The sequence below is a fragment of the Passer montanus genome, unplaced genomic scaffold, assembly GCF_014805655.1.
Source record: "Passer montanus isolate IOZ18808 unplaced genomic scaffold, ASM1480565v1 scaffold16, whole genome shotgun sequence".
In the NCBI taxonomy this organism is placed as follows: Eukaryota; Metazoa; Chordata; class Aves; order Passeriformes; family Passeridae; genus Passer; species Passer montanus.
In genome coordinates, this window is record NW_024363160.1 from 11,630,035 (window position 1) to 11,774,213 (window position 144,179).

At 36.2% G+C, this 144,179-nt stretch overlaps 1 protein-coding gene across 8 annotated transcripts; it reads left to right on the forward strand.

The window, feature by feature from the left end:
* Positions 1 to 41,436: 41,436 nt before the first annotated feature.
* On the forward strand, positions 41,437 to 108,739 carry RB1CC1 (RB1 inducible coiled-coil 1). Of its 8 annotated transcripts, none has more exons than XM_039702761.1 (24): positions 41,437 to 41,516; positions 54,742 to 54,847; positions 56,797 to 56,924; positions 59,281 to 59,407; positions 59,665 to 59,835; positions 70,093 to 70,295; positions 71,398 to 71,833; positions 75,816 to 75,986; positions 77,820 to 78,004; positions 78,977 to 79,163; positions 79,245 to 79,326; positions 80,163 to 80,224; positions 81,221 to 81,324; positions 83,771 to 83,897; positions 88,908 to 90,823; positions 94,609 to 94,765; positions 97,024 to 97,132; positions 97,252 to 97,492; positions 99,036 to 99,111; positions 100,182 to 100,229; positions 103,220 to 103,278; positions 105,018 to 105,154; positions 106,718 to 106,788; positions 107,109 to 108,739. In XM_039702761.1, the coding sequence occupies exons 3-24, from the start codon at positions 56,854 to 56,856 to the stop codon at positions 107,184 to 107,186; spliced, it is 4,818 nt and encodes a 1,605-aa protein (XP_039558695.1). In that variant the 5' UTR covers positions 41,437 to 41,516; positions 54,742 to 54,847; positions 56,797 to 56,853; the 3' UTR covers positions 107,187 to 108,739. The 8 variants fall into 8 exon arrangements, 5 of the variants coding, with proteins under 5 accessions (XP_039558695.1, XP_039558696.1, XP_039558697.1 ...); XM_039702762.1 differs by having other exon boundaries at positions 105,018 to 105,145; XM_039702763.1 differs by having other exon boundaries at positions 99,036 to 99,087.
* Positions 108,740 to 144,179: the final 35,440 nt, after the last annotated feature.

A 144,179-nucleotide genomic window follows, 5' to 3' on the forward strand; every position in this document is an offset into this window, starting at 1 on the left:
ATTTATCATACTAAATATCAGAGCTGTAGAATGAGGAATTGTTCTGAGCCCTGTGGGGTGACCAGTAGCAGGTGCCTGCTAGCAGGAAGATGCTGAATTTTTCCTTCAGCTTCATCAGATTAGTTACCTGAGTGGTTTTGTTTCTGGGGAGCATCATGTCTGTAGCTAGGTGAAAGTAATACCCAGGTACTCACATGGGAATAGAAGAGCCTGTCAGTCTGGATTTTCTACAAGCAGTTATCTTAACTCATGGAGTCTCCAGGCAGAGTCTGTAAGTCTGGCTGCCTTGGTAGTACTTGCAGCCAGACTTATGTATTCTCATACATAGAACCAGTCAATAAACCAGTGCTGCTGGTTTTAAGCTGGGATAGTTCATTGACACCTTCCTGGATGTCCTGAATTTTCAGCCAGTATCCATCACCAAAGCAAGAGTTCCTCTGAATGTTAACACTACTTTTCTCAAGGGGTCACCAGAGCTTTTCAGAATAAAATACCTGCAGTATTTTTGGCTGTGGCAAGAATATAACATCATAATTTACTCAGATACATGTTGGTATATTACTACATTTGTGTGTCTATTCTATTTATTGTTATATACCTTTGTGTTTACACTTTGTATCAAAAATTAAATTTAAAGGGACTTCCTGTGAAACAGAACACCTCACTGCAGCTGGAGATTTCACAGACATTCTGCCCTTGCTGTGGAACAATTCATATAAACAGATTTTTCAATATGACTTGCAGGAACAGGTTGGACTAGGTTGCTTGAGGAAAACATAAATCCTCTAATTAGAAACCAAAGTACTTAATGGGATTAATGTAAAGGTTCTGGTGAAAAACATCATTGAGTGCTGTGCTGAGATCTATTGCACTCCCCTCAACTAACCTGGAAGATATTGTGAAGTGCTCATCTCGGCTCTCAGAGCTCAGGCACCAAACCACAATTTGGTTTTATTTCACCAGAGCCCCCATCCATCACAGCCCACTGTAAGGATGCACAGCCACACCATCTCTATAGGTCAATAAAGTTACTGCCTACAGGCAGTGATGTACCATGTTGTTATCCTTCAGTAATTCAAAAGATTCAGTCATGTTTTAAAGGCAAACAGATTTGTTGCTGGAGTTTGATATTGTTTTCTAAGCCCTGTGCCCTTGTAAAGTATAAACTCAGCTCAGCTTTAAATATTTATGCTTCAAGCTTTTCTCCCTTCTGGGACTGGAGTGTTACTGGGGAGAGACTTGCACAGTTTTGAAATGGCAGCATGATATAAATTGGCATAAATTGAGCTGGAGAAGTGTTTGTGAATAACGCAGCATATTTTTCTCAGTATTTTGAAAGTTCTGGAGTGTTTTTTACTCTGAAACAAGAAATAGAAGTAGATTCATAATTTTCACAAGCCTCAACTACTTTGGGAGCATTGGTGTAGGTGTAGTGGCATTAGATAAACACATTGAGAAATAACTTTTGTTCATTATATGCCAATATTAAAATAAAAGAATAAGAATTGCAAGGAATCTAATGGGACAAATGTTGGAATAACTTTCTTTTTATTTCTATTTAATATCTTTTTCCAATTCAGTCAAAATTAAAATACAATAAATCTGTAGAACCCATGCTAATGTAATTTTCATTTTCTTACACTATTGTGTCTATCTTATAGTCATACATCACACAATAAATACTTTGAGATTGTATATTACTGGTGATCTTTTGATATAAGCTGTAGAAACAAAATAGCTTTATTGTCCATTCCCTTAAAATCTGAAAATTTGAATGAGTGTTAGCTTGCATATTTACTTGGCATATATCCCAAATTTCTTGGGACTTGATTTCTATGTCTGGATATCAGGAGCCAAGAACTACTCCTCACTGATCTGTGCTGCATCATTGGTTGTACACTAATTTGTGATATCAGTGTCACAGCAAAAAACTCTTTTTACTACATGTCAAAGAATTACTTCACCATGTTAAAACTTAGGGAGGTTAGAGGGGCATCTCGGGACCTTGTCTACTTCTGGTCTCCACAGTCTGTTGGAGTTGACAAAATGCCATGGTAAATAGATAACATAATCTCCCTGGAGTCAAGCAGTGAACAATTGAAAAGCCTGTTTCAACTCACATCTCTCTTGTTGGTAGCTACCCATTTGTGTTTGTATGATCCCACCAGGGAGCAGAAGAGGAAACATGCATTTATCATCTGTGCCCTCTAACTGGCTCTCTGGCTCTCTTCTCTCAATTTTTGTTAAAACCTTTCTCAGCTGTTGTGAAATGTTTAGCAGCAGTAGAGCAGAGTGTCCTGAAGGATTTTTGAAGCTGGGACATCAGGAATTTCAGTCACCATTTTCAGCAATGAAAATTTCTGCTGTGTGCAAGATCAATATTTTGGCAATGAGAGAGGTAAATCACTGGAGCAGGTAACCAGACAGACTGTACAACCTTCATCCATTGGGATGCTCAAATTTGGTTGGACATGGCCCTGAGCAACTCGATACAAATTGAAGGTTTGATTTTGTTATCCCTGTTTCAAATGGGGAGTTCTAGTGAAATCCTCATTTTTCTTTAAAGAGGTGGTCAACCTCTGCAGTTCTCTCACAGTTCTGCAGCAAGTTTAGAAGAAAAAAATAAATTATTAAGAAGCTTTGTAGAAAATGGTATGCTCCTTTTAGGTGTCTTTATGTATTTATATGACATATTTAGAAACACTTTAAGTTTTTGTTGCATTCCAGTTCCCACATAGAGGAGTAAACAGTGGTAAATTGTCCTGTTATCTTTTTAAAAAAAACCCCACAATATAAGGTTCAACTTTTTCATGAATGCAGTGTCTGGAAAATTCTGGTGCACAAGTACAAAGTTAATTCTTGTACCTAATAACTGGGTCAGAGTTCTGTGGGATATCAGATGATTACGTCTGCCTGCTCTGAAATTCACAAAGTCTGATTTGCTTTCTATTTTCCTCTGGGTTGATTTAATCACAGTCAAAATTCGCTTACATGTATGGCAGCACAAAACCAAACCCAGAACTTAAAAAACAGACCTTAAATACTGATTCTTACTCCCACAAGGCTATTCAAGCCTATAACTCACCCTTCTTTCAGTAACAACTGAGAATCTTCACTGCATTTTCTTTATGGAAAAATTATAGTGTGAAGACCGAATCGGCAACATAACTGAAAATGGAAAATATGCATAAAGCATATATATATTATACTCTATATATGTACAAAGTATGCTAGAAAAGATAGGGTTCTCACGAGTTCTCACAAAGTTTTTTTGGTTGGTTTTGTGTGTTTTTTTTAATAATAAATATAGTACTTGATAAATACAATGCACTAATCTGCTAATTTGAAGACTGTGAGAACTGCAGACACACTCAGACAAAATGATAATGGCAAATAGACTTGGCCATCTCTTGTGGCTCAAGTGGGAATTTGTAAAGACCTAACAGATAGCAAGAAGTTGCTAATTAGCTTTCTTTAGTTTTGACTGTAACTTTGAAGCAAAGTACATCCCTGGAGTCTTTACAAAGTTCTTTAGCTTCCAAAAAGGCCACTGGAGAGCCCACAGGAAGAATATTGTATCTACACTATAATAAGCATCGATGAAAGCCTTGAATTAAGATAATTGACAGCAAAACCAGCATAATTTGCTTTGAATAATCTTTTTTTTTTGATAGAGGGTAATAACTTTTATGCAGTTTCCTTACAGATTGAAATTACATAAACCAGAGAAGGCTCCATGGTAAAAACAAGCAGGACTACAGCTCATCTACTATTTGGGGAACCACTGTAGAATAGAAAAAATAATTTGTTTCAATGCTTTAGCCCAGGGATAATTAGCATAAACAAATTTAAAAAAAATAAAAATATAGGAATATATTGAGGAAAAAAGTACAGATCCTGTGACCTGTCATGTTTTTAAATAGCTGGCCTTATAATCCAGCCTTGTAAGCTGCAGGTGCCACAGCAACAATGCCAGTATACCAATAGCATTGAATTCATAGAGGCAGATTAATGAGGCCAAGCTTTATTATGTTGATTAAAAATGGTTTCCGAATTCTGTTCCTGGTCCTGGGAGAGCAATTTTCTGCATCTGAACAAACTGCAAAACTATTCATTATTGATTTTGCCCCTCTATTTTTTCTCTTCCCCCACGTAAGAGGAGGTACACAGTGCAGAATAAAATGTGAGCTTTTCATTTTCCTGTTGTGTAATCCAGCTGTTCAGGCAATCAGTCATGGTCTGAGCCTCAGAGTACGAACATATCCAGGAGAAGGATTATTTCCAGGAGAAGTAGGGATAATGGTACTTTGGAAGGCTAATCAAACACATTTGAAGGGACAGAGTTTGGAAGAAGGAGAAACGGAAAGAAAAATCTGGAATACACAAAATATTGTCCAATCTGTATGAAGTGAGGTTTTGAGAGTTTCTCCTAGGAGTGTGAGAAGAAGAACTGGTTAAGAAAGACACTCAACATAAAAGAATTTTGTGACTGCCACTCCACTACCCTGCCAATAAGTAAAAAATTCCCTCAGAAAAATCTAGCTTTGCTTTGCTTGTGATTCTATTTTCTTTTCCATCTTAATCCTACTCAGTGGTGGCCTGAACTGGAATTTTTTCCTCAGAAGTGTTTCCAAAGTTTTGCTGGAAGTATGTATTACAAATAGTATTTTCAATATATTAGTTCCTCACTCTACATTTGACAGTTTTTATTTCTCATCATTTGGCCACAAAAATGATGAGAGTTTTTGTGGTGTTTAATAGGTGTCATTGTATTTTAAAATTTCAATTAATTCAGTAATTTGAATTTATGTGATCTCGCTGTATATAACAATTTGAATGCACATAACATGTTGAACTTCATGAGTTTCTGACTCTTGGAAAGCAGCTGGGAACAACATCTGTCTTTTTTCAGAGCTTGATCATAATACTGACTTGTGGTTGGAAATTGCCTGCTATATCCAGGTCATTCTCTGTTACCTCAAACTTGTGTCCATTTATAGCAGTAACAAAAATCGAATTAAGTATCCAGTGCCCTTAATTTTTCCTACAGAATTTTACATTTCTACCGACAGTGCTCCTAGCATAGGTTTATCAGCAAATTTAACTGATATCAAAATAACATGGCACATGCCTTGTACAAAAAAAAACCAAAAAAAACCACAACAAACAGATGAAAATAGTCAGATCTATTTCCCAATTCCCACCCTTCAGGAATTCTAGTAGGGAAGTCTCTGCGGGCAAATATTTTTCTTTCCAGTGTTCTCCTTCATCCCACCAAATAATTCACCTTTGTTTACCAGCCATTACCAATCCATACTTTTGCTGGTTTCCTACAAATTTTACATTTCTTCCATGTTTTGTTATTTCTCTTTCTTTAGGAAATCAATCTTTCATTTAAAATATTTATTCTCCTCCAGAAAACAAATAAAACAAACATTTTCCATCAGAAAGACGTGGTTTTCTCATGGACTCCTGTTATTACTATTGAGTCATTATACCTTTTGGGAACTCTGAAAATGCACATAACCCTTTGAAACAAGCTTAAATGAGAGAAGTCTTACATTCATTTTTACCCCAAAGATAAATATTACTCTTTCATTTTTTTTTAGCATATGTTTATTTTGATTAGTAAACTATGTCAAAGATTTTGAACTAGTAAACATTCTGTCTCCGTTTCCAGAAAAAATAAGTAAATACTGGAAAGCTTGAATGGTGTCACAGGTAAATATTGATAAAATAAAATAAAATAAATTACTTGTGAAAAGTGGCATAATTCTGTAATCTGAAAACTGAGAGGTGGTTAAGAGGCCTGCTTGATGGAAAAAAAATGTTCAGAAATTCTAATGGGAAGACTCATCTGCTCATAGATGAACCTCTCTCTCAACATCTGAGTACAACATTTAATATATGAAGGACATTTATTTTATACTTTGAAGCACAGAATCAAGTTAAAAGGTTTGAGTTTAAGCAATGTGTAGTGTAGTCAGCTTCATCTTGAAGGAAATAATTTTCAGACAAATCTGTGTGGGAGATATAGATGTCTACAGGACAGATGGAGAGATATTGCAGTTTGTCATTCTTAGATGAAGGAATGTGTTCAAATATTTTATTCTAATGGTATTTTTATACTTGCTACAGTAGATCACTTATAAAGGCACTATCTTTAATTTGTCAGTCTAGCACAGCTTGCTTTTACTGAGAAGACTAGAGAAGGCATGAAGAAAGCTGTGATATCCTTTAATATTTGTTGAATAAAGTGCCAGAAGGAAGATTTAATATTTTTCCATGTGTCTGTTTAAAAATGCAAAATCATTTTGCTAGACATTGATTTCCAGAGGAATTAAGAAGCTTGATTAAAGAATAGGAGGTTATTTACTGAAAGTAGAATGAGATGTGAAAGTAAGAATGCAATAGGATAAACAGATACATGATTTGAAGTTTTGACTGGAATGCCTGTGCCAGGCTGTATCTCACTACGTGATAATAAAATTCTGGTTTACAGGCAAAAAACAGATCTATTTTTTTACTTCAATCACCTCTTTTCTGACCTCTCAGTTTCATATTTAATTTTTTTTTCTTCTAAGACTGTTGTGAAGTTGTCAAATGCCTATTGCAGCTGTGGGACACTAGAGTGATTCCATATTGATCACAAACTTTGAAAGGTGGATCAAGGTTTGAATTCACTTGGTTTCAAATATTGATCACTTGGATTTCTTTTTTTTTTAGGAGGTGGTGAGATGACATCTATTACAACCTGTGGCACACTAGAGTGATTCCATATTGATCACAAACTTTGAAAGGTGGGTCAAGCTTTTGGATACGCTTTGTTCCAAATATTGATCAATTGGCTTTCTTTTTTTTTTTAAGAGGTGGTGAGATGACATCTATTACAATTGCTGTCAATGTGAGAACTGAATTTCAGGACTGGATTTTGAAGGAAACTTAGAGAAATTTTTTCTTTTATTTGAAGGATTTTTGTAAAATTTCATATAGAACAGAATTCTCTTAGCAGTCTGTAAGACCTCCAGCTTCTCTGGATTTTAAAGGCAAGTAAAGAATTCTTAAGCTTCTTTCCCTAAAATCTACAAGATGGATGGGATTTCTTCATCAGAGGGGTGTCTTTCAAGTGGAAAACTGTGTCTCCAGCTTCTCTGGATTTTAAAGGCAAGTAAAGAATTCTTAAGCTTCTTTCTCTAAAATCTACAAGATGGATGGGATTTCCTCATCAGAGGAGTGTCTTCCAAGTGGAAAACTGTGTCGTATGTACACATTTCAGGTCATACTCATCTAATTTTTCACTTCCTTGAATAATGAGTAAGCATTATTGGGACCCCTTCTTGTGAGGGATAATTACCCTCTATGACTAAAATTACTATTTTGCTCTACTGCCTTGGTAGTATGGCTGCTCCTTAGATGCTGACTTGCTAGAAATGGTTTGTCTGGAAATGCAATTTGATTTTGGCTACAGCTCAGAAAAAAAATTCAGCATTCATTAAAGTGACTAATGATGAAGTTTTGATTTTATAAATTTCTCAATACTGTCTCATTAGATGGAAGTGCCATTTTTCTGGCATAAAATAATTAATATCATCTTGTAGGTGATTTCAGCCTATAGGCTCACTGCTTTCTAGAGAGATGAGATTTATTACCCTGTGAGGGTCTTCTCAGGAAACAGACAAAAAATAATTTATTGAGTTGCCTTTTAGTGATGCTTTTTAAATGTGTTCTTAAATTTCTGCTTTCTCTCTGTGTCTGGCAAATCCTAGTATAGTTTTTTCATAACGTTATCTGTAGGGTATAAAGGGAGCCTTTTAAAAAAAATTAATTTTTAAATTTTTTCTTTCTAAGTGATTTAACATTCTTCACTGTTGGAGGGATTTCCTTTATCATTCTCAATGTGAATATTTCAACAAATAAAATGGTTATTGTTGTCTTTTATAACACTTCATACTATAGTTTTTCACTTCAGTTAGGCATATCAACTCCAAAGTACAAAGATTTTGTGAGTTTTAAGTAGCACCTGATATAAAAACTATCCATTAAGTTCAGAATATAATTACAGATATGCACAACGCATGTCTGGGGCCTGATTAAACTGATGTTGAATCTTTAATTTTTTAGATTTAAAGCATTTGGACTGTCAATTAAATTACATTAATTAAATTGCCTAAAGTATTTTTTCCCCAGCTATTATGAGTGTTTAAGTCATAAAACCTAACTGTTGGATAGCAACCATTATTTCCAGACCAGGCTAATAGAGCATCAGTAGCAGCTTTTGACACAAAACTTAAATCTGCTTCAGGAATCCAAAGTGGAAAACTGCTGTAAGCAGCAGTAGTTCATCAGGGACTTCCAAACCTCATGCTGTTTGCTGAGAAGCTGATAAATGTGGCACTTCAGCCCTCTCTTCTGCACAGTGTCCACCTTGTTCTCTTCATCTTCCCTGTTTAATTCACCTTCATTCAACTACAAGATAAAACTCCTGCAGACTTGATCCCAAAATGATCCACTCTGAATTAGCTCCTATGATTCAAATGCAGTTCCTGAATATTTTGGTATTAAGAGTGAATATTATGATGGAAGATTTGGTTCAATAATTACAGCCTGTTGAAGTCAGTGGGATTACTGATGGAGCAAAATCTTACTGAGCATTATGCAAATGAGCCCAAATCATTATACAGTTATTAAATGACTGCATACACCAGGAAGGAAGAAAAACAGTTGGTGGCTATAAATGCTTATAATTAAAACTGATGGAAAGTAATGGAGCAAAGGGAAATCTAGGCTGAATGCTAGAAAAACCACAGTAATGGTAAGGTCTATCAAACTCTATAAAAGTTCACTGACTAATGGAAGCAATTTTCAGTTATTACACTGAACAGGACAAAGAACTGAAATGTATTCTAGGAATGTTTTCTGACATAGTGAGCTGAATAGTGACTTTTCAGAATATGTGAATAATTATTTTCTCTAAAAATCTTGTTAGCCAGGCTGTAGGTTTGGTCAGTAGCTTCCTTTCTGCTTAAAGGTTTTGTATTTTGAGTTGCAGGTGTAGGGAAACATGTAACTTTCAAAACATAAGTATGGTTGTGTGACAGGTACAAATTTCCCAGTTTCCTTTAGAAAACAAACCAAGGGGAGTTCAGGACTTTGAGGAGAAATGTTTTGTGTAGAACTGAGAAATGGGAGAATGACCACGGGCTAGACAAAATTGTATTTAATTCTTTAATGGTTCCCATGATGGGAGAATGACCACGGGCTAGACAAAATTGTATTTAATTCTTTAATGGTTCCCACAATCACAGAATGATTAAGGTTAGAAGGGACCTCTAGAGAGCATCTGGTCCAATCTTTGACTCAAGCAGGGTGACCTAGAACTAGGACTGTGTCCAGTCAGCTTTTGATTCTCTCCAGGGATGGACTCTCCAAAATCTCCCTGAACAACCTGTGACGCTCCTTGGTCATCCTCGCAGTCAAAAATTGGTTTTTGTTGTTCAGAAAGAACCTCCCAAGTTTCAGTTTGTGTCCATTGCCTCTAGACTGACCACTAGGAAAGCAAATTACCCGGTAATAGCCAATGTAAGTTTTTGGCTTTCGGATGCTGTTTACTAAAATGGCCAAAACTTACCCGCACTTTTTTTTCCCCCTTTATTAAAGTCCAGTTCTATTTTCCAGCAGAGAAGTCATTAAAAAGAGAATTAACTCTGTAGCTGTGTTTCCAAACTGTAATTAATCATCTGATTTGTCAGAAGTGAGAAAAATGTAAATTGTGCATGGATTTCATATCACCCCTGTGAGGTGATGCAGTGAAGATTGAGAAAGACTCTGAAAAAGCTGAATTTGTAGGCCTGGACTCTGAATTGTTCGACCATGTGTTGTTCAGTCCTAAAGAAGCTGCAAAATACAATTCACCCCACCTTAAAAAATAGACTGGTAATACCTGTACCTTCTGTTTTTATGATTAATGCTTAAATTGGAAGCATCCAACATTCCTCTTTTAGATGGTGATAAAAAGAACAAGAGGTTGGGATAAGAAATCTGCCATTAGCCTAAGAAAAATGAATCTTAGAAGAAGGTTTTACATGACACTCTTATTAGTATTGACCTGGCAACAGCTTATCTTAAGTTTTTACATCTACATAGACATGTTTGTGTGAAAAAGGCCTTACATATATACTTTATCTTTACCATAATTATCAAGAGAAAAATTAATTGCCACAGAAATACCCTGAGAAACTCAGTAAGCAATAATTTCATAGCAAGTATTTTATATATAAAGATTCACACTTATTTGTGAATAAATATGCAGAAACAATTCTATACAAGCTGATTTTTTATTCATAACAGATAAAACGACTTGACAGTAATTCAAACACAGATAAATACAGAAAACCTTTTTTTCAATATCAGTGACAGATGATTTTTATCTTTAGGTGATATAAAATACTGGAACATGACTTTGGTACCTAGCATATAGCTGCTAAGATTTAATGTTGCTGAACAGCTTGCTTGGATGCCTTTCTGGATTTGCAAAGTTCTGATGATTTCACAGTGATTAACTGTACCATATGCTTTTTTTCAAAGGCCAATTTTGCCAGGCCATCAGTTTATATGCAGATTAAACTGGCAAGTGAGACCAAGCTTTTAGAATCAAGTAAGATAAATGTTAATTGCTTGTAACTACTTTTAGTTTTCTTATTGCAATTAGAAAGTTACAAAATAAAGACAATATAATAATAAATAATAGTAATAAATGAAATTCCTGTTTGAGATGACAGCTGCAGTAGCAGAAAAATTCTCCTGTAGTCATGGGCTATAGCAACCAACTTTACATATAAATCATTTCACTCATCTCTGGTTGGCAGGATTTCTTGGCACCACCAATATTTACAGTGGCTGATTCTCTTAGAGAAGGCTGAGAAATATTTTCCTTCCTCACTGGTTATGTATGACTTGTATTTGGTACCAGAAAGAAGGCAGATTTCTCAGTACACAATAGAGGTTTTAGGCCCTGGAAATGTACAGACACAGGCAGGCATGAATAAATACACCATGAGATTAACTCAGTTGGTTAGAGCACAGAAATAACCCCAGGATCATGTGTTTCATCCCTGTATGGGCCTATCTCTTAGGAATAGGACATAATGATCCTTGCAGATCCCTTCCATCTTGAATATTCTGTGATTTAACTAGCAAGGAATGTGGTTAGAGAAACCCTTCTTCTGCAGCACCCCATTGTACAATGAGAGGATAATAAGTGTTGTTTCTCTGGTCATAGAAAATAAAGTGAAACAGAATAGATACTGGCTTGTAAGAAAATGTGAGGCATCTTCTATAGTAGGCTTAAAACCAGGGTCAGGAATTCAGTAATCAAAAAATGCACTTTATTACATAATTTCTCTCTTTCTCTCTCTTTCTATAGATATATGTGTGTGTGTGTGTGCATGTAACATAGACTTACAATGTACAAATAGGTTGGTGGACAATCTCCTGCTTTTGTCTTGAGACTTCAATCTCTTTCTGCCAGGAGAAAAAGATTTTTCTCTTAGAAAACTGATGAACTGCTTATATCTGGTTATGGATGGCTTCACTTAGACGATAATGTTTTTTTAATTTATAAGTATGTGAGGAAGTTTTCTCGAGAAAAAAGCTAAATTCAAAGTCTTGACTGATTTCTTCTCTCAGAATTCTTGATCCTATGAAAAGGGACATGTCTGAAAAAAAAAAATGCAAGGAGAGATTTAGGTTTAGAATTTACCTGTGTCCTTGGATTGCAGAACCCTTCTAGTGTGTCAGTCCTATGGTTTATGTAAAAGCAGACACACAGCTGAGCTTGTGGTTAGATGACAAGGGAGATAACTGATAGGTGATAAGAAAGGAGAGATCTGACACTGATACTCATGAAAGCCTGCAGCTTGTTTTATTTCTGTGAACTTATTCATTAAACCTTTGTAACGTTATTGTCTAACTCTAGACGTGGAAATGAATTACTAATATTCACTTATCCTATGTTATTTGCAAACACTAAAGCATGTAGACAAATACTTAATAAAACTTCTAAAGGTCTTAAGGGAGAACAGGGGCATGTTCTTGTTTAGAGGAGCTAAAACATCCTGTATTTGTAATGCAGCTTGTCTGTGGTGGGACTACTTTCATGTAAAAAGACTTTACAGTGATGATGTGAGAAGCCGCCAGGAATCCAAGGGTTTACAGTACGTTTGTAGATAGCTTCCTGCTCCTTTAGACTGAAGACACCTGGAAGAGGTACTGAAAGCTGCGTACTGAAAGCAATCATGGTTTACATTAGTAGATCCTGGCACTAACTTTTATGTTCTAGGAAAAGGTTTCTATGCTCAACAGCTAATGCACATTCAAAATTTGGAGAAGAATAATTTTATGCCCCTCAACCATATTAGCAAATACCATGGTGAAAAAAGTTAGCAGGCACAACAGGTATTCAGAAGGTGAAGTTTTTTTCTGGAGGGGAGAGGTGGCAAGTTCAAAGACTAAAATAGATATCATAGCTTCGAGGGGTCAAAAATTTAAATTAGGGGAGCAAATGAACACAGAATAAGAAAGAGGAAATGAAGACCACAATTTAATGGATTGCAAGGAAATGGAAATATTAGCTATAATTAAACACTTATCAGGGGAGACAGAAAATTAAGAAAGGATAAGGTGAGGAAATAAGTTATTTACTAATCAAATCATGTAGGAGAAATCAATAAATGCATCAAGGTGGTACATCCTAGAAAGAAGACACTGCACCACCATGAATATGAATGACTCAATAAGAAAGAAGACTATGCATAAATATTGAGAGTCTAAATAAACAGGAGGTAAATCATATCTCATTAAAGGGCAGGTGTAGGAGTACTTGGAAATATTGATCATTTGAGACAATATACACTTCCCATGACACTGGTAAACAAAATCCATTAAGGAATGAAATTGGACATAGGGATGAGCATTTCTCAAATTTTAAACCAGGTTAAATAATAAAATTAGAACAAGCTAGATGTCAGCCACATTTAGAGGTACATATCTTAAAGAGGTAATTAATTTAGTTAAAAGATGTAAGCTTTGTTTTGTCTTGAGAAAATATGTTATATATTGTAGGAATTTGCCACCCCTCAATAACCTTTAGAGGACTGCCATTTTTATTTTTAAAGGTATTTTTTTCTTTGAGACCAATTCTAGGAAAAAAAAAGTTTAGTAGATTAAAATAGATTATGAATAAATAATAAGAATATAATTAAATTAATAAAATATGTCAACAATTATTTCTTTGTTGGACCACAGGAGCTTTCTTAAGGTGACCAGAAGGTGGAGGAGGAAGATCACTAACTCTGAAGAAACCTTTATGATATGAAGGAATTGACCAACAGAGAAGGAAAGTTTTCCAAACTTTTGTGGAAACAATCTAGAAGATAGCATGAGGGAAGTGGGAAACTGAATTGTTGACCTCAATATTTCCATTTTACTTGTAATAACTGTCAAGGAAAATGGAAAAGTTTGAAATCCTTTGGAAAATTTTTTTCCTTCCCACTCTGTGTACACCTGTACACAAAGAGAAGATGTGACACTTGGAAGACAGCAGCAAGGAGTAAAGGAGGAAATAGAAAGAAAATGGCAATAAAGAAGAAAAATATATGTAACAAAATGCCAAGGCTCGTGGACATAGTAAGGAAATATTTGAATTTTATTTCATCAGTATCACAATGTTAGCCCTTGTGTTAGAAATCTATGTTTTAATGAATATACTGAAATACTGCTTTTGTTTTTGGTTGTCATCTTCAGAATAAGAGTTGGAAAACTCTCTTTTTTCCCCTCTCTCTCTGCCTCGCACACGAGAGGCAACCCAAAAGCACAAGTTAATGTTCACTGTGTCCTTGTAAAGGGATACACAGGAGAAAATCTTCTATTCACACTGAGACCCACTTTGGTGGAAAATGAGTCATGAATATAGAGCCGAGTGCAGCCCACACTAAATTTATCCTCTGCATGGTGTTGCAAATCTTAAACTTATCAGTTGGCATCTTGAAAAAGTGGATGCATCTGAAATAAAATTAATGTAATACCTTGATTGTAGACTAAATAACAGGAGGTCATTTAGAGAGCCAAACCAAATGGTTAGATGAAAGGTATCTATTTTCAGGCTAACTCTATGAAGACAAGACAGGTGAGATTGCTAGAAAAAAAAAAAAATTGATTCACTTTAACCTTGACCATAAGAAGTTTGGTGATCTGGAGGTATATTTATGAACAAGCCTCCTTATGATTTCTTATACCATGGCATGGCAGGTGAGTCTTGGTGTAGAAGTTAAAACTACATCTTCCTACTGCAAAACATAGAGATAATCTTCAAACCAGAAGCACAAATCCAGGTCTTCTCTATTTTGCAAGCCTCAAATGGCTGAGGTTGGAAGGCAGTTCTGGAGACAACAGTCCAGCCCCCATTTCAAATCCAGGCCAGCCAGGGTAGGATGCTCAGTGCTACAGGTGGATGGATCCCTAAACCCAGAGGTTATAAGGAATGTTCAATTTCTTTCTTCAAAGCTTCACAGCTGGAGAAAGAGTAGTGATGTGTTTTCAGAGAAACAAAATATCATGTAACTACTTGGTTTGTGTGAGTGCTGGGAATCCAGGAGGCATAGCAGTAATCAAGCAGAAGACATAAATAGACATATTTTGGATTAGTGCTCCAACAAATATGTTACAGCTTGCGGCAGGCTATTCTAGACAGAACCCCTCTTAGAGAGAAAAGATCCCTTTGTGGCTCTCCAACTTGTTTAAATATGCTGGTTATTTATTCAGCAATGTTATTGGTGGGTAATTCTGCACATATTTGCTGAACTTAGAAGGTAGATCTCCTCCTCCACTTCTAGCTTATTTTTATGGAATCAGAGATTCCCCAGGGTGAGAGAGCAGCTGGATGGAGGTTTCTGGGGTTATTTTGGATTCAGGGAGAAAGTTAAGTCACTCCCTCTCACTTTTAGTGCATTTTTAATTTGAGCTGGTTGCTGAAATACAGTCAGGTAGATGGCAACATAATTATCTGAAAAGTTGGTTTTTCTGTCCTTTACAAGGAAATTGAAAATAGCAGATAAAATGAATTCATAAGTAATTAAAATGAGCTTTTAATTGCCACAGACCAGCTTGCCACTCCAGCTGATTTGCACATGATTTGCTCAGAGACAATCTTTTGATATTTCCTAAGGGCCCTGGGGAATTTGTGGCTGAGCACCCAGCTGACCTCCCTGCTGCCTGGGTAAACTGCAGGTTGCCTGAGTGATTCATGATCCCACCTCGCACTGCACCATTTAAACACCTGCTCAATTAGACTGGCCACTGGTGAAGGTGAAGGAAATGAAGCTGCTGAGCCATGGACAGAGAAGCAAGGTAGAAGCATACGTTCCCACTTCTTGTCTCACTACAAGGGTATTTCCTCAGGAATAGGACAGAGAGAATTATTGTAATTTCTGAGTTGCTGAAGGATATATTGAATCACATATATGTGTGCAGAATAAGAAAAAGAATCAACGAGTAAAATTTTTATCTGTCTCTCTTAGAAGTAAAGGGACTGAAGTACTGAAAGAAGGAATGGAGTCTTCCTGTTACTGTATCAGATCTGAAACAGAAAGATTCAGAAGTGTGAGTCCTTTCCTGCTGCTTTCTAGACAGGGTGAGGAGCCTTTGTTAGGGAAGAGGATGTGATCACCTGCAGACGGAGGTGATAGGTGACAATCACACTGAGGTCAAAGCAAGTGAAGGATCAGGGTGAGATTTGTTCAAAGCCCTGGGTGCAGACTGTGATAGCTCAGTAACAGTGAGTGGTGCCTTTTGTTATGCACTGTCCTATCAGGCAATGGGCTAGAGGTGAGCTGATTGATATGATTGTCCTGAAATCTCAGTGTGTGTGGGAGAAAATACATAAAATATTCCTCTTGTCAAGTATTCTTCTTTACTCAAAGTAGAAGAGTAGATAATATAAATGGAATATATATTTTCTTCGACTTTGCCACTGCTATAGGATGAAAAGAATGGAAACTGTAGAACAACGGTCAAGTAGAAAGAATGGAAATAGTGCCAGGATGGAATGATTTTAACTGCAAAGAGGAGAGATTTTGATTAGATGATAGGAAGAAATTCTTTACTGTGAGGGTGGTGAAACACTGGCACAGGTTGCTCAGGGAAGTTGTGGATGCCCCAGCCCTGGAAGTGTTCGAGGACAGTTTGGATGGGGCTTTAAGCAACCTGGTCTAGTGGCATCACTGCCCATAGCAGGGGAGGTGGAACTGGATGATCATTCAAGTCCCTTCCAATCCAAACCATTCATTGCCACGATTTTATGAAATATTTTGATTCCAGCTGGAAAGAAGTTTCAACACAATTTGGGAGGAGGGAGGAAGGAAAATAAAATAATTGATTTTGGATAAATTTTGGGTTGGTTTAGGTATATTTGATACAATTTGTAACTTGATAATTTGAAAATGAATTTTGAAAAGATTTTTCAATTTGGAAAACAACTTCCAAAACCACTTTCAAACAGCATTTTCAGAAAAAGCTATGTTCCAACTCTTGGTTTTCTTCCACAAGAAGAAGAGTAAAATCAAGAATAAACTTTATTCAAAAGCAGCCAAAAGCCTGTTATTTAGACACAGGTTAAGATCCCAAGGCTCTCTTGCTCTCAAATACTGCATTCTGAACCACAGAAAACTTCTTTCTCTGCTGTTATTATTTCAATGATAGACTTCCACAATAGGTCTTTTTAGAAATTTGATTCTTTCAATTACTCATACATAAATCAAATAAGTGCCACTGTAATATAGCATAAGTTTTATTGGAAATTTTGATTATACAAGGTATTTATGGAGACTAAATTTCCTGTTCTGTTGGTCTATTTCTTACACACATACATAACATACTTCAGAGCACAGCAGGACTGCATAAAAGGATGGGTACTGGTTAATATGAAAGGCTATCATTAGTGAAAATTAAATTAATTGTATTATGCCTTATGTGCTATTGGTTTTTAATGAAAATACTAGAACAAAACAGCAGGATTTCTTGAGAAGGGAAAAATTCTGTAAACAAAACATCAAATACCTCACCAAGTAGCATTAAATTTCTGGAAACTAGAAAGAAATCAACCATAATTTCTAACCTATTGGAGAAGTTAGAACTACAGCCTCTAAAATACTGTCTGTACTTTCAATTCACATCAGTGATTTTGCTTAGTCTTTTTAGCCCATTGCTGGTAATTTCAGGTAGTCTTCAGAGTAACTTGTTTCACGACACAGAAAGATTCTTCAAACTCTGGTCAGCTAGATAGGACTGGATCATATTTAAACACCATGTTCACATTTGTCATCTACTTCATTCTGCTTGAGAAATTCTTGGAATAAACTTTTAAAATTTTCCTTTTTGTCTCGGTATGTGCAATTTTGTATTGATTACAGATATATCAAATTGATCCGTGGACTTCTAGCAAGATAATTGCTGCGACATCTAGAATGTCCATTAAATAAACAGAGGTTAGTAAAGCTTGCTGTTATCCACCAAAATATCCACAGACCTTGAATCATATCTCCCTTGGGTTTTTCAGTGTAAGGGCATAGATTTTGTGGATTAAATTTGTGCTGTGCCAAAATTGACCTATTAAAAGTCTTTTAAATTCCTCACAAGACCTGTTCTAATCTGGAGCCTGAAAGCTGCATACACCATAAATCTCTCCTGAGTATTTACAAAAAAGTCACCAGAAGGAAAATTACCCCACCTGAATGCTCTTCCAAATAGAAGAGAGCCTGAAGTATCTCTTAAAATTTATAAATTTTCTGGTGAAACCTTTAATCCAATATTGATACTTAATATTCACTAAAATGTGAAAGTGTAAATACCTAGGCTGTATACAATGAGGTGTTTAAATAAAATGAAATAAAAGAAAATTATAGTACTGCAGTAATCTGTAACTGTTGTTTGCTTGCTTAGCTAATTTCCTTTTTCTTTACAGGTGAAAATTTACATAAACCATAAATTTTATTTTAGTAATTTTTTTTCAGGTATTTCATTTTGTGCTTCACTATATTAACTCTTCAACTCTAAATTGCACTGCAGATCAGTATGACACAAAACTGTATCAGTATGACACAAATCCATTAAATGTATTTTAATGGAATAAGAAGATGACCAAGAGTGGTTCAAGGGGAAAACCAAGAAATTACCTGGAGCAGAAACAGAGAAGGACTCTGAGGTGTGATGCAGACAGAAAACAGGAATCTGTAAAACAAACCTTCTGACTTGGATCTGTGGAGTGAACTTGCAGTAAGAGCACTATCCAGAACACACTGCCTACCATGATGCAAAGGACAGGTGGCCAAGGGCTTAGCTTCATGTGGGAAATGATATTTCAAAGAAAATTAAAATAAAAGAGAAAAAGAGCCTTTTGTAGAAACAGCCAAATCACTGACAAAATGTTGTTAGAAAGCTTTAAATACTACAGAATTCAATGAAGTGGTTTGATTTTTTTCCCCCCAAGTGACTAAACTGGAATGACAAAAACAAAACTTCCAAAAGTAAAATGAGAAATATTTCTTTTCTGGAATCAATGATCAGCAAAAGAGGTATAACATGAAATACTTTTAAACGTTTCTTGAGATTATTAGGTCTCAGGTGTTTGTGGGAGTGCTTTTAAAACTGTTCTGAGGCTGATCTATCAGTGACTAACACAGAGAAGTGGAGATGGGATGCTGTGCCACATGGTTTTCAGAGATATCACAGCTAAAAAAAGGAAAAAATACAAAACGTGACAATATATCTCTTTTTCTGGGTCTTTCTAGGCAAAAAAAAAAAAAATAAAATTCAAACTAAATAATTCAATTTCTGCAATATCTTTTTCCTTCTGTTTTCCTTAGATTTTTTTTTTTGCTCAGGATTGAGAGACTTTTTTTTTCTTTCTTTCTTTCTTTCAGGCCACTGTTAACAAAAACTTAAGTGGTGATTTGAGCTATGTAGGTTTAAATCAGGCTTCAAAAGTTGCACTTATGTATTTGCTATTATTTCCATATATACTGTGCATCATATGGTAACAAACCTTTAAAAATGTGGTAGGCAGTGCTATGCAGGGTTTAGCAGGACTGGCTTACAGGGAGTGTCCAAAGCATCAGACTTACCTGAAGATAAGCCAGAACTTCACACTTTTTTTTGACTTCAGTAGGTGTTAAAGAAGGGTGAGTTAAGAGAGTCCTCATATAATGACCCTTAATTTTAAAATTAAAGCCATGCTGTAATGTCTCAGGTCTATAAATGTGTATTTAAGTGGTGGCTCTGACTTTCTCATTGGCAGGGAACACAGGAAGTGTTGTGCCTAAATGCTCGCTGTAAACCACCAGCCAATCTACCTAAAGGTGGCATCTGAGTGAAGCAGATGAGTAATAAATATCCTTTTTAAGGCTCAGAAATAAAACTGGTCTGTGAGAAGGGAACTGCTGGGGCATTCTCAACATTTTCATAGGAACAGTAGGGTAGAGCAACACTACTTCAGTAATATTAATTCAGAACCAGAGGGACCATTCCTTGTGGCAGATGGTAGAACACTCTTGTGCACAGAAGCATGGACCCCTCAGACTTCAGTATTGTTCACTCCATATCTTAGTATTGTAACTCTGATATTTTTCAGTATCTATTAGCCTATTTTGAATTTCATTAAGCTTTTGTCTTCACTGTCATTTGTGACAGTTAATGACAGCATACAGGACATTTGCTTACTCTGTGAAAATTACTGTTTCTCCTGTGGAATGTAGATTTGGTTCTTCTGGTTTCATGCACTGGCTAGGGACTCTCTCCTTGGCATTCTAGGCTTATCTAGCTTTCTTTGGGTGTGTTCAAAAACTCAATGTATATGGTTTTATAACTACCCCACATACAAGCAAAGTTTGTTTATCTATACTGCCTTTGACAACTAACTTGATGGCATCCCTGCGTTGCTCCCTCTAGAGGGATTTAGTTCACAATGCCTTTGCAAGAAAGAGAAAATTCACTCCTGAAACACTGCATGTGCTTAGGTGCACTGGATCCATGCCTAACTCAAATAATAAAAAGCAGTGGCACTGTCTTGGAAATTGCTAATGGACAAGGATTTTTAAAGAAGGCAAGTCACACAAAGGTAATTACAGTACTCTTCTATTGCATTTCCATGCCTACAGAAAGGTAATTTTATAAAAAAATTCAGTCACATTGAAGTATAATTTCATTTTGAAATTACATCTTCATTTGATTTTAATTCATGAAAATACAAAGGCATTTATAATCAGCTTCCTTTATTACTTTTTGTGTAGATCAGAAAAGCTCACTTGCCATTCCTTGCTTTTTGAGGCTGACTCTCTCCTCATGCTCATGGTGATAGCACTCCACTTTTTCACAGATATAATAGCACTTAACCAGATGGATGAAGACAGATGGGCTGGTTTTATTTCTTCTTTTTTCCCCCTCCCTTTTAGTCTATAAATAAGGCTAAATTTCTTGCCCCTACTTTTGTATGGGAAAAAATAATCAGATCTTTCATAAAGTAATTATTTAGCAATAATTAGCAATTCTTGAAAATGTAAAAAAAGGATGTTCATTAAAAATTATGCAAAATCCACAAGACAATACAATTCCTCCACTGAACTGTAAGAAATTATTCAAATGCAAATTCTTTTATTATTAACCTTTTATTTAAACTTATGGCTTATAGTATCACTGATGCATTTAAGAAATTCAAATGAGTACTTAATTTTATTAATTCCTCTCAACAATTCTGTTAAAAAGGTAGGTTGTATAAAACTCTGTGAAACCTAGCACTTTTGTTGTCTTTAAATCAGGTTTGTGCCTATAAAATTCTTCCTTGGTCCACATTTTATTCTTCAGGGAGAAAATAAAATCAATAACTCCTTCAAGGACATTTCATGCACTAATGAAGAGCTAACCAGGTATGTGTAGTTTCAGACATTTTTGCTGTCTGCTTCACAAGAAGCAGCATCTTCTAAAGAGAAATATGACCAATTGTCTGCTCCAGCCAGCCCTGACAACTGATGTGATGTGTTTGGTACAGGGAAGATGTGGGCAGAGCTGCAGGGAAAGCAGCCACTGCCACAGGCTGCCTCTGCCATGGTCTCCCCGTGTGAAAATACAGTTCAGCTTCTTGTGGAACAAAACAGCTGAGCCTGAAAGAGCTGTGACCTCGGATAAGATCTGCTTAAGGAAACAACTACACATGCAAAAAGGAGCTTTTAGTAAAGAGACTGAAGGTAAACATAAATTGGTTTCTCTTGGTTTTGATTTGTTTCGGTTTCAGCAGCAGCATGTTTGCAACAAGCAGCAAAGTCTTGCAAAAGATTATGTATAACGGGTTTGTGGGTACAGAAAAATTCCATCCCCCACCTCACAGCAAGTAATAAAACACAAAGCCGTTTGGGAAGATTTACAGAATCACAGAACCAGAGAATGGTCTGGGTTGGAAAGGACCTTTAGATGCAATCTAGTACAATCCCACTACAATGAGTGAGGACATGAACTGGATCAGGTTGCTCGAAGCCTGTCCAGCCTGACCTTGAAGTCTACATTTGTTACCTCTAATGTGCACTCTTTGGGAGAAACACAGGGAAAAATGCTTGGACCTGGCAGGATAGGCAAAAATTCAAGCTGTCCATTGGAGGGTTTCAGTTCTTCCTGAAGAATTCTGAATGATTTTTAAGAAAAGTAGTTCAAACTCAAAAACACCTTAGTGATGCTTTAGATAGCTAAAGCAGATGGAAGAGCCTGTGTGTGAACATTTTATTTAGGCATTTCAAAAGGCATCAACCCCCCCTCCCCCCCAACTTATTGCTCTATACTGATCATCTAAAAAGAAGAGAGATAATTTCACTTCTCTTCTGTAAGATCTCGGGTAATTTGTTTACTTAATACTCTCTCCTCTTCATTAATAAAATCAATAGGATTTCATAGGGAAAAAAAATCCTGGGAGAAGTATTTCAGCTTCAAGTATTGCATTGTACTCACCCAAAATGTAGTTTGAATTTTGTATTTTATAACTATTAATCAATATATTTAGGTCACTTGCTGTTGTATTTCATGAAAATTGTTCATTCACACTTTCAGTCTCCAAGAGATCAACTTATCTCAGCTTGCCAAGTATCTAACACAGCTCCTCAGTGTACTATGACCTTTTCCTTCTGGGTGAGCTAGGGGAGGATTTGATGGGGAATAAAAGTAAAAATAATCAATTTTGGACTTTTCTGTAGGATGGGATTTCTGTTTTTCAGTTTCTTTTAAACCCACTCATTGTCTCCTCCATAATCCTCCCTGGTCATGTTCTGAGAGGGTAAATAATGTGATCAAGTTGCACAGACAGATCTCAAGGGATAAAAAGTACTAGGGGAGAAAATTAGCAACCTGAAAACATTTTAACCAGGTTCCTAAGAAGAAGAATTGGAGCTGTGTTTCAAACAGGAATTTCCAAGTCCTGTACACTCCAGATGCTAAATTGTGGCAAACCTCCAACTAGAGTTACCAGCACATGAAGTTATTTCTTACAATAAAAGAATAGACTTCTTCCAGCCCCAATCTACTGTCTTATTAATACATTGTGATCAACTGGAAGGGGAAATTCATGGATGAAAATTAAGCCAGTAGTTAAAACAAGCTATTTTTAACTTGTCCCTGTTCCTTGCCTATCCAACAGCTCCACAATCACATCTACAGTGATGCAAATGAAGCAATGAACTGGAGCAATATGACTGATATGACTATTCTAAAAAATATAAGTATAAATTCATGATTTTCCTTCGTCATGATTAGCTGGGTATAAGTGCTTGTGAATCTCTCTTCCCCTTATAAAATTATCCTTTGAGAGCTGTGAACTATTTTTTAATGAAATACCAACTCTGCAATTTAAAGATGTTAAGGTTCATACTGCACATTGCTTTGTCACTGATCATCCTAGCAGAAGCAGCCAGTTAATGGGATCCTCTCCTGATTCTGCATTTCCATTTCAAATATTTGGAACTCATATGTACATAAGCCCCTCAACAAAATTACCAAGAAATTCTTAGGTTCCTGCTCCCTCACTCAAGTTCTTTCCAGACTTTATGGATGTATTTATTACTGAACAACTGGAACTATGACTTTCCTAAATACACATATATAGTGAAATGGATATTAGTATTGGTTCATGCTGTCTTCTTCCCTGAGCTTATTTTTGTGTGAAGATTAATATTGAGTAGATATTGTGCCATCTTTCCTTTTCAGAACTAACTCTTAGCAGCATTCTTCTCTCTTGCTTAAAGATTTTCTTTGATTTACTCTCCTCAGCTTTTCTGCACGTTTCATTTTTCCTGCTGCTTGATGTGATTATTGAATTGTCTTGAAGACTGAATATCTCAAAATAGCAGCAATCTCTTGGCAAAAAGTAAAAGACAAACAAAACATGGGGAGGTTTTTAACTCTTTTAAATCAAATGCATGCAGAAGTAGGACCACAGATTTTGAATTGGTTTTGATTGACTAATTAGTTTAGAGGGAAAGAGGCCTGCTTTGCTCATACAAAATGTATGTGACCATAAATCTGTATTTAGTGATGCCTTGTGAAAGTAGTGCATACTCAGTTTATCTTTTAGCCACAGCTGTACAGAGTAGTGTTGTTTCTTCCACATTTGTCATTACTGTTTGTGCTCCTTTCTGCAAACTCTATGTTGCTACAGTATATTCCCCTTATTTCTCAAAAACTTCAGTTTAAGTGTTTGTTTTGTTTTGCTTTTAAAGAATGGGTTTAAAAGTACTGTTTCAGAGCATTTCTTTAAGCCTGGAATTTCACTGAGTATAATTACAGTTTTCAGTCATTTATCTTTACTAACTGGAGATATTTAACTAAATATTTGTAAGTATATCTTCTAATAAATCCCTTAAGAAATTTGGAAAAAGAAGCCATGCAAACAATTTTATCTATTAGAATTATCAAACAAAGGTTTTGTAAAAATTCATTTTCCCCCTTAAATTTTTTTTTGTCTGATTCACATTATGTACATGAGAAGACAAAATTTTTTTAGACAACTATTTCTCAGATACTCCTTCTTTTGACATCTATAAATGAACTTGAGCATGACTTTCCGTACTAAGAAGTTATTTTTCACTGAGTTGAACTTCATTCACCTTTACTAGCAGCAGGGTGAATTTCTGCAGGGGAGGAAAAGCATACTTTTAAATAGATTTTGTACTCAGGGATGGAAAAATGAAGATAAGTGTCACAGTTACAGTACAACTTTTTCATATCTCATGATATGGCTTCTTTTGAACCTGCAGGTTAGCTTTAGGTACTTCCATGCAGGCATCAATTTGGAAAGAATTAGCTGTGGGCTTGAGTGACTTTATTGGCCTGATACCACTAAGAAGAATTTCTAGTGAATTTGCTCTTGTACCGAAACTGTTGCTGTTCCTTGTCAATATTTTAGGTGTTTCAGTAACTCAAGCAAATTTTTCAACTTTCACACATTTTGCTAAGTAAAAAATATGGATCTAATCAGTGGAAGTGTCTTTCCTTTGTATATGAACATTACCTTATTTGGTTTTCCATTGCCATGGTCTCATCTCCTGCAGAAAAGCAGCTTTTTCTCACTGACACAGCTCCAAGGTGCTGCTGTTTGAAGGAAGATTATTCAGGTTCCCAAACACTTGTTGCTATACCAACCCAACTGATGGCACAGCCTTGTTGCTGAGCAGCTGGCTTGATACAAATTGAGGTTTTACAAGCTAAACCACAAACACATGGCTTTGTTCCAATACATGTTTTACAAGACAATCTACAGCTCCTGAAATCGGCATTAACACATTTGCTGAACTAAAACTCTAAGTTTTCATTTAAATAGTGCAATTTCTATGCTCAGGAATAAATAAGCTATATTTATGAAATCTAGTTAACAAAATATAACTGTTCTGTAACAAAACTTCCTACTGTCATTGATCTTCATGATCTGTCAAGACACTGAAATTAAAATTAGAGAATTTGCATATCTATAATCTGGAAAACAATCTAATTTGCTCTTGCAAAATTCTCTGCTATCACCCAGGAAATTATTTGATAAAGTCTCAGTACAAGAATGAGGTAGTATTTCAAAATCTCAGTTAGAGCTGACATACTTAAATTTTTTTTTTTATTATCTTATTTCTTAATTAACTAGTGTGCTTTATTACCTCTATGTAATAAAGGATGTGCAGTCCCAAATAAGTCATGAGTAGAGGTTTGGTTCTGGCTGACTGGGGATTAGCCCTGCAGAGAATGGCCTGGGATGATGGTAGATGAGAATTTAGATGCGGTTGCAGTGCTCCCCTGCAGTGATGGTGTGGCTGCACTAGCAAGAATGCATCAAGAAGTCAAGGGAAGTGATTATTCCTTTCTAGACAGTATTTGCCAGAGTCCTCCTCCTCCCCAGCACAAAAGAAAGACAGTCTGACACCAGAAAAAGTCCAGCAGAAAGATTCTAATGTGGCTGGGGTGCTGTAGTTTAACACATGAGGAGACATTAAAGAAGGGGTCTTATTTCAGGCTAAGACTAAAAGAGAAGACTAAAAAGGTAACTAGTCTTCAGCTACATAAATGCAGGCTATAGAAGACTCTGACTCCAGCTTCTCTACAGTGCATAGAATGACAGGCAGTACCCTCAAGCAGTAGCAGATACAAGGAAAAACAAAAATAAAAATGAAGGTGGTTAAGCACTGGAATATGTTAACCAAAGATGTGAATTCTCCATCCTTGCAGATATCTGAAAGATGACTGGACAAGGCAAGAAATCCCTTCTGAACTAAAATAATCTGTTATTCTAAGGTCAAGTTAAGCAGAGAGGATATAATTTCTTTCCCAGGAAAGTAATAAATGGCTACATTTAATCACTCTGATAAGGTCAGTGAAAGCAATAAATGCCTCCCTAGAACTACAGAAAATTGATTAAACACTGCCTTCAGCTAACCCAACATTAGAGCTATCACAATCTGTCTACTCTTTGTGACTCATTGTCCAGTGACACATTTTGGCAGTGATGATTTATCAGATGAATGTATCAATGGCAGAGGTGAAACTTACTTTGTTTACTGAAACTTCTCCAAACATCTCTATCATCGGCTCTCCATGTACTATGCTTACAATTAGTCTGCCTCAGAGATAAAGGGGTTTGTGTATATTCTATCTTTTAAAAACCATGACACAGACACTACTGTACTGCATTACACTGATATTTATGAATATATGTCTTCATAACAATATAATCTTGACCTTATTGAAACGAGAGGTTAATCCCCACTAATTGTAGTAAGGAATGCACGCAGGTCCCTCTTCATGAAAATGGTGGATGGGGAAGAGTCTGGAGAGAAACACCCACAATTATTTCCAGCACTGAAATAAGGAATGAGCTTTTCCCGATAATTTCTTCAACATTAGTAGCTGCAGCAGTTTTATAAATCAGACTCAGAATGTCTCTCTGAGAATATGTCATGAAAAATGCCACAGGAGACTGTGCTATTAACCCCAAATGTATAGAAATGAAAAGTTATATGTCCATGCCATAATAAGTTTCCTGTTCTGTCAAAATACACTTTACGCTTTAAAAGGGTTCCATAAAAATTTTGAGTTTAGCATTATTTTATGCATTATCTATGAACCATTTCTTTTTCTGTGTCTAACTTGCTTCTACACCTACAACAGCATTATGTCAGGAATGCCTTCAATTTGAATCTTTTCCAAATGATGACACAAACCAGCTGGACTGTATTTTCATTTCCCAAGAATACTTCCTGACTCTGTTTAACAGTTTTATCTTTTATAATTCGGTGAAATAAAACTTGAGCAAAAGGTTAAAAAAAATTGTTCCCAGGCAAAAATCCCTGGCACATATTATTTGCTGTCCAGACAGTGAATGTGGCTGTCTGTAGCCCTGGAGCACCACCATTTCACCATTTTCAGGTTACCTCTGAACACAGAAAGATTTTTGACATTCCTTAAGTGGACTTCGGTAAGGACTCCTCACTGAGTTGCAAAATAGTATGTGGCTTGAAAAGATATCTCTGTGCGTAGTTTCGCTTACTTTTCAGAGAGAAAAATGTGGGGCAACACTGGTTTAGCATATTTCATTCTGCCTTAAAGTTTCTTTGACTGAAAATAACTAGTCCCTTCTTCAGTTTTTTTAGCTGCCTTTTTAAATCAGCATTTTTATCATCATTTATCATTAATCTTACATGAGTGTGACAGTAATGAAGCAACTCACCCATCACTTTCAGATTATTTGTTGTGCTACAGTACAAACTGCTTGCTGGATATGAGGAGCTCTTTGCACTATCAAGACAAGCCATACTGCTCTATTGCACTCAACATACTATTCCACTCTCCTGAAACCAATTAAAACATGTGGTATGTTAAAAAAAAAGATATGCTTTCATTCACATGTTGATTTAGACTCACTGAAGAAATCTAAGATAATTCGGTTTGTCATTTGCTCTATATCATGGTTCATAAAAACCTCAATATTCTTGAAATGCATCTTGGGTGTAAATCTGTTGCTTTTTAATAAGACTGGAAATAGTCTTTTCTAGTTTCCCCTCTACAGTCTAGATCTACCTCTTCAGAGGCAGTGTGGATCTCATATCAAAACGCTCCAAAGTCTTCTGAGACCTGGAAAAGGGGTTGTGATCCAACTTCTGGAGAAGGTTCCCTTTTTCAGTGCCAACTATATGTTTGTAACAAAGATTGTTAACTAGTATTTTCAATTTAACTTTCCAAAACATATTATCTCTATTTACCAAAAGACATCATGATTTTTAAAATTAAGTTCTGGTAGGCTATCTCATCCATCTAAAATGCAGTGTCCCATTCTTATAGATTTATATAACTTTTCCATTTTTACTGTAAACAGCATATTCCTTTTATGTCTGCCCTATTACTTTTTCTTGTTTTCCTTTGAAACAGAAATATGTTGCCAGTTTCTTGGCTTTGTCACATGTTTAACTATTCTGACTGTTTTTATTTTGCTCCTTCCGAAGATGCTTATTAAAAAGTATGCTTTTATTCATCTCTTATTACACTGGATTTATTATTGACAGCAGGAATAGCTCAAGGCAGGAAAAATCAGATGGATGTTTTTTCAGACCACAGAGTTTTTGTTGCATTTGAATTCATGGATAGAGTACCTGTTTTAATCTAGTTTTCCAGGTCCTTAATGATGAGACTGTCAGTGATGCAAAATTTTGTTTTCTTTCCTTACACAATGCAACATTTTTTTTTGACCGAATAAAGAATTCAAAAGCAGACCTTTTACCAGGGTATACTTTACATTTATCTTGCTCTCTTAACTCTGGCTGTGAGCTGGATGCAGGAAAAAGGAAATTGGAAATGATGGAATAGTACCTTAACAAGAGTTGATGTAGACATTCAACATCTAAGATTTTGGATACTGGATTAATTTTCAGAGGTGGACATTGACTTTTAAAATGACCATGAGCCAAAGCAGAAGCTTACTTCACCCAGAAGCTGTGATTTTTCAGAAATAGTCATGGAATAGAAGAAAATATTCTTTGGAATTATCAAGATATGGTAATTAGAAATAAAAAGAATGTTTCTTTACTGTCCATACAATTACTTTTTTTTTTATGTTATCAACCTCTTCTTTCAAGTCTAATATGAAATGAATATACAGTATGGGTCCTGTCCTTCTGTTGTACAAGTTCAGCTCTTAGCTGTGTCACAAAACCAGTAATCCCATTTATCTTTGAATTAAACATGCCACAGGTTTCTAAGAAAAGAAATAAAATTAGGTTATTAACATTCAAAATACTAAAACAAAAACATATTTAAGCAAAACTTAATATTATTGATAGATATTGACAACATCAATAATATTCCTTTTCATATGCAAAATATCTTAAAACAGAAATAAGACCAGTGATCATAGTAGATAACCTTACAGAATGTGTTTCCAATTATCAAAATCTTGTTTGCAATTACTATCTTTCACTGTCATCTAGTGTACAAAAATACTTTCTGCAAGTGCTTGGTGAAAAAGAAGAATACAAGAAAGTACAGAAGAATGAAATACTAATTTTTCCCAACTTAATTTAAAAACTTTTAATCAGAAAGTAATTCCTAAGGTTTACTTCTGTCAATCTAGTTACTCAATCTTGAAAAAGCTATATTGCTGAACATGCATGGCCATGGATTAATATTCATCTTCACATCCTTGCAAAGCAGCAGAAGTATTATTGCAGGGTCAGCTGAAGGACTCTGGACTGGTGTCCATATAATTTGAGATTGAAAAAAAAATAAAGTCCTCACAAAAATTTCATTTAAAAATAATAATTTTGCAGTTAGTGTAAGAGTAATGTAAACCCAACAATCTTGATTAAGGTAGATATTGAACTTAAAAGGGTAAGGAAAAGAAAAGTTTCAGCCTACTTAATATTACTTTTCTTAATTAATTTGTTTCTGTGTTTACTGTATCTAGAAATAACCAATGACATTAACCATTTTTCCAGGGAGCAAGAAAATACTGTTTCTATTTCTTCACTTAGTAACAAACAAAATTTCATTAGCTCAAGGTTCTGAAAGCATTTTAATTCATTTTCTGGAAAGAAAAATTTTTCTACAAATTTGAAGTGTCATTTACCTGCATTTTTTTTTTTTTTGCTATGGTTATCTTTGAATTATGAACATGGTAATTTTCAATTGAAACATAACTTGGAATCCATTAAGCAGTTCAAACTACTTCAATCCTTTGTGAAATTAAGTACATGTATCTAGTAAAATATCTCTGTATCAGTACTTGAACATTTGATGTCACACTGCACTGGACCTCTAAATTTCTGCTTGCTGTTTTTAGTGCATTAGAAATATTCTGGGATATAACTTTTGAAATTATAAAATAAAAAAATCAGACAACTTCGCAATCATTTGACCATAAAAGAAACATAATAAAGTTAAAATAACTTTCTGAAAAGTCTCTTAGCCTCCCAAAGGAGTCTATATATGATACTCTGCATTTGAATTCAGTAGATATTACTAATATTGTCTTTTAATGAAAAATATCAAAAACTTAATCCATCCTTGCTAAATGAGAGTTTGGAAAAATACTTAAGAACAAATTAGAGAGAAATAAATAAATTGCACAGGACTGGCATGCAGGTGGCTATGACCATTAAGCTTTTTAATGAATATATTTTCTTGTCTCTTTTGGGATGGCTATCTTACTCCTAAAAACCCCTAAAAAAATAAAATACAGGAACTATTTAAAAAATACTTCTCAAAAAATCCAAAAAGAAGTGTGAAAACTTATGAAACCAGACATCAAGAGTGGATATTGATAACAGATGTACTCCACAGCATGCGTGCTTAGAGAATTTTAAAAAGCAATTCCTGCCACCAGGCTGAGAGCTCCCAACACTTGCTTGCAGACAGATTAAAAATGTAAAGACTAGCAATGACCTCTAGTGTTGTGGTTTCAGTACTGCAAAATACTCTTGCTAGCAATACACCACAGCATCCATGGAGCATCCAGGGAATTTTAGACTATTTTTCAGTTACTAGTGCAGCACACAAGAAGCTCCTTTAAGGAAGAGAAAATGTTTTGTCTGTTACCTAAAGCTAACAGTAGCAGAAATACTTTGCTATTTCTTCAGTTTAAAAAAAAGTAGTTTACTGTTTGAGTTGAAAGTGTCTGCATCTGATGATACAGTGGGTAACTTTCTGTACTCTTCTTTGCACATGTTTCAAGAAAAATGATTATGTATCAGCTGAAATGCCACTCTGGCTGGGCATTATAAGGCCAGGGCAAGTAGGACAAGGGGAGCAGGAGATAGTGAATGAAATTTCAAGAGGAAAAGTAAATAAGAAGGCATTATATTTCTTACTATTGCTGGACACACATATTTTGGACCATTTGCAGAGAAGAGACAACGCAGTGTTGTTTTCTAAGATGACCTTCACGCCATTACTGTCTCCTCCACAAGCAAATGTTCATGCTGCTGTATATTGGTTTTATTAGCCATGAGAGTGATCAGAAAAAGCCTCGATACACAAATGTTCTTATAAAATGACAAAATGACAGTACTGGGACTTAAGCCAATTGACCATCGAGGCTTGAGAGGAAATGCACTACTTGTCTTTGGTAACAACACAGAATTATTGGCCTTACTCTTACAGCTCAGACCTTGCTTTTAGAATTTTTTTTGCACTTATTTAAGAAGCAGGATCTTTTTTTTCTTTTTTTTTTTTCCTCTACTATATATTGAACAAAAAAACTCTACAGCTTCAGTAAAATATGAAAAATTGGCTTAGGGACAAATTGCCACAGCAGAATGGTTAAAAAGATCATACAAAATTTGCTGTGAAATCCTTGTGTGGGTTACCTGAAGATTGAGGGGTGCTTCCCAAACACAGCTGAACTGAAATTACAAAGTGACCTTCCAAAGTTTTCCATGGCTTCCTCTTGTCACCAAGCACTGAAGAGAGTAATGTTTCTGTGTTTAATTCCACTTTTGGATCTTGCTTATTCTCACTTGTGCCTCATTTTTGTCCTTCTTAATATTTTCTTCTTTTTTTCTCTCTAACAACAATGTTAAACATACTGCTGAGTTGTTCCTTACAGTAAGAGTTTTCATCTGCTCTTTATCACTTTGGTTTTGCTTAAATGCCTCCATTTTACTGCTACTTTCTATATCAGTGTGAATATGTTGTTTTTTTTCAGAGTACACCTGTTCAATACTCTAGCCAATCTTTATCTGTGATTTGAGATTATTTTTATCACAGACTTTCAGAAATGTCACCCTGTAGTTAGACACCATAAAACCTCCTGCCACAGGTTTGACTCTGCTAGCTGTAAATTGATAGCAGCATCGTGGTGCCATAGCTGCAAGAACACGGCGATCAGGCTGGATTAGCCATTTGTAGATTTCCCCTTTGCTGGCTCTGCAGCCTTGCCTGAGCCACACGATGTTTTCTACACTTGTGTAAAGCAAGTTCCCCTCTGCTTTGATGGTCTGAAATCCCATATAGAGCATTAGCAATGTGTCCTCATCCTTAGACTAGCTGCCTGCAGTAAAATCACAAAACATGCCCTTCATGCTAGAATATATGTCACAAAAAAGTTAATAGGCACAATGACCTTACGGCTGTGTGGGGGGGGAAAAAGGCTTTTTGAGGTGATAGTTTGGAGAATTTCTGAATTACAGACAAAGTTAATAGGCAAAATGGCCTTAGGTGGGGGGGGGGGGAAAAAGGCTTTTTGAGGTGGTAGTTTGGAGAATTTCTGAATTACAGATAATTGCACGAAATCCTTGAATTTCTATATGGCATTGGAGAGCATAAAGGAAACACAAACTTAGGCAGGCTCAGATTATGGGAAGCATTTGGGACAGACCCAGGTTTCTCTTCTGCATCCTAAGCAAACTCACAAATTGAGTTAGCATGTAGAGAAATAATAAACAAAATTTTTTATGACAGTTTCTCCGGCACTGTATTTAAAAAAATAGCCTCATAACTAAGGTGGGGAAAAAAAAAACACCAACAGTTTCTTCCTTAGATAAATCCAGATTAATTGAGTTAATCACAAACTGAGTGTTTGTGACTGTTCAGTGATCACCAACAGTTTTTATGTTATTTTCAAAACCGATATTAAGGGACATATGTAAATTTGGCAATTACTTTTGACTAACTTTCCAGAGATCAAAGTACTGAGAAAAATTAATTGAAAACACACATACAAATTAAAATGTAGATGAAAATTGAGTATCTTAAAAAGGATTTAATAAGCAGATAAAAACCCCAAATTTCACAATCTAGAGAGAGCTACTGCTAAGAGCTTTTCCAGATTCACCACTTATATAAAAATACAGTTAGAAATTAAGCAACGGCAGTAACAAATCTAATCAGTATTATGTAACAAAACAGAGGAAAAGAGAAACTGATAGGAGTAATGTGAACTTGAAGCTATGAAACACGGTCCATAGCCAGCCAAGGCAGGGCCAGTTGCTCTTTTTTCTCCCAGAGTCCTGGAACTAAATGTTGAGCCTACAAAAAAGTGCTGAAACTATTAATAACATGAAAATTATCTGCTGTTAATTAAGAAAGTGACTGGACAGAGATGGAATTTAAAGAAGTTGAGCTAACTTGGCTGTGGTCCACTAAACGTAGTATTAATAAAAATGTGAAAATCAGGGAAATTTCAGAAAACTGCAAGTATTAATGTTAGGGAAATGTTCAAAAAGGGCATATAGATAAAACCAATTAATCTATAGTCTGATGCTTACAACACAATTTTTCTTTATGATGCCAATGGTGCAATTCAGTTAATACAGACAGAAGGATTAAGAATGTAAATGCTGCTCAGAAAGGTTTTGTGAAAATGGACTCCAACCAGTAAATTTTAACCGACTGTAATTATGTATTTGAGTAAAGCACATACTGCTTACTGAAATTAATTTCTTCCTTGTTAAATAAGAAACAATGTTAAGCATTATGTACAAATCTGATTTTGCACCTAGATTGTTTAAAAAAAAAAAAAAGAAAATCAAAACTCCAAACACCAGTCTTCAAGAAAGCAGGAATATCATGCCAGGAGAAGGGATTTTGGGCATCTCTAGCTGAAACCTCAAACCACAAGCCAGCCAATATCGCAGAAGTCAACCTGGAAATGTACATCAGCAGGCCCTCCAGTGAGCCAGATTTGGCACTAAAGTTTTGATGCAATGTGCTCAAATAATTAGGAAGGTATTGATCTCTATTACCTCTAACTTATTTCAGTAGAAGAGAGTAATTACTAGAGATTTGCATGTCTCAGTTTCTATTTGTTGTTCTTCATACACTGGCATAGAAACATACTAAAAGATAATTTTAGAAATTTATTTTAGAAAGACATTAATTTAAGAGCCTTGGTATTTCTAACTGCAAAAGGGCCTACCACAATCTCCATCTATCTAAATAATTCCCTGTCTACACAGATTTGAACAATTTATACATGCTTTTAAAATGCATAGGAAACATAAATGATGCAATCAAACCAGCAGCCATCTGAGCTGCTGTATTGGAAAGCTCAAGTGAAGAGCAAATTCCAAAGCTGCAAAGCTCTGAAAGAGGACTCCACCAGCACCCACGCCTGAGCTCATCAATGAATATAAAAAAGCTCTTAAGAATGAGTAATGAATGCAAGTACACTCAGAAGAGTCAGTTTTCTTTTTTTTCTTTGTTTTTGAAAATGATTTAAAACATAGTTTAAATTAGTCTACTCCTACAGTATCTTTTAAAATAATGTAGCTAGGTATTTAGGAATATTTGAAAGGTATAGTCTCTTCTGGAAATGCAAAGAATCACCATTTCAATGTACTTAGTTCATCATTCCAGTTTACTCTGTTAATTGAGGTCAGTGACTAATTCTTTGAATTGAGACCCTGAGAGCTGCAAAAAAAGGAAGATGGTTTTGTTTCTATTCCATTCAGAAATAAAAGTGAAAGAAAAAGGACTGAGTAGTATAAGTTAGCAGAACAAAGGACAAATAGTATTCAATATGTTAACAGATTATATTTTCAGTTATCAATTCATCTTTATGTAAGTACAAAGTGGGTTTCAGGCTCTTTGTAATTTATTTAAATATGTCAATAAAACATATTAAACAAAGAGTTTTGGTATCATAAATGTCCATTTTATATTCCTAGAAAGGTTAGGAAGGAGGGAGAATTTAGATGCTTATGTAAAAAAGGTAATTTAGTACTTATTAACAAAATGTAAAAAAACCCCAAATATCTAAATTAGTGACTCAGATTAAATATAACCATACTTTTCTAGCCTCTAAAAATAGACTGCACATTAAAAGCTAAATATAGAAGGAGTGGACCCAGTCTAGAAGCATTTGAGTTTAACTCTCTGGAGTGCCTGATGATGTACATTTTCAGGCCAGCTGCTGTGATGCTGGCTGGCTTGTGGCCTGTGGTTTCAGCTGGAGATGCCTAAAATCCCTGCTCTTGGCTCAGCACTGCCATTTGGATCTGGATTCCCATACTGTTCCACGGGTTATAGTGAGAGACAAGTCCACTGGCAGCAGGGCTAAGGGAGAAGCTGAAGCTTCTATCCCTTGGTGTAGACATTCTGTCTTTATGGTTACCAAACCAGGAGAGTGAGGAATGTGAATGATGAAAGGATCAGAGTATGTCGTCTGTGAACAGAGATCATTAGAATGTTATTTTGTAAATGGGGACATTATATTTTTACATGAAAGTAAAAATAAAATACATCAAGTTTATAGCAGTACAGGCCAAATACTAAATAAATTCCTGGTATAACTTCTTATATGTAACTGAAATATCTGCATATGTAATAATTTTTTGTTAGCAGGAATTAAACTTAAATTTTAAAAGTGCAATTTTATGTGTGAACAGGGAGACCTGCATGGACTAACAAGGAGCTCCTGGACAAAAACAGAAAAGGGAAGCCAACAGCGGGTGGAAGCGAGGAACCTGAGAGGAATACTGGCAAATTGTCTCAGCAACCAGGGATAAGGTTAGGACAACTAAAGACCTGAAACATCCTGCCTAGGGATCTCAAGGACAACAGTAAAAGCTTCTACAGGTACATGAGTAGTAAAAGGCAGACTAAGGAAAATGTGGGTCCTCTCCAGAAGGGAATGGGGGAGCTGGTTACCCAGGATATGGAGGAGGTTGAGATACGGAAAGTGCTCCAGACACACCATCTGAGTTGCAGAAGGTAAAGGCAGGGACTGGAAGAATGAAAAACTGCCTATCAGCTGTAGCAGAACAACAGGTTTGAGACTATCTAAGGAACCTGAAGGTACACAAGTCCATGGGACCTGATAACTTGCATACATGAGTCTTGAGGGAACTAGCACAGAAAGTGGCTAAGATATTTTCCATCGTATTTGAGAAGTCATGGCAGTCCAGTGAAGTTCTCACTGACTGGGAAAGAGGGGAGAAAATCCCTTTGAAAGAGGAAAAATGGAATACTGGCCTATGACTAATACCAATTTGCTCGCTAGTGTCTCCCCAACTCCAGTCCTTATTAAAGCTCTAAGATATAAGAAAGAAGTTTTTTACAACAAAGGTTTTTAAATGATGGAATAGCCTTCCTGAGAGGTGGTGGATGCCCCATGCCTGGAAACATTCAAGGCCAGGTTGAATGGAACTCTGAGTAACCTGGTCAGGTTGAAGGTGTCCCTACCCACAACAGGAGGGCTGGAAGTAGATGATCTTTAAGGTCTCTTCCAATACAAACCATTCTATGATTCTATGAACATGACTTCAGTCCTTTAATATAAAAAAATCAAAGCTGATAGACAGTAAAGAATGGGAATTCTATTCTCAGTAACACTAAATATTCAGTAATGCTTACACAGCTATAACTTTCTATAAATATTTCTAACAATATTACTCTTGTTCTATGTAGTCTGCACTGCAATGCTTGTTTGACCTTGTTGTACTCATTACCATCTGAGTGCTGAGGAGAAGGGGTGGTATTGGAAGGTCTCTTACACAAATGGAGCCTCTTAAATGAAAATGCACAACAAGGAATCTTTACAGAATTATTCAGGCTGCATGTTTTCCCTTGAGAGCTTTTGTCCTTAACCACTTCTGAGGGTATGTCCATTCTGACTTTTTAATCTGAGATTTAAATGCCCGTTGCATATTTCTGTACAGGACCAAGACTGATCTCATGACCTAGATGTTAAATTGAACCTAACTATTCCCTTCCTGCAAGGAGCTTTCACAGCAAACAAGAAAAATCACTTATGAATTCAAAACTTGTGTAGTCAGAACTACTGAAACATTGGGAAGCCACACGATGTTAAAATCACTGGTTAAGAATGATCCATAACGAGGTCAGAGGGAGTGGCATGCTTTCAAAATGGCATCAGCTGTTCTTGAGTCACTGACCATTCAAAAACAAATTAGTGATTGCGTATGGACCAGTCAGTGCTCTCAAAAAGAAGCAAGGGATGAAACAGGAATTGGTGTTTGCCATGGACTGCCAGGCTACATTAAAGGATAATCGAAGTTCTTGAAGTCTCTCTCAAAACACGCAGGAGCCCTGGTGTTGTTGGAGACTGCTGTTCACTTTGCGTATTTCAGGTCAGAACAGTACTTTGTCCTTTAAAAAATATTGGTTTCTGAAGTGGTGGTTTAGTTGGAGGGAGACTTAAATTGAAAACAAGTTCTTGTTGAACATTACTTTGCAAGATGCCTCAAAGCATCAACAGACAAGGAAAGAACTTGGTTTAAAGGTTTAAAGCCTCAGCCTGACCTAGCAGAGGAATGAATATAGCTGTTTCCAGTATTTGAAAAAGGGGAAAAAGAAAAGCAAACAAAAAAACCACCAAATAAAACAAAAATCAAGGGAAATTGATGAAGATAGCAATGTGTTTGTTTTTGATTGGGGCAGAGTTAATTTTCCTCTTAGTATCTGGTATGTATAATTTAGTGTGAGAATAATGTTGATAACACACTGATGGTTTAGTTGTTGCTAAGCAGGGCTTATCCCAAGTCAAGGACTTTCCCAGTTCCCATGCTCTGGCAGTGAGCAGGTGCACAAGAAGCCAGGAGGGAGAATGGCTGGGACAGCTGACCTGAATAGACTAAAGGGATATTCTATATCATAGAATGTCATGCTTGGTATATAAACTAGGGGGAGTTGAGGCTGGGAGGGGCCGATCACTGCTCAAGGCAGGGCTGGGCATCTGTCAGTGGGTGGTGTGCAACTGATTTAGGCATCACTTGTCTGTTTCAGGTTTTACTTTTTCTCTTTTTGTTGTCTCTGTTATTGTATTTATTTGAATTATTAAACTATTTCTATCTCAACTCGCGTGTTTTACAATTATTTCCTGCTTCTCCTCCACATCTCACTGTGAGAGGAGGGGAACTGTGGGAACAGAGGGGAACTGTGTGAGCAAGCAGCTTTGTGGTACTTGGTGGCTGGCTGGGGTTAAACCAAGACACAGCAGTATGGGAAGCAGAAGTACACAGGCTGAATTTCTGGCAAGCAGAGCTAAAGAAAATAGGAAGATGTGGGTTTTGAAGTACATTTGCAACTAAATAAATACTGACAGTATCAGTCCCTTACTGGCATGTGGATAACAATTGTACAGAGAAACAGTCACCAGACCTCACTGATACTGTGGGACTGTTCCCCTTGTCCGTGACAGTGCCCCTTGCTGCCAGCCTCGGGTCCCAGTTTGCTTTCCCTTAAAGAGCAGCCTGCTCTTTTTGCTCTCTGACTACAGCTGCATGAATATGTAGTTTAAGAGACACATTCTTTGGTATGCCAAATTTAGCACCCAAAATTAAAAGCACACAGTGAAAAATCCCTTCAACCTTCTTGGTTATTTTACAGAATGAGAAAAAAAGTACAGGTGGATCTAAACAGTATCTTGAAAGAATAATAACCTACATTTTGTACAGCACTTTGAAAATGTGAAGAATTCTCAGTAACCCTGATTCAATGCTTTCTTTTCGTATATCCTAGAGCAAAAGCTTCTTCATAAAATGGTGCTTTTTTTTTTTTTTTTTTTTTTTTTAGGATAGAATATAATGCTAAATTTTAGGTTTTGTTCAGACAGGCTCATGAAAAAACCCTGTAATTAGTTGTTTGGCATGAAGTGGCTCTGGAACACTTTGAGAGGAAGCAACATAATGAAACGTTACAAGAACAAGCCAGAACAACCTGCTCTGCTAGCAGCACTTTGCCTACTCCCCAGAACTGAAGTTCCTGCTTCAGTCCTGCCTGAGCTGCCTCTCAAATCAATCAAGAGCTGTCCCACACGTGCTGTAAAAACCAGAACCATGCTTATGTGCCTGAAGCTTCACTTTATGCAATTGTTGGAAGCCTGACTGGCAGAGGTGCTTTGACAGAAAACTACAAGCCCTGTCAGCACTGCCACTCCACTGTTTGAGGAGATGCTGCTGCTTCTCTTGCCAATGTCTCAGCTTCTCAGCCTTCAGGAGGTCACTCTCAGTAGTTTCTCCTCAAGAGAATTTTAATGATACTTATTTGTGCTTCAGGCTTACCAAACCTCAAAGTTTTGGGTTTTTTTTCTTGACTTCTGACAATAGCATGCATGCCACTTGTTCTGTATTATACTTTCCATTACATCTGTTTGAGTACTGATGTCTTCCCTGCCCCATTTATTGCTGTAGTCTGAAGTGTCAAAGGTGTCTTTCAGAATTTGGATGCATCTCCCAACAAGCTGCAGAGCTGGGGAGTACTTTTTTATGGGGTGCCACAAGGTGGCAACTGGGGGCTTTTTTTTAAAAGGCCAAGAAATTTCTGTCTGGACAGGCTGTGGCTATTCAACATAGCTTTTCATGTGTCAGGCAGGAAGCTCCCCAACATAGCAGAGGTGGCTACTACAAGTTTACTGTGAAAACCATAAGCCTGGTCCAGCTTGTGAGAAGTATCTTAAGATATGGAAGGCCACAATTAGGTCATCCCAGAGCCTTTTCTTTGAACAAAGCAAATTCTTGCAGCTTTTCTTCATAGGAGAGATCCTCCATCCCTCTACACAACCTGATGGCCTCCTCTGGACTCTTTCCAGCATGCTGATGTCCTTCCTGTGCTTGGGACCGTGACATGCTTGCACTTGTTTTTGTAATCCTCCTCTTATGTGCAGAGAATATTCTGTATCTGAATATACCCTGGCCACAACATTATGCTTTGCCATGACCTGCTGCCTGTGGGGTATGTTATAGAAGGTCAGGTGAAAGTAGGCAGCAGAGAAAGTACAATCCAGCTGTATGGTGTTCTCAAGGGATTTGGCTAGAGGATGTCCTTGATGCCAGCATTGTGATCCCCTCCTGCATCTCTGAGTCAAACAAGCCTCTTGCTTGTATTCCTCTCAAACTCACTCTTGTCTAATTTATATGGAAATGTCCTCATCCCAAAGAAAAGTTCAGTGGGCTAAGCCTCTAAAGAAACTTGTAATAAAACAGAAACCAAAAGTGATGTGTGCAAGGTTTATTTTTGTCTTCTTGACAGGAATATGAGGTCAGTTCCCATCCTACAGCTCCTGGGCTGCTTTACGTCAAAAGCTCTCCGAGGGCTCATCCCTGGGGGATGGGAGTCTGGCCTGGACAGTGAGTGCACCTGGGTCCACCCTCACTTGCTGGCACAGGGATGCATTGAACATTTGCTAAATTCTGCCTAGCATTTGGAAATGCAAACAGCCATCATCTTAAATGCTGAAATAATAGTCAACGCCTGTGACAGGAAAAAGAATATAGTGACAGAGAGCCCTTGATTCCCATGCTATGAATCCTTCTCTTTTTACTTCTTTCTAGTTTATCCTTGCTAGCAGGTGTCAATTTCTAGTCTTAAAAAACTTCCTATGTGTTTAGGAAATAGACCCATCGTTTGGCTGGACTGGCCATGGTGATCTCACTTTCTTTAAGTGAGAGGTGATATCTAGAAGTTTGGTAGGAACTGGTATCCCTGTAGGTGTAAGTCACATTTCATGGCAAAAGTGTTTGATAAGTATCTCTAGGAGAAGTTGACATTTTTCTGTTTGTGCAGAGCATAAGAAAGTGTCATCTAAAACCATCATTTTTTAAGATTTCTTTTTATATCAGTGAAGCATGTAAGTTATCTCAGTATAATTCTTTGCAACAAAACTCAAAACATACAAGACAGATATTTAAAACTCTCTGTAGATTTCCTAAACTTTTGATCTCTTGTCATCTCAGATTAAAATGAAATTGAATAAACCTCCCACTTGGGAAAGGCCATGGGCCTGACTTCCAAATGCCGACCACGTCCTGGGCTGGATCAAAAGCAGCGCAGCAGGCAGGGCAAGGGAGGGGATTCTGCCCTTCTGCCCTGCTAAGATCCCACCTGCAGTGCTGCATCCAGCTCCAGGGTCCCACCTGGGTGGGAATGAGTCCAGAGGAGGCCTTCAAAATAGATCAGAGATGGAGCACCGCTCCTTTGAGGAAAGGCTGAAAGAATTGGGGTTGTTCAGCCTGGAAATAGGCGGCTTTGGGGTGAGCAGATTGTGGCCTCCCAGTATGTTAAGGGAAGGCAGGAAGGAGGAAACATGGGGCAAGACTGTTTGCAAGGGCATGCAAGGACAGGGTGAATGCGTTTAAATTAAAAAAGAGTAAGCTTAGATTAGACACTAGGAGAAAATCCTTTAATGTGACGATGGTGAAGAAATGCAACTGGCTGCCTAGAGGTTAAGGTGGCAGGATCTTGAACACATCCCTGGAAGTATCCAGGGCCGGGGTGGGTCGAGCTCTGAGCAGCCTGCTCTAGCGGACGGTGTCGCTGCCGTGGGGGCTGGAACCGGAGCCCTTCAGGGCCCCTTTCCGCCGGAGCCCTTCAGGGCCGCTCCACCCGCGCCGCTCCCGGCCCCGCGCGCCGCCGCCGCTTCCGCCGCGCGGTCCCTCCCGCGNGGCGCGGGGGGGGGACGCGCCGCCACCGCCGCAGGATGAGCGGCGCTGCCCGCGCGGGACCCGGGGGTGAGTGCCGAGCGCTGCCCGGGGACGTGCGGGCTCCCCCCGCCGCCCCGCTCAGCCCCTCCCAGCCGCGGGAAGGCGGGGACTCCGGTACCGGGAGGGCGGCCTTGGCGAGGGGCGGCGGTCCCGGCGCTGGGCGCGGGGCTGTACCCTGGGGCGGGCGGGCGACAAAGAACTGGGAGGCGGCGGAGCGGGGGTCGGGGAGGACCGGGATCCCGCGGCTGGAGCCGGTCCCGGGGCGGCGGAGTGACCCCGGCGCGGCTGCTGGGAGCGGGGGGCGGTGGCTGCCAGGCGTCAGAGGGGAGCAGCGGCGGGCGGGCCGGGGTGCTCCCTGCCTGCCCTGGGCTCCGCTGCCAGGGCGAGGGATTCGCGGTGAAGTTACTACAAGGAATGACTCAGCCTGGCAGCGCCTCCGTGCTCGCCGCCGGCGGCGGTCGGGCGAGCCCCGTGCAGAAGCGTTGTGTGTTTACAAACGTTGTTCTGCCTCTCCCTCCGTTGTTTACTTGGTCCTGCTCCCGAGGAAGCGTGTGTCCTGTAATGAATTTTCCCTTCGTTTTTTTCTTACGGCTCTTCAGTAGGCTTTCAGGATGTTCTTTGGATCAGTGCTCGCTTTTCTTTCTCACTGACTCCCAAAAGTACTGGCTGCCGGTGATCCGGAGGTAGAAATGCTAATATAAATGCTAGGAGAATTAAATGAGCTGACCTCTGTAATGTTCGTGTTTCTTACTTAACATCATCTAGACGTGAAATAAAAAGTCATGTCTGGTCCCAAGAAACACAGAAATGTTAGTTTAGACCTCATATAGCCATAGCTTTTTTTTTTCCTCTTGTGTCATTTGTTTTTGTCTAAAGTAATTACATGGTATGTCCTGGCTATGAGCCATTTCTTGTGGATCATATTTTAAGCTTTCACCTTTACTTCTTTGTGAGAAAGAATGAGGAGCTTGAGGTTTGGTTCTTTTTCCTTGTATTCACATGTATGTGTGTCAGAAGTAGTTTGTGCTGTTGGGTTTATGGAAGGACTTCCACTTCTGGAGGTGTGGGTTTAACTGCATGGTAAAAGGTACCTCAGCAATACCGAGGAGATGACAAGAATGGAAAAACATGTTTCAGACAGTTGAATTTTATGCAGCTGAGAAGTGCTGTGAGGAATAACACTATAATAGAATCAGAATTATAGAATGGCCTGAGTTGGAAGGCACCTTAAAAATCATCTAGTGCCAGCCTCCCTGCCATGGGCAGGGACACCCTCTGCTAGACCTGGTTGCTCAAAACCCCATCCAACCTGTCCCTGAAGACTTCCAGGCATGGGACATTCACAGCTTCTCTGGGCAGCCTGTTGTAGTGTCTCACCATCTTCACAGTAAGGAATTTCTTCCTTATAGCCAATCTAAAATTATACTTTTTCAGTTTAAAGCTATTGCTCCTTGTATTCTCCCATACATACCCTTCCAAAAAGTTCATCTCCATGCATCATGGAAGTACTACATAATAATAGTGATAATGAAAATGTGCACTATTGTGGTATATTTAAATTGTAAATTTCAAGAATATTTAAAATGTAGTACCTTGGAAAATTTTTGAAAGATGAGGCATGTAAAGAAATGACCTTACTCTTGTCTTGTGGTCTAAGACAAACTTTTGTGCCAAGAAGCAAATATTAACAAGAAAGGATTTAAATATTCTAGCATTGTTAAGTTTAGATTAAAGTATGCAGAGGATATATTTGTACTTACTCTAAATGCTGCCTGGAACTTAAAATGGCTTTATTTTATTATTTTGAGAGTAGTAAAGAAAATTACATGCTGAAAAACACATAGTAAAGGACTTTTCCAAAAAGTTCATCTCCATGCATCATGGAAGTACTACATAATAATAGTGATAATGAAAATGTGCACTATTGTCGTATATTTAAATTGTAAATTTCAAGAATATTTAAAATGTAGTACCTTGGAAAATTTTTGAAAGATGAAGCACGTAAAGAAATGACCTTACTCTTGTTTTGTGGTCTAAGACAAACTTTTGTGCCAAGAAGCAAATATTAACAAGAAAGGATTTAAATATTCTAGCATTGTTAAGTTTAGATTAAAGTATGCAGAGGATATATTTGTGCTTACTCTAAATGCTGCCTGGAACTTAAAATGGCTTTATTTTATTATTTTGAGAGTAGTAAAGAAAATTACATGCTGAAAAACACATAGTAAGGGACTTCAGCTATGCCAGTTTTAGAGCTGGAAATGTAAACATGATCTACTGGGAATAGTGGTGCCTGGAACTTAAAATGGCCTTATTTTATTATTTTGAGAGTAGTAAAGAAAATTACATGCTGAAAAACACATAGTAAAGGACTTCACCTATGCCAGTTTTAGAGCTGGAAATGCAAACAGGATCTATTGGGATAGTGAATTATTGCAAGAGAGACCTAATTGTGCTTTGGAAGTCCATTATTGTTGTCCACTCTGTACAAGTAGCTGTGTGTTTTGTAGATTGTAAAACCTGTCTTAGCAGCAATTGTGTTGCTCTAGACTTATGCTCAACACAGATTTGGGTTAGTAGTTTCTGAGATCGTGTCCAAGGGGCTGGCTCCCTCCCCATGTCAGGTTACTATATTTATAATTAGAAGTGTATGCATCAGACTTGTGCTCTGCCTGGAGAAGAGGGCAAGGGTTATTTTGAGGTCTTTTGTGGTGTCCGTTTAAAAAACGGAGTGTCCCTGCAAGTTGTATGAACACAGCTGTTACATGGCCTTGCAGAAACTAAGGTGGAAAACAATTTCTCAACTGAACTTAGTTATTTTGGTTAAATAGGGGACTGAGCGTATATTGGGGATAAGGGAGTAGCACAAGTTGATTTGTTTTTGATAGGAGTGGCAGTTACAGTGGAGTCACTGGAAAGAATTTTTCTGTACGTTATCAGTATGTCCTTAAGTCTTTATTTGCTTTTAAACTAGCAGTTACTTTCTGTGAAAGAGTGATGTGAAGGTCTTGAGACTTAAATTGCACAGGATGGGTTCATTAGCAGGTTGAGGTAAAGTGGAAACAAGTTAAAATGAAAAACTATAGTATGTGTACCCGGTTATTACACTACAGTGCTACTTCAGTCATTTGGATAGTGCCCAAGCAGTCATGTGTCTCCTTCTGCATTTGCAATATTGCTCAAGAAAGTTGTGCTCCTGATTTTTGGTCCACAGCTCAATGGCATTATATGAACGGTTTCTGAAGATGAGGAGGGGAAAAAACAAATATTACCTTACTACTTTCAAGGGCCTATTAATAGGTAGCGTTCTGGTGCAAAGTTGTTAATCAGTATTACCGAGTAGCAAACACTTGATTACAAGATGCCAGCTTACATAATAATATTGTATTATACTGCAGGATGTGATTGAATGCAGTGATACCAAACAGGCCAAAAAAAATCATTAATATGTAAATTACTAATCCAATTGCAAGAATTACAGTGTCTGTTTTCTAGCTGAATTGCCAGACTAATGTTTTTGTTGTACAAGTTGAAAGATCTTCACATGAATTGCAAGTTGTAAAAGCCTATAGCATGATTAATGGTGATAAAGAAATTGCTGGCAATTATTTTTGTGAGCTAATTAACATTCTGTGGTTACTGAGACAGTCACTTGTCTATTTATGAGTTAATTCATTGTGCAGATCCACTCTTTATTTAGTTTTAATTTAAATTTTAGTTTTTTGATGTAGTTCAGTTAAAAGGCAAGTTGGAAGACATCATAGCCATGTACCAGCTCTTTCTATTTTTTGTATTTGTGAGCAGGGTTGGAAGTGGATATGCTTTGTGTTTTCTAATGGGATTCAAACATAACTATATTGTTAATAATACATTAATAATTTTTCAATACTAGTTATTGGAAGTTGTCAATAGAAGTGTCGAAATAAATTTATTGATACCGCATTTATGTCCACAGATTGAGACAGGGCTGGTCAGGAGAAACACCAGGGCTGTCAGGGCGGTTCTTGCTAGTCTTCTGTCCCTCTCCAGGTGTGTATTTTCCTTTTGTTGTTCAGATTTGTGGTCCATGGTTCAGAGGGCTTCTGAGCTCAAGCAACAGCTCAGTGTAGCTTTTTATGGCCATCCAAGATGTTGACAGTTTCTTTTGGAAAGAGATTTTGCAGCTGGGCCTGCTGTCTTTATCGTATCAAGGTGAAACGATTATGGTGTGCTATATATAAAGCTCTAGTAGTTTGTGCATCTAGAAAATAAGCCGTGGTAGAATGTGGTGGACTGTTTTCTATGAGTTAGTACAAATAAGTACAAAAAAGGCTTGTTTGAGTGCTTATGAATTTCTTTCTGACCTGTGTTAATTACTTGTTAATGGAAAGTAAAATGTGAAACTGCTTTGTTGACTAGTTGGGTTCTAACTGTCCTGCAGCTGTCTTGCTATGTAATGATGTAGGATCAATGAGAAGAATGGTGTGTGAATATTTGAGAGCAGCTCTGCCTAATTCATGTTCTGAGGGGTTTTTAACCGACTCCAGAACATGGATGTATTTTCTCTTTATGACATAACTCATGTTTTCTTACCTCTTAAGACTTTCTTTTGAAACAGAATTTTGCTTTTTCAGGAGAATAGGAAAGCTGTGGTGGTGATAGTGAAATAGTGTGTTCAGTATTTTGATTGTCTGTTGCTTTCATTTGGAGGGATTAGGTAGAATTAGTGTCTGTATGATACATCAATCTTCATTATTTTTCTTGAAGATGTGTTTGACAGGCCAGTATGCTGTTTTCATTTTGAACAGATTGAAAATGGTACATATTTTAGAGGTAGAATGCAGTGTTGAAGAACCAATTATAGGGAGAGTTTTACTTACATTGTGGATTCAAAAAATCATACCATCCTTAGGAAAGCAAAAATATAAATTCTGTAAGAATTGCACTTGGCTCAGGTCTGATTTTTGAATGTTTGAGCTAGCTGTTTTTAAGTTTCCAACTTCTATTTTGATTTAGTTCTATGATTGAACATGTTATGCTTTTTTGTGTTGTAGTTATAGCTGCAGTACTTTTTGCTCTTTATCACTTGAATAGTGGGTTTTTTTTCCTGATATTGCAGGGACTTTCAATGTCAGTGGTTTATCTCAAACTTTTGAGTTTGTCGAGGCCAAGTAGCTATGCTGGTACCTCAAAGTGTGAAATTTGGACCCTTATTTATTGTAGTTGACTTGGGATAAACAGTTCATACTGACAAAATGGTGCTTTTGTTTATCCAGTTATTCTTCCATCCTCCAGAGTATGTATTTTTATTAAATTCAGATGAAGGGAAGATTCTTACATAAGAATATATTGTGTAACAGAACTAGAAGCTGTCTTTAGTACGTTGTGCTTATGCTATATTGTAAGTGTTCTACTAGTAAATTCAAGCTGACTTCTCTCTTTAAAAATATTCTTCACAAGTACTTGTGTTGTCTACTGATTGAAAGAAACTTGATTCTCACCCAGTGAATGGATTGAAAATATGACTCAAAATTCTCAGTTCTTTCTGAATGAAGGGGGGGAGGGGTAGTGTGTAAACTTTCCTTTTTAAGTGAGAGGCTTCGTGGTAAAATACCTATACATTTCAAAAAGCAATGTATTGCAACAGCATTTTCACATGCATGTTATGGCTCCAAACAGCACAACCAGAGTTCAATAAGGCAGGAATATAGTTGTAATACCTCAGTCATTGTAAATTGTGTTTTTCTCTGGTTTTCTTGGGGTTTCTTTGGTGGTTGGATAGTTCTTATATTGGTAAAACTGCATAAAATAATTTATCAGTGCACGTTCTTAGCTTTTATAAGCTACCAAAGATTTATATTCCAGAAAAGTAAAGGAGGGCAGATGAAGATTAGAAAACACCTTGAGATTAGAGACAAATTAATATTCTGCAAACTACCCTGCAGCTTTTCTCATTTCTCAGCACATTGCTGTTATCTTCTTTTGCACTGTTGCCAATAGAGATCTGAAGGTGATTTTTAAATGTGTGATTCAAAAAGAGTTAATAAATTGATATGAGGAGAATCTAGACATTTCTGAAGATGTATACCTAGGGAGACTGAGGCTTATATCAGCTCTGCATCTTGCTGATGGTCATTTACTTCCAGATACTACTGAAAATAAAAGGAGGTTGATGAATAGGAGGAGGTTGGTGGGTGACATGAGTTATAAGTCACTTAGAATTTATCAAATTTCTCTTTTTTATCTTTAGATCTTGAAAGTTCAAATACTGATTTTATAATTAATGTAGGATAAGAAAAATTTGAAACAAGTTTGCAACTTTCAAAGCAATTAAACATTTTACTAAGATGGTAGTGGATTTCCTTATTGCTAGATAACTTTAATGGTTTTTTAAAAATCTGATTGCTTATGAATACCAATTAAGAAAGAACCTATGACTTTTATGTAGGCAGTCAGACTAAATCACAAGGATCTTTACTTGCCTTACATTTCATTATTGTCAGTCTTGGACTTTCTTTTCCATCTGTAGTTTTTTCATTCCTGTGAAGTAAATGCTATTTAATCAGTCTTATGTTCTGTATTTTTGTCTTTTAAATAGTTCTGGCCAATTTTTTTCTCTTTTCCAAATTAAAAAAAAGTTGTAGCGTTAGGATGTTGTATCTGAAGAGGGGAGAACAAGGAAAATGGCATCCTAGACTAAATTTTGAGAAACTCTGTCTTTAGTTGCATCTGTAGTAATTGAAAATTTTTAAGTTATCTTAGCCTGCTTCTTAAGAGGGTACTGGTTTGGGCTTCTGTACTAGGTTTCTAAGAAGTGTTCTCTTAGTAACTGAGGATGGAAGGGCAGTTAGAAATATGAATGATGCCTTCTGAAAATTTTCACTTGTCTTCTTGAATGATGGTTCTGATGTTGAGTATCCTCTGTATTCGTTGGCTTCTCTCCAGCCTTAGTTAAAGGGTAGTTTGTGGAGTTATGTAACGAACCAGATCATGGAACCAATTTGAGCTGTCAGTATCCTGGAGAAGTATGGTGTTTCTAACTAATTACAGCAAAGTCATCCACTTTATTCCACAGAAACAGGTAGTTGCACCGCTGAAAGTTGATGCAGGGAAAGGAGCAGAAGAACTGGCTGAGGAAAGGTATTCATAAGTTTGGTGCTCTTTTTGTTTGTGTTCCATAGTTTGTGTTCTTGGTTGATCAGAGAGTGTTAGTGGAAGAAGCACTGGTGCTGACTTGTCTGAGTTGGATATAAGAAATTGTTGTTGTCTGTTTCTTGCAGAATTGTTTGCAAACACTGGAAGATTTTACATGCTAATTATTTTAAAGAGTATGTACCTACAGGGAGAACCTTCCCACCTCTATGGAGTCAGTCAGTAACTTGAATAAAACCACCTGAAGCTCCATGTACCTGAAAGTACCAATCTCTGCAAAGAGAATGTATTAATCTCTGTAATTCAAGGGAGGCTTGTACTCCAGAAATGCTTTGAAATGGCAAAATTATACATTAAAAAATGAAAAATCTGCCAAAACCTTCAGTTAACTTTGTCAAAAGTAAGGCGCAGACAGCTGTGGAAAGACTTGTTTCCATCAATTAAAAAGAAAAAAAGGAAAGAAAGAAAAGGGATACTTCTGCAGGTTGTGGGCTGTTTCCTAGCAATAAGATTGTCAGAAATCCTAGGTTTGTTTTCTGTCCTGTACCTGTTAACTGAGGCACAGAAGTTTCACTTTCTATCATGTAAGAGCTGTGAGGTTTTGAAAAATGGGGTAAAACTGTATTTACTATTGGAAGAGGAGGACTTTTGTCTGATGCGTTATATAGACTGTGTTTTGGCAGCTCCTCAAATCGGTGAAAACAGCAGTGTAAATAGCTGCTAACCATCAGATTTTGAGCTTTATAATCATGCCCATATGTAATCATGACACAGTGCCTGATAATGTGCTTGTTGCCTTATGACCATGGCGTTCCTAAAATTCACAGTGTAAGTTTTGTCTGAACTTGTGAGAAGCTGCATTGTTTTGGCCCGCACCGATTTCAAAGCACTCTTTAATGCACAGTGTTTTCTTACCTGCCCAGATTTGCTTTTGATCTGCTCTTTCACCCTTGATGTTACTGAGGACCTCTGAAGGCATTGCAGCACCTGAATGAGGGTAATTCAGAGTTGTAGGAGCAACTCTGAATATGATGGCCAATGTAACTGAAGTGTTAGGTTAGTAAGATATAAAATTATTCATCTTAAAGGAGGGGAAGGAGGGAATAAACCTCTTAGACTACGAAATACTAAATTACTGACTTTTGAATTTCCTCTTTACTGAATTGGGAGCTAGGGGTTTAGGAATGTGTCGTGGCTGCTCTGCAGGATTGCAGCTTGGCTCTTGGGTTGAGTGGAAAAGACTTGCTGTGCTGACCAGCAGCTGAGTTTGAGAGCTGTTAAGAACACAGTGCCTGTTGGAGATGCTGTAATTAAGTAACCGCCTCTGTGCCTGATGCACATCTCAACATATAAATAGAGCTCCAGATGGCTGCAACCTTACAGATGTCAGGGATTGACAGCCTTTCTTTAAGGCTACTGTGTGGCTTGAACAGGAGGTTTATAGGCTTTCATACAAGGTGCCGGTGGGAGAAAGGATCTCCACCTTCAGTAATATATATCTTGGTGATTAAATGTGGTCTTCTCATTAAATTTATTTTGGAGGAGTAGGAGAAGTAAATTATTTTCTGCACCTGGGTCAGAAGGAGCCCTACTACTTATTTGTCACACAGGGTATTTTTTAAAATTTTTTAGTTTTTCTTTTAAGTTTTTTTAGTGCCTTTTAAAGCATATTTCCTTTCAACAGTTGGCTATCCAGAAAATGATATGCACTTGTACTGTGTTTTAGAAACAGCCATTTCTGTTGCATAAAGCATTACTAAAGAATGCGTGCCCTCACAATGAGGTAATACTTTCTATTCTTCTGGTGGTGGTAGTAGTAATGTTCTGCAAAATTAAAGTATTTCTGATTAGATGCATTAGGTTGCAGTATTGAAGAAAGTTCCTTGAAGCCTGCTTTTAGAGAGGATCTTACAACTGACATTAAGAAAGGTGTTAGTTGCATTAAATTTAGCTTCAGTTTCTATTTTCATTTTCCTTTGATTTATGTGCTATAAGATACTGTGCTGCTGGGGTCTGCAAGTTGAAGCAAGAGAGCATTTTTTGAGAAGGGCACTTGAAAAAAACAAAGGAAGTGGAGGTAGAAGGCAGGTTTCTAGAAGAAAACAAAATTAATTGTAAGGAATATTCTACACTGGGCTTGTACCTTTGTCTGTTAGAGTTGCTCAAGTCGAGGTGAAGCAGGAAATCCTGCTCTGAAAGGTGAAATCACAGGAACTGTAGCATCTGAGAGGCAAACCATAAGATTTGTGGTATGGAAATGAAGCACAATTTAATAACATGCTAATGTGCTCTAAAGTTGACTCCATCTTGAGTGGTAATAAAGGTATATTGGCCTTGAGGGGAGATGTTACCCAGATAACATATTTACTGAATGAGGAATAGCACTTGAGTCTTTTTGAGCATGTCACAGACTTGTCAGCCTTTGCCTCAGATGAATTGCCGTTTCAACAGGCAGAAATTCTGTGGTGGTGTCCTGATGCTGGTAATTGAGGGTAACATTTATGACTCATAAGAGACACTGCTACCTGTAGTGCAGCCTCGGTGCTTCTGCAGTAAGGGAAGTGAAACTTCTTTATCAGCAGCACACAGATGGTGATCACATAGAAGTGTGTGATTGTCTAGTAACAGTGTGGAAATGCAGGCATGATCTTGTCTTGATCAGGTGATTCAGCTACTTCTGTCTGCTTTCAGGCTTGAGCCCGTTTTGATGTGGAGTTTGGGCCTCTTGGTTCTAGCTGACCTGGCAGATGAAGCATTGATAAGTACAACACTTAGCATATAGATGTGGAGCAGCGCTTCCCTGCTCTTCCCTGGGAACAAAAAGCAAGATACCATGTACTGCTTGTGTGTTGCTGTTGTGGATGGAATTTTACACCACTGGTTTTAAAGGAAAGCCATTACTTTGGCATAGTTCAGTTTAAATGTTATGGTGTTAAGGAAAAAGTTATCGGTGTCGCTGTTTGCTCAAGTTTAGTTTGTAATCCAGATTATAAAGGAAGTATGGAAAATGAGATGTCAGAAGCATGAGTGTGAACAATTAAGATAATACAGGGAATTTAATGACAAAAGTGAAGTTGATTAATGTCCCATTAAACTCAGACAGCATAAATGTTGATTTCTGTCTTTGTCCCGCTCTGAATGCCATAATTCAGTGTTTGACTTTGTGAAGTTGAAAAGAATTGTACCATGAAACAATGGAACAGTCAGCATTAGGTATTTGGAAGCAGGGATTTTGCATTTAAGGGCAGAAATGGATGGTTAATATAGCTATAGGATTGTTTGTAGGGTGCTGTGAAACCTGTGATGCTTGTGCTGTAATGACAAGAAGAGTCTGTAAGCAGTCATTAGTTTCCTTTTAGAGATATAACTGTGAGCAAGTTCTGAACTGAGATACATCTCAGTACTTGTAAACAGCACATATTGAAAGTATTGATCAACACTGACTTCAAAAGTAGTTGGTTGTTGAAGAGTTTATATTATACAAGAAAAGATTGCAGTAATTGCATTGCAATGTAGTGTGTAGAGCAGTGAAATATGTTGCAACCAGCACAATGTATTTGTGGCTGGTTTTGGTGTTTTATAACCTAATGTGACACTATACATATTTTCAGTTAATTATGGGAACTTTTTATACTTTGTGACATTCTTACATTTTTAAAATCTACTTTTTCTTTTATTTGTGCCTACCATATTCTGTCTGATCTGGCAGCTATTTTTTAATGGTATTACTGATAATTTGTGACAGTTGGTCATACAGACTTCTATCTCATAGTGTGAAGAATCTAGTTTATAGGATAGCGTGAATCTAATGCTGCAAGTCACACAGTTTAAACAAATAATCTGGGTGGATTAATTGTTTGTGGTTTTGTTTGATTACATAGATAGCAGCTCTGTTTTCAGTAGCTGACAAATTGTGTAGTTGTTGAATCTCTGTTAAAACAAATGAAAATAATTCCAGCAACATAACATTATAAAAGCCTTGAAACATGTAACACTACCTAAGAGTTTAAAGGTAAAAATGAATAAATAAAGCCTGATACTCTCCTAATGGCCTGTTGTAGTAATACAAACAGAAGAGGAACAAAACCTGTATGGATATATCCTGTTGAAGCTTGATGGTATGACTTTCACTCCAAGATTATGTTAAGAACTTGTGTTACTGCTGGATGATGATAATATTCTGGAATATTGGAAACAAACTTAGAGGCTAATTTGTGATATGTAGCTGACCTTGCCTGTAACAGTCTGCAATAACTTGACCTTTGAAAGAAAAGAAACTTGGGCAACTCTGGTAGGTTTTCATGCATATCCCCTGCAACTTTGAACACAGGCAGATGTTGTCCAGAGATGCAAGACTAGGGAGAGCTCTCAAAATTAATTTTTCTTCCAATGCTGTGAAGACAGGCAGCTGCAGAGAGGCAGTTTATGTTGTTCCTGCTGAAGGGAGGAAGGACATGCTGCAGCATGTCTTTGTTGGACATCAGTGAATCTGCAGGAGAGATTGCTGTTTAAGGCATATATTCTCTGGAACCTTGCTTTACATCATTCCCCTCTTCTTGAAGTTTTCACTGAAATTTGTAACAGCCTTGAGAGTAGGTAAATTTAGTGGAATTTTGTGAATTCTATCTTCTTTGTTTTTAGGTTTTTTTAAGAGTAATTTAGTACAAATTTGTCCTCCCTGCATCGTGTAGTTCTTTTACCCCAACATCATTTGATGAGGTGTTGGGTGAAGAAACACCACCTGTTTTTTTCTGTCTTAGTGGTTGCAAAGCAATTATAAGGCAGGAGATTATTGCTTTATGTTCCTAGTTTCTGGCAGAAGTATTTCAGCAGTTTTGTGTTAATGTGCATTATGTTGACCTAAGGCAAGTATTCATAAATTAATTTTGCTCAAGTACAGCTACTGACTGCTGATAGCTAAACAGGAGGAGAACAGTTCAATTACAGTTTTTTTTAATGGCAGCACTTAAGCACACTGGTTATTTCCCTTTTTTTGTACCTTTGCTTCTGATAAAATGTCATGTATGCATTTTTCATGGGTTTGATGAGGGAGTGGACAAAAGGAAGATAATTTTTCTGTTCCATGACAAGAAAATTTTTTTGTTTTTCATTTATTAAGGTTTTAGAATGTAGGGTGAGTGTTTCCAATTTATTTGTAGTAACATAGGTTGTGTAAAATGGTTTACATGTTGGTTTTCAGGCTTCAGCAAGCCTATTTTTAGTAATGGATTATCACCCTTTATAGTGCCTGATCATCTTCTCAGAAAGCTTGCTAGGGCATTAACATGATAGAAATAATGTTTGTTTGCAGTCTGGAGTTAGTGCACTTGTTTCACTGCCCTGAGCCCAACAGGTCATCCACTTGTTCTTTGCCAAGGCTCCTTCTCCTTTGGCACTGCTACTTAACTGAACACAGCTAAAATGAACTAGGGTAGCCTAAAAAAGGTCACCTTTGTGATCTGGCTCATTTTGTAGTTTAAGAAGCAGTTCTGGTAGAGGAACCCCCGGGCCAAGATGTAGTGACAATCTGGGAGTGGTAACATCTTCAGTTTATTTAAAAAATAGAATAAATAAATCTAACAATTGCTTTGAAAGTAGGTGAATGGCTTAGCAAAATAGGCTACCTTTCAGGTAAGGAAGTTGATACTGATTCCTGAAGGAATCTTTGTGAGGCAGGTGCTGTATAAGACTATTCATTCAACAGCAATAGCATGTATACCTTTTAATGCTGGATTTTCTTAGATAAATTGCATTGTTAAGACATTCTCTATTGCTCGCAGTGTCACTGTTAACAGCATTCTGCATGAGTGCTGAAAAATAATTTCTGTTAATGAAAAAGCAAGCAGTTCTTTATAGTGAACTAAATTTCTCTTCTTGCTAACACTCAAAAGTATGATTAATAGTTATTTTAAACAAAAATGATGAGCAGAAGTATTCAGATGTGTGGCAGATCTGGGCAGACTTGTGACTGGATAGCATTGTTAATTAACAAAACGCCAAACAACTACCACATAATTATTCTTCTGGCATTAACATGCACTGATTTCAGTATTAAATGTAATTATGGTAATAAAATCCTGACATTTTAGTAATAATTGCATTCTGAATCTTTTCTTTTCAGATCTTCTCTGGCTTTGAACAGCCATGCTACTCTGTTGCCAAAAATCAAGTAAAGTGAATGTGTGCTTGAATTTGAAGAAGGCGGTAGCTTTGTAAAATGCCTGAAGGTAATTCTTTCTTTGTCAGAAGTTAAAATGTTATAGACTCCTGATGTATGGCAGATGCTGTCATAAATAGTGTTGATCTTAATAATGTTTCTTCTTTCTATGTTTTAGTTAGGTTTAGTGTTATGGTGTAGATGGGTAACTCCTTGATTAAAATTTTGCTTTGTGTGTCTTGGACATATTCTGTCTTAAATATTGCTTTAGCTTGGGTAGTAATGGTCATATGAAAACTAGCTACCATGCAAGCTTTTTACTATGGTTAGATGGAAAAGAGTTTCCTTTTTTTTTTTTGTCATGTGGTCTGTGCTTGGAACATTCTATTATTTAATCCTTGTTTCTAATTCTACCTGGATCACAGTCACGAATACCCTTTGGGAAAAGTGTGTGCATGAGGCTGATGAATTCTGAAACATGGTCCGGAGAATTTATTAATAAAATAAAGAACTTTTTCCTTATTTTTGATGTTCAGCAGTTTTTACCTGTCAAATAACTTACTGTATAGAGTATGTTCTTCTTTTTCTGATGTAAAATGAAGCTGGTGCAATTGAGTACAATAGAGTTCAGGTGTAAGGATAACAAAACTCTCTTCAGATCAGATTATTTAACTGGTTCTTTTTTATTTAATGTGCTTCTGTTTCTGAGACCTTTTTGTAAAAATGCATGTTTTAATTAGGTCTGTAGTTAAACTAGATCTATTACTAGGTCTATAGTTAAAGCTTGAAGAGCAGGAGGATAGCTGCTCTCTTGTAAGCAAACTCGTATGACTTCCTGGAATAAATATTATGATAAAAACTCTCCCCCCTCCTCATATTAATGGCACTTTTGTTATTTTTCTCTGTGGTTAGTTAATTTTTCTATGTGTAGACAAAGAGATAAATGCACATTTATCAGACTTTTTTTTTGAGTAATATGATTAGCTGTGTGGACACTGCATGTATGTCCTATTAATATTTCAAGGAAAAAGGGATGACCTGTGTAGTAATTGAATTCAAAAAGTCATTTTTATAATCTAAAATATTGCTTAGTGGCTAAAACTTACAGCTTAACATTCTGTAATTCCTTCCACAGAAAAATCTTAAGCCATTAGTAACTGTAGTGCTTGTGTTTCTGCAGCAGCTTGGTAGTGTGGTGGAAATTACTCATAAGCTTCCTAGCTCCTAAGAAGAAGAGAAGAAGGCTCAGGAGTGTGAACTACTTCAGTAACAGAATCTCAAAGTTCAGTGTTCTATGAGGCAGGTTAAAGTTTTTTGTCTGCCACATACAGTGGAAAAACACATGCATAGAGTTACTCATCCAGGTTCTTGTAGGGCACAGGACTGAAAATGTGTGTTTACCTTCTTGCTTGAATACTTCATGTTTGCCATCAGTAACAAATAAAGAAGCTACAGATTTAGCTAATGCTGATAATAGAAGAAAATATTTTTTAAAGCTATTACTTGTAGAGAAATACAAAAAGGAATTTTGCCTTTTGTCTTTTTCTGTCCTTTATTTTGCCAATGCTTCAATTTCTGAGGGAAAAAGTATGGGTAGGAATAGCAGTGAGCAGATAGTAGCTGTAAGTTAGAGGAATTATTAGATTGTGCTGCTGTTTGTAAAATCTAAGAAAGATGTGTGGAAATTACTATCTGGGGCTTTAAGAAGGTATTTTATAATTGAGGAAAGCCAGGTAATGATCTGGGATGATGGCTTCTGCAATTGAAACTAATTTTTTTTTTTTCTAATTCAGTTTCTTTTATTCTTCTCAGTGTATATTCTCATGTGTTCTCCTAACTGTACGTGCAGAGACTTACCTTGCCTCTGTTTCTGGCATCTCTGCTTTTGGTAATGAATGAACTGTGGAATATGAGCACTGATGTATTCGCACACTCTATATCTGAAAAAGTGTTTTTGAAAACGTGTGTCTGTTGTTTTCATAACTTCTGTGAAACTAACGCTTGACATTTTTGTTTCAGTTTCTAAATGATTTTAGTGGTGGAAGTTACAAACTTCAGAGACCTAAAGAAGTCATCATGAAGCTATATGTATTTTTGGTCAACACTGGAACTACCCTTACATTTGATACTGAACTTGCTGTACAAAAGTAAGAGAGTAAATTAATTGTGTATTGTTTTAAATTAAAAAGTGTGTATCCTTTTATATACTAAGTATTTGACAGATGAAGATTAGGTTTGGATTTTTTGTCATTGTCATTTTCCTCTGGATTTTCTGATATTTGAGTGAATTTTGATGTTTTTCCTTCATGTCTTTTTAATGATTAGCATTTTCATTGACTTGCAGGTGATTGTGTGTGTGATTCCATGAAAGAGTAGAGAAGTTACTTACTTTCTGGGACAGTGGCAGAGGCTGACCTGCTGCTCAGAGTGTGGTGTTGTGTTTGATAGTTTTTGAAAAAAAAAACAGAATTGTCAGAATTACTTCTGATCTTTTGTGCCCTTTTTTTTGAATGGTATTTTTATTTGTGATTTCTCCAGAAAATTTTATTTTTTACTGTCTGGCATCATAGAGGGAGTTCTGCAGGTTGTTCTTCCTTGTGTCTGTACACTCATCCTGAAGAAAATGTGTGCCCTGGAATGTTTTTGGGTACTAAAGAATTGGCGTGGGGGTTTTTGTTAAAAATTTTGTGCTATTTTGTAAGGCTCCAAACTATTTTACATGACTGTATATGTAAACCATGAATTTCTGAATGCCCAACTGCCTGAAGCATGATCACTATTACAGGATCACAGTTAAGTCCCAATAAATTTACTGTTTCCATTTTTTCACTGCATGGTAAAAGCATATTGTAAATGTATAGATGCTTTTTAGAGAGGTTTGTACTGCATCATTTTTCTTGTTCACATGTGCAAGACACCTTGGGGGTAGCAAGAGTCAAACTCACCTGCTATCTTTGTAGTTTGTTAATGATGAATGTGTTGCAAGTAATTGGGTAAGAAAGATTTCTTACCTTTTTTTTTTCTGATTTGTTGTTTCCTTTCTCCCAAATTCGTATTTGTAATTTACATGACTGAAAAAAGACTATCTAAACTGTTTTTGTGTGCTCTTTAAAGCAAACTGACAGTCAGGCTATTACTGAGCATGAAATAGTGTTACATTCTGTTTCTGCTGGATCATTTCCAGGTGTGCCTGCACCCCTGTAAGTTGTCTGATACATTTAGACCTTACATTTCTAAATCACGGTGAGTGAGGTGCAGCATCTAAGCTGCCATGCCAGGCTCTTAATAATTTGCTATGGGCCCATTTTTTGCTCAGTTGAATGTTCTTTGAAAAAGCTTTCCAGCAACTGAAGCACACGAAATCAGAGACTGGTCAGTTGAGCAGTGTAACTGCTTATTCTGTATATCTGCATGTATAGACTTGCATTTTCTAGTAAGACCAACTTTATTGGGTTCTTCACCTGTCTCCTTGTACATGGACAGGCCAAGTTATCTTCCTAAAGCTCAGGGAGGTGATAGGTGAGTAGTTACTGTAACACAGCTAGCAAGTACAAGCTTGCACTCATGAGACCTTTGTAATGAATTTGTGATGTCATGCTGAATCATGGTTGTTTTAAATTACAGATCTTTATGATCTTTTTCAAGTAACAGTAACACTTCTGCGTTTCCTGCCAGTTATATCAAAACTATTCTTGCTTATATTATATTATGTTTATATTATTCACTTCATACTCTGAAGCTTTTTTATACCTTTGCACAGGTGTTGCCACAGTGTGTTATGTTAGCTGGGGTCAGTAACTGTATCAAATTAGTGAATTCTTGTTTACTTTGCTGTTTACAAAGTCTAGAACTGTTTAAAATGTGCAGTAATGTTAAGATGTCATGAGCTAGAATTAAATGTGTGAGGCTGGTGAATTAAAACCAGAAATGTTCTGTTGATATACTGTTTCTCTGTTAAAATTTGTGGTGTTTCTATTAATTTGTTGTATTGATTGTTGAATTTCCTGTTATTGTTAAGTGCTCTATGGTACTTCATGTACAGTAAATCAGTCAGAGTTTATTAAGTGGAATTGTGGTTATGTTGTGAATAATGAAGTGTTGATAGTCTTCACTTCTAGGGCCTTAGCAAGTCAGCTGTTTGGTCATAAAGTATAAATTTAAGGAACACAATATGACTTTTATAGTTGCTATCCTAAATGCTTGGTGTGACTTAATCCAAAATTTCAGCATGCTAACAGATATTGGAAAAGTTATCGCTGGTGACTTATCAGCAATGCAGAGACTGTTTTCTTCTAGCTGATAGCATATTAATTGGATTTCCAGAATCCAACACATCACAGCGCTTAGAAAATTTAGAAATATGTCATTGTGCAGAATAAAATATTTCTTTTAAAAGTGTTCTGCTTAGACACAGACAAGTCACCTGTGTCTCTTACAGAAATACATAAAATTTGAGACATGAGTAATCTGATAACATCAACTTCTCTTCCCACTTTTTTTCAGTGTGGCTGATCTGAAACATGCAATTCAAACAAAGTATAAGATTGCCATTCAGCACCAAGTACTGGTTGTCAATGGAGGAGAGTGTATGGCACCAGACAGAAGAGTGTGTAGTTACAGTGCTGGAACAGTAAGTGCATGCTGCATTCTTGGCCTAAACTTTCATTTATAGGGGAAGAAAAAGCTTAATTAATAAGGGATTTGTAGTTTATTTCCCATAGTTTGCTGGATTTCTTTCATTTGAGAAACAGGTGTTTATGTATTCAGCTTCTAAGTGTAGACTTTAACTTGTTCTCAAGACACGTTACCCACATGAGGAAATAATTGATAATTCAACAGGAAGTTGCCTTTACTCAGTGTTTGGTTTTGTTTCCTTTTTGAGTGTAGGACACCAACCCAATTTTTTTATTCAACAAAGAAATGATCTTGTGTGAACGTCCACCAGCTATCCCCAAAACCACATTTTCAGCAGAGAATGAGATGGAATTGAAAGTAGAAGAATCTCTTATGATGCCTGCAGTGTTTCATACAGTAGCATCGCGAACACAGCTTGCTGTGGTAAGTAGATTGTTACTGGATTTGCAGACCAGAGGAAAATATGTCAGAGGGAAATCTTGATATAAAATATGAAATAGTTTCTTCAAAAGGCAGTAAAAATGCTGTATTAGTAATGACGTACTCTTCAGAGCCTTTGTGTCAGAGTTTCAAGGTAAATTTTGAGAAATAGACTTGCTTCCTTAGCATGTTCAGAGCTTCTTTCAAAACTAGTGTAAGGCACCTTTTGGACATGTATGTTTACAGTATTTACAAAACAAGAGCAATCAGGTTGCTTTGGACTATGCCTTAATGCGCTCCCTTATTTTCAGTGTCCTCAGTCTGCCTCAGCCTGAAATGAGAAAAGTAACTTTGGAAGTGATGTTAACTCAAGCAGAAAATTAACACTAATTTTTAAAAACATCTTGCCAAGTTTCTGTATTATGCTTGTTTTATGTCTAAACAACTGGCGAGGAATTAATAAAACAAAGCTTTTCCCCAAAATTCAGGTTGCTTATTACTGAGTTCTGCCTCTTACTTGCATATTGCATACATTTACTTGCAAAGTGGTCAGAAGTCCAATTTAATTATTTCTGTGTTGTTTCGATAGGGAAGTCATTTGCTGCAACATGGTCAGTAAGATACCAAGTGTGCATGCAGTAAAAGCCAGCTGCATGCTCAAGACACTGACACAATGCCTTCAGTAGCTGGACTGTTATGTTTTATTTTTACAGATTTTTTCTGTATTAAAAACTGATGTCATTTTCTTAACAAATTTTACATTTAAATGGATTAAGTATTTTTCGTATCTCTAAAGATTATTCCAGTGGTTGGCAGCAGGAGAATAGTTATGTGTAGCACTTCACACAAAATGAATAGTGATATGTTTTTTGTCTTGGTAATAAAATTTCTTAGTTTCAGTGACAAATTTAATGCATTTGAGAAGAATATGTAACACTTGAAGTGGCTGGGGTTTAATACTACAAAGCGGAATTTAGAGAAAAGTGTTAACTCTTGTATATAGAACAGGGATTTTGGTTTCCCCCTTGGCATCCTGGCCTGTCAGGAAGGAGAAGGTGAATAATGTGAAATAATGTGACCTTGACATACTGTCTGATTTAAGGCAAGGATTGAGTCCAGTAGACTCTCTTTCTCTCTCCCCCACCTGTTGACAGTTTTAGCTAACTTTTTAAATAGGACCTTGAGTTATTAGGTGTCTGTGAGTCATATGACTGTCATAGGCAAGAGTAGATATCAATGTGAGTTTAGCTAAGGAGTAGGAGGATTTCAGTTGTGCTCTGTGAAGAGTGAGGGTTCTGGTTTTACCAGCTGAAACTGAAAGTGCTTTAAAACCATTCTTTGTGAAGTATTAAGAGGAGGTTATAAAAGTAAGCAAGACTGATAGCTTCTAAACACTTAACATTGATTTGATGTGAAGAGGGGGCTGTAGTAAATGCTACAGTCTTTGTGTTTTGTTGAGGGTAATGAACATGAAAGGTGGTGATACTCAGTCTCATGTTTCTCTGTTCTGTGTCCTGTTTTCTGCTCTTAGATTCTTAATTTGGCTTTCAGTTTGTTAAAATTACTGTACAACAACAGAACATATTTAGTCCCTCTGGAGTAAGCTTTGTTATTCCAAGGTTTTATAAAAAATACTCTTATTTAGACTAGAAAAGAATTGTTGGTAGTGTCTAATCTTCCCCCTTTAATTCTGGAGATTGTATTAATACGCAGTGCATGCAAGTTTCAGTGTTGATGCCATTAAATATGTTATTTTGATATTTCTAAAGATTTAAATCATGTATTTATAGTTAATTCCACAATCTGGTAGCAGGCCTATAGTACTATTAAATTTAGCTACAGGCTGGAAACTTTAATACAGAGAGAGTGATCATGAGTTGATTTGCAAGGAGAAAATAAATCTTTCCATACTTAGTGTCACCTATTAGTGACACCTATTAGTAGCATTGCAGGACTGGGGGAAGCAGGGGCAGGAATTGTCTTTAAACATGGATCCAAGTAGAATGCAGGTGTTATTTTTAGCTTGCAGATTTATTTTCAGGAACATTATTATTTGTTCCCCGCTTTTGGCAGTTCTTCCCTGCTTATAAAGTGATTGTAGTGATGGTATTTGTTTGCTCATGAAAAACTTGGAAATTTATTTAAAGATTAAATAGGTAGTAATAGTCTTAAATCTGATTCACCTTTACATCCACATTTAATTTCATCCAAGATTTTAAATGTTCTAAAGCCATAGGCTCTGTGTTAGGCTGTGAAAATGAATTGAGTACTTCTCTGGGATGTCAGGGGACTGACAAATCCATCATATGTAATAGAAGATTAGTAAATAGTCTGTTGTGATTTTTAGATGTACCAAGGTGTGAAAACTGCATAAAGAAATATTGCAGTATTGTACCAAAGTAGTCTTTTGTGATGCCTGCTTGAAGAATATTGAGCAGTAATTCAGAAGAAACTGAGGGAGGACTGGGAATGTGGTTAGAGCATTAATCTTCTCCAAGGTTCACCATAAGCCTCTTGCCTTGGAGGAAGAAAGAACATGGGATATTAATCCTTCTCAAAATTAAGATCTGGGGAGAGCTAGGAAGGCTCTGAACCTCTGTGGTTGTGTGATTGATGCACCCAAAGCCACACAGAGTACTGTATGAGAGAGCTCCTGCAAAATAATCCAAGCTTTGTCTTTTTTAATTCTAGAGAAATGGTAACCTGCTTTACCAGAAAAGCAGAATGGCAGTAGTTGATGATGGAGAGGTTTTTGCCTGTTGTAATTATTTAGAGCATTTTAATTAATTAAATTTGATTAATTAATATTTACTACTAATACAAGTGCTATTATATGATAATGTAGTATATAGTAGGAAAATAAAGATTGCATTCTAAATTACTGCTCTTGAAAAAGTCTTATCAAGTTCTTGTCAACAACAAGAAGCAGTGATGTGTAAATATTAAAAGGGAAGAATTTTTGATAGCTACTTGTTTCTGTTTAATCTGGTATCTGCTCTGCCCAGAGACTATAGGATATGATCTTTAAAATCAGACTTGATGGGAAGTTGCAAACATACAGTGATATATGGCCTCTAATTTTTTTTCCTCTCAGTAAAAGTAGTTCTAGAGTCTCCTTTAACAAGTGTTTTTATGAATCCATGCATTATGGCCTCTCCATAATTTTTTCTATGTCTGTTATTGAATGTAATTATGCTTTTACATTCTGCCTTTTTTTTTTTCTATAATCTGTTACTACTCTGGTATGGAAGTCATATTTTAGTTCATAATGGAGGTCCTGGCATTCTTATGGCCTGTTGCATATCTATTTGTAGGATACAAATGTATGTAAAAGCAGCCATTCCCCCACCCCCCCAATTAACACTAATTTCTTTGAGTTACATAAAAAGTAAAATAAGTTAGACATTTAAAAAGTTACAATCTTTTTTTAGATTTTATAACTCCTAACCAAAAATTATTCCTGTATCTTGCATTTGGTTTTCCATGGTACTGTGTCATACATCCGTTTTCTGTTTCTTTCTGTTTTCATGATTTTAGCATCTATTATGGATTTTCTTAAGTTCCTGTTCACCTCCCATGATCTCATTATGTAGAATTCACAGTATAAGGATTAGGTAGCTTTAAAGAAGCTACATCTGTTTCCTTAACTCATTCCTTTACCAGTTAAACTGAAATTCTTGCCACAGGTTTGTCATTTGCAATATGATGTCTTTGTTCATATGTTTTTTTAAAAAGCTCAGTTAAGTCAACTCTGTAAGCCTGTTTTCATTTTATGTCTTGGCATTCTGGTTTCTCCTGGGCTAAAAGCTTACATTTGAAATTTCTCTGCCTGATGGGTTCCAGGTTGTCTTTTTTGCACTAGCCTGGTTTTCCACCTTTCTTGCAGTTGAGCAGTTCTTGCAGTGAGCTGCAGTGTGTGGACAGTGAGGTGCACACAGTGTTTGCAAAAAGTTGCGTGCACAGCAGCTGAGAAAACAAGCTGTTCTCTACACAGCATGTTGTGCAATAGGCTGTGTTGTGTCAATCTTATGGTCTTTTAATGCCACTACTTAAAATAATTTCTAGTAGCTTACCCTTTAGGACAGGATTATTTTTTTTAAGTGATCTAACTGAAGTTCCTATGTCCTTTTCTGGGAAGGATATTGAGCTTTTTGGGAGTGGGTATGTTTCACACTTCATGGGGTGCTGCTGCTATCATGATCAAACTGTCAATTCCTGTCAGTTCTTCTTTGAGAAGTGGAAATGAGGATGAGAAACTATGTGGTCATTTTATTTGGTTGCATAAAACCACGACTGTAGTCATAGACATCGTCATAGATCATTCTCGGTTTAGTTTCAAACACTTCAGATATTTGAGCCAAGAAGTATAGTCATACTTCCTGAAAGCAGTGGATCTACTATTTAGAGAAATGTGCTTTTCTACCAGGAAGTTGCTCTGAGACTCCAGAAAGAATAATTTGAAAATACTAATGTTCTTCAAGGTCTGTAGAGTCATACTTCCTGAAAGCAGTGGATCTACTATTTAGAGAAATGTGTTTTTCTACCAGGAAGTTGCTCTGAGACTCTCCAGAAAGAATAATTTGAAAATATTAATGTTCTTCAAGGTCTGTAATGTTTGAAATAATTGTGTGGCCAAATTAGTTTTGGCTAAATTATTCGCCAAAGATACACTTCTGGCTCCTCCTAAGAAGTCCAGATTTCTCTGTAACTCAGATCAGTCTCAATCTTTTAAAGTAATTGAGCAGTGTGAGGTAAAATGGGTTTTAGTTTATCCCTAGGTATAATGAAAGATTTACTCCAAGGCAGATCTTTCTAAATGCTACTCTAGCCTTTTTTTTTTCCCCTCTTTGTAACCAAAACTTTAGATCAAGCTTTTAAAAAGTGGATCAGAAGAAAAAAAGTTGTGTGACTTGGAATCAAGCTAGTGGAAGCCAACACTTACCTTATGCCATGGTTTGACTCTCTGATGTGGTTTATGTCATTTCTCAGTTTGTTTTTTGATGGGAAGTTATGTCACTTGACTTCTCCAAACCTGCTTATAATATCAGAGATCTAGTGAAAGCATTAAAAGCATTACTGAAGAAAGTAATTAAACTGTGACTTAAAAAATAACTTCTGTTGTGCTATGCTGGTGAAATAAATACTTTGAGTAGGAAATAAGTCATGAACTGTGTGGACAAATGTCCAAAGGACACAGTCACCAAAATAACCCAATATTAAAGGAGAATGGAATAAACAGCTGTCTACTGAAAGAAGTTGCCATGAAATATCAGTCTCCCTCACAGTGAAGCTGCTCCAATTACAGATTTTAGAAACTTAAATGTTGAAGTATATCTTAATTTAGTAGGTTCATGTTATATGAATGTATACATATATACGTATGTATTAGAGATAATGGTCGTGGTTACTAATTTTGGTAAACAAGGTTGCAGTTCCTTGTTGTGAAAGCATTTATCTGCTGTTGCAGTGTGTAAGTTCGTGGAATTTTACTTTCAAGGATCATTTTGATTGGTCTGGAGTTGATTTTTATGGTGATTGAAACCTGTAAGGAGTCCCTTTTACAGGGTTTCAGACACATGGCAATAGAGGACTTTGACTTATTTCCTTCTACCACAGGGTTTTAGAGAGTGGAAAGAACCCTGCATTTCCTGAGAACTTTTGTTCTTTAGAGGTAAGTCCAAAGACCACTTAGGCCAAACAGGCCTTTTTCAGATTTTGCTCATTCAGATGAGCAGAGTTATGACAGTAGGATGCAGAGACAGACTTGAAATTAATCCTAAACACTTCACCAGTTAATTGCTGCTTTAAATAAAACATACTTTGTTGCTTCTACTGATTTTTGATTGAAAACAGAAAGAAAACAGAATTCATTATAAGAAGATTGTTCATCAGAAGAATTACCTAAATTTAAGTTGTGATTCTCAAAGGAAATAATTCAGCTACACACTGTTACAACACCCAGCCAAAGATTAAATGCATTCTGGTGGCCCTGTGGATTTCTTGAAAAATTGGGTCATGAAGATGTCATTATTTACTATTCAATGTAACAGCACGTGGGGATTAGTCAGGGTCTTGGTACTCATGTTCTGGTAATGCTGCTCTTTTAGGCCCTCATTCCAGTGGTGCAGTGAGGCAGCTGGTGTTCTAGATGTGCTGCTGTACCTCTGTAGGATGAATGTAGCCCTACAAGGCAACTGAAGTTAACTTTTGTGCTCTGTGAGCCATTGGGTGTCTGCCAGTAAGACTTGAGTGTGTCTGTGAATAGTCAATGACAAAAGCAAGCCTGTTGTTAGGCAGGCTTCCTTTTCTGTGCTGGAGCTGGCAACCTTACTGAGAAACATTAAAACATATGTTGGATTGCAGGCCTTTACTTCTGTGCTTGATATAATTCAGTTTTTAGACTTCATTTAGCAGAGAGCTGCTTAATTCTTTCTTGTATAGAGCCATACAGTTATGTAAAATAAATTGATGTAGTTCCTTCTAAAGTAGCTTGAGATCTCTCACAAAAATGTTGTCTATGGAGGTAAACAGCATGTAGGAAGAACAAGCCGCATCACCTGTAGGTTTATTTCAGAAGTGATGGCAAGATAAGAAAGGTACATTTGTGTAGCTTTTAATTAAATAATTTTAAAGAAAATAGTTAAAGTTACATACATTCTCCAAATGATGCAGAACAAATTCTCTGCTGTGTTTTCATGCTGTGTGCTTTCACGTTTTGAAAGCAGGATGACTAAAACAATGCAAATGAAATATTGGTTTAACATAGTGTTCTTCTTGTATGCACTAGTATCTGCTCAGTATAGTCAAAGTCTGAAACAGTTTTGGCATGTGCACAAATAATTACTCCATGTGGTTTGACCTTCATTAGAACCATCTGTTTGGAACCTCCTGAATTTATAGTAATATTCTTTACTATTTAACGTAATGAGCTTATTTTATGATATGGCTGAAGAAACCAGCATCAAAAGCACTACTGTGGACTCTAATTGCATGCCATACTGACATAATTCTACTGTTTGCCTCCTACCACATAGACAGAATCTCTTTGTCACATGTGAAAATAACTTTGAGAGGATGTTAATATAGGATGCTGTTGTAATACCTTGCATGTGTGCCCTGATACATGTCTGTTCATTTGTGCAATCTGATTTGTAGTCTATTAGCATATGGGTAAGTTACTTGAAAGAGACTTAGCTAATGAATTTTGATCTCAGAGTTAGCTCAGGGAAAAAAAAATTGCCTCCTAGAGACATAGTATGTCTCAATGCTTATGACTGAGATTACCTATGAGCAATATTAATGATGGCTTTCATAAGGGCATTTTTATTTTAATGTCTGCATCTCCTGTGTATACATTAAGAAGCTGCAGCTCATCTGACAATGAATACCTGGTTGCATACTTAGATGGCCTTGGGGTATTTTTATATAATAGTTCCTTTGGGCGTGTATCTGTTTATATGAGAAATTCTGACACTCACTAGAATGTCCTTCTGTTACAAAGTTTCTGAAAAATTAACAAATATTAATTTCCTGCTCTGGGAAATACTGTTCACCCTTGCTTTTCTAGGACCCAGACTGCTGGGATAGGAGCTCCTCTTACGGTTAAATTTGAGGAAATTGCCACAGGTTAGACTCTTAGATACAGAGTGTCAGCACTGGTTTTCAGTTGTGTAACAAGTGATCTCAATTGTGAGGATATTTTTATTTCTACTTGTAACTTCTGTTTTGTGTTTGAAAGTGTTTTGCTGGGGAAATAAGCCTGTTAAAACGAAAATCTTAAATTAGCAACACTTAGGTTCTGAAACGAGTGTCAAAAATGACACATAATAAAGCTTCATAGGGCAGCTCTAGATTGTAACTTTTGACTTCTGTTGTGAGCACAATAAATGGATCTAGCTGGAAAAGCAAATATTGCCTACTAGTTAAGAATATGTCTCAGGGTGGAAAGTTTGGTTATATGAAGCCTAGTGCATACTTTAACGTGTTAAACACATGAGCTGTACTGTGCTAAGTGAGCTTATCCAAAGGAAAATAGAACTGGCAAAAACTTCTACTCAGGGCATTTAAAGAAACAGCTGGGTCCAGTCTTTAATGTGTCTGGTTGATACTCATTTGGAGGAGCAGGATAAAAAGACTTCATGATTAGTTTTGATTTTGTAGGTGGCTTATGTTGTTTTAAACTGTTGGAAACAAATGTGTGGTTTTGTATATTCTCACTTCTGGAACTGCAGCTCATAGTGGTTTGGAGTGGTATGGCTCCTCATTTGGTGGTAGGTTGACTTTGAGAGAGTGAGTTGAAAGTAAATTTTTGTGAGTTGAAAGTAAATTGTTTGTGTACATTTCCAGGATGTATGTTAGAATGCAGCAGAGACATTCAGTTATCTTTTCAGCTTCATATTCTTGGTATACTTTTTTTGTATATCTTAGGGTAAAACAGCTTGTTCTTTTGATTCTTAATGTGATAACTGAGGAAGCAGTAATTCTGCGGGTTTTTTTTATATGCTGTGCAATTTGCCTTTGAATAACTTCTATACAAAATTAATTTAAGACAGTAAAAAAATGTTCAAATGTTCAAGTCAATATTGCATTCGTCCGCTTATGTACATTTAAATTGTACAGCCAAACTGGGGATAGTCTGAAGAAAATGACTTTGCAGATTTCAGCAATGTCTGGATACCATTCCATTTGTGTTATTGGTTGATTTTTTAACTTAGGAAGCAAGAGTTCCTGGAGCAATTAAAATAACCATTCTTTTCAAACCGGAAGTCATCATTCTCGCATGTACAGGAAGCTGCCAAAGTTCAGAAAACAAAAAAAGAAATACCACCTTTACTACGAAGTGATAGGAATTGTATTAACAACCTAGGATTTCGTTGTAGTTGCTTATATAACTATATTCATCGTTTGTCTGCTGATAGCTTAGCTATCAGTGATTTGAAGGATAGTAGAATTTTGTCATGCTACTTGAAACAAGGCTTGGACTTCTGAAACAGGAAGGATGATCATAAATCTCAGTATGAATTGTGAAATGTTTGTTTAAAATGCCATGTAGTTTTGTGGTTTATTTCAGAATGTGAGTGGTGTTGGTCCCTAAATTTTTTTGAGTGTGCATATGTGCTGCTAACCATGTGTTCAGCAGCAAATGCATTCTGAAATATATGATGTGTTAGGTTTTTAACACTGCTTTCTCACTGTATTTTGTATAACTTGTTTTTCCGTGCATGATTTTCTCACATGTATGATGGCACAGGGGAGTTGTGTTTCCGTCCTGGTTTAATAGCATGCTTCAACCTGCAAAAAGTGGAAAGACCTTTTTCTTATAGGTTAAATAGATCCTAAAACCTGAAGTACAGGGGTGCATAGGAAAGTATTTTCCAAGGAGTCTGTAACTGGTGATGTTTTGAGCTGAAGGATTGATTGTATGCCTTTTTATTACTTTTTGATGTTCTGATAGGCTTTTTGAGGGGAACAGAATTTTTCTTATATTGCTAAACTTAAAATAGTTTCTCTTCCTACTAGTTGAAACTTTGGAATTTATTATAATGGGCATTGCTGTTAGTACATGATTATTAAGATCTGGTAATTGCCATATGTAGACCTCTGTTTTAACTTTGCCAAGTGGGGCAGTAAATTCTCACCCTATTATGGCATTAAAATGCCTCTCTGTCATCCAGTACTTTAACAGAAAACGTAATTTCCACATTGGTTTGCACATGCCAAGTTTCAGGGTATGTTCCAGAGTTTTGTGGACACTGTACTGCTGCTTGTCATGTTGCATCTGGTTTATTAATCAATGAAAAACTTAAATTATTTGCCCTGCTCTTTGCTCATGCATCTCTTCTTGCACCTGATCCACCTGTGCTTTTTGCTGACTGATTGTGCATTTTATTGTCTTGTTCTGAGCTTCTGCTTGGCTCATCAAAAATGTGCTCCTTATTGGACCTTGATTGCCAGTTTTTCTATCATATTATTAATATGAGGGTTATTATTTGTGTGTGTGTGTATCCTGAATATTTTATATTATCAGCATTTAATTAATTTTATAAGGTGGTTTTGGAACTACAGTTTTCACCTCTCTGTTATGAAGAGTTCTCTTCTCAGTAAATAGTACATACTTTAATTAACTTCCTTTTTTCTTAAAAAGTTATTTTTATGAAGTTTTAACGTGTGCAACTTTCTAGCTGTCTAAATTTCATGCTTTTATGTTAATATCAAAAAGTTACAACATCCTGATTAGTATTTTTTTGATTGTTTTTTCAGGAAATGTATGAGGTTGCCAAGAAGCTTTGCTCCTTTTGTGAAGGTCTTGTACATGATGAACATCTTCAGCATCAAGGCTGGGCTGCCATCATGGCCAACTTGGAAGATTGTACATACTCTTACCAAAAGCTGCTTTACAAGTTTGAAAATGTGTATTCAAGCTATTTGCAGTCCATAGATGATATCAAATTGAAACTTACACAGTAGGTTTGCTGTTAAATTCGTTCTCCCTCTCCATATTTACTTGATTTTAGACTTAGTTTTTTAAAGTGTTTTATGTCTAGTGCTTATTCTGATTAATCAGGCATGTCTTTGTTTGATTGTGTCATGGAGAACATTCTTTTTGTTCTATGCTGGTGATTTTTTTAAACTGACATTTTTCCTTGTATTTGTCAGCACAAAGAAACCTGCATTGAATTATGTGGAAAATAAGCTTGTTAATGAACAGCTGCTTAAGAGATGGAGTCATTCCAAATGTGCACTACAAAAAACTGGATAACCAATTTAGATGTTAACATTTTTAAATATCTCTTTACACTTTTGAATTAACTGTTTTTTAATAACTTGAACTGATACTTAGAATTACAATCTGTGTTGAAAGTATGAAGTCATAGCACAGACTTTAAATGAATTTATATACCTTTGAAAGGGATGGGGGCATTTATGTAGATATATATATGTGTATGTGTATGAGTCTTACTTGTGTTCTCCAAACTGTGGATGTTAATTCAAAGAAGATCTTTTACATCTTTGTAGCCACTGTAGTATTATGGTATTTCTATGAGTGCTTTGCTTAATAGAATATAAATGAATATTGGATCCTTAAAAAAACAAACCATAAATATGTTTTGTCTTTTAAAAAAACAAGTTTAGCTTCATAGCTTTTACCAAATAGAAACTATTCAAACGCTGCAGAAGTAGTCAGACAGAGGACACTCAAAACTTTGATAAGAAGTATTGCTATCCATGCAGATAGGAAATGTAAGTCCCAGTTGTGCATTTAAGCAAAGAAGTAAGTGGGTCTCTCTGTTTATCACTTTTTTTCATTCAACATAAGCTTGGAGGTGTAGAAGATACCATATTCTGCAATGGAAGAGACCAAAAACTTTGACTTCTTTAGCTGTCCTTCCATGATGTTGATATTCATCACAGAAGTTTTAAAGGGTAGTAGCAAAATAATTTTGAAATCTGCTTCAATTCTAAAATTAATAGCAGTTCATATTGTGGGTGATTTTTATCTAAGATTTTGTATCATGTTGGCTTCTAGATACTGATGGGTTTTTTCTTTTCACTTTTTGAAAAAAGCTTGGGTTCTGCTGTTTCTATCATGGCCAAGATACCACTGCTGGAGTGCCTAACAAGACATAGTTACAGAGAGTGTTTAGGAAGACTGGAGTCTTCACCTGAGCATGGAGGAGCAGAAAGTGAAGGAACTGAGGATGGGAAATCTCCTGAATTGGTGCTTTATTCGGATGTATCTAAAGCGAACAGTAAATCAATGTTAGCATCATTTTGCAAGTCAGTTGAACATTCAGCTTTGGAAGGCACAGATCCTGAAAATGTAAAAGATGATAAGGAATCTGGTCAAAATGCTACTGTCCAGGACAATGAAATGTCAGTAGAATTGAAAGATGATGATCAGCCTTCCTTCAATGTGTCTTTGTTAGACTGGATAAATGTTCAAGATAGACTTAATGATGTTGAATCCCTGGTCAGAAAATGTTTCGATTCCATGAGCAGGGTAAGTTAATAATTTTTTTTTTTTTTAATTGCATTACATTGAAGGCCTCAGCTTTTTTTTTCCACATGCAGGTGCTTTTGAAATGACTGACTAAACTCTTCTGTGGCTTATTTCTCAGATCACTTTCTGAATGAAAGCCAGAGCAGAGACTGGGGAGGGATAAGTGTGGGGAAAGTGTTTTATGAGTTTGAATGTTAAGAATTTGATCTTTAGGAAGATGTATAATTTTATGAGTGCTTGTTATCTTGCTTTTTCAAATAGCCATTTATTTTTTAAAGCCAAAAGCTTCTTGTAGTATATAAGCAAAATGACACTACTATTATTTCTTTGCCTTTTTCATAGGAACTACATTTATAATAAAAATAAAGATTTTCCTGGACCAAAATCAATGTTTTTTGAGCTCAAAGTAGTTAAGCCTTTATTAAAATATATAAAAAAATATATATGGTTAATTGGAATAAATTTATGATCTATGTGTCAGCATTCTTTATTAGCTAATACAGAGGTGCTCAGAAGGGCTCAGTCATTCAGTTTGTTTCTGCTGCTGGAAGAATACAACAGTACTCACTTTACTCTCAAAATCAATATTTTAATCAGTGAGCAATATAAACGTTTAAAATTTTTTTGCCTATAATTTTCCTTCTTTCTTTACTTTCACTGTAGCTGATATTTCTTACATTGTCTAGCCTTGTTTGCATAGGTATAATATACTATTACAACACAACATATCTTGAACAAAGAAAACAATTTCTGTTGTCTTTGATGCTTTATTTCCTCTGCGAGGTAGGACTGGAAGACTGAATCAGTGATTTCTAAAACCCATCTGTTGTAGGGAACATCATGGTATAGTTGGTTCTGTACATTGATATTTTGATTCTGTCTTAAAATTAATTGGAGAATTTGGCTTAATTTTAAGGTCTAAGATTTTACTAGTGCAGAAACGGCTAAGGAAAAGATTGGACATTACAAGTTTGTTTTTTTCTTCAGCAAAAACAAGAATTTATTTTGTGTACTAAAGACTTCCTATTGGCTGAAGCCTGAGACAGTTCTCCATCCTGTTTGTTCAGTAATGCTCTAAGATACTTTCTACTATTATAAAACAAGAGTAACAGAACCCACTAGAATGGGTTGTGAGGCAATAAATTCAATTTTGATGTAAAATTAACAGAACACATCTGTGTTCTAAAAATTTTAAAAATCAGTATTTGAAGAGATGAATGTTAAACAATTGCTTCCAAATAAATTATAGTGTCCCAAAAGACACAAAAACGCTAAGAATACTTTGGTTAATTATATACTCTGTCTTTTTTGATCAGCTTGTAGTCTTATCTGGCATATATCAAATATATGAGGCGCTGTCTTGTACTTGTCTTTTCTATCCTTGCCTTATCTAAGATTAGGCAGAAATCCTTTATTTCAACTATTATAATTGGTTTGTAACTGCAGTCAATTTTTATGGGAAAAAATTGTGCTTGAACCTGCAAGAGATGCAGTTTCTTTTTGTATTTGTGGCATAAGCAGAATTGGCAGGTAGGGAAGGTGCTTCGGTCTGAGTATTCTGGCCACCACCAGAGCAGTTGTGATTGATCACTCCTGATCCATTTTGGTTCAAGAAAAAACCCCAGAGCTTTGAAGTAATGTGTTCCTGATTCTCCTTAGGAAAACATTAATTTACTCTGTTTGGATAGCAGCACAGACAAAGCATTGAATCTTTGCTTACCATAGATTGAGAATTAGTTGAAAACAGAAGTGGCCTGCAGCTGAAAAGGAAAAGAAAATTCTAAATAAATATCTTGCAACATAATTTTTCTGCTAATATTCATTTGAGGTGACCCTTTCATATAAAAAAAATAAAGTAATAGAATAAAATGGTACTAACTTTTTAAATTGTTTTGCCTGCACTCCTCCCACACCCTTTCCTTCTTGGAAATATGAACAAATACAAATGGTTTGTGATTGCAATTGTTATTTCAAAAACTGAATTCAGGTAAGATTTCCCTGAAAGCTTGAAGCACAAGAGTAAGGGGTTTATACATTTGGTACTGGTAGTCTTGAGATAATTGGTGTGTTGCACAGAGTGCTGCTAAGTTTCTGATGGTTCTAGCCTCTAGATGTTTCTACAAAATGGCACTTGTAATTACAGAAACCTTGGCTGCAGTAAAAGCACTGGGTAAGTAGGAGCTAACCAGATGTTTTTGTTAAGGGCTGTTGTAGCCACTTAAGTAAGAGGCTAGAAATGGAAAATACTTTGAAATGATGACAAGAGCAGTATTATCTACCACTGAAAGTGGAGATGGATCCTACAGATGCAGTTAGGGTAAAGATGGGATAAAAAGAGTGGATGGAGGAAATAGGTAAGAAAAGAATGAGGGAAATAGCCATTCTTTGTAAAAAGGTATAAAACACTATTCGTTTATGAATATAAAAACAAAACTACTATATTGTTCTTTAGTATTTTGTTTTTTAAGAAACTCTTGTGGATGCTTCAATGGACTAATTCAGTATGTCTTAGGGAATAATCATGAACAGGATGGCAGTGGAGATGATCCTGTAAAATCAGTCTGGTTAAATACTCCTGTTATTGTTTCTTGACGATGAACAAGTGACTTGAGAAAAGACCTAGATTCAAAGGACATCACATATGAAAAATTAACCTTTGTTTTCAGAGAGTTTGGATGTATTTTGTCACATTAATAACTTACTGTTTATTCTTAGGAGATCTGGGCTATTACTAGGTTTTGGTACTTTGCCATGAAGTTCTTGGTTGGCTGGTTTTGGGTGGGTTTCTTTTGTTTGTTTGGGGTTTTTTGTTTGTTTTTAAGTGAATGAAAGACCAATTCTTTATAGTTGCTCCTTAATTTTTAATGATTCTCCTCTCCAGATTGCTCTCTCTACTCTGCAGAAGGTTGTTTCCAGGATGAAGTGCTGGGTGTGAAAACTTAGTTAAATAGTAGATTGTGGGGGAAATGTACTTTTCCTTATGCTACTATTGAGTCAAATAATTGCTTTTTTTGAGGGTGGGGGTTGATTTGTGTGCTCTGTAAGTGGCATAAACTCTGCATGTTGATGAAAGAAGCCAGTGCTGTGACAGCCAGTGTGACCTCACAAATAGCATCCTTTTCACTGCGTTCTCTTGTAAGAGATGGCATACCATAACCATTTTGCATAAATTTGGGCAAATGTGTTCATCTTCTGCTATCACCTAATGATTTTTACTATGTTCTGAACCAAGGTATTTCAGGTTTACACTAAGCCTTCATAAGAAGTAGCAATTGCCCATGTTGTTTCTAGAATTGTTATTTTTAGTTCACTACTCTTACAGTGAAGTGTAAAAGTCACCCTTAATATCTGTGGACATTGGTAGACTCCCAATGTTTCAAATACTTTTTTTTTCTTGGGTGTTGTGAAACAACTTCAAAAATGTTTCTGTTGGGGGAAAAAAAAAACCTCTAGCAAAAAGTATGGACAAATATGCTATTTTTTCCATGGGATCTTTTCCAGATGCTTAGAAATTATCTGCTTTTTTAAGTAGTCAATTAAAACACTCATTTACTGGGAAAAGATTTGCAGTTCTTGCATCTTTTTGTGACTACCCTCCCTTCTTCACTTCCCACTGAGCCATATTCACGATGGTTTTGATTGTAGCTGTAAGGACTCTGTCACAGGTCAGACTGTCCATTAGCTACAGGTAAGCACCTCTTCCTCCTGCAGCTCGCCTTGTCCCATTGACCAGTGTCCCTTCCCTTTATAAGGATCCAGATTGCTCTGATGGTCTGGTTGGAATACTTCAGAAAAATTCATGCTGTGACATAGAATGCACAGACTCATTTACTCAATTCTGAAATAGATGATAGATGTAGTCATACATTAGATTAAAAAAAAAAAAAAAACAGAAGGAAAATATAGGAGGCTAAAAAACTTAATTTAACTAACTTAAATCACCTTTCAGTGTGTCAAATACTAATAAATTTATTTTTTTTAGCTTGATCCAAGGATCATCCAACCCTTTCTGGCAGAATGTCGCCAAACTATCGCCAAACTAGATAATCAGAACATGAAGGCTATTAAAGGTCTTGAGGACAGACTCTATGCATTGGACCAGATGATAGCAAGCTGCAGCAGACTGGTGAATGAACAGAAAGAACTTGCTCAGGTAATACACAGTTGTGTGTGCAACATGGAGAGATGGTAGGCTTTTGATTCGTGTATGCTATTAAAGTTACAATGAATCAATTGCATGTCTTTATGCAAGATGGTTTTCAACATATCACGCTGGGGTTAGTCAATAAGATGCTATTTCATAATAATTTGACATTAAGTATTAGCAGTTTTTTACATCTTGTCATGTTTTCATGTGGTTTAAAGCTACAGCTAAAAAATCAGAACTTTAATTAGAGATACGTAATAAGAGTTTAAGTAGATCAATTTTAATTTTGAAGGGAGATATTGAATCCTTGGTAATTGATCACTCAGTGATACATGATCAGGGAATAGGTTAAGGGTTGATCATCAGTATTGTAGTAAGGAGAAAAAGTACTGTGCCTTCACTGGATGGTGTCATTTTAAGTGCTAAGAAATTTAGTTAGAGACTATTTTAAATATAAAAAATGTAGCTCCTATTTTTAACAAACAGTTCAGTATCATATGAACGTTACTTTATTAAATACAGTTTCTTTAAAGAGCTTCAGTTAACTTGATAATTAGGATTGTCCTTTAATGTCTTGTTTGCTACTGAAAGTAAATAAAAGTCTATTTGTTCAGATTTTCAGAACAAATAGATCAGAACAAAAAAAATCAGAACAGATGTTCAGATTTTCATCGTGACCTTCGAGTTGCAACTCTGAAAAAAGGCATGACTTTCTTACTCCTGCTTACACACTGATACAGTATTTGTAGGGATAAATGAACAATCTTGCCCTCTCTATTTTGAGGGAGGTTAGAGGCCCCTTTTGAGGAGGGCAGTGCTGGGCTGAAAGTTGTTTAGGGCCATGCTCCCTGTTGCCTCTTTGGTCTGGTATGTGAAGGTAGATACAACCAGTACTTCTGGAGCATCATTTAAAAGTGGAGCCTGTCTCCAAATAAATTGAATGAGTAAGTTTAGAAGCAAATTCTAAATCTCAGTCTTGTGGTCTTTATATTGTAGAACAGTGCTAAACTTAAGTGAATTTAGCATGACGGCTAAGCTAGTCTTCCCATCCCTATGCTTAGTTGCCTATATTGTGAGTGGTGCTTTTAGCTGTTTTTTCCTTCTTCACTTGGATGAAGAGCCTATCTCAAGTTTATGAATCCTACTTTGGAATAAGAGGCATTACAGTCAGCTGGAAAGAGACTTTGTCACCTTGTTTAAGTGCTACTGTAAATTTAGAATTTGTACCTTTTTAAGACTTGGCAGAGACTTCAGCTTTCAAACCTTCATCCTTGCCATTTCCTTTTATAAACTGTCTATTCCTTTACTTATGATGTAAGTGTACACTTTGCATGCAAATATGATGTGTGGCTCTTGATGTTGGCTGTTGAGAAGAATTAGTTTCATGTGGGAATTTCTTTATGCAAGAAATATAAATTCTTTAGCCCACAGTAGTACTGAACATGCTCTAAGTTGATATTTAATCTTTCAAATGCCAGAAGTTGGGAAGAAGATTGTTAGCAGATGTTAGAATGATGATTGATCCCTTCCATCCTAGTAGCTGTGGTTCTGCTGATTAAGTTTTGTGGTCTTTCACTGCTGTTGGTTAGTTGTGTGAAGCTCTGTTAGGGTTGTGTTGATAGCTATTTGTTAGGGAAATATGGAATAAAATTGATTTGGACTGGATTGTGGGACTGAAAGAAAGCAACTCTGACACTTGCTTTTTCCATGTATCATTGTTATACTTCTCAGTGGTTACAGTAAGTTTGTTAAAATTCTTGCATTCTTAGAGAAGATGTATCACTTTCACACTTTTTGATTGTCACAAAGCTAGTGTAACAAATGTCTCTCTTCCTCTAGGGATTTTTGGCTAATCAGAAGAGAGCTGAGAACTTGAAAGATCCTTCTGTGCTGCCTGATTTGTGTTTGAGTCATGCAAATCAGCTGATGATTATGTTAACTAATCACAGAAAACTGTTAGATATTAAACAGAAATGTACCACTGCCAAACAGGAGCTTGCAAATAATCTGCAAGTCAGACTGAAGTAAGTTGAAGCTTCACAACTTTATAGTACTTCCATTTGCAGCAAGGCTGTTTAAGGAATGTGTGTCTGAAGGAAATCATTACTATGAAAAGATCAAGAGTGCAAATGTTGTAGTGTCTTTGTTAGTATATATTCCTAATTGCTTTCTGTTAGAATATATTCCTGATTGCTTGATGTTGACTTGTTTGTATTTGTTGTTTCACTTTTGCTTCAATTCTGATATATAAAACTGCTTTTATTGTTTTTTCTTACTTGTGGGATATACCTTCACCTTAAGTATTTTCTGGTGGCGAAGTTGCTGTAATATTTATCCTCAAGCACACCAGTTGATCACCTTCCCAATAGTTATCCCGTGGTTTAATTATATTGGTGTCTGTGCTTGAAATTTTCCTACTGATTGTATGATTAAGGGAATTGAAAATGTGATTACAAGATGTGAGAATTTGTTACAGGGGCTGTTGCTTGTAATGTGTGAGTACATTGTGTGGACTTCCCAAACAGTGTTGTGTTCTTACTTCTTTGACAGCATTCTAACCTTTAATACCTGTTGCTAAAGCTTTTCAATAAGTATTTTTAAGATCTATAAACAAAAAGTAGGTCTTTTTTTTTCCCCCTCAGGATATATCGGCTTTTTTTTTAATTCTACTGGAGGAAGTTACATTAGTACTACTCCTAAGGTTATTTATGCTAATAACTTGAATGTCTTACCAAGACATTCAAAACCACTGACTTAACTCAAATGGTGTTAGATGTCCATTTTTGATCACTGATATGGATATTCTGTTGTGAGAAATTAATAGGAAACTGCAAGGTGACCACTGAATTCTGAACAGCTTGGTACTTTCAGTTAGCCTGTTGTTGTCCCATGTGAAATGATGTCATTGTTCATTTCATCCAGACGTGTTGCTAATCTAATTTAAAAAAAAATAAATTCCAAGATGTGATCTTCTAAAGTGTAATCTGCTTTTGTAGGTGGTGTTGTTTTGTAATGCTTCATGCTGACCAAGATGGAGAGAAACTACAAGCACTGCTTCGTCTTGTAACAGAGCTCCTAGAAAGGGTCAAAGTTGTAGAGGCTCTCAGCACTGTTCCTCAGATGTACTGTTTAGCTGTTGTTGAAGTTGTGAGGAGAAAAATGTTCATAAAACACTACAGGGAGGTAAGTAAATAAAACTTTGAGATCAAACCTTTGTATCAGCATATAAATTAACAAGTAACTATGTATTTTTCCTTTCCACAGTGGGCAGGTGCTTTGATAAAAGATGGGAAACATCTATATGAAGCTGAAAAGGCAAAAAGGGAATCTTTTGGTAAACTCTTTAGTAAGTACTTTCTGTTTTGTGAAGTTAAATTGCATTAAAGTATATCTCCTGTCTTTGTAATTAAAATAATTTTCATTATATTCTAATTTCAAGACCTAAAAATTTTCTTTTACTTAAATAAGGAGTGCATGCTGGTCCCATTACAAAGAAAATATTTTTCCATTGATCAAATCAATTGACTATTTCATATAGATTATCCAAATTAATGTGAAAGCTGCGAAATGGTTGTAAAATATACAGTTTCTCATTATCACACTTAAATGCAGTTTGTGCTTAAAACATGCCTTGTGAGCTTTATTGTTCTTTTAAATAACACTTCTAAAGCTGTTACTGAATATTTGGGTACTGCTATGACTTCCTCTATACTATTCCAGAAAAATCCAAGAACTAAGACCCATATCCAAAGACCTCCACCAGAAGTTTTGAAAACAAAATTAAAAATAAAGATTCTACTAAAAGAATTTTGATAACTTTTTCTGCAAAGTCTGCCACTTGTGTTATGAATGGACAGCTAAAATAAGAAAACTGAGTGAAAGTTTATCAAATTTTTCTGGAAAGGAGATGAGGAAGATTACAGTGAAAATTTAAAAAAATAAGTTGAGGCTTTTACCTGTGTGGTCATTAAGCAAAAAGAGACTTCTGTGAAGGGAGCTCTGCTTCAGTGGTGGGTTTGCCTGATGTTCTGTGGTCATTTGTAATTTTATGTAGACATCAATATAAGTAGTAATGCTTCCAAATGTAGTTCAGCTATTAAACTGCAGTAACTTCAGTTGATTTCTCTTGAGATGTTGCATTTCTTCCTTTAAATCAGTTGTTTGTTTGGGTTTTTTCTTCAGGGAAGTCTTTTCTAAGGAATCGTTTGTTTAGAGGACTTGACTCCTGGCCTCCATCCTTTTGTGTATGTACTCATATCTTTGGGTTTATTTAATTTCTATGTAGTTTCATAAATTAAAAACCTGGGCTTTAGTCATTGAAGCTATATGCCTTTTGCATTACTTTGACATATGAACAAGCTGGGAGCTAGTGTTCTCTGCCATTTCAAGTGACCTATATTAACACTGGTTTGTAACTTAGAGTGCAGTGGGAGAGGAAATGTCAGCTCTCCTTTTTAGCAGTGCAGTCCTTTTTTAGTCTGTGGTATTGAAAAAAAATTAATCTCAATGATCAGAAAAAAGAAGCCAGAAGGAATAATTTGATCCTCTAATTGTCTTGTGAATAATAGAGCAATAAAATTAATTGGATGGTAAAAGCAAGTAAAAGTTTTCTATGTAATCACTAGATGAGTGGAAAAGCATTTTTGCCTCTTAATTGGCTGATAACATGAGGGCATTATAATTAAGCATTGTCTGTTAACTTTGATTTCATACAGCTTAGTTAATTGAAGTAAGCTAACTCCCTGATTCTAATGTTGCCATCTCACTTTGCCTGTTTAACCTTTTCAGCTTCTTTTTTAAATTTAAAGGATACTTGGAAAATAAGAATGCTACTCACTTCAATGTTTCAAATACTGAACTGAATTAATATTTGTATGTGTAGCAGCATAATAAATAAAACTTAATGCCATCTCTTACCCCTTAACTTCTAAACACATCCATAATGTTTATGAAGCTTGGTAATAGGGAGGAATTTGGACTAGATGCGCATTGTAGTTCCCTTGCAACTGGAATACCCTATTCTACTGCTGCCCAAGCACTAGGGATAGTTAATCATTACAAATGTAAGGGGTGTTTTTTAGGGGCCAAGGACCAGACATGGTTTCTTAAAAATGAAAAATCTTTTGAGTAAGAGATCAGTTTACTGCTAACTTTTCTGTGTTATTTATTAAGCTCTTCTTAATCCTTCTTTAGTCATCTGATACTTAACAGCAATGTGTAAATTAATGTCTTCTTTACAGACACGAAAACCTCGCAGATTTGACAGTGAGCTTCCAGATATCTCGTTGAGTGATTTGCAGTTTTTGCAGTCTTTCTGTCCTTCAGAAGTACAGCCATTACTCAGGTAAGGCACCTTTTTACACTTTGTGTGTTACAGAAATAGCTTTCCCAAGGGTCCCATCCCCATCAGTTTTCCACCCCCTTAGGTCATTTTCCATAAAGAACAAACAAGGATATTTTCTGATCTAATTGCCATTCTTAAGAAATGAGCTTCACTGACTTAATGCAGATACACATGTGTATTCAAGCTCTGATGGTTTGAACATACCTATTCTGTATTGAGACAGAAAGATCTGCCTCAGAGCTAAAAAGCAAAAAAAATTGCCATCAGTTTTATGCTGAAATAAACTCATAACTATGTTTTGTCAGATCAGAATGAGACTTGATGCTTTTTTCTTTTGCTCTTTGTTGTGTGGTATTCTGTAGGAAATAAAATAAATGTCTTTAGCTCAGCATGAGATCACAGAGATCTCATGTATTAAATTACTACTTTTTCTCCAGTTTTATTAAACTGATTTTGCTAAAAAGTGCATTCTCTTAAGTGCCTCTGCTGTCAATGGAAATCCATCATTTTGAGTAGAAGCTCTATTTCTCTGTTTCTTACTTCCCAACAGCGAGGCAACATGCATATGTAGACAGGAAAGCAACTGGTTTGTCTCACAAGCAATTTATGGGATTAGTTCCTGATCTAGAACTTGGAGATATCATAGTGAAAAAGATGACTGTTAGTGTGAGCTTCCAAACTCAGAGAAGTCAAGGTGGAGAAATGCCAACCAAGATAATGGGCCAGAAATGGGTAGTAGGAAGTTGTATGTAAAGTTCTGCCTAGGAGGAGATCTGTCAGTATGACCACATTCTCATGTTGCAAGTATCATCTTCCTCCTCCTAACAGAGATCTGCAGTTAGAGATTTGAGATTTGCTGTGATTCCTCTTGGTTTTTTTGTTTGGGTTTTTTTTTTTTTAATTTTTTTTTGTTTGTTTGGTTTTGGGGTTTTTTTTAGCCCTGAGGCCACAGTCCCACGAAACTGGGATTGCATTTACAAAGGTAAATGCAGGAGGATGATGCTTCACTGCCATCTGTTAGGTCCACCAGCAGTGTCAACCTAATACCTGTTATTGGTGCATAAGGCAGGAGCTGGATTGACTGCTTTTATTCACCTGTATTTTGGCCTGGCATTCTTTTTGATTCAGAATTCCTGGCTATCTTTATGGTAGTGTTGGTGGAGTTAACAAGTGTAGTGAGCTTACTCAGCATCACAGTGGATTTGTTGTAGGTAATTTTTTAGCTGATGTATCCTTTTAATTTCTCTTGTTCTGCTCCTTGGCTTGCTCCTCATCACTTTTGTGTGGAAAAAAGTGCAATTATATGATCTTATTCCTAATGTTTGCCTAATTTTTTTAATTGGTGAGATTTTTTACAATCTTCCTGAAAGTTTATACTGAGTTCAGGAAGAATTTTGCCCTGCTATATGTCAGAAAACCAGTCATTGACTTAAGATGTTTTATTTGGTTTGAATTGTAGTGACATAGCTTTCCACTTGATGGCAATAGAGGTGGGATTATGTCATTCCTCCTGGTTTCTGGGCTCAGGGCTGAATTTGGTGAAAAATGCAGAGGATAGTGGTGAACTTGCAGCTCGTGTGGACAAAAGCTGTCACAAACCTTGGGTGGATGCTGATCTTCAGAAGAAGCTAGAGAGCAGTATTTTTTTTTGATGTTTTCATTTAACATGTAAAGAGCAAGCAATAAGCAAAACAGACCCAGCACAAAGTCCTTTTCTATCAGCACTGAACCTCTGAGCTACATAATTAATATGATGTTGTATTTTACTTACAGTGCTTCTGTCTTCTGAAATTGTGTTTGAGCAATTGTTGAAATCTTAATTCTGCAAAAATACACTTAATGCCACTTGCCCTATATATTGAATAGAGAATGCAGAATACATTCAAGTGTTATATGCTTTTACTATATTGTTAGTCTAGATGAACTCTTGCTCCATGTTTTCAGCTTATCTTGCCACACTTGATATGTGATCAGGACACATTAATCAGTTGTTTAATTTAGGTTACCTATCATGACAATAAAACAGTAGAGAATTAATTGCTTCTTCAGAGGAAGAGCTGGATTGGAGAGAATCCAACTGGAGACAAAATATAGTCATTTGCAAACACAAGTGCTTCAATTAGAGATCTAATCACTTCTGTTACTGTCATTGGAACTCTAGGTACTACTGACAAATGCTTTCCTTAGGAGGAAAGATTGGAATTACTTGCTCATCACTGTGTTTATTGTTGCAGACTCCTTAAAGGTGCCCAAGTTTTTAATTTTAAACAAAAATACCAGGGAGTCTTTGTAGATTTTTTTTTCCATATAAAATAGATGAAATTAAGAACATACAGACCTTATACAGAGGCAAGCTTGGTGTTGTTGAAACATACATATAATAATTTAATAGACTGGAGTACTAAACTAACAGTATGGAAAAAAGTAATCCTGTACTATTTTTAAGGGTTCCCATACTTTGTGACTTTGAACCTCTTCACCAGCATGTACGTGCTCTACATAACCTGGTCAAGGCAGCACAGAGTTTGGATGAAATGTCACAAACTATTACAGACCTGCTGAATGAGCAAAAGGTATTTTTGCTTTTCTTTATCAATAAAAAAGAGAATATTATATTTAAAGCAGTAGAATATTTTCATAATATTGTTTTATCAAATGCTTTAGAATACATCTTTTTTTCTCCTGATATGAAGATTAACTGTAAGTTTTCTTTCTAATCGTGACCTAGTAAGTATTCTGAGAATATGTAACAAATGCTTGTATTCCACAGAAGTTGTAGAAGTAGAGTTGCACTGTTTGTATTTTAGTTTTCTGTCACTTTCAAATCTTCTGTCTGCAGAATGTGTGCATTGTGCCTTCGTTGCTTTAGATTGTATTCAGTGATTTTGGAACGTCTCTGGATTTCTGCGTTGTTTCTTAGGTCCTTTTGGCACAAGGAGTTAAGGAGATTTTAGGGCTTTGGTTGGCTGTTGTGCAGTCCTTCTCTTTGAGTACAGAAGGAACAGATGGTAAAAAGATCCCTTCCTAGTTTCACTCTGCCTGTCAAGCAGATTCCTTCCCCTAGAAACTGTTTCTACCAATCACTTTTGCTTCTGTGCATACAGCCTCTAAATTCCATAGTACACCCAGTAGATTCCTTTTAGCTTCTGACTGGCCTCTCTCAGGGAAACACTGGTTGAAATTAGCAATGCTTAAGATTTGTTGTGAAGTTGACTGCTTCAAACTGGTTTTCTTTTGCTGTAGAAAATCAGTAGGTTTATCCAGGGGCTGTGTTATTGTCTGCAGTGTAAATTGTTGTATACACTTGGCTGATTGGGAAGTATCTTATATAACAGATAAAGCTACGAGCATGTTTAATTTTGAATAGCAATTTCCTGCTTAAACCAAGTGACATGAAGTTCTCTATCTTTTGATTTCTATGGGATTTGAACAGATTTGTTGGAAGTCTTTTATTTGTATAAAATATGAAATCTGGGCTGCTCTTTTTTCTGTAATATAGAAAAGGTGTATTATTTAAGTATTATTTCCCAGATATTTTCTCTCTTTATGAAGATTGTTTTTCAAATGAACAGCCATTAAGAATATTAGGGCCTGAACCCTGTAACAGCCATTGAAACTGCTGGAAGTGAGATTCTGTGAAATTTTGGTGTTTATTGAAAATGCCCTTACAACAGACCTTGCTCTAAAATACAGACATTTGCTCCCAACATGGAGTCCCAAATCCTGAAGTTTATCTCGTAAGAGGCTAGGATAGTGACAGTTGTTCTAATAAATTTTTTCATGAAGGCATGCAGTGTCAGAAGAATGTGAAATTTAGGTTTTAATTCAAAATACGCATAATAACAGTAGAAAGATAAGCAGAAAATATACCTGAATTTGTGAAGTCTTTGTCATTTCCCTTTCTTTCTTTCTTCAGACATGCTTATCTGGAAAAATTTTATATATATCTGGTTGTACTGAAAAAGATGTTTGCCAAATCAGGAAAATGCATTCTTTTCTTTTGCTTTTGTTTGACTAATTTGGATTCTTCACTCACACAGAAATGTCAGGTGTTTAGACAGATTTGGATAATTGTCTCTTTCCTTAGAGCAAATGGCATTGCACAATCAGAGCTGGGCCATTCATGATGTCATCTTGAAAATGCCCATCTCTGTGTGTCATTTCAGTGATTCATTTGAACTCTTTTTGGAATTGAAGCAAACAGATTTGTCAGAGATTTTTTTTTCTTTTCAAAGGCAATGTTCTTTTTACTACTTGATGAAAGACACAAGGTCTTTCTCTGTGTTGTTTTGCTCTGCAGCTAATATAGAAACGTTTTCTTTAAATTATACTACTTTTGCCTGTGTAGAATTACTGAAGTAGTTTTTAAAATGTTCATTTTTATATCAATACTGCTGGGAATTCACAATAAATAATTTAGAAGAATAATAAGCATTTACTAATTGTCATGGAGATGCCTACATCTTTATGCATCCACTTTTTCTGGTGGTGAACTGTCCCAGCTTGGTACAGTTGCCTGTGCAGGTGTTTAGTCTTGCCCATATTATTATTCTCATACTCTACCAAGGAGACACATTCGACTCCAGCATTTCCCTTTCCATATTAGTGGCAGGAGAAACCTGATTCTTCAGATTTGACTGGGATAGTTTCCCTGGGGTGTTGATAGTGCAGCAGTTGAATTCTGTATGGGTCAAGTGGAAGTTTATCCTACTACATCAGCCACAGCAACTGTCCTTTAGTAGTTGCTTTAGGCAGGAGGGAAAAGTTGTGACTGCAGACAAGTGAGCAAAGAGCAAGTCAGAGGTGATTGAATAACTTACTGCATGTTGAGAGTATTTATTTTCAAGTGTCTCCATAGCTCTTACTATTTCAACTTTCAAGTTTGTAGAACATAAGTGATAATTTTCTACTTTAGAATTACATTGGAGTAGTTAAAGGACATTTTTGTGGATAGTTATTTAATTTGTTAATACTTTGAAATCTGTTTTCATTTTTAAGACATTCTGCTTATTATTTCTAATTTAATAGCCTCAAAGATGTTGCTGTGCCCTCTTATTTCCATAATACAAAGTTTAAGCCGGTCAGCAGTTGGGTTAAAGATGTCCAGGAAAAGCTAAGGTGCCCGTGGGTTAGGTGATTAAGGTGTCTTCTCGGTGGTTAGTAGATAACATATGCAATCCTTTGGTATTAAAAGGTTTTTTTTATAAGGGAAGCTGGCTTATCAGATCATAAATCTACCATTTCTTCTAGTGGAGTTTGGAATTGAAACACTGCTTATAAGCTTCCTGAGAACTGCAGCATTTTTGATTATTTTTTGTAGTAACATAATTAGAGCAAGGCACGTAGTCTTGCAATACCTGAGAATTTTGAAATTAATTCTGGTTTTCTGTCTCTATTTTTTTATTGTTTGCTCTTGACTCCTCTTCCTTTGTCATTACAAAAATTAGTGTATGACATGTGCATACATTGCTGCCTGTAAATTGTAAACAGACTAGATGGAAGGCAAAGGCTTCTCAGTAAACAGTCTTCGAATAGTTTCAGCCATTGAAAATGTGAGGTTTAACTCTTCTCTAAGCAGTAATCTGGTGCTCTCATTAGACTCCCAACTCACAGAAGCCACTGCTGAGGCATGTAGTGTGCTACAGCCCCAGGTCATGAGGAAACAGAGTTCATTATTGTTCCACAGAGTGACTATTCCTTTTTTTACATCTTTATGCTAAATCCTTACTCTTTATCTTCTAGCATGATTTTGCAGGGTTGCCAAAAGTAGATACTCTCATTCCTTTGTGTGTTGGTTTCTGTAAGCCTTTTCCATGTTCAAAGTCTTTGAATTGCTTTTTTTAGTGTGTGGTTGATATCTGTGATGATAGTTTTTGTTACTGTTTCTTAATACTAGTATATTAATGGTAGATGTTTGTCACTTAAAGCATGCTATGAACCTAGGCATGTATCAGCATACACAGTGCCCTTCAACATCTAGTTCTGTAAGTTTTCTTAGATAAACAACAAGCTGAAATTAAGTCCAAGGGATGTGTTTAAACCTGGGCTAATAGAACCATTTAGAAAGGAGCAGTTTCTTTTCATTTTTTCCTGTTCTGTTCACTTTTTGTGTATACAATATTCTGTATGCAATGATCACAAGGTTTTTTTACAATGTATTTAAAAATCATTGTATGATTTAGATTCATAAAGATGCAAAAGCTAAGAGGGCTGAGGTGCAAATAAATAAATGAGCGTTGAAACTGGAAATATTCTTCTTAAATCAGCTGAGAGTTATTAAACACGCTATATCCTTTAAGGAATATTTCCTTGGTGCAGAGTAACAATCATTTGTACAAAATGGAGACAGCAAAAAATGGCTATTTATATGACAGCAGATCAATGTCTATCACTTCTAGGATTTTTGCTGTTGCTGAACATTTATTGCCAAGCTCCACTAACTGTTGCCAGTCAAGTAGCTCAATTCAATGGATGACAGAAGTTTCTTCAATAATAGCTAATGTAGTAAAGAACACCAGACATGCATTCTAGTTGCTTTGAGGCAGTGTGGATGGTTTGGGAAAGAGGCATGAGCAAGATCACAGAATTATCAGCTGGAGGCAATGTTGGCTTTTTGAAGAGCACCACCAGATTTCCAGCACTTTGAGACTGAACATTTTTTGGAAATTTTCTGCTGGAAAAAATTCCCATGCATTTTTCTTCAGGAACTATTTATTTTCAAGGTGGTCACATTTCTTATATGAATAAAATCAAACAAGTTCTGAGTGGTGAAGGATGGAAGAGCAAGGTAATAGTTGAGCTATGGTGTTACAGAGAATGCATCTGGGCTCTTTCGGAGTGCTGTTATGTTCAGAAAACTTTGCATCTCTTCCAGTTTATGATCCTGATGATCCTGTGCATACCCCTTAATTGTGTGTCACAGCTGCTTGCCTTATGTATTTTAACTGTGTGTGTTTCACTGTAATTTTCCTAGGAAAAATTGCTTTGCTGTCCATCCTATTACAAACTTTTTCAGGAATGTGTCCTTGGTGGATACTCAGGCTGTACATTGCTTTTTGGCTTACACTGGAAAGTGTTCTGCACTTGCTAAAGCTTAAGGCTTATATTTTTGTCTTAAGAATCTATAGATGCATTGTTGGCATTAGGGCTTCCATATTCCTTGTTGTCTATGATAGATAATAGCATAAGGTACTAAAGGAGTTTTTAATGACAATATTGGTAATAATAGAAAAAATATATTTTAGTAATGAAATTATTGGAAAAACTGAAATAAGTAGGCTGTAAAGAACTAAAGCTTGTTTCTGACTGGTAAGATACAGTTGGCTATGCTCTACATAGGACTTCTGGCTAGGTGAACATTTAATATTTATGTGTTTACAAATGATGCTTTTCTGAAACTTAATAGAAGATCTTGATTTTCCGCAATTTTTGATTAAGTTTTATTAGTACATATTTTAGATTGTTACAAATAATAAGGGCTGATTTTTCCAAGTTCTTGTTTCGCCTGGAGGTTTAGAATGAATTTTCAATATTAACAGTTCTGCTTATCACTTTGTGTTTATTTCTTGTTTTATAACGTGTAGGCCTCCAATAGTCAAGCATCGCCACAATCTGCTACCACACCAAGGATGGAAAGTACTACAGGAACCGCAATTACTACCTCTTCAAGAACTCCTCCATCACTCAGTCTTCAGGGTCCCCTGTGTCCTCCTGTATGTCCCCCAGCTCCATTAGAAGAATTGTCTCCGGACAGCATTGATGCTCACACGTTCGATTTTGAAACTATTGCCCATCCGAACTTGGAGCAAGCTCTTAAGCAAGGATCGTTAGACTTGGATTCATTGGCGGAGAGTCCAGAATCTGACTTTATGTCAGCAGTAAATGAATTTGTAATAGAAGAAAATCCGGTGTCTCCTAATGTAATAAGTGACCCACAAAGCCCAGAAATGATGGTGGAATCTCTTTATTCTTCAGTTATCAATGCAATAGACAGTAGGCGTATGCAAGATACAAGTTCTTGTGTAAAGGATGTTTCAGTAGAAAATGCTTCTCTCAGTGTTTGTGTGGAGAAGTGTAGGGTTATTGCTCAAGACTCAAAGGTACATTTAAGAGGTATAAAAGAAGATCTTTGCCATTTCAGAACACTTGTACAAAGAGAACAGTGTGACTTTTCTAATTCTTTAAAATGTACTTCCTTAGAAATAGTAAATACAATTGAAAAGGTAAAGCTTTCACTTGAAAAAACACTAAATGATAAACATCAAAATGAATTGCAGTCTTTGAAAAGTGAGTATGAAACTAAAATTAAAAAATTATTGGAGGATGGTGAAGAAAATAAAAAGAAAATCAAAAAGTTAAAAGGTGACCTGTTAGGTCTTGAAGAAGTTCTTCAGAATAAGAATGATGAATTTGCAATAGTAAAGAATGAGAAAGAAGCTGTAGTTTGCCTTCAGAATGAAAAAGACCAGAAATTACTTGAATTGGAATGCCAAATGGAAACACAGAATTCTGAAATCAAGGAACTGAGGCAGTCACGTGAAATTGTACTTGAAGACTTGAAAAAACTTCATGTCGAAAACAATGAGAAACTGCAACTCCTGAGGGCAGAACTTGAGAGTTTAGAGCAAAGCCATTTAAAAGAACTGGAAAGCAACCTACAAGCCAGGCATTTACAGGAATTTGAGAAGGTCCTCGCTGAGCACAAGGACTGTTTGGATAAATTAAAAAAGGAGAACGAGCATAGACTTGAACAAATGCAGGAGTCTCATGAGGTAGTTATGCAAGAGAAACAACAACAAGTAGAAGAGTTACAACTCAAGGTTTCAGATCTGTCTGATTTGAGGTGCAAACTAGAAGTTGAACTTGCCCTGAAAGAGGCAGAAACTGATGAAATGAAGCTTCTTTTGGAAGAAAGCAGAAACCAGCAACAAGAGACCTTAAGATCTCAGGTTGACAAGGAAACTGAAAGCTTAAGAAAGGAAATAGATAAATTAAACAATAAAATACAAATCAGCAGTGATGAATATCAAGTGGGATTATCAGAACTAAGGACTCTGATGACAATTGAGAAAGATCAGTGTATTTCTGAGCTAATAAATAGGTATGAAGAAGAATCAAATTTGCTTAGAACTGAATTAGATAAAGTAACGCTTCTTCATCAAAAAACTGCTGAGGCAGAAAAAAGACTTTCAGAGCAAATAACAGAACTGCAAAGTAAGTTAGAGTTGGAAATGACTGCCCTAGAGAAGGAAAAAACAGAAAAATTGTCTCTCTGTGAGCAACAGGAAAAATACGAAGCTATTATCCATAAGCTAAAGGAAGAGAAAGAACTGTTAATATCTAACCAAGAACAAGACAGGCAGATGCTTATTCAGAAGCTCAATTGTGAAAAAGAGGATGCAGTACAAACTGCTTGTAAAGAGTTGGAATTACAGAGGGAAGCTGCTGAAAAAGGGCTTTTGGAAAAAATAACACAACTTGAGATGCAAGTGAATCAGAGGTACTGTAAGAATTAAGTTACTGTGTTTTCCTAATATTTAATCAATATGGTATATACATGACACACTGTGCAGTAACTAAAATTGTTGTATTTGTAATAGTGTTTATTTGTATTGGTTTCTATAGTTACATTTCAAATTGTTTCCGTTTTATAGGCAGTGGTGTTCCCATGTCTGTAGTTGATCTCAAGGATTGTAAAATACGTTATACAGGATTATTTCAAGACAGCAAAGAAGGTTTTATATTTCAGTCATGTTGAAGGAGTGTTTCCACAGTAGCAAGTTACTTGAAATTCTGATCTTGATGATTTCAGCCGCTCTCTCTTTTCCCATCCTTGCTCTGCTAGCACTGCGGGAGCATGCAGTGACTGGCTTTTAGGTAGCCTGATAACTTTATTGGCTGACTGTACACCAAGGTGGTGATAGCGGGGCATGAAAACTTGAGTGGGAATTGATACAGGACTGACTGAGAGCTGTCCCATGGCCACATGGACTTCCATTGACTATTGCTGCCCCACTTGACCTATTTCAGGGTCTTCAGTTTGAGCTTCTTAATGAAACATAAAGGTGCAACATAATCTTAAAGAACATTCTAACGTCACCATTTTTCTTTGTTAATTTCTGCAGAGATTTTACGTCTTAAAAATGTTCCTCCCTTGCCAAGAATGCATAGAAGTATTCTTTTTGACTTATCATATCTTATGTACTTATGAGTTTGTAATGCCTTTCAGCAGCCTAGATTGTGTTGTTATAGAATGGAAATAGAATTTTTCCATGTGACAAAGGCTTAGCAATAATATTTTTTTTAAATGCTAGCATTTTTCATTGATGTTCTTGTGGTGTGTGAACAAGATTAATGCAGCAGATAGATCTTGTTTGTAAAATATCTTAATACAGGAATATTTTTCCCCAGGTATTAAACCAAGTATGTGAAATGGGAAAAGATCAATAAAATTGACAAAATTGACATAAAAGAACACTGCAGAAAATGAGTACAGACTTAAGTTAGCTTTTAAATTTTGAGTATCAATGTACTGTTAAAAAAAAAGGTAGGTGAGGGCAGGTCATGCATAGTGCAAGGGAAATAGGAATATCTGCTTCACTGGAATTGTCTGCTACCTCAGGATCTTCACATGCAAGCAAATCCATCATTATGTGATGTTGTGTTAGTGCCTATGTTTGCTTGTCAGTGTATAAAGAAATGCATCAAGATAATATTGCTTCTTTGAATTAAGATTGGGATGTAATGAAACTTAAGAACAGCCCTTCTTAATTGAAGAAAGTATTGTCTTAATGAAATATGGTGTGATGAGAAGAAAAATGTTAAATTCTGCATTCTTTTCCTTTTCTGTGTATTAATGCATTGTAGAAATTTGAAGAACTTGACTCAACAGGAAAAAGATGCAGCTATGTCATCAGACTTTTTAAAAATCCACCTACACTTAACTTTCAACTTGCGATTACAGCTGTGTGTACTCTTATCCATACTGGATAAAACAGATAATGTATTTCAAAGAATTATGATCTGCTTCAATCTAAAGAAGTGCTGTTAGTTTGTTACAAGTTCTGTAAAGTAATTTAATTTTTAGTGTGACATTGAAATATATTTTGCCTCCTAAGGCTTCTTTTTACGCCTTTATTCTGCTGGTAATTTTTTTTTTTCTCTAGGAATCAAGATATAGTATGTTTTATCTCTAGAGGGCTTATATGTTAAGTAAATCTGTCCTAATATTTCAAAGTCACTATTTAGTTGTTTGATTTTTGAATTCCTAAAACCCCAAGGTATGTCAATAACTCAGGTTTGTTTGTTATCCTCACTCATTGTTTAGAAGTTGTAATGGTAGAAAACAATCTTCATTTGGCATGTGACTATATGGTGGTTGTTTTCTACAAGAGTAATGTCACATTAGCCATTCAGAAGGTGCAGACAGAGAGAGGGATTGTTAAATTTGACCTGAGTATTTTGCTGGTATCAGGAATTTAGGTTTTGAACGTTCATGAAAACTAACAAAAAATATCAAGAGTCAACAAAGAAATGTTTTCTATCCATGCATTACCACAGTATAAACATTAACATGGTTTGGTATATCTGAAAATCAAGTCATTTTGATTAAGAAAGATAATAAAACTGCAAGGTGTTTGTAGTTCCATTTACTCTTCCTGCACTCTGTAGTAGAGCAAAACAATAGAGAAAACCACAATATCTTTAATGATTGGTTGTTAAGTGTTATAAGACAGTTTTCCGGTTAGTTAAAATATATATGTATATATAATACTGTAAAGAATGTTAAAAGTGGAATAGGAATCCAAACTGCTTTGAAGACGGAATTACTGCTTTGGTATCTTGCAGTCTTAATATTGTCCAGCCACTTCTGTCAGACCACCATAAGTAGTGGAGCTTCTCCACAGAGCACATGTCCCCTCTCTCTCTTAGCTAGGCTTCATTTAGAAATAAATGGCAATTTAATCAAGCATGAAAATGTTTTCTCAGTGGCACAAAAAAGATTTGCTTGAATGTTTCATGACTTTCTTTTCTCTGCTTATTTTACTTCTAACTCCATGAATGTCAGAGGCTGTTTAGCCACTCTGAGAACTTCAGTTGGCTTTCAGAGCTCTTATTTAGAGGTTCTTATGGGCTTTCTGAGTGCTTTCTGAGCTGCTGCATAATAGTTGTATATAGTATGTGCCTATGTGGTAGAACAGTAGCAGTATTGTTAAGTACATCCTTTGTCATCTTAGAGCAGTGCAAGTGTTTGCAAAGAAACCCCAATCTGAAGATATGTGCTTTTGGTATCTTGAAAACAATAAAGTTAGGCATTGTCACTGTTGCTGTAGTTGACAAGACCTTTTCAGATGAAATACTTAAACCTGCTGCCTGGTACAGTGATGAGGTATAAAAACTGGTAATGTGCTAGCGTCCTTTGCAGAACAGCAATATCCTTTACTTGGCTGTCATTTGTAAATGGTAGTCCAGGCAATCCATCGGAGAGGCAGATGATTCCTGCTTTGGTTTAGGTCAGCTAAGAGCTTTGGGTTTAAATATGATTAATTTTAATATCAATATGGTTTAAATACAATTCGGGTGCAGATGAATAATAAACATTTAAAATAATGCAATTTTTCACAATTGTTGACAATCAAAGGGGTTTCTCTATTCTAAAGTTCTTCAGGGGCGTTTTTGCTAACTCAAGCCAAAACACGGAAGAGTGTAGTTAGTTTTTGCTTCAGTGGTGAAAAATACTATGTAACATTGTTTCAAAAGTCATTTAAGGTCATTATCCTGCCTTTGTGACTGTTGATGTTTTCCTTCCTTTAAGTTCATCACTGCTGTCCTCCAGATTCTGTAATCCAGAATTTTGAATTTCACATCTGGATTCCTTAGCATCACATTTCTGCTGAATTTTTTCCTTATGTGATATTTCTGAAGGTTTTGCAGTTTTACATACTAAGTATCTTTGTGAAGTTGATAATTGGGTTTTTTTTACCACTTTCCTTGTGTTCTGTTACATTAGTAAAAGTATACACAAAAGTCCTCCCTCTCAACAAAACTTCAAAGTTAGAGCCAGCATGCTATGCCAGAAACACAGAATGCTCAAGAGTAAGAATTGGTGACATGGACATGATTAAAAAGTAGAATTGAAGTTAGTAATGACTTAATTGTAATACAGATAATTAATTTCAGGAATAATGTCTCAAAATGAACGTCTGACTTTTTGTGTGTGTTTATTTCATGTATGTGGGGCTTGGTATATGCTGCACATTTAAAGCATAAACATTTTCTTTTAAGTCCTGCTGAATCATCTGCTGAATCAAACTTAGTCGCTGAACTTCAGGAGAAGCTTCAGGAAGAAAAAATGAAGTTCTTAGAGCAACTTGAAGAACAAGAGAAAAGAAAGAATGAAGAAATGCAGAACATCAGAACATCGCTCACTGCAGAGCAGCAGGTAAAGCTGATTTTTAAAAATATTATTTTTGCTTCCATGACAGTTGTGTTCTTTTGCTTCTTTGGAGTATGGTATTCTCTTTTGCTCTGTAACACTTCCACATTCTAAACTTTTGAGATTATCTGAAGCCAGGATATGATGTGTTAATGTAATCAAACATTTAAGCATTAAGAGAAAAAACACAAGAACGAAACAAACAAAAATACTCCACTGAAAAATAAAACCCAAAAGACAAAACCAATTACCAAACAACTGGCAATCCAAATTTTTGTGACCTCTTTTGCTTAAGTGCTTGGCATATTTTTAATTAGTATAATATTTATTATTAAATCAATTATAATAATTTATTATTATAAATGGATTAATATTTAATTAATAATTTTAACTGCAGAAAGATACCAGGTATTATAGAACTTGTGGACAACACTAAATTAATTATTTGAACTATGAATTGATCTGGAATCAATTAGTGTTTCACTGCCTTTTAAAGTTTATTACCATGGACAGTTGGTGTTTTGAGGTTCTAAGCATAAACGTGTTCTATTTTGAGGTTCAAATAAAATATGTTGCATTTTATGTAATAAACTTAAAGCCACTGTGTAGTTCTTATCTTGATGAAAAATCACATTGCACTGGATTATTATTTTACATCTGTAGCCACACATTTTTTCCTTTGAAAACATCTTGAACCTCTTAGTTTCTGTAGATGAGTCTCAAGTTCTTAAATTAAATCTGTTAGTAACAGCTATTATCTGCAGCTTTGTTGCATTTAAATGCTGAGAAAGGATTTTCTGTTTTAAGCATTTCTCCTTACTGTAGCTGTGGTAGGATCAAATAAGGACAAAGAGACAAGGGTGGTGATCAGCCAGCTTGGTGAATGAATGCTATGAATCACTTGATGCAGGGAATAGGGAACACAGAATTGCACATGGCTGTAAAGGAGTGTTACTGCAATTGGGCTGCAAGCATTAATACTGAAGTTAGCCTTACTAGTAAATCTAATAGGAAATTTTTTCCTACATTGGTAATAATTTGATTTATTTTTCCAATATTCCTTAGTATTCCAATTTCCTCATTATGTAATAATATTCTTCATTTCTGCAGCAGAGCGTGGAAGGGAAAGTTCTGAGGCATTGATAGCAAATTCCAGGGAAAGCTGGAACTTTTTTAAAAAACAACAAACAATGAACAACCCCAAAAAAGACCCTAACCAAAGCAAATAAATACTACAAACCCAGAAACAGGTGTATCAGTGCTGACATTTTACTTCACTGGCTCTGCTGATTACTGAGTATTTTGGGTATTCAGCCTTGCCTTTGTCTTTTTTGGGTTTTTTTCCTCTGTGAAGTTTCTTTAGAGGTGTCATGCTTTTGTTATGCTGACATACAACAAAGTTATATATATGTTATATATCTGTATATAACAGAGATTTGTTATGCAGACATATAACAAAGGCTGCTGTGCCCTATGTAAGTTGTGTAGCCCACCAAATAGTTTGCATTTTAAGAGTTGATAGGCATATATCAAGAGAATCTTCAAAGTCACAGAAAAATTAAAAGTAATTTGAAATATCCTTTTAATAGATGGTTGTTAGTAGGTTTTGTCTGTCTCTTCATCAGCACCCTCAGAGTTAAAGGGCACAATGGTCAATAGAAGGATTGAAGAAGTGGAAATATTTGTTAGACTGGTACTGAAGGTTCTGCTGGTCTCTTTATGTTCACCTATTCAAGCTATTAACCAGGATTCCTGTGTGTCTTTTGCAAGAATGAATTGTTCATTCAAGATTTAATGCATTACTTGAAATGTATTTTTAATTCAGTTTATAGTGTACTGGTAATGGTATTTTTCATTTTATGTAACATATCTGGATGCAGTTTAGTTTTATCTTAATAATTTGAACCATTCAAGTAACTATTTTAAATATAGAATGTTCAACTATTTTACATTAACTGGAATAAAAAGTATTAATTTTAAAGAACAATCAACAACCTTTTTTTTTTAATTATTTCTTATTGTACTACTTGTATGTATCAGGCTTGAGGGAATGAGAGGGTTAAAAATAAAATTAATTACAAAAAATTTTAAAGACAAACATGAAAATAAAATGTACTGGCATTTTATCTCTTCACCAAAGCAAAAAGTAAAAAAGTTTTAATTACGTCTTTAATTATATTGTAGAAAACTGAAATCTTTTGTACTATTTTGCATTACATTTTTACAATACATTCTTCATTTCAATATTTTCTTTCTGTTTTCAGACCAACTTTAACACTGTTCTGGCAAGAGAGAAAATGAAAAAAGAAAACATTATTAATGATCTTAGTGACAAATTAAAAGTGCTTACACAACAGCAAGAAAAAGATAAGGGTAAGCAAAGTTCTGATGAAGTTTCATCTTTTGTAATAGGACTGTTCCATTCTTTGCAGGTTGATTTCGATCGTTAGTGCTGCTGGAATTAAAAGAAATTCTGTTTGTTTGTGTCACAGATTTGATTGAAACACTTTCTGAAGATAGAGCTCGCTTACTTGAAGAGAAGAAGAAACTTGAAGAAGAAGTTAGTAAACTGAGAAGTAGTAATTTTTCTCCATCAACCTACTTGGCAGCAGCATCAGAAGCCTGTGGGGCCTGTGCAGCTGATGTGCCCACAGACACAGAGAGATTGGTTGCTGACTTTGGGGCTGAGGGGAGAATGGATTCCACGATGGAAACCAGTATGATGGCTGTGCAGTAAGTATGGGGCATTAGAGTAGAAACAAAGCACGCTGTCAATTCTGGAACTGTGTGCTCTTGGGCAGTGTGAAGTACAGATGAGCATGTTTAACTCTCCTCCCACTTTTGATGCTCTTCCTGAAAATATTCTTTTAAACATACATGTGCATACAATTGTGGTGTCACAATCATTAGGAATGCGTGGGTTTGATGACTTTGAAGTATGCAGCTTCAAGGTGAAACTTGGCCCTGTAAACATGACATAAAATAATATACCTAAGTATGCAAAACATACATCAAACAGAAGGAAAACCAGCGGTGAATGAACTGGGAGGCTGCATGTTACTGACACATCTTTTGAACAGTGTCTCACTTGCATGCCACTAGCGTTTTAATGAACTCCAGCCTTCTCTCCATACCATTCAGAGAAGTAAGAAACCTGACTGGCAGCCACACGAGAGGAACAAGAGCAAAATTGTTAGGTGTGCTTTAGTCAGTGTGCATCACAACCGATGCTGCCTTACCCAGAGCACTAAACAGCTTTGTAGAAGTGAAGATAAAAACAGGTTGTCCTCGCCAAACTAAACTTGCAGTGATAAAAGAACAAGGAAGTACCCCATCTTTACAAAAAGAGCTGTTTCTTATAGTAATCATTCTAGTCCTGCACTCTCAAAACAGGTGTACAAAAAAAAATTAAGGTGAGCTTGTGAACAAAAGAATTATGACCCAATGTATGATTAGACAGAAACTTTCACAGGTTTCTGTTGACTGCTTCCTATTACATGAGAGCTAAACAGCCTTTTAATGGAAATGAATGATTCGTATGGTTTAATTATAATCAGTTAGCTTTTCAGATTATTTTGATTGGATTTATAGCATGTTTCATCCCAAAACTTGTCTGTTTTCTCAACCAAATCAGTTTGGACTAGAAAATACGTTGTTTCTTCCCTATTTAAACTGCTTTTAAAGTATGTTATAACTGTTTTAGGAATTACTGTTTATGTTCTTAAGCAATTACTTGAGATGTTAGCATTTATTTTATCATGCCCCAGTACTCAGTTTATCCCACAGATCAACGGCAACAAGTAGCAGTTCACATTAATGTCTCTACCATGGAGTACCAGGGCACTTCAGACTACTCCCCAGTAGCCTTTGAGCTACAGACCAGGAAAATGGGGCATAATAGAGCTGAATTGCACTATCAGAGGTTAACTGTCAAAGCAAATGGGGCTGTATCTTTCATCCTGGTGTCTTGAAAACAACGCAAAATACCAAGAAATGCCCTGATGTAGTTTGATAAACTAATCAGTGGCTGAAAATTCACTGGCGTGTTGCAGCAAAGAACCTCTTAGGTTTAAAGCAAAGGGAAAAAAAAATCCAAAACACCAGCCAGAAACATCAATGCTGATTCCTAAAGTGTTTTTCTGTGCTGTTTCCTGTGTGCTAGCAAATATATATAACACTCTTCACTGAGTGAAGATAACAGGTGGGTGTGAAAAAGACCATTTTTGATTATTAAAAAAAGTTAGTTTTTAACTTGTCAATTTTCTTTCTCTTTTAGTGAAAATGTTCATATGTCTGAAGAAAAGCAGAGGATAATGTTGCTAGAAAGAGTGAGTAGATTGTTTATTTGTGAGGTAAAGTACTTAAGACTAAGACTAAGTACTTAAAAGTACATGTGAAGTTGTGCTGTGGTCAGTTGTATGCTCTGATGCAATATAGTGTCCGCAGGGATTATAAATATGATTTCAGAGAATGTTTTTTCATTGTACTTTTGGATCACTGTAATTCACTGATAACTATTCAAGATAACTGTAATTCAAGATAACTATTAAAACATTACTCTTGGCCTATCCTTGTTATGTTTATGTGGGCTTTAGTACGAGTGACTGCTCTGTCACTCATTTTAGGAGCAACAGATCACTGATACAGTGAATTTCTATAGAAAAAAAGTTACAATTTCTCTTTCTAATTAAGAAATACAAAACAGCTGGACAGGATTTAAGATTGATTTGCCAGTTTCTCATAAAATTGGGTAATTTCTCCTCTTAGGCTGTATTCTTGGTAAAATGTGATATTAACCTCTAGTAGTTACACTGGAGTATTTCAGATTCTAGTAATTTTTGACTGGCCAGTCATACCTAACTTCATCACAGCTGTCTTTTTGAAGTTGACTTTTTTTTATTTTTAAAAAACGGTGTCATTAGCTTCCAGCTTTCTAGGATCACTTGGACTAAAATCTGGGACCAAATAAAGAAAAGGAATGCTTTCTGTTAATGGATTGTGACACCGTATGAAGCAAGTGCCTGGATGTTTCTGACTATGAGCACATACATGCTTTTTTATGTCATCTGATTACAAAGGATTTGTCATGGGTAGAAGCTATAACATAGTAATAGATTACATTTCTTTTGCTGTTCTATCATTTGCATGTTTTTCTAACAGAAAGAGAAGTATGAGTATGGAGGTGAAATCTTAGCATGGGAGTTTGTAGCACTAGGATAATTTCCTAGACTTCAAGGGGTTTTTTGCACGTCTTTGTTCAAAAAGTTTTTTTGATAATTGATAATTGTTTTGATAATTTTAGAACTGAAGGATGTAGTGTTGTACAAGTAGTTGGGCTCTAGTCATATCAGAACTTTTTTAAAAAATGTTTGTACTGTATAAAGTATAATATCCAGTTAATCAGATTAAGATTTTCTTTTAGACTTTACAGTTGAAAGAAGAGGAAAATAAGAGATTAAATCAAAGATTGGTGAGTATTTGTGCAGTCCATTTTTTAAGCCTCATGAGAAAATAAGAAAAGCTTAAAAATGTTAAGTTTGTTAAAATCTAAGAATATTTTTTAATTAATTAAAAAATATTTTGAGTGCTAAGGCAAGTGGTGAATAGGTAACCTGATAACCTTCCAGAGGTACATGAGCTTAGTCTTCTCATGGAAAAAGATTCACAGGACTGAAGAGTGACTTCTTCCCAAAGAATACAGACCATCCAGAGTTGGGATAACGGGGTATTAATTTCCAGGGCACCATGATTCAGTTTTCAGCAGCAGTAGATTAAAGGCCAGTTTACAAAAATATAAATATGCCTGCACTTTAAGCATAATTGGGAGTGTTAACAATAACATACAGATTGTTTTGGCAAAACTGCACCTGCCACCTTGTAAGGTGTGAAATTGTAATTCTGCCTAGTATCTGGAAATGCAGGCAGGCAGCCACCTTACAAAATGCCTACAGTAAATGTCTGTGGAAGGAAAAATAATTCAGTGACAGAGTGCCCTTGATTCCTGTAGTATAAATTCTTCTCCTTTTATTTCTTCCCACTTTATCTGTGCTAGGAGGTCTCAATATGAGGTCTTAAAAAAATTTCTGTGTGTATAAGAAACAGGCACATCGTTTCGATGGACTGGCCATGGAGATCACACTTTCTTTAAGCGACAGGTGATACCTAAAAGTTTGGTAGGAACTGATACCTCTGTAGTGGGAAGTTAGACTTCATACCAGGTGTAAGAAAGGATTGCAAAACATCTAAAAGTATAATTTTTCAAGGATTATTTTTAATTCAGAATGTCAGTGAAGTACACAGAATTTATTTAAGTGTAGTTTTTACAATAAAATTGAAAATACACCCAGACAGTTTTCTAAACCTCTCTGTAGATTTCCTGAATCAAACTCTTGATCTCTTGTCAAATTAGAGTAAAGTAGAATGAAAGAAACACTCTCTGTGAGACAAATAGAGGATTATTGTTGTTATGATTAATACAAAGCCGTGTAGGAGACATTTGAATTGCTTTAGAGACCAAAGAATTGCCAATTTGATTTCTAAATGGAACTTCATATCTTTTAAATTCCTTACTTATAAAGTGAGTTTTTACATAGATAAGTTTATTATTTGTGTCTTCATCCTTCTTTCCCTCTCCTTCTCCTTTTAAATGCACTTCTAAAACTGACGTATACAACAACACTTCAATACCAGTGTTTATTCTATTGAGGTACTTCGGATAGGGAGCTCAGAAGGCATTATGTGGGAAAAGGAAAACCTTCATAGCTCATTGGCTTTTGCAGAAGAACTTGTGGGTTACTTCTACAAGGAACAAAAAGGAGCTCCTTTTAATATTTGGAATGTTATTACAGGATTTTTGTTACAGTAAATAAGTTATTGAGAAAGGGAACAATTTTTTCTGTGTAAAGGCTACTACAATTGTATTAATAAAACATTCCTTACTAGGTTTTAATATAATTATTCTCAACATTCTAGTTCATTCTGTTTTTATTGAAGTTAGCAGTTTAGGAAAACTACAGAAATCAAGCTATTTTGTGCTTTCATTTAACACTTATTCCAGTTTCAAAAAATAGCAAGAAAATATCTGGTCTTTATATCTGAGGAGAACCCTCAAACACTTTTGTGAAGTCTAAAGAAATTTGACACATTTCACAGTAACTGCAACCTTTTCAAGGAAGAAAGGTAGCCTCTAAAATTTTAAAAATAATAAAAAATAAAAATTAAGAAAAAATCTGAAGTTAGATTGTATAAAGAACACTGCTGAAGGTGTCATCAGAATTTGAGAGCATTCTGCGATGTACTGCATTCAGTTTGGACTTGTTCTTTGAAGAAATGAAGAAAATGAGCTGTGAATAGGCTTCAGGCTCAAAAAACAAAAACAGGCTGGTACTGCCTCTGAGGAAGGCAGGGGGCAAGATTGACAATAGGAAGGAAATTTGCTGTAGGGAACAATATCTGAGTTACAGCTGGAAAATCACATGCTAAACTTCAAGTGTGAGCAATCTAGATTTGAATAGCATGTATAAATGGTCCAGGAAGTAGGAATGGATGGAAAAACTGCAGGACCTCTAGACAGGGTCTCTGTGGAGCAATTATGAATTGTCTGTTGTAAGGAGGTTACCAGAGGGTGATGGAACTGATACATTTACATCTGGACAGCTTTCCCAGCTACTTGTCTACATGTAGGATAGGTATTCCTGTGGAAATAGAGGTAGTGTTAATTACCCATTGTCATTTCTTGTTATCACAGCTCTTGTAGAAACTTTGTGTGCACTTGTGTTTATTTTTAGGTCTAGTTTGTCCTATTGAAGTTGTTCCATGTGCTAGTATTTTATTAATTTAAACAGAATTAAAAGCAAATATACATATAGGAGATAATTCTTATGTCCAAAACCTTACAGAATTGAACCTTTGTTTCTTAGTAAACCTTTATTATTGAACCTTTGGTCTTAGTAAATCTGACTCCAGTTTTGTTCCAGGGAGTGCTGCCCTGTTGATTGCAATAAATTTGAGTTTTTGTGACAGTTCGTAGAAAAACTGAGAGACTATCTTGAGCTCAACATCTAGAGTTTAATTGTAATAAACGTGTTTAATCTCTGGTGTTCTAACATCAGCCTTTTCTAGTGCCAGTGACTTCTCTGTTGTGATGGACAGTTTTATCGTAGCTGTTGTGTTTGCCCAGAATAAGTCTTCACTGACACTGATATGAAAAGTCCTTCACAGTTTTAAATAATGAGGGAGAAGTTATGCAGGAACTTTTGTAATCAAAGATAGCTATTAAAAAAAAGTACAGTAATAAAAACCAGAACAGAACCACAAGCAACCAAACCCACTACAGAGTGAATATAAAATCTGCAAGACTAGGCACTGTTTGAAATCAATGAAAAATCATGTCATATTTTCACCTGCAATGTGCATTTCATCATAGCTTGACAGTACTTTATAGCTTTTCTTTTTTTATAGATGTCCCAAAGTATGTCATCAGTATCCTCAAGGCATTCTGAAAAAATAGCAATTAGAGAGTAAGTACATGTTAATTTTCATATAAATAGATGGATATGCTTGCAATAAAATAATTGTATAGTTAATGTTACAATTCTTCTGTTCTTGCTCTGTGGTGAAATGTGCATAGATCACTATAATTTAGCCATCAGCTATTGAACAGTCCCACCTGAGCATAAATCAAATTTTATAAAACCTTTTTATAAACAATGAAATGGCCTTTTTGAATTCTGTCAGTGACTGTCTTGAATTCCTTACTTCATAGGATTTCTAGAATTCTGCGGCTTTTTTTAGATTACTTTTTTGTTTACCTGTAACCTTGAAGCCTAAGAAAAAGAAAATCTATTCATCCTGTATATGCATAGTGCTGTATTATATTTCAAGAGAAGTCTTACCTTCCTGAAGTCTCCCAATTCTTGTCTTACCCTAACCAAATGAAATAAAAGTAACTGAAACATTTTGTGAGGTATTATCAATCTCTTAGCAGCTGCATGTAGAATTGTTGCTGGAAAAAAATGTATTCTTGTAAAATGTAAAAGCTACAGGCAGCTTTTTAATTACATGAGGCTTATCTATTACTTGAGTAATATAAAAAATCTTTTGAGAAAGAAAATCTGTGCAGATTTTCTATTAATGTTTTCTGAATTACACCAGTATTCATTTTTGCTGTAATAGGATCAGGAGGTGAAGAATATTTTTTTTCCCTCTAGCATCTGAAAATTCTCACAAGTGTCTTGGTAGATTTTGAGGAAGAAAATAGTATGAAAGAATAATTCATCTGTTCAGTAGAGATGTTTTTAAGTCAATCTAGCCTGTCTTCATAGTAAGTCCAGGCAGAAAAGTTTGGAGTATTGTTTATTTAATCCAAAAATGAACTTTAAAGATGATGACCTAAATTTCTCTAGATCAGCTCAATTGACTCTCTGTGTATTTGTAGTCTCCTTCTGTGGAGAAGTTTTTCACTTTCTTTGCACTTCCTCCCTCATCCCCCGAGGAGTAATAATATTTATTCCTACAGCTCCCTTGTGATCTAATGCTAATTTGTAGCTATTTTAGACTTCATTTCATTAATGGTAAATAATTTACTCGCAACACTTTACACCCTGGAATAAGAAGTTTGGAGACAGAAGTTGCTCTCTGAATTCTGTAGCTGAAATTTCACATGACAACTTGTTTTTTTGTGTTATGCTGGTGTCAGAAAAGCAGAGTTTTAAAAGGTTTTACATACAGTTGCCACAGTGTTTCTTTGGCTTTTCATCATTTGATCAAAGATAAACACTTCATCCCTTCTTTGTCTTGTGTGCTTAAAATTTTAAGATTGGAAGCTGCATAAATGTTCTTGCTGTATTTTTTCTGTGTTCAATTTTGCTTCAGTTTAAAACAACAAAAAGATGTAAACACCACTACAGTGATGGTTACGTGAAGTACGGGTGAATAAAAATAATGCAAAATTGAAATACTAGCATATAGTTATGTATTTCTGATTATGTTCCAAAGAAAAAAATTAAAGTTTGAGAAAACGAATTTGAGCCAATGGGTGTAGAACATTTCAAAAACACTTTTAAAAAGGAGCCTGCTTTTGTTGTCTTCAGAAAATAGGAAATGTATATGAGTTGACATATGTGGAAATGTCTGCTGCTCTTCAACTTAGTCTCTCTCATGCAATACATGGGGGAAAAAATGTAGTGTAAGTAATGTAATTTTAAGCTTCTGTACTTTTTTTTAAGTTAAGTTCTTTGATTTTATTTTTTTTCCCTAGTTTTCAGGTTGGCGATTTAGTACTCATCATCTTGGATGAAAGGCATGACAACTACGTGTTGTTTACTGTTAGTCCAACCTTGTATTTCTTGCACTCAGAGTCCCTTGCTGCACTGGATCTCAAACCAGGTGAGTGTGGTAAGTGTCAGATTTTTTTCTAATTATTATCTCCTCTTACAACTAACAGTCTTAACTTTCTAACACTAAGTGATTTTTATAATTATATATGTGATAAATACAAGAAGCAGGTAGCAGTTGTCAGCTATTTTTGTAGCTTTTGCTAACTTGTTCAGATGCAAAATATTTTTCAAAGCAAAACATTTTTAATTAAAAATTTATATAGATGTTAATATCTTGGAAAACTGGGGAAAAGGACCTGCATCTTCAAAGTAAGCTGTAAAAAAAAAAAAAGAGGGAGAATATGCCTATTTGGTACACACACAGAGTATGTTAACATTCCCATCAGGCTGCTTTAACTACTCAGCATAAATAATAAATAAAAAAATGTAGACAACAGTATATGGGAGTTTACAAGCAATGTTTTTGCTTATAGTTTTCCCACCAAATTAAAATTGTATTTATTATAATTTTTCAGAGAAGACTTCCTGTATTTCTTTGTTTATGTTCAAGTTGATGGCAGATTTACTTTTTTTCTCCCTTAATTGTCAAGGCTTTTTGTTGGCTTTTTTTTTGGCAGCTATCTAAACTTAGCTAAGTTGAAATCTTTTTAGATGAGGAAAAATAACAATGCTTTGCACTAAACCATGAGCTCTACATGAAGTGGATTAATGGAAATATTTTTAAACTACCATGCTTTTTTGCAAACCCACCTGTGCTCCCAACTTTGTAAAAACTTCTAAGAATATGCATCAAAATACAACTTATATTAATTCTAACTTATCAGTGAAAGTTTCTGTGTTATTACATATGACAAGCTGTCAAATAATTTTCCTGAGCAGACTCACTGTAGATTGCAGTTATGATGGAAGATGATAGATCTTGAAAAATTGTGTATTCTCCAGAAGACCACTAAGCCCTAACTGGATTGTGAGTCTGCTGAAGGATCTGTGTCATGTGTCATCTGTGAAACCTAAGGGCAAAATGCCTGTCTTACTTCCAGATGTAATATATTCTGACCTATGGCATTAGTAGTGCATACATAGCTGTGTGAAATATGATAGACTTTTCTTACTGTTTTGGTTTTGGTTTTTTTTTTTACATATATAAGGTAAAAGCTTTGTCAGTTTGTATGTTACTGTGGATACTTGATTCACTGACCTGTTTTCAAATGTACTTAGTTTGCTCTGGTTCTTACCAATTGCTGAATAGAGTTAATCTCAACTCTAAGAAAACTGCAAATAAAACAAATATCAAGACTTAACAACTGCCTGAGGGACACATTTGTCTCTGTCTCACTGCTTCAGGAAACTGTATCTTGATTCTATTCCTACATCAGGGAAGTGGGGAAAGGTAAATTCAGAACACTAGTTGTATTTGTGATAGGTTAAATTTGGGGTTGGCCTAGGTACTGCAAGTTATTGTTCTAAGGGCCACCAAAATGTTGCATTTAAATCTGACCTTACTTAATGTTTGTTTATTTAAACTGTTTTTTAAAAAAAATCTGCTTTTAATGAAAATATAGTGTAATATCCTGGTACTTATAGTTGCTTATCCAAAATATTACATACATTTTCTCTTTAGCGTCGGGTGCATCTAGGAGACCATGGGTGCTAGGAAAAGTGATGGAAAAGGAGTATTGCCAGGCAAAAAAGGTAAGAAGATAGTAATGAGAAATCACCTGTGATTAATAGAGAAGAAAAGTGTATTTTAGTATTTTTAACAATTGTGAGAAATTCTCTCTGCGTAAAAAGTTAGACGAAAGTGCTTTTCTTTTAAGTCAGTGAATAGCAAGAGTAGGGGAGCTAGAAGAGTTGAGCGAGTGGTGGGTTGGGTATTTGCATCCACATTGTTCAGAGTCCTGCTGGACTTCTAAGGGTCTCCTGAATACTGAGTAGTGGGAATCAGTTTGAGCTTAAAAGTACCAGAATCAGTAGAATAATTCCACATTTAAATTTTTATTCTTTTTTTGTAGGCACAAAACAGATTCAAAGTTCCCTTGGGTACAAAATTCTACAGAGTGAAAGCAGTACCATGGAACAAGAAAGTATAACACAACAAAGTTTTAGTTCATTCTGTCTCCATTCTTTTTTGACTTGTCCTTCAGTGCTCGTTCATCGCTCCAAATACCAGGCCATCTTTTTATACTGAGGTCATGTGACAAGATACGTCATTGATGTACTGCTTTTACTTTTTAACAGGTGACATTTTAGAAATTCATCAAAAACTCTGGCCCTAACTGCTTCGATTTTTTTACCCAGATAACTTTAAGAGTGTGGACCAAATGAGTTCATTTTCTCTAAGGGCAACCACATGAAACATGGTTTGTTTGCCATGTTAATTGCCTGTTAAATATACCATTAGCTTGTATTTAGATGTTAAATGTTAGTTACCATTATTACCAGCATATGTCCTTTTGTGAAATCATTATCAAAGTACTTGCACTCTTTAACAGATTCTTTATATGTGTAAAATTCATCAACTATTTAAAGAGGGTGTTCATTGCATGCCGATAATCATATAATTTTTCTTCAACGTGAGTTTGCCTCAGTAGATAAATAAAAATAACTACTGCAGCTTGTTTCATTACATGAAAATGCTCTTAAATGTTAAAAAACCCTTGTAATTTGATGGACTGATTTTGAAAATCAGTCACAGTTAGATCTGCAATCTTCAAAAGCACTTTCGATGGATTGATCACACAGATTCTGAAGGGAAGACACCTGTGCTGTTTATTCTCAAGGTGAAGCACTTGTTCTTCCCAACAAAACAGAAGTCTTGTATTAATCTATTTAGAAAAATCATATTGATGAAATTGTATTTCATGGTTGAGTTTCAGGAAAAAACTCATTGTACATTAACCATACAAGAGTCATTTAAGTAACAAATTATTGTAATTGTAAAAGACATGTAGAATTTTAAAACAATAAAGATTTGAAACTGTATGTGTTTGAAGTATTTGTGTGCCTTTTAAATACCATCTCTAATATTTATTTCATGTTAATGTGTTGCATCTTTATGATTTCTCCAGTGGTTTCATTACATAGAAATATCTAAATTTTCTATGAGAGGTAGTAATTTTCAAAAGCATTTGGGAATTACAAGAATTACCTTGTAATCATCAAAATGAATTTAAATAGAAATTTTAATTTTGTCAGCATATTAAATGCATAAGTGACATTTTTTAGTAGTTATACTGCCTACATTTTTAAAATGTAGTCTTATTTATTTTTAATAACAGTATAAAAGGGATATACTATAAATATGTAACCAATGGGAAGTGAATTTACGAGTTCAGCTATGAGCTTATGCCTCTGATTCAATTCATGGAGTTATTCAGCTGTGATTTATCTTCAGGTGTGGAGTGGAAGAGGAGGTAAAGAAACGACCACATGAAAATCTCAATGCTTCTGCTCATACGTTTCAAATAATATTTCTCTAGACTAACTAGTCCAGTTAAATAGCCAGAAACATTTGTATATGCTTTATTTAAAATTTTGTTCCATACAAATTTTAAGTTCAGATTTTTATGAAATGCATGGGCTTGTAACTGTATCATATCTTTGATTAAATAAATCTAAGACAATTGATCTGTGGATAACAATGTCATTTCGTCAAGTTGCATTCTTACCTGGTTGTTAAATTTATTAGTTGATGTACTGACTTTCTAAAATTAGTTTTCTAATGTGCCTTGTTCTTCAAGAGTAGTATTACCATAGTTGAGTACTGCCCAGTGTCAAATGTGTAAATAACATAGATCTGTAGGTTTAATGCATAAAAAAGGCAAGCCAGAGAAACAGCCCATGATGCAATGGTTTCTTTAATAATTGAATTTTTCACCTTCAGCTAAATGGGAATTCAGTTCTGTCTGCAATTTGGTACAGTCTTGTTTCTTAAGTCAACTTAGTCACAAGTGGTTTAAGAAGTTGTGCACATAGTGTAACTCATTTCTTTTAGTATGCCAAATGTTTAGTAGCCTTGATGTCTTTTACCCATTGACAAAACTTTCCCAGCCTCAGATACTACTGCTGTGAATATTACAAGTCTTCCAGGGATTAGTTATTTCTTGGAAGCCATCAGGCTTTGCTAAGGAGCACTGAATCCTTCAGTTTCTGGGAGGGCAGGTGTTCCTTCAGTAGCAGCAATGAATCTGTGTAGCAAAGGGCAATCCAGTGCTATAACATAAGACCCCGCTCTTTTGTTATTGAATAATCTACTTCAAAGTAAAATAAGAGTTTTCTCCGTGGAGGAAAGGATGTGTTGTTTATCAGGTTCTTCCAAGTTGGATAAAACTGCTAATTTGATGATGGCCGTACATGACAGAGTGCTTACAAGTGGCACTCCTTTTAGGACATACAAAAATACACATTTTTCTTACACCGTGAATCATTAATCACTAAAGTTTGTGTGTCTTTCTGCTTTGTGTTGATGACATACCATGAAGTTCATTTGTTGTAGGCTCTGAGATGGTACCCTGAGTGCTAAAGTGAGCTGAGTACAGAACTCATGCTGAGACTTAACTTCCTTGCCAAAAAATAAAAAAGACCTCAAATTCCTTATCTTTGTCTATCAAAACATCTAAACTTTCTAGTCTCATTTTACTGTTGCCTAGATTAAAAATGCATACTTTTAAGCTTATATATGGACAGTAGCAGCGTTGATTTATGATACTATGAGAACTGGCTTGATTTCTAGTTTCAGATAAAAAGACATGACTGAGGTTTATATAACTCAGAAACACATGAACAATATATGAAAGTGAACTTGGGAAGCACCTAAATAAATTGATTAAAATAAATTGCTGTAATGCAAACTATGAAGGAAGAAAAACTCCTTCCCTTCTGATATCAGCCACTTAATAGAATGCCAGGATGTGTCTGTTATTGCTACATGACATAATATTTTAAAAATATCAATAAACAACAGTGCCTTTGGGTTTTAGGAATATTTGTCATGTGTTTCATTTTATAATCTTTATGTATATTCAAAATGGAAATTCTGTCAAACAAACTCCTAACGTATTCAGTAATGATTCTGAACAGTCATTGAGAAAAATGTAGTTTACATACTTTTTGTATGTCACAGCCTTACTGGTTCTTGAAAGTATGTTTGTTATGTACCACCTATGTGCTTCATCTTGCGCCGTAATAAAACTTTGTGTATAGCTATATAATTTGGATGAGGAGCATGGTCAGGAGGGATGGGGGAGAAGTTGGAGGATAAATTTGGTGATCTCAAATTTCCCTAATTCTTTTGTGCAGCAGCATGTTGGAAACAGCAAATACTAAAAGTAAAAGCCTCTTGTGCTACTGCTAATACATGTTTATTCTAAAGTCTGGCTTTAGAGAGAAGAAATTTATTTTTCTGAACTGCAGAAAGGGAAATGAATGGTAGAAAAAGTTGATTGAAAGCACATGCTGTCCTGCAGACTTGAAACAGAAGGGATGTGATAATTTAAAAGGGATTTTTTCCAGTGTTCTTGGAAAGCTATATCCATTTGAATACTCTGAGAAGCATATCAGTTTTTGCACTGCTCTGCAGTCAGTCAGGAGCTTGTGCTGTTTAGAATTCAGCATTTGTTGCATTTGAATCTTAAGATGGTCTGCATAGGAACATCTTTAAACTGAAGTATACACTTTTCCCTAAGTTACCTATATTGTATAGTAGAACTGGGAAGTCTGCCCTCTGCAGAATTATTCTGTGCCTTTTTGCACCACTAGTTTTCTTTGTGACCTACATTGCTGCCTTATTTTGTGAAGTTTAGCTAGAAGGCAGATTGGCTATGAGCAGCTATGGCAAAAATTTATTAATACTTTGGAGTGCTGTTTCATTGCTATAATTTTGAATTAATAAATTGTCTATTATTATTTTAATTAAATGATTAATTATAAGAATTAATATCAAACTAGTATTAATTTTTAAAATTAATAAATTCAGACAATTACTGCTTAGTGCCAAATTAATAATTCAGAAAGAGAGCATTCTCCATATAAGAACTCCTTTTCCTTCTCAAGCCTTTTAAACTTCAGTGATCTCAGTGCTGCATTTTAAGGTCTCTGATTTCTTTATCTGTCTTTACAAGCCATTCTGCAGTCCTGAAGCAGCAATGATAAATGAGAGAGGGTAAACAGTTACTTCCTTTAGCACTCGCTCTATTAACACTCACTCATATTAACAACATCCACATAAAATACTGAGGAGCACGGGAAAGTCTAGTCCCCAGACTCTAGATACTGGCTAAGAATTGAGTTCAATGTTGATGCTCTTGAGCAGCATCAGATTTAGAGAACTGTGGAGGTTGTAAGGAACCTCCTCAGGTTGTCTCGCCCAACTCTGCTGGGACTGGAATCCTGTGGCATTTTTAGTAAGGGTCTTCAGTTTGCAGCTGATTTGGCAATTTAATGTTTTCAACATTCAATTTAGTCCTTTGTTTTGAAGCCTGGATTGAAACTGTTACTGTAATTTGAGTAATGTTTAAATTCTCCCTTATTTCTGGTTCAATTTTCTGAAATTAATCATAGGTGCCATCCTTGCTTTCCTTTTCCTGACTTTCGCTTCTTTGGACTTAAATTCACTGTGGCTTTAACTTTCTAAGCAAAATTATTTAGTAAGTAGCAGATTATTTTCTGCAGTGAGAAGAGATGTTTTCTTACCTCCTAGTCAAAAATTTGTACTGTTTGCAAAAGGATGTTAATGAAGAACTTTTTTTCACCTCGCTCAGATTAGTAAGTCCTGTTTCTGCCCCAGATCTCTACATGAGATCTACCTGTTCTGAACACAGGGATGCATGCCTGTGCACACAGCTTTAGCAAATCCTGCAACAAGTAGCAGCTGTTTACCTGTCCTGGGAATGTTAAAGTTGCAGAAAAAAATTTATAAGTAATGCCTCATTTTTATTTTTTAATGAAGATTAGGTACAGAGCTATGAGTTACATATAACCAAAACATTCTGCTGTGTTGGAATTTTACACTTAAGAGTTGACACATTGTATAGTCGCTATCAAGGACATAATAACTTTTATATGTCAGTTATATAGGAGGGACAAAAAACATGGCCTGAAGATCCTGGATCCTTAAGGGGTAGCAGTCAGTTTTAAGTACCAGTCCATCTCTGAGCCAGTTAATTTAAGCAGTTGAAATGTCAGCTCTTAATGTCTAATATAATCAAAGTGCTCATGAGGAGACTGCTAAGCTATGCTTCTTGTGGGGTGCTGGTCAGCATTAATTGTCTACCATGTCTCTTGTGAATGGTGGGGTGTATTTTTAGCAATGATTTAACAATGATTGAAATGGTAGAAAAAGGTTATACTGAATACAGCACAGAATACTGTAAATAATAAGTGATAATTTTGTAGACAATTGATAGTTTTTTCAGCTTCAGAAGAGACATTTATTTTATGTAACTATACAGGAAAAAACGTATTTATTTTCAGTTGAAATCAGCTGACTAAAACCAGCTGTCTGCTTTTAAAAGTCTGTAAACTAGAAATAACCTTTTTTGGTATATACTAAGATTTCTTGAATTAGGCTGAAGTAATTTTTCAGAGACTGTATTTTTTAAAATCAACAAAACAGCTAAGAAGTAAAATATTTTATTTTAATTTTAGACCATGTAATACTAATAATATTTCTATTCCTTATGTTTGTAGCTCTTACTTATAAGTGAATTTTTGGAAGCTCAAATAATTTGCCCCAGATATGATACATGCAGCTAAATATGCTTCTGTTGACTTTCTAGCAGTACATTGTAGAGCTTGAAAAAAAATTCCAAATTACCAGTAGAATGTAAGTATATATACTGTGTTGTTGCTACTCTGGAACACCAGAGTTCCAGCAAATCTTTTGAACATAGGTATAGGATAGGGTGACTGGTAATGGTTTTAAACTAAAAGAGGGTAGATTCAAACCAGATAAAACCAATTTTTTATGATGAGGGTGGTGGAACACTAGGACAGGTTGCCCAGGGAGGTGGTCCATGCCTAATCCCTGGAAACATTCAGTGTCAGACTGGATGGGGCTCTGAGCAACTTGATCTAGTTGAAGATGTCCACTCACATTAGTGGGAGTTGGACTAGACATCCTTTAGGAAGACCCTGTCAATCCAGAATATTCCACAATTCTATGTATGATTACAGAATGTGTTTATATACTGTGATGGCATATGCTTCTATTTTGGCAGTTTTAAAGCACTGAAAAATTGAGATGTGTCAGCTTATGACTGCTTGTCAAACTGGGATTTTATATGCCTGAGGATGCGCTTTTCAATTAGCTAATTAGGTGCTCTTTTCCTGTGCTTGTGCTTCCACATCTGTTCTCAGTTATACATAAAAACCTTGCCTTGAACATATGATTACATTCTTGTCCTTTTTATTCTGAGCAGAATGCTTGCTATGTATCTCTGACGTAAGACCTGAGTTTCTCCAGATAATTTACTTATTTTTGGTACCTGACAACCAGGGTGACCAATTTGTGATACTTGGGCTGCTCTTTCATACCATAGCAGTTTTATATCTTCAAATCCTGTGCTCTCACCATTTTGTTCTCTCTATTATGTAAGCAAGAAGGTAAAGCAGTGTGCTCAAAGGCATGTGACACTTAAAGTAAAACTTAAAGCCTTACTTCTCTGCCCTGTTTGGTACTTGTGATTTTCAGGCACCTCTGGGAATTGTGTGTTGGTGTCCGTGTGGGTCAGTTCTTACTCTATAAACCAGTTTTCCATATTAAGACAAGATGCACTGTTGTAATGTGGCGTGTGTGTTAAATCACATACTTAGTGTTTTTCTTTGACTGAGACCTAATACACCAAAAAAATAAATTTTTTACCTGAAAATGTTAATTTATTTTCAGTGGACTTCAATAGGTTTCGATTTCTGTCTAGAGATCTTCCTGCATTGTTCAGCTTTATATTAGACTTCCATAATATATTCAAAAAAAGGAAAAAAAAATCAATCTTGGCACTTCTATATCTACCATATTATTTCTTTGCCAAGCTGCGAGTGTCATCTTGAACTTTCTGACATTTTGTTCCTGTAGTCACCTAGAAGTCATCTTGAGAAATTTTCTTTAAGTTATGACCCAATACTGCACAAGAAACAGGATGAGCCATGATTCTTACATGTTTATTTTAATCTTTCTTATACTTTTTTAATGTCACATGTCCTCTTTGCAGCTCTTCAGTTAGTTCAGAAGGAGGAACTTGCCAACTCAAGTCCATTCCCTGTATCCCTGTATGGTTAAATGAAGAAAATGTGTTTGTCTCGTTGTGTAGATGAATCGCATTTTCCATTGCATGCAGGTAATTTAACCTACTCACTGGTGACAAGAAAAGTTGTGCAGAAGGTTTGATGTGCTGGAGCTTGTTGGTTGGGGTGTAGTACAAAGTTCTTTTTTGGAAAATCTCAATTCTTAGGATCTTGAAAAATTCCTTGGATGTACATGGAAGCTGCTGTGAGTACAGATGCCACAGTGTGGTCTGGCATGAAAGGGGCCACGTGGCTCTTGAGGGAAGACACCTCACTTCTGACTGCTGGGCCACTGATTAAATAGCTTTCTCCAAGGAGTCTTAGTGTTTGGGGTTTTTTTTGTTTGGGGTTTTTTGTTTTTTCTCCTTAACTGCAAGAGTTAAGCATCAAAACTGCAGTGCATTCTGTGCAAAGGAATAGCTGTTTAGTGGGCATCAGTAGCACCAGTCTCCTGACTACAAAACATTTTTATAATCAAGTATTTTAATGGATATGTTAAGAAACTATGAGAATAGTAGATGTTAAAATGGTTTTATTTTCTGTAAATATTAAAAAAAAGTCTATTTTCAAATTTTTTACCAATTTATTTTGTTGTGTTCCTTTACCCATCAGACAGTGACTTCTTTATTGGTTTTGTGTTTCTCAAGCAGCTGAAATCAATGCATCTGTTATCTCATCTTTTGTTTTAAACAGCAGGCTACAACAGTTTATTCTGCAGGAACATCTTGGGATGTCACAGACTTTCAGCCTAGCTGAAAGACTTTCAGCTTAGATAATTCTGTAATTTCATTTGCAATCAAATTTTGAGACAAAAATCAACATTTTAGAGATGGCAATGCCTATTCCCTTCTTGCTTCCTATGACAGCTATAGAGGATGAAGTCATAAACCTATTCAGGTCTTCAGTGCATAATTTGATTTTTTCCTAAATATAGAATTTTTTGTTCAAGCATCCTCAATATTTATATAGAAAATGAAAATTATACTAGGAATTATTATTTTTATTGTAAGGAAAATAAATTTGTCTTGTATTTCTAAGCATAAATTAATATAAATAAGAAGGAAATGTAGTGAAGGGGTTGTTTAGTCATTGCCCAGTAGATGTTCTTGGAAACTTGATATAGGTGAGAAAAATGACAAATCTGCTGTTGTTGTGCTGATGGCTACATTTCTCATTTGCTGAACTTTGCATGTTGAATGGTGAGAGAAGAATATCCTTAAGCATTTATAATAACCATCTTCACTGGTGACATTTTGCCTTCTCCTTGCCACAGAATTTACACCATCTTCGATAAATACTCCTCCCCTGCCCTTCATGTTTTCAGTTGCTCCAAATTTATGTTTAGCTTGTCAAATTGTTTCCCTGGATTGGTGGGATTTAGTTTTTCACCTTGTGAGATTTCTGCAGAAACTCGAGTTGTTTTGCAATGGCCTGGGTGTTGTTTTCCTTTATGGCTGTACTTTGCATGTTCAGGAAATGTGGCACAAGAGTGGATGTTGCATGTGTGCTCAGGAGCAGTGGACTTTGTTTTCCTTTATGGCTGTACTTTGCATGTTCAGGAAATGTGGCACAAGGGAGGAGTGGTTGTTGCATGTGTGCTCAGGAGCAGTTGACCTCAGTGGGATCAGAGCTCTGGTGCTGGCAGTGGCCTGTGATCATACTCCCAGCACAGGGTCACAGGCAGGTTCTTTAGGATGCTGATTTGCTGCAGGTCTTTCCTTGCATTGATCCAGGCTTCTGCGGCTGTGTGAGCCTGGATGCAAAGGTGAAGAAGACGACAGCAGGAAGAGGAGGAGGGCTTTGAAATAGCTGTGCCAGAGGCTTCCTGTGATTCTTCTTAACATTAATCCCAGAAACTGGTACCAAGATAGAAAAGCCATTTTAGCACAGGTTTAGTTCCCTTTGTCCAGGGGAACTAAAACTAATTTCTGAAATTGTCCTTGAAGTTTAACTTTGAAGCATGTCCTCTGCAGGGTCACTGGTAAAGCAGTTCTGCACATGTTGTTCTGAAAGAAAGGAAACCCAGGACACTGCTTAAAGCTCACCCCCTTTTATACAGTGTGATGCTGCAAGAGCTAGAGATTTATGAGCCCCCTCAAAAATGTGGTTGGCTTCTCTACGAGCTCTGATGTTTCCCAATCACAAATACTCAGTTTCAGTGACTTGTGGTTGTGGCGTTTCCATCCTTAACGCACTTCCAGAAGGTACAGTCTCCACATTTTTAGCTTCCTAAAATAGATGGATCATTTCAACAGGATGATGTCTGTCACTGTTGCATAACTTCTGTTGCATTCTTTCCAAGAGAATATTTTTTTTTAATCTATGAGCACAGTTATTAGATAAATGACAGAAGAATAGTAGCCCTTCCATTTCTGCAAGCTTGGTTACTCCTCTTTAAACAACCATGTGATTATGCTTCCACATGAAAGTGGAAGGAGTTGATTTAGTAGCTATTTTCATTTGAAAGCCTTTCTAGATGTGGGAAGAAAAAAAAAAAAAAGGAAATTCCAACTCAGGGATAGTCTATTATTAAATTTTTGAATGCATAAAATAAATTGTGGTAAGTTACTATTTTAAATGTGTCCGAGGAATCCAAAAGTCTTTTTATAACACAAAATCTGTGGGTTACTTCAATGAAAAGCAAAAAAAAAAAAAAAGCATACTATTATTCTCGTGCAATTCTTTGACATAAGTAATGTTTAAATTTATTTTTAAATATATAGAATTATGTGTTTTCTTATTTTAAAATGAGATTTAAAAAAATAAAATTCTCTTTTATTGAATTGCGTCCAATTATATAAACAGTTATTTTATGGGTTTGAGACAATTTCTGGTTGTTTCTGGTATCAGTAAAAGTAGAGAACAAATGTGGAAACCTCTTCAATGGAATTCCCTGCTTCTGTGCTTCATCCTTTGACTAAGGCAATATGCCTGAGCTGTGACTTCAACATATTTGTGTATATATAGGTTGTGTAGCATGAAAACAGCATTGCTGTTACTGTGTGATATGATGAACAGCTGTGTTACTCTGTGATATTTTGAATGTGCTTAATATAAAGCTGATAATTCCCTTTGTCTGTTTCTGTCTGATTTGAGATTAGTCCTTTCATTAGACCAACTTCCTCTAGGCTTGCTTTTAAAAGTTGCATGCATTGAAGATGGACGTGAAAAAAGAGTAATTTCCTGCAAGGAATTAGTTTAGCCTGTTTCCTCTCTTTCCACCAAGTTCTAATTTTGACTTGTGAGTGAAAATATATTCTATTTAAAAAGTTATATGAAAAGAATTATAAGGGAAGAATGGCTCTATACAGTCTTTGTGCTTTGTAAGAAGCAAAACCCACAGCTTTTTGAGAAATATGAGTTTTGTAGACAGATAATGGATAAAGTAACATGCTGACTATCGACTAGAACATACTTTCCCAAGTAACAACACATTATTATACTTAAAGGATACTTTCTTAAGGATAAGTAACACTGTTTTACTATACTGTAGTTTTACTTGTTAAGAGCTATTACTCATAATTCCAGTCACTTCTCTGTATCACTTTTCGGTAGGTGGAAATAAGAGTCTCAATTGAGTTGCTTCTCCAGGTTCCTCTTTCATATAAACCAGGCCTTACAAGTCTGCACATTTTTCCTATTCTCCAGTTTGAGATTTTTTTTCCATCTTCTTAGCCTTCATTTTTTCCCCTTGTCTCCTGATTTCTAATCTCTATCATTTGATTCTGTGAGAGAATAGATATTGATTTTTTTTGCCTTGAAGAAATTGTATCCCTTGCAACTCTGAAGTGCTGAACTGTGAAAAGAAAAACAAGCAGTGCCCTGGCAGGCAGCTAAGGTCATCTTGCTGATGGTTTGCTTCTGACCTGAAGACTACACACTTTGAGTGACTCTTTGATGGCAAATTAAAGGAGAAAAGCCTGCATGCATTTCAGGAAGGTTTTGAAGTTATGAAGAGGCAGGAAAAAAATTTGTTGTCTTCAGAGTAAAAGTGAAAATTGATTGTTTGTGGCATTAGCTACTCAGAAAAGCTGCAGTATTTGTAAGGAATACCAGAATGGAAATGATGCTGTTCAGGTTTGAGGTAACCATTAGCAATATGATACAGATTCTAGAATAGTCCTGGAATTTCACAGATTAGATATTTCTGTGACAGAAATAGCTTTCCACTTTGAAGGAGAAAGGAAATTTTTTTTCTGAAGGCTCCCAGGTGCTTCACTGAGTATTCCAATGGGTCCTCATTTTCCCAGTGTCTCTGGTTTTCTGGCATGGAAGAAGGTTCCCGTAATCCTCCCTGTTCCTAAGATACAAATATATGGACAAATATAATGAAGACATTTGATCCTGCATGGGGTGGTATTTCCAGAGCAGAGTGACATTTCCTCACATGTTACAGAAAGATACTGAAAATTATTATTAAAATAATATATGGAAGTCTCTGACCATTTCAGAGGTTTGAGGAGCCCTTTCCAAATACAGCTTTGGCTAGAAGTCCTGGAGAAATGCTCAAGGTTCTGCTGCACAGGTTAAAAATAAAGACAAAGACAAGCAAGGTAACCCGAGGCTGGTGGCTTAGGAAAGATCAATGTTATGCTGACTGGTTTGTGGGGAAAAATAGGCCCTTGCCTTACACTTTGACCCTTGAGTTCTTGCACAATTACCCTTGTTTAGGCTTTGGTGCAGCATTACCTACTACAGAAAAACCTCACAAGGACTTCAGATGAAGGACAGTCTAATGTTTGCAATGAGTCACAGTTTGAGCATGAAGTGCAGGACTTCGCAGAGAAGTTCAGGCTTAGATACATGATTCCTTTGGGACTCCTCATCCCAAAGTAATGGGAGGGAAGAAAATTTCCATAGCGTTAAAAGATCCAGGATCTGTACCCTCAAGTGTTTGGTTTTTGTTGGGTTTTTTTTTTGCCATTTTCTGATTTGTTAAAAGGAAAACCCAAAAATGTTAGAAACCTACCTATCTGCAGTTCATCTCACACTGAAGTGTCAAAACATGCAGTGGTTAAAATTTTTTAAAAAGTGGATCAATCAGTCTTTGGTTTTTTAGGATGCCAGCAGCTGACACTGTGGCAGTAGCATGAGGGATGCAGAGAGAAAGGTGGTGCTTTCTGATAACAATGTTTACAAATAAGTTACCTTCATTTTCTTACAAGATTATCTTCTGAGAAGGGCAAATAAAGAATTAAATTACTTCAAGACATGCAAGAAAGTGAATTAAAAATGCCACATCTTTCTGTCCTGCTGAAGGAAAACATCTCTCTTGCTTTGAGGCCCAGTGATGCCCAATGAAATTAATGTAATGTCCCCTAATGGCAGAGCAGTACTATTTAAAAAAGACCCACAAATCCAAGCAACAGCAAAACATCACCTATAAACTGAATTTAGAAGACTGACCTAACAATCCAGAGTTTGGAATGTTTTTCGTCAGTTTTTAGGAGACATGGATTTATCTTCTTTTTTTTTTTTTTTGGTCACTTTTTGCCTATAGTAGAAATTTTTAAGTTTACACAACTGTTTCTTTATTAGTGGGAGAAAGGGGTACAGATTATTCTTTGGGAAAGCAGTCACAACTGGATGGGCATCTGTGAGAAAAACAAGGTTTTTTTCTTGCTTTATAGGTCTGAATATCGCAACCACAATAGTGGGAAATTCCCATGAAGTTATGAAACTAATAAAAAACTGCTGTTGCTTTGAAATATTGTTTTCCAAATTAGGGAAAAGTTGCCTGTGACAGGAAATATGAGCCAAAAGACAACTGATTAAATTGACTTTGATTTTTTTTTCATTATTCATGAGAAGCCTTATCTTTAGTACGAATGGTTTCTATTAGTGTCTTGCTGAGATGAACCTTTGACTGCTCTAACATCTGTAATGCCATGTCTGTTAACGGATATGGAGTGTTCTGCAAGAATTCAAGCCATCCTGGATATTAAACACACCATGGGCGGTGTTGCAAGATCATGCAGCTTGGTCAGAAAAAAGGTGCTGCAACCTTTCTCCAACATCTTTAAAATAATGAGGGAATCAACAACCTTCTACAAAGAAATAGATGCACCAAGATAAAAATACTCTTGGTGAGAAAGGCTGCCTTTTGGAATTTTATTAAAGCTGTCTATTTTACCTAATTTAATGTTTGGTTTTTCAAAAATTAAAAAAAAAAATCTAATCTCATCTCTGAAAAAGAATTTTAAATTTGCTCTAAATATGTTCTTAAAAATCATCCTGCATATCTGATACTTGAAGAAAGGTATTGAAGGAGAAAAAAAAAAAAAGAGAGAAAAAAAGCTGATGATAATTTATCCGAAAAATAAAACAGTCATGTAAAAATCTCTTGGCAATATGTTCTGAGACTAAACAAGCGTGCATTCATTATAATGATCTTAAACATCTAGGTAACTATTTTGGAAGCTGATCCTTTAGAGCAGTCTTCCACTACAAGATAATTAGATGAAGACCCTTCAGAAACAAAAACAGCCATTGAGCAGTGAACATTAGCTAGAATTTATGTTCTTAGATTAATCTTTGTGGTGACAAAGTGTCTCAATTATGGATAAATATGAATTTATTTTTAGTAATTCAATAGAAGACCTGTGTTAAAAAGTAAATAATGAAAAACATTAATAATAGTTTTTCTTTAGATGAATCTGTTTCTATGGTGTTAAAGAAAGGCTTTAGAATAACTATCTTCAGCCAGCATGAGGAATTCTTCCATCTGACAAAAAAGAATGGGATAACTTCTCTTGCTGCTGTTCTAATGAGTTATTTAATAATTAATTATGTATTTTAATTTTATACCATGTCAGTCAGAAAACTGATTAGATCACTTAATTTGGCCTTAGTTTGGCACTCTAGAGGCCATTATATTTTTTTCTCTATTAGGGCAGAACTGAACTCCACTTGCCAAAATAAAAATAGCTTAAAACATGAGTCTCTCTTCCACAAGGACACTTGGTCTTGATGTCAAGGCTCTCACTAATTCATAAGTATTTGTAACAGTGGTTAATCCCACCTTCTAAAAATAAGAACAAAAAAAAAAAAGAAAAAAAAAGGCCTGACTTCTAAATCCAATGCACGTGGTTTATTTTCCAGCTCATGTTTTAGTTTTGCTCATTGCTGGCCCAGAATACTTTAGAGAGGGCCTGGAGGGTGTGTTGTGCTCAAAAAATGGTTGAGTGATCCTGTGTCTGCTGGCCTAGGTAGAGCAGGAAAGCATCTTCTCTTCCTGAAGGTCTTTGTGTCTTATTCCTCTTTTTTAACTGGCTTACACAGATTGATCTCTAGAAGTATGTAAGATGTTGGTGGTTTGTATTTGTTAGGGGTTTTTTTTCTCTTTGTGGAAATCTAAAGTACATTCACAAAAATCTACCAGCCAGACCATTACTCTAACGAGATGCACCTCCAAGGGCAGAGATGCCCCATCCCTCAGGAGGGACAAGTGGCCCAGTTCCTGTGTCTGCTCTATGTGTCTTTGCCCATGCTCTTTCAGTGTTTGTACAATCTCCAGCTCTGTGACCAGAAGCCCCAGAGCTGACTGCCAATCCTGAGGGTGGATTTCAAACTACCTCTAGGGCAGATCTGCATTGGCTCAGTGCTCTGTTGCCAGGGGAGAAAATAGCTGAAGGTGCTCTCATTGTGTTGAATGTGTAGTCATCATACTGAAGTATTTATTTAGAAATTTTAGAAATTAGGATATTTTTAAAATTAGTCTCTGTTATATTCAAAAGCAGTAACTGGAACTGATGTGTTGAGCAAGTTGAATACTGATAAAAAGTGACTCTGAAGTGTCAGAGCTCACGTGACTGACAAACCTCCCAGGAGATGACTCCCCACAAGTCCCATTAGATGTGGTGGCAAAGTAATTTTTCAGTCTCCTCATGCTGGCCTTCTTGAAATATGATGAACATGATAAGTTGGGTTTACTATTTGGGTTTCCTTCCCCTTAACTATATTTGAAGCTACATTTAGCCTTTTGATCTTTCTCTGATTGGTTTTGTTAAGTAAAATGATTGCCTAATTATTGTGATAGTGTAGGTAACATTCAGGAGTCATTTAAACACAGATAATGGTCTTCTTGACAGCAAATGAATGGCAAAGCTTCCCACTCCTAGGGCTTTGAGTCTTTGTGGAACACAGTGCCAATTCTAGGAAGGAGCAGTTGAGTGGGAGGTAGTGTGCTCCTCCTCTGTGAGGACCATTGCGGCTGCTGTAGATTCCAGATGTACTGAGATCTCCAAGCAGGCTACATCTCCTGTGACACTCATGCTGTGAGAGGTGGAAAACATCCAGTGCAGAGGTGTGAGAGGTTCCTACAAGCCATGAAAGATAATAAATATGCCTTTAAAAAAGGAAAAAGGAAAGGAAAAAAAGTTTTCTCAGATATTAATCCATCCAGAGAATTTGTCACTGGGATAGCAACAGCCCTATTTAGCAAGATATAAATTTCCTTTTTTCCTAAACATCACAGGCGTTATGGAATTTGCAGCTTAAACAGCTGAAAGGAGCAGCTGAGGTATTTGAGGAACTGCATTGCATAGACAAGTAGGGTCATAACTTATTAAAACATTTGCAAAACACATTCCAGTGAGATGAAGTTAAACAGTTAGAGCATCTTCCCACGTAAGAAAGACATCGCAGACCAGAACGGGTCATCATGGAAATAGGCTGCTCAGACACATTCCTTGGATTGTTGAACTCACTTTGGATACCTCTGAGCTCACTATCACTGGCTTTTAGGGCAAATTCAATTGGTATTACAGGAAGCGATGCGGGAGCTTATGTAAGAAATTTCTTTCCCCCTATCACACTGTATTTCTGAGCTGTATGTGATTGTAGGCTGCCTTGAAAGCATATGTTTTGGTCAGAAATAGAGCAGTGTGCAACATACACTTCCTGAACATCCTGCATATAAATAGCACAGGTGGGAAAGATGAACTCAGTTGTCCTCTAGTTCAATGGCAGCTTGAAAACTGGTCTGGCTGTCCTAGTGCAGTGATGTAGTATTGGCAGTGGCAAGCAGGAGTAGAGCCAGAGATTTCAAGATAGTGCACAGAAGCAGCTCCAAGGCTGCTTCCCTGTGCCCCATCCATTGTATAGTCAGTGCAGCAGCAGGTCATGACTCTCTCCCCTTCCATCCCTGTTAGCTATGGCATTTTGAAGGGCTAGAACACTGGATGGTGTATCCTCCAAAGAAGAAGCAGAATAGGTGGGAAGATTCTCTCCATCACTTCCTAAGTAAACGATGCTGCTGCCTGTAGTGAAAGTGCCTGCCCTGAAATGGCAAATGTGATGTTCACAGTGGAGCAGAAATGTGTCCTGTTGGTGCAGATGAAAGTGAGAAGTTCTCTCTGCAGTCTCGGAGGTGTTTGGTGAGCTGGAAACACAAATCTCTTCAGAGAGCTGTCTGCACTGTTCTGAGGGCATGTTAGATAGATTTTGTTTATTTGTCTTGTGTCACAAAGTTGTTCTGAATATTAAATGATAATCACTCTCACACACAGAATATATTCAGATTCTAGACTCTTCACAATTAGCCATTTAACCACGTTAAATTTATTTAATCACCTCATTTCCTAACTGCAAAATTCAAGTGCATCATCATCACTTGAACGCTGAGTTGAATAATGCTTGTACACAATAATGAGTAAAAACTGCAAATAAATCAGTGAATATTGTGACTGAAAGTGAACAAAAAAGCAGAGATCCTGGTTGTCATTGGCTAGTTCCTTAAAATGTGCAGAATTAGGATTATTTACTCTTAAATCAGCAATACGCTTTCTGTGAGGCTGAGTGCTGATAAGCGTCACATGCTGTTGTATTAAGTGTAAAAAATTGATTGTTTTTCTGGCTCTAAGGCTAATTGCTATTAGGCCAAATGAGCTATCAAGGTGATAAGATAAAGGCCTTGTTGAATATTTATGCAGAATTAAATTAAATACGCATGTGCCACTAGCTCTACAAAGAGCATACGGGAAAATATGAGTAACACATAGGAGAAAAGATTAGTTTACTTGTCAGTTTGTGATCATGATATAGATGGAATTTTCTTCCATAAAAACAGCATGACAAAGAGTTCATGAATATTTTCATCAGTAGCTAATGTTTCCATTCCCAGAGGAGAGCTTCAGACCCACAAACAAGAAAGGCTGCTGCATTTAAGATTCAAGGGAATGTCATCACAAAATGTAAACTGTCTGTAAGAAACTTCCAGCTTTGATAGTTTTACCTCATTAGAGACAAGTGCATCCCAGCTGTGAAGTGCTTCATAGCACAGGCTTGACCCGTATGTATAAAAATCTTTGGCTAATACAGCCTTTTGTTATATTGGAAATCTGAGCTGTGCTCCACTGGAAAAATGAGAGTTTGTAGGTGGGGGCAGTATTTTGTTTCCATTTTGTTATCATTTTCCTGTGAAAGGTGCAGCTTCTACACTGCTATAAGTGTGAGGACGTATTTTCAGAGAAAGGCATAATGAACTTTTATGCATTTACTGTCTGACATTTAGGTATTTTCATAAATGTAATAGATTCAATTGCAGGAGAGTGTGTAACATGTAGGTGCAACATATATATGTTTTGATTTTGGCTGTGTCATAAAAATAATTGACCCGGTTTAGTAGTTTAAAATAATTCTTTCCTAGAATAATGATAGTTCTCATAAGTAAATATGAATTAGTTAATTACAATCTGCCTTTGGACCCTTGTGTAAACTGTTTATGCACTGAGCTGGTTTGAAATAGCATTATCAAGTATCTGGAGCTCTGTTAGCTTCTGCCAAAACTATACCTGTGTATTTTTTTGATCATTCTTATGTATTTTTCTCAGGCTTTTTGTCCCTTCCTCTTGAAACCGGGAGGGTTAGGCAAATAAAATTGGAAAGAATTTACCCAAATATGGGTAATAAATAGTGCTGCAGTAGATCTGCAGAAACTAGCACATAAGTGAGAGTAGCTCTAATAGTAAATGAAGGAGAAGGGTGTGGGTAAAGTTGGAATAATATTCTTAAAAGTGGATGCTTAACAGAATGAGTTAGAGATGACATAGGTGGGGAGAATAGTTTTACAAAATGTATTATGGGAAAAGGCTGGCAGCCTTCAAAATGTGATAATGAGAAAATCAGCAAGTTTCTATAAAGGGAAAGCATCCACAACCATCTAGAAATATTTTTATTTTCAGTTGAGTGATGTGACATCTTTTCCACAGAAGAAGTATAGAAATTGAGGAAGTTCTTATTATAGCTGCTGAGCAAATCCAAATGGACAAACACTTAGTTTTTTCCAAATACATGCAAGCTCTCTGCAAAATTCTAAGAAAATTAGATAATTAAGTTACGGGATCGCAGACATTTGGTTCTAGAGGCATTCTTATAGAGCATTGTGCTACATTTCCATTGTTTATATTATTTCAGCATCTCTGCTGAAGAGACAGCTGGCCTGTGTCTGTAGACCATGTTAATACATAGTCTGTTATTACTCTGTTTCACGTGCAGTGTGGTTCCAGAAGCAGCCAGGATGTATCTGGAGTGGGACACAGAGTGGTGTATCCAGAAAAAGCAGGGGGTCTCTGGGCTCCCCTGCTGATGCTCTGTGCTGAGGGAACACTTGGAGGCAGCTCCTGCACCATGTCACAGGGTGAGCCCAGGGTCCCAGGTACGTACAGACTGTGCAGTGCACGGTGGATGAGCGCTTGTGCCCCTGATGCCCACTGAAAATCTGTCCTGCCAGCTTGTCCTGCCTATTTGCCCAGGATTCCCAAAGTTCATGTAAATAACACTCATGGTGGGAAATAACAACCATGAGCAGAATGATAATCTCTAGGCTTTGCTGGCGGGGTTGCTAGATACCACTTGAAAGCTATTTTCTCTGTCTTGGTTTGGAAATATTTTGTTGTTAAATGTTGCACTGTGTTAGTGAGCAAAAGACCCAGAACCAGAGTATGAAGGAATAGAGCAGAATCACATTAATACAATTACTGTCCATTAATATATCATACATTATTATCTTGCTTAATATCAAATAATTACAGTGGATTTAATTGCATGCAATTAATAGCCACTTAAGAGCTAAAACATTGTTTTTGTTTTTTTTTTTAAACATATTAGAAAGATGCTGCTTTTTGCCCTCTTGAGCAGCAAGAATTATCTAGGTCCATTTCAGTTTGGTTTGCTTTGTAAACCCTGCGCACATGTACTGGAAATACACTTTCTTTGCAGAATCTAGATTTTTGAAGCATCTTCTGAGAAAAAGCAGAAACTAGCTTTAAATGCTTTTCCTGCACTTCATAGCCTAAACATACAGACTGTTGTCCTCATTGAGCAACAACATCTGTTACTCTGGGAAAACAGATGTGTGAAGTATATTAGCAGTTGGGAAGTATCAAAAAAAAGGTGAAGATAAGGCTTCAGCAGCTTCAGGAGCAGCAAAGAAACTAGGGCAGATGAACAAGGCATGAAAAAGAGAAGAAATACTGTGTGAATTGGTTAATTTTGAATGAGAAAGGGAAGTTCTAGGAAGAAAAGCACAATATTGTGAGGCCTTGCTTATGATTTGTTATCTTCAGTCACATTCCTTATTTCTAACAGAGTTGATGACATAGCGTTTCCCAGGAATTCTTTAATAGTTCTGGGTGCTGATTTATGCTGAATCTCAAGGGTTTGCTATGAAGGGGATGTTGGATTAGTGGAACAATAGCTAAGTATAATTCTTGGCCATGTTATAACAATTCATGAGATGAAAGTCTGGCTCCAGGAGATCAAATAGTAGGTTTTTATTTGCTATCAGGACTTTGCTCTGTTTTTTCATTTTTTTTCACAGCTTGATCAGAGAAGAGGAAGAAAGGAAAAAGTGCTGGTATGCTGAATGTTTGTAGTGTCATTAGAACTGAGAACTGCCAGCACTTGTAATCTTGTGATTACTTTAAACAAAAAAAAATATCCCTTGAACCATGGAAGTTAATGCTTTATGGGTATTTGTAAGCCTGGAAAATTAGCTTGACCAAGTGTTTTAATTTCAGATTAGTAGATTTAAATTTGATTATTAAGAAAAAAAATTATTACACTTTTAAGTGTATGAAGGGATACTGACCGATGGTACTGGAATGCTTGGAAAAGACAGTCTTGGATCTCCCCAGGCTTCTCAAATCCAGATGTCTTTCAAAACAGATTTTTTTTGGTGGTAAAAAAGTTGGCTAGAGTTATTTGCCCCTTCTATCCAGATCCAGCATGAAAAACTCAAGAGTTCAGAAAAAAAATATTAAATCAGTAAGTATAGTTCAGACAGCACATTTGAACTTCTAAAAGTTTTGATCTGTTCTCTGTTTTCCCTGAATATTTGATTCTCCCTTTGCAGTTCTTAAAAATATGAAAACTGGGAGATATTCTGATACATTTCTTCCTTGGGGTAAGGATTCCTGACTCTTACATGACGCACTGGTTCTTTGTGTGTCTTCAAGACTATTTTAGTCTCAAGGCTGCAGTTAAAACAAATGCTGGCAATAGTTGCTCTGCTTATGGGCACCCTGGAGGGGGTTGGCAGAAAAGCTAAACGTGGAATTGGGCTGGCATAGAGGAAATACATCTTGGATTAGGTCCAAACCTCACCTAATGCCATACCATGTCTCCAGCAATGATTAGTGTCATTTACATCAGTTGAAAATGGGATTACGTGCTCTTGGCTAATACACAGACATTTGAAGGCTTATTCTGAGTTGTAATCATTTGAAATTTGCTTAAATCCTGAAGGCTGTGGTTTAATGTCTCTTGCACTGAATCAGTTGTAATGAGTGATACTGTGGAAGTTCCTGTCATCTGCAGAAATGACCACTCTTTCTTCAAACTTTGTTGATGTCTTGACCCTAAGAGTCTTTCATTGCATCCATACCCTAATTGCACTTGGGGTGAAAGTTTTGGAAGTCTGCTTTGTCCTGTATTAACTTTGAGGGAGCAGAGAAACTTCTTGACTACATTCTCCAGATCCCTGGTTATTTCTGGGATAGCTAGTTTGTATCCTGTTATAATGGCACCAAATTTTCCTCCTGTTTTCAGAGTATTTTTGGTCTGTTGAGCTTATCTATGCTAAATTGCCTAAAAGGGTTTGCATTGAAATATAAACAGCAGTTAACAGAAACTATTTCCAGACACAGTCAAACCTCTGTTGCCTATTTTTTGTATAATAGTTGCAGCTAAGGGCTGTTTTTGTTTGTGGCAATGTTTCAGCCTCTTTCAAAGAATCACACGTGGGTGCCTGAAATATCTGAAATTGGTTTTTAGACCATGTACAGTTGTCTGAATTATTTGTTTACTCTTTCACAGTAGAAGAATGCAATTCTCAGCAATCCATGTGCTGTGCCCAAAATACTTGTCAGGCCTGTCACATGAGGGTCACTGCAATGCTCCTTGCTTTGCAAAGCACTGTTACCAGCCAGGTGGGTGACCTTACTGGCCAGTCTTGTGATGCTGTGATGCACCTGAGGGTAGCAGAAATTTGTCTCTGAGGTTGCCATAAAGCTTCATAAAGGCAACAATTCACTGGGCTTCTTGATACTAAAAGGGAGGACAACAGATGCAATTAGTAGGCAGCAAATGTAAAGCAAATGCAAACATGTTTTTTTAAATAAATCCTAGTAAAATTGTGTTGCTTACTGCAGTAAGATATGTCTGGACATAAAGGTGTCAATACAACTGCTCCTTGGGGTGCTGGAAACTGGGCAGAGACAGTGTTCATACTTAAATTCCTTCTCTTCTCTTTTGTTAGTGGCCATCATGAGATCATGATGGGCAAAGCACCTGAGCGAGTGACTTTGTCACTCCAATTTTCTTAGCTTGAGAAGGTGGAGCTTTGCAGGAGTTTAATTATTTCACACACAATCATTTAAGAATTAATATTGGCTTCTCTGGTTTTTTCACAAGATAAATCTGCTTCACCGGATAAATGCTTGTGATTCTGTATGATGTAAGTTAAATTAAATTAAACCAAAGCAACCAACCAACCCCCTTCCCCAAAGTACCCTCCAAACCTGTGGTTACAATTTTACATTAATTATCTTGTTACTGGTGTTGTAGTGGTGTTATGGGCACCTGCTCACCTCACAGTTCACGTTCCAACAGTGTTTTCAAAGTGTCAAACCACCTGCAAATAATAGAGGTGAAAACTGCCTACATAAAGTATGTAATTTTTTCTAGGTACCCAGAGAGGTGCTGTGCTTTATCTGAAAGCAATTCAGTACTAGGCATTTTAAAGAGGAAAATTTTTCTCATTTCAGTATCCTTTTAAAAAAAAGAAAGGAAAACTTTTTAAAAAGTAAATGAAAATAGAGTGTTGTGGGTTTTTTCTCTGATCTATTGCTCTCACAGCATTTCTCAGATGATTCTCAGTGTGAAAATTACTGCACCCATATGCTTATCAAATGTCTTGCTTTTACTTCAGTGTCAGTCCTGGGGCAGCTAGAACAATCTGTAAGGCTCCAGGCAGCAATGAGATGGGCTGAGTTTATGTCTGTCCAGTGAAACCAGTCTAAGTCAAAGGTTCTCAGACATCACCTGAGAAATCCTTGAAGTTCCCATTGCATGTGACAATTTTCCATAAACCTGTAAGGAAAAGCAGGCACATAAGCAATGACTAAAACATCATCAGCCCTATTAAGAGATGGGTCTTTGTTAGTGACCTTCTGGTTTTTCTGCAGGTGCTGCTAAACTTAATTCTGGACCACAAGGGACCTATGAGGCAAAGGCACTTGAACAGGCTTTCCTAGCTTTGGTCTAGGTGTGTATTTCTATCTAGATTATGGACCAGTTTATGCAAATAAAATAATTTGATAAATCAATATGTGCAGGAGACTATGAAAATCTCAAGGACTTAGCGATATCTGTAAGAATGTTCACATTTTTATACTGTGTTGCCAGTATTATAAACCTAAATTTTGTGGTAACTTGATAAAACCAAGCTTTGTCTTTTCTAAGTCACCTCCAAGCTTTAACACAGAGGAAAATGTTCCCTCTGAGTGAGCCCAACTTCTTAAAAAAAAATCAACACAAATGGAAGTAACTGCAATTGTGTGATCGTGTGTAAAGCCTGTTTGATAAAGTGTTTAATATCCTTCCTTAGCTGGTTGCCTGTTTATTTGTTGTGATACTGCATCTTCTGTGGGGCTGTTAAAGCTCTAAAACACAATTCCAATCCTACACACAGTTCTAAATCTAATAAACACAATTTAGATCCAGTGCTTAAGCCTTAAGGTTTATGGATGGACTAGTGAAATAAGAAGTAGAAACCTATTACCTTCTGGGCATTGCAGGTGGGGTTTCAGAAGCTTGTGGGCTTGGTGCTCACCTAAGGTGGCGACTTTAAAACTTTATATTTGTACAAAAGTAAAAATTAAACCTCTGCCAGTTCAAAACTTTGAAGTATTTTTTTAACTGTAATAGAAACAGGCAGATCAGGTTAAAACTCCGCTGTATAATTGGAATTGAATTAAAAATCGCTTTTCCAGTTTCAATGGACATTTTGGTGCTGTAGAAATCATCCCCCTTCCAACCACCTTTAACTCTTCTAAGAAAATTTAAATATTCATCAACATTTTTAACAGCAATTGCTATAATTAAATTGGGAGGAGCAAAATTCTTTAAAGTATTGGTTTGCTTTATATACAAGTTATAATAACATTCAAACAGAAACTTAAAATTTAGAGAAAAAAATAGTAAATTGTGAATGACTAAAGGAGATTTAGTAGGACTGATTCCTGCTAAGCTTTGTGTTCTTGCACTTCATTAAAAAGACCTTCTTTCCTAGGCAATCCTTCACTATTTCAATTCTTTTATGTGTCTTATAAATCATAATGAACTAGGTAATTTCCTGCCCTAGTCTTAGTTGGTAAAAGCTTCTGAGCTCTCTGACTGTTAACTGAAACAATTACACACTTCAAATTAATGGCTGAACTGACTAAATTGACATGCAGAAATTAAGTCTGTCTTTTCATAGGGGAATCATTGAATGATTTATTACAAGGATTAAATTTGCGTTTCTTTGAAGACATTTAAAATATTGTAAGAAGAGAAAAATAGAATATGCTGCATTTTTCATTATAGGAAAAAATGTCACTTTCTACATAGAAATTAACAGGAGGGTTCTTCATTGCTGTCCATAATGTTGTTTGGCTTGGTACTACAGAAATCTATTTACTGTATCCAAGTGTACTCTTGTTCTAAAACTACCATATTCAAGTCAAAATTCAAATATTCTGTGACAAGAAAAAAACTTTTTTTGATGAAAAATTTTGGCCTCTTCATCAGAAAATTAGATTTTATTCACACCACTTTTAACTTTTTGTCACCTTTTGGATGGCTATGTTGGAGAGTGTGAGCTTGGAAATAAGACTGCAAAGTTTACCACTTGAGCTATTTAATATATAATTCAGAGGTATTTGGAGGCTACATTCTGTCTTAATTACAAATATGGTAAAATGTTAATTATTACTTGCCCTAATAACTCTGAATTCCATAAGAAACTGTTTACAGGCTGCTGACCTTTTTCTTTTTTCTTTACTATTGTGGATAAGCTGGGAAGTAGCCAAATGTCTGAACTTCAGTTTTTTTGAAGGCAACCCAACCTCTTCTGGAAAGAGTCCACAGCCTGCCCTGCTCCCTGTTTCCAATGTAAAAACATACATTAGTCCTGCTGGAAAAATTACAGAAAGGAACTTCTGAATTCTGGAAGCTGCTGCCTATTTAGGGAGCAGGTATGACATGGAAGAGTTTTGCAGACTTCCTCCAGATTATCTTTAGAGTGTGGCTCATACCCTGTGTAATGCAGTCAGTGCTTGGCCTCCAAGGATTCAGGGGTTCCATTTCCTTTTAGACTGTCCATCCTGTGTGGCAAAAATTATGTCACTATTCTGCCTTATCACTTGAAAATTTAACTGATCACCAAATTCCCAACACTTTGATGGGTTTTGGCCATTAAAAGTATGAATTTAATTAATTCTGTCTGTACACATATATCCTCATATGCTGGTTTAAAACTGATTATGCCATTTCCAAAAGTTTTTTCAAAACTCTGCCTGATGACACCACTTTAAAGGCATTTTTCCTTTAAGCTCAAACTTCCTCTCAATGAAGTTCTAAAATTTATACTAGTGCCTTGTTGCTGAAGGCCCCCATTAAGCCAAAGCATTTGGTGATTGTAGAGAGCATGAGTAGCTCCAGCACAGACAGCAGGACTGTGAATTTTCAGGGCATTTTGTGCTTTGAAGGCTGGAGTAGTTTGCTGGCACTAATGCACATTAATGTGTCTGACTTTAAAGACTTTGCAGTTCCATTTGACATTGAGGCAGAGAAAGTTTAGGGTTCCTAAACTTGTTTTCTCTCTTCTCAATTCAATTGTGCTGATTCCTTGTCCTCTAATTGTCTTAGACCAGAATGGGTAACTGTCAACCCACCAGGCAGGTCTGAGTTACTCCTTTGTATTTTTGTAATCCCTCCTGAATTCAGTTGCTGCTGGACTGGTCTTTTTCACACTAATTCAACAAATAGCATTGCAAAACAAGCAAAAAAAAAAATCTTTTATTACAAAGGACATGATTGTTAAAGTTAATGAGGGATTGTGGTTTGGATGCTCACTGGCAAAGACTGCTCTTCCAAAGTAAATGAAAACTTTGTTTTTAAAGTTTAGCTATCTTTTATTGGCTTTTTACTCCATACTCATACTGTGGTAAAAGTAAACAAAGTCAGTTTTTGCGGAATGAGCAATCCTTTAGAAAACTTATCTTCTAGGAAAAAAAGTCTATTAGAGAAACAAAACCCTGTTAGTAGTATTTCTACTATAGTTCTCTATTTGTAAGACAAATCATGGTACCAGATCAGAAAGAACAAATGATGACGCTTTATTTTGCTTTAATTGTTGAAAAACTGGAATAGAATAGGCTGCTATCTTCTCTACTTACCCCTAGAAAAATTTCTGATGATTTTCTGATGAAAATTTTCTGTTGATCTGAGCCCTGTACTGGAGGAGAAAAGTGGGCCCAGGTGAAGAGTCTGAAAGAAACTGCTTGGACTTGTAGATGTGACTGGCTGTGCACTTTCTTTTGGAGAATGTCTTTGTACTGTCACTCTCAGAGGAGCCAGGAGGAGCTGCTGGGAAGCTTTCAGTAACAGCACCAGACCACTTGGTTTATTTGCTTGATGAAAGGAAGCATTTACTCTTGTTGCTCTGATATAGAAACAGAAGAAGGTAAAGAAGAGAAGCAAAAGATAGTTTGACCTACGTATGAGAAATAACTAGAAGTTCTATAAATTATGAGTCTGTGAAAATTTCATGGTGTTTTATGAGATTCAGGCCCAGAAAAAATGCCTTTGCCACAAAACATGTGTTTTGTTACATTTATTTTCAGTAGCTTCTAATCAGACTACGGATTATTTTTAAACCAAAGTGATGTGGTTTCAGCAATGAAAACATCACAGATTTTGAGCTATTTTGCCATAACTTTCTGTCCAATAGAACATTTTGCAAGGAAGTTTGCAGTGTGATGAACTCTGAGGAGTTTTTCTATCTGTCCATTTGCAGGTGTCTGCCACAGAAAGAATTTCCTAGAGGATGCTCTTCAGACATGTTATCCACAGATCTGAGTAGAACTGCTATGTAAAAAGTTCCATATGAAGGAAAAGAGATCAGACCAAAGTGTCCATACTTGAATAGTGAGCTAAGTAATCAGGAAGTTTGCTCTTCTGTTAAATATTTTCTGACATGGGAAAAAAGTCAATAAGAACAGAAAGAAAAAAATTTAGATGTATCCCTCACAACAAAATTTGGTCTATCTTTATAAAATAAGGGTTTGAAAAATGTATATATTTTGTCTTAACAACATAGGTACTCTAGGACTGTTAAAAGCTGTGAAAAATGTTGACGTATTTTAAAGATCTGAATTTTATTTATCAGCACTGGAAACAAAATGCTAGTTCATTACCATCAAGACTTTGCATATAAAGATTATAATGATAAAAAATACATTAGGTTTGTTATCAGAAAAGCATCACTTTTTGTGATTTTAGTGAAGTGGATCACAGTTAATCTGTGGCAGATGTAAAGTGTAAGGTATCCTCAGATACTTTACTGTGTCAAGTATCTGAGGATGCTTTACGCACACAAGACTGCTTCTTCAAAGGTGAATTCAAAAGTGAGCCTAAATGAGAATTTGGGTACTGAAAATTTAAGAGAGGGCTGGTCTATGGCTAAATTTGGGGCACTTTTCTCCCCAGTTCGTTTGCTGGTGAGCTAAATAATTTATGGTTTTAATTTGGTTCATGAAATTCTTGGCGATTTTTAGACTTATTAGTAGTTATGGCTGAATCTATACATAGACACCCAAGTTGCCTAGTACCTATGTGTGATTTAGGAATTACTTCTCTTTGTCTTAGGTATGGAAATCTCCTCTCCTCTGACACTCCTGTTTCTGGGGATGTCTGTAAGCACCAGGATCTGGGGAATGAAGTCAGTGGACCCCTGCCCAGGCTCTCAGTAACCCAGAGAAAACTGGGGTGCGACAGAGATATTTCCCATCTTAGAGGTTCTCAGCTCCGTGAGGAAATGGTGATACAGACTGGCTTGGGGTTTCACTGACCCATTAGGGGAGCTGGGGGCTGCAGGCTCAGGCAGCTCAAGAAAAGCAGGTGTAACTCCGGCAGCTTTCTTGGGGACAAGGGAGGATGGAGGTGGCATTTCTTCTTCCACTTTGCTCTATCACAAAGGGAGAGGACAACGAGTGTATTCAAGTGAGCAAACATGTACAGATATGAACATCTCAGATGTCACAAATGCCTTGAAATTAATTACATGTTTAGAGTCACAGTGGCTAACCAGTGGTAGCCCAGACCTTTCAGAGCATTGCCCTCATCAATCAAGGACAACAGAAACACCCTTCAATGAGTGAGCAGCTACTTTTTTCTGGGAAGAATGCCACAAGCAAATTAGGGGTATTGTAAACAAGACTGGGTTTATGTGTTTGACATCAATGCTAATACCCAAAAAAAAAAGGTTTCCATTTATTCTATTTAATTTCGACTGCTTATGTTGTTCTTTCTGTAGTGTGTCGCTGATATCTCTATGTTGCTGACAAAACAAACTGAATTTATGTTGCTGAAATCATCACAATGAGTCATTAAAATCATTAAAATGAGTCAATAATATGAGTCATCAAGTGAGAGAGCTACACCTGCAACCAGCTCCTGTCCCTATGTTATGCAATTAAATGTTATGCAATTAAATTTTTGATGATGGGCTTAAAACTTATGGCTGTCACATTGAAGTGTTTCTTAACAGCTCATACTGCCACTGGAGTTACAATATTTAGTACTGCTGAATGAGTCTTTGTGATTGAATTAAACTGTTAGTCACAGAAAATAGAACCTGCCACACACAAAGGGAACGTCGATGCTCAAAGTGAAGTGTTTTGAAAAAGTTGTAACAATCCTATGCTTGGCGGAGATTATTGGTATATCACAACTGGCATACAAAACTAGTGTATATTATGAAGATATACCTTGTTTTATAAATTTTAGTTTATTTACACCTTCATTCTTCCCTAGTAAATTTTTTAATTATGTGAATTAAAAGGGTTTCACTTTTTTGGGGAGGGACATTATATTTGAGAATTATATGTTATATATATTTGTGTTATATGAACTAAGCACTTGAGCTTTTTAAGGAAGGGGACTACACATTATAGATATCTAGAAAATGTCTGCCATACCTCTTTCTCACTCTTATAGTTGGTGACTTATTAATTAAAAAAATACAAGTATTATGCTTATTCTTATGTGTTGGATATTATTTGCCAAATACTGAAAATTAGAAATTTCAAAACTTCTAATGATTGAAGATGCATCATTCATTTTAACAAAAATTTGTTCTGTGCATTATTGGAGTTTTTTTCTGACTATTAGATGAAATATTTAAAACCTCAAATTTGCAAATTTGCTTATGTAAATGCTTACTTAAATTATTTTCCTTTTTGTAGATTTTTAAAATATTTTGCTTGATTTCAGGGACCTAAACACAGCTTTTCTTGTCCACCTTTTCAAAGACAACAATTAATGAAAAAATGGGCTTTAGGTATTGGCATCAGGTTTTGGAAAGGTTAAACTAGTAGAAAAAGAACTGTTTAACCACTCTTTTTTATTATTCTAGTGGTCTCTTTCCAGATATTCCCTGTTCGTACTCTGAGATACAAACAAGCTTGCAAGAAAAAACATATTTCCAATTCTTAGCTGATTAATAAGAGCAAAATTAAAACCAAAAAGGACAAAAAAGCTCCGTGGATCAACATGTTCTCTTAAAAGAGTTTGGGCAGTTTCATTAATGGTTTAAGATGGTGGGAAGGGAATCTGCATCTTTCTTGTTCCTGCCCAGTGTTTTTTCTTGAGTGACTAAAAAGTTCACTGAGGAATTAAGGAGCTTTAACTTTTCCTGCAGTTTCTTCAGCAGAAATTTATACTATGCTACAAAATGCCTTTTCTAGACAGATTACACATTTGTTCTACACATTTTGTCTATTTCCTAGTCTGTCAGATCACAGGGAGGTACCAGTGGGAACTGCCTTTTCTTCTGTGCTAAGCTTCTATTTTAAAAGTGATTTACAATTCCTAGACAGAAAATCAGAGCAATAGAACTACAAAATTTATGATTGTGATCATATCACCTTTCTCAGTGGACTTCCGAGTATTAAATAAGTAAAAGAGAGAAAATCAATATTTCATGGGTAGTATATAATCTCCACAGAGATGGCAATCTTTAATTTCATTTTGTCTTGCATGAACAGGGAGATACCATTTCTATGGAAAAATCTCTATCAGGTGGTGGCATCATTTGGAGCTTTCTAGAGCAAACACTGTGCTTTTAGTTTGTTTTTACCTGTCACATACCATGAAGTGATTTGGCCACTGAGTAATGATCTTTTCCTCCACATCTGTTTGCTACTCAAGTACACTGTTTGTAGATGGACATGTAATCAAAGTCGTGCTTCAGATTATCATCTAATACATCTTGGACAGAAGAGGGAAGGAGAAAAAAGAAAAAAATTAGTTTTTTGAGAAAACTAATTTTTGGAGGAACCATTTCAGTAAGGCTCTTTGTGAAGCTAGAGTCAGATTTGCTAAGCTAAGGCAAAGCAACACCAGCAAGAGCCCAAGATCTGTGAAAGTGCTGATACTTTTACATTAAATTCCCTTTCTTTTCTAACTGCTAGTGACAGAATATTTCAAGTAAATACATCTTCCAAAAATAATGCCTCCAGCTGAATTCTCTGCCTTGCTTTATATTTGCTTTCAAGTTAAATAACGTAAGTTGAAAATCAAGAGCACTTTTATTCCTGTTCTTTTCTCATTCTTAATGTTCTAAAAGTCTTAAGGGAAATTCTCAAAGGACTCTAATAAGCAATTTCAGTAATACAGCAATGTTATAGATTGTTGGCTTTTCTGTAAGGTGGACTATGATTTAAGAGACAGATTTTTTTTATTTGCCTTAGTCTTCTATTAAGGGGTTTCTGTCTTCCTGGAAAAATGCTTATTTCTATCATTGATTGATGTCTTCAGTGAATCACAGTTTAAAACCTGGTTCAAGGGTTAGGTAATTCCTAGTGATATGATTTAATATTTTTAGACAGTAACATTTGCCTGTAAAATCTAAAATATTTATATATTTTGGGAGATAGTGCAGACTTTGTTGTTTTACCAGCCATAAAAAGAGCCAAGCCTGCAGCAATAGTCATGAGAATTTTCTTGCAGAAAAAACCCCAAACAATAAAAAGGCAGAAAGCTTTTCCTGGATTCTTATTATGTCAGAAAAAAGAAAAACTATCATGGTCACTTGTCTCCATAAGGATGGCTGTTACTTAAGGGAAGAGAAGATTTGAGGAAGATTTGATAACAGTCCAGTTATGTTAAAGGTAGATGTGGAAGAGTAAGCACTCACCCTGTTTCAATTTGGATTACTCATAAAAGATTTAAATTATATTAAGTAACACTAACTTATATAGCGCAAAACTTTCTTACAGCATTGAAGTAGTTTGATTTTAGAGACGAGAGAGTGTCCCAGCACTGTAGGCTATTCAGAGTAGACTGTGCAAGCATCCATCAAAAATGCCAGTGCTGTGTTTTGGAGAAGGCTGGGAGACCAGATGTTGTGTGATAATCACTTCCAGCCCTACTTTCCTATGAGAAGAGGGAACTCAAGAACTGCATGTAGAAAGAGTAACACTTTTCTAGAATAGGAGAGTGGAGAGTATGCTTCCCATGGTGCCAGTGCTGGACCATCAACCCATATGTAGGGCAAATGGGAGAGCAGCACTGTGACCCGTAATGGAAGGATGAGGAGGAAGGCAGTGCCATCTCTCTATTGTGCCTGCTAGGCATAAGCTCCCTCTGCTTTCATCTGTGCTAATGGAAGAGGAAGCATTTGCTAGCTGCAGGCTACCTCCAGAGGAGACACTGACACAATTCCTGTGTCATCCCTGCAGGCATCAGGCTCTGAGAACTCAGCTATTGCTTGTGGCTCCCAGCAGAGCCTGTGAGCACGGCACAGCTGCGCTTACGCAGAGTCTCTGCTGAGCAGCTCGGGGTGCTGCTCAAGCAATTTTACCCCATTTTGCAGAGAAAGGAAGTGGCTCAGAGAGTGCCTCTGATCGACAGTTCCAGACCACACAAAAGCAGTCAGGTGCTCATTCCCTGTCAGCCTTAGGTAAAACACAGGAGTTTGCTCTGTAGTTTTTACCTGAATGAACCATGCTATTGTCCCTATTGCTCAATGGTGCTGTATCTCCAGGAGACCCTCAAAGAAATTTGTTGAGACTTCATGTTTAAGCCTTCCTTACATGTATTGATTAATTCCAGCCTCAATAAACACAGAACAGTGAAAAAATGCCTTCTCCCTGGAGGTCTTTAAAAGACGTGTGGATGTTTTAGTGATGAGCATGGTGGTTCTGAGTTAAAAGCTCAACCCAATTATCTTAGAGGTATTTTCCAACCCGTACAGTTTCATGATTCTCTATTACTAAACATGATGTCAAACTAGGAGGATTCTTTTAAGACATGTTTAAAACAGCAATAGAACTACAACAAAATTAACTAAAATGTGTGCTTTTAAGTACATTTCATTGACTGTAGTATAATTTTGAGAGACTAAATTTGTGTAAAAATATTTCACAACCAGGTTTCTTCCCTTGTATATTCCATCAGTGCCTTGTTCCATATCCCCTTTGCCGGGGTTGGCTGTCGACATCCAGGGCATCCAGAGAGATGTCCTGGGCTCCGACACCCTTCTCGGGTTTACATTAACTGTGGTGGACTCCAGTAAAACGTGTCAAACTTAAACTACATTAAAAGTTTTGGTGAAGTTGAAAACGAAGAATTTTACGGGAAATTTCACTCTGCACACCCAGTCTGAAGTTCAAGTGGCACAATTTCCATTTTTCCCTGGGATGTTACTGCAGATCTCTTCCTTTATGAGGTGAATGAACCTTTGTTTCTTTAGGTATCTGCTGCTTATGCTCTCTCTGTGCCTCACAGTCAGGGCAACAGGTAATTCAATGTTTGTAAAGCCTTTCCTGATCTTGAATTTGCATTTCTACCAACTATGATGGGTGACTGCAGAGAAGATCTGTCACAAGTCCCTTTTGAAAGAAAAGTGGCAAGAGAAGTGAGTCAGAGGGGATGGTTGTGAAACTTATTTCCCTACCATCACTTTTCTGAAATAAAGATCATCTGACTTGACCACCCTCTTGACCAGACTTGATCAGAGATCAAAAGGAAGTAGATCAGGGATGTTTTGTCTCAAAGGCAATAGACGTATTGCCTACTAGGGAATTACTTTTCCTCCCAGAGTCCTATTTAGGGCATTTGGATTCTCAAGTGAATGTTGGTATGTTAGCCATGTAAACCTTTTTTTTTGTCATCCAGTTGTATATCCCTAAGGTCTGCAGCTGTAATATTTCTGTTTTGACCACCTTTCTTCTATTTGCAGCAGCTCAATAACTTGATCAACTCTAGATCTAATATTTTGAAAATTTATTTAGAGCTTGTAATTAATTTTTTTCCCAGATGATAATTTTGTTTTAGCAGTGTGATCTTTATTGCATTTACCCTTACTAAACTTTGTAGGTTAGAACTGTGCATGGTTCTGTTAATAGAAGGTATTTTGAGGTTTTAGCCTCTATTTACATACCTGAGAATATGTTTATTCTTCTAAATTTTAATTGCTGTTTATGAAGAGGTTGTGTTATGTTTTAATATTAATGGGTTAATATGAAATGTTTGCAGTTCACAAATGAGATTTTTCTAATCAGAGCCATAGCAAGCTGGTCAGAAACCAAGAGAGAAATAATACCTTACATATCTGACATGACTGATTGAACAAGTCTCTGTTCTCAGCAAGATAACTATTCTAGGACCAATATGACAGCTACAAATTTTGGGTGAAATATTAAAATGCATTTGTTGTTTTATGGTGTCTTGAATTTGATCTTCTGTTTTAACGTAGCCATTCCTTTGAAATGAGTAGGTTTAAATCTAGCCCCAAGTCTTCTATAAACTTTATTCTAGCTTAGAACACACAAGAGGAAAGGAATCTTTAAAAAGCTACTGAAGGAGCTAAACCACCTACAGTTAACAGGGTGAGCATCCACTGGAACTTCTCTGTGTGACCTGGAATCGATCCTGACTGGTCAAGTTGTGATATCATTGGTCTCAGGTTGCATCACTTTGCCTTCCCTCCCATCCTGGGGCATTTGGTAAAAGACAACAACTCTTCCATATTAACTCAACAAATGTTTCAATTAAGTATTTTTCCAACTCAAGTACAAGCTCTGTTGTAAACCAGGGATGGACAGAGGAGCGCTGATCTTTGAAAACTTTGGAATGATTTGCTTTTCTAAACAGATAACAACCAAGGCCAAAACACATTTCTGTCAGTGACTAACTGCTCTGGGTTGATTTTGTCTTTTAAAAGCCTGTGTGTTATGCATGGAATGTCATTAAATAGGAGCTGTTCCTCACCCAAATATAGGTTCTATAAGTTGTTGAGCTGCTGTTGTGTTCTGTCTTCCCTCAATCAAGAACAGTATGGTTAGATCAACAGATTGTTTGTGCTCAATTACCAATCTTGGTTTACTAATCATTTTAATGAATGGATCAATTCTAATACATTAAGTCCATTATGATATATGATTGTTATAGACCTCAATATAGAATTAAATATCTAATATTTCCCTACTTTTCCAAGAATTCAAAATTTTAAAAATGTGTTTTCAGACTCTTAATGACTTCTTTTCTATTCAGATTTATCATAGATTACAGCAACAAATCTGGCACTCTGATCTTGAAGTGAGTAAAACCATAAGAGTTCTTCTGAAGCCAATTATATGAAGAGCATGTATGTTTCAGAGCTACTGCATCAGACCAAAAAATGAGGTAGATTCTTAGGTTTCTGAAACAAAAAACCCTCAGGCAGATTTGAAGCATGCAGTAATGCCTGGAATTATTCAGAGGTGAATGAGAAACCAATGGAATTCATAAATAAACAGAAGTACTGCTGTTCTGGCAACTCTTCTGGCACTGTCTGGAGGCTCAAGATATCATCAAGGTAATCTTTAGCTGGAGTTTAGGAGTGAGAAGTCTGAACTCCTTTCTAAAAAGATCAAAGAAAAATTGTTGACACTAATCAAAGCTCATATGAAAAAAAAAAATTCTGAACTGAGAAAACTTCCTGGCATCTTGTCTTGACGGTTTTAAGCTCTGTGTCATAAATTACATTATTTATGGATGTCATGCACTGAGTCAGCTGTGAAAGTCTGGGCCACAGCTGAGTTAAAATTTTACCCTGGAATAAAGTCTAGTGAAACACATAGCAAAACCATGATCTATGATTCTGGCTGATTACTTAGACTCAAAGCAGAGAAGAGGTCTAATGAGAAATTAACACAGATTTATATATGAAGAGAAATTAGGCAATTTATGTACACTCATTCTTAAAAGTTTCCTGACTAATAAGTTTTGAAAGCTAAGGCAGGAGGGCAGAAAAAATTCAACTCATTTTCTTTGTTTTCTTTTTCAGATTGTATCCATTCTTTTCCATTCTATCTCCTTTTGAATAGTATTGAAAGAGGAATGATACTGAATATTAATGGTACCACCTATGAAACAGGTGCAATAAAGGAATGAGATATTATAAAAGACATTGGATGAAAGTCCTGTAGTTTGGGTTCAAATTTTGCCCAATTCAGCTGAGCCTGTTATGTTGGAGGCATCCTGAAAATACAGTGGATTATTTGTTATTTTCTTTTTGTCTTTCATAAGCTGTTTGTACCATGGCAGTTATTAGTTGTCCTGAGCATACTGAGACTGAATTAATTTACATGGGAAGTAGTATCAGATCACATCTGTTTCTACCAGACCAGATGAGCATGTGAGCACAAATATCTAAATAGCTTGGTTTTGGTGATATTTCAGATCTAAATGAAAAACCCACTATATCAGCTGAGTCATTACTGAGCCACAGAGAGAAAACTACCATCCACGTGTTTGCATTAATGCATTAGAAGCTTGGTAGGTGAGAAATGCCTGTTCATCCCTACCATGATCCATCTTAAAGCCCCGAGATGTTCCCACCCTAAGACACCAAAATTACTAAATAGTTCTCCTCATGTGTATACTGGTTCATGCTAGTCAGTACTACAGATGGGACCTGGAGAAGCTATTTTTTTGAGTAGAAGAGACCTTTGTGACTAGGAAATGTGTGCTGGATCCAAATTCAGTCAGGTGTACCAGAAATTCATGTTGGTGCTTGCAGTACTATAGGTACACATCCCTTTTTTCTTTCTGTAATACTTGGACATGGATATTCAGCCACTACTATTTCCTCTAGGAAGTCTGACATTTATCTCAAGGCTGGAAAATAGGTATTTCTTTTTATGATATTCATATCGATGACGTTTGTCCTGTAGTTAAGAAAACATTAATGCAGTATAAATGGTGGTGGGGAAGAGAAAGGGGGTATTGAAAGGATGAGTCAATGGCTTGGGTAATTTTTAGAAAGGAGGAAAAGTGTGCTCACCTCCTGTGAATTCCTGTGAATTTGCAGCTGTACAGATTAGAGCAGCTGTCAAATTTCAAAGCTTTTTATTTTCAAGCAGGAAAGGGAGCTAGCTTTGATTTTCTTCATTCCAAGTAAATTTTTAACCACAGTATTAATAAGCAAAAATATGCTGCCATTGTTGCTTCTCTTTTGCTGGTGTGTGTGCAAATACTGTTCTGAGAATAGTCTCATCCAACTTGGAAGAGAAGCTCTTAATTTGTTAATTTTGCTGGAACTCTGGTACAGTGACAATGTCTGGCTGCTCATCAAATATATAAAGACTCTGCACAAACAAAAGTGCCTTCAGACTACAGATGGAACGATGATTAGGTGATTGACAAGTGTGGTATTTTGAGGATCTAGAGATTTGACTTAGGTATTCAAAGAAGAAGTAAAATGTCCAAGTCCCTTAATGGATCTGTAGTGATTAGTCTATTCAAAGGCTGCTAAAGTCTCAAGAAATGTTTGGGAAGGGTTCATTTTCCTCTAACACAGTGGAAAGTAAACAACTGAGAGTGGTCACGGAAGTAGTTAAAACAAAGAAAATAGTTAACTCATTTTCCAAAGCTGTGAGATGCTTTGATATGGGCTGTAATATGCTGGGAGAAGACACATCTGTCAGAGATAATATGTGAGCTGAAGTCACCTTGTGTCTTGGCAAGCTGTACAAATGCTGAAAGAGAAAATT

Excerpts from the sequence above, each read along its gene's own strand:
- RB1CC1 (XM_039702761.1), top strand. The coding sequence starts at position 56,854 with ATGAAGCTATATGTATTTTTGGTCAACACTGGAACTACCCTTACATTT. Across the intron at positions 70,296-71,397 it reads ATCAAATTGAAACTTACACA|CTTGGGTTCTGCTGTTTCTA; the intron begins GTAGGTTTGCTG and ends TTTTGAAAAAAG. Across the intron at positions 78,005-78,976 it reads AATCTGCAAGTCAGACTGAA|GTGGTGTTGTTTTGTAATGC; the intron begins GTAAGTTGAAGC and ends CTGCTTTTGTAG.